This window comes from Protopterus annectens, chromosome 4.part0 (genome assembly GCF_019279795.1).
Source record: "Protopterus annectens isolate FY-2018-M chromosome 4.part0, PAN1.0, whole genome shotgun sequence".
In the NCBI taxonomy this organism is placed as follows: Eukaryota; Metazoa; Chordata; order Ceratodontiformes; family Protopteridae; genus Protopterus; species Protopterus annectens.
In genome coordinates, this window is record NC_056733.1 from 35,489,993 (window position 1) to 35,634,171 (window position 144,179).

Genomic DNA, 144,179 nt, shown 5'->3' on the forward strand with positions numbered 1-144,179 from the left:
AACAATCCACTTATGCTGTACTGATGAGGTCAAAAAAGGATGAAACATGCCTGTCTATAGCTTGTGAGGCTTGGCTTTATTGGCCAGGATGTATCCATAAAGACTTAAAAAGTAAAAAGTCATACGCATTCAAAAGCCATGTAGCTGGAAAACTATGTCCATAAGGGACCATTTGCATATATTTCATGGGCCTTATACTATAAAAGGTCTAAGGTATTATACAATGAAGACTCTAGCTTGGCTTTCTTGAAGTTTTTACTGCAATTCAAACACAGAGAAAGAGAAAAAAAGAAAGTCGATGCAATGCAAACAACCAGCAATACTATGGTGATGTTATTCTTATGCAGGATTTAAATTCCATTTAGAACTTAAGAAAAAAATTAGGGTGATAATAACTCAAATTACAATGTCAATATATAAATAAGAAGAAATGGAGAACTTTTAACATAGGTTCGTAACTGCTGAGCAGAGACTACAGAACTGGTAAATGGGAAATAGACCAAACTGATATAACAGATAAGCCTTTGGGGTACACTGTTGATGTAGGATATGGAACTTGGAAAAAAACATATGAAGTAGCTAAGTCCAACAAGCAGATAGTATACAAGTAGTTACCAGACAGCCGCATACTGAGTAACTACTTGCCAGCACCAGATAATAGACAGGGAGTGACGTTATGTTGAAAGCTACTCTTTGTTGCTGATCAGCCCCCGATTTTAACCCAAGATGCATGATTACATCTCAAGATGCAGGCTCTCAAAGCACTCCTCAGTATGGAAAGCATCGATGTTTGTGCAGTGACTGAAACCTGATTCAAGGCTCCTGAGAGCACCCCAGCCCTACCAGGTTATACCTCGTATCATGGTTTTCGGCCCCAAAACCTGGGCCGAACCACAAAAGGAGGGGGAGTGTCCATATTCATTAAAGACACCCACACCTCCAGGTTAGTGGCAACGCACGAAGCATCGGAGACCATCCATGTGCAACTAACCGTAGGCAAAACTGCTATACAACTTGTAGCATGCTACAGACCACCCTCTCAATCTCAGGAACTCCATTCAGCCTTCCTGAAGACACTGGAGGATATGAATGTCTCACCAAATACCATCATATTGGGAGACTTCAACTACCCAAAAATAGACTGGGTGCATTATTCAAGCCCTAACACCCTAGCCCAAAGGTTCCTGGAATTCATCAACTCAAATGCGATGGAACAACTAGTCACCTCCCCCACAAGGGGAAATAATATACTTGACCTGATCATCACAAACATGGGGACAAAATGCTCAACACCGGAAGTATACCTCTCACTAGTGAGATCAGACCACAAACTAATAACCCTAGATATTCATATCCCACCTCCACCCCAGCACAAAAGACCACAGTGAGAAACTTCTCAAAAGCCGACTTTACACTCCTTAAGGCTGAAATGGTATCCTTCAAGCCCCCTGGGCCAGTGGAAACCACATCCCACACTGCTGAATCCTTCACAAATGCTTTCTACGGACATCTCCAAGAATGCATGGATCATGCAATCCCAAATAAAACCAAGACCCTTTCCACCAAAGGCAGGCATCCTATCTGGTGGACCCCAGCCATAAACAAGCTTTATAACAAGAGAAGGAAGCTACTGCAAGACAGAGCAAAATCCCATAAAGGGAAGGCATCTCTGATCAGCACTAGCAAAAAACTACGTTCGCTCATAAAATCATCAAAGGCCAACTTTGAGAGAAAAATTGCTAAGGACACTAAAGATAACCACAAGGCCTTCTTCAGTTATGTTAGAAACCTGGGTGGAAACCCTCAGATATGCTCAGAGTTAGTTCATAATGGCAAAAAATACACTGAACCCACAGATATTGCCAACATACTGGCAGACAGGTTCAGTGCAAATTTCTCCCCTCCCTCTCCCCCAAAAGATGAAATAATTATCTCAGCTGAATGCAACCTCCCTGACATCTCAGATGTCCAGGTGAGAGCTGCTCTCAGCAAAGCTAAAAATACAGCATCCATGGGACCAGACGGTGTCCCAGGTTGTGTGCTACGTGAACTCCTAGAGGAGCTTAACCCACACATAAGAATGCTGTTTAATCTTAGCCTTGCTACAGGATATGTCCCTAAACACTGGCGTACAGCAACAGTGGTCCCACTCTACAAAGGTGGCACCTCTACGGACCCTGGAAACTACCGCCCCATAAGCTTGACCAGCCTGGTCTGCAAAGCTATGGAAAGGATCATTATGGAACTCATGAACAAAGACATCGGGGACCTACAGACAATTGACCCTACCCAGTTCGGCTTTGTAAAAGGCAGATCCTGCCTTCTAAACCTGGTGAACATTTTTGAAACAGTCACTAGAGCCATCGATGAAGGCAAAGCAGTTCATACAGCTTACCTGGATCTGGCAAAAGCCTTTGACACAATACCCCACACAGCCATCATAGACAAGCTCAATAGCTTAAATGTAAACCCGTTTGTCACAAGATGGGTTGCAAACTGGCTAAAGGACAGAACCCACAAAGTCAGAATAGCTGGAACTATGTCAGACTCTAAGCCAGTCACAAGTGGAGTCCCACAGGGCTCTGTCTTGGGACCCCTCTTGTTCGGCATTTATTTCTCAGATGTGCAGGCAAACATAGGGGGGTTGTGGCTGACAAATTTCGCAGATGACTGCAAACTAGGCGCCATAGTCGATACACCAGCCGACACATGCATCCTTCAGGAGGGCCTCACAGAAACAGACGACTGGTGCCAGAGTCATGGCCTTAAACTAAATGCCAAAAAATGTATAGTCATCCCCTTTGGAAAAACAAAGTACCATAAATTACCACATAGGTGGTAATCCATTAAATCTGGAAAAGTAATCAGAGACCTGGGGACCCAAGTTGACAGTGACCTCTCATTTGACACCCACGTCGCCAAAGTGGTTAGAAAGACCTTCTACCTTGCCCACCTTATCATGAAGGGATTCACATCCAGATCAAAGGATGTCATTGTACCCTTATATTCCTCCCTTATCAGGCCTATGATTGAGTACAATGCCCCATTTGGTATGTACCTCACCCGGCACCTGCAGCAGCTGGAGAGACCCCAAAAGTACCTTACCAAGAGGATCAAGGGTCTCCAACATATGTCATATGCTGCCAGACTAAAAAAGCTCCAGCTCTATTCAGTAGCATACCGCCTGCTCAGAGGTGATCTGTGCCTGACGTACAAGGCCATGTCCAATTCAGAATTAATGGACATGCTCCACCTCAAAAAATCCAAATCCATCAGAGCCACGAGAGCTAAAGATCTAAACCTGAGCACAAATATGAATAGGACATGCTGGAGGGACAGATTCATAACCCATAGGCTTCCCACTCTCTGGAACAGGATCCCAGTCCATGTTAGGCAGAGCCCCTCACTGACTCTCTTCAAGAGAAATCTTGACGAATGGATGGGTGATCATAGGTTTACCCCTGGGGTCATCTCTGTGTCATTACTAGACAGAGGCACAGTAAAATAAATTTAATTTGTACACTTTTGTATCATTATATGGGGTGGCGAAAGCCACATACACTTTGACTAGGCTTATAAATGCCCTAGGGCAGATAGCCTAGTACTATACTATGAAACTATAAAACTATGAAATAAATAAGATTGGCTGAACAAATCTATACATAGAAGAAAATACCTTCCCTGTTTCACACCAATGAGAAGACAGGCCAATTCCTGTGGGAGATTACCATACAGTCCCACATCCCAAAAAGAAGAAAAATAGAAATCTGATATTTGACCAGAGAAGATGGATAGTGGAAGCCAAAGCACTAATTCATTGGCATCATTAGTGTAGAACTCCCCATAACCAGGTTAATACCCAAACCACTGAACTATCCTAATGAAATCAGTGTCTTGGTACTAGGGCAGGACTTCCTCTAAACAGATATATGACTCAACACCATCCATAGCACCCTTGAGATCCTAAGTAGGGCAATGTCCCACCACCAGTGCAAAACTCCCTCTAACCAAGTCATGTCCCACCACCAGTACAACAATCTTTCTAATCAAGTTAGTGTCCCACCACCAGTACTGAATACCCCAAACCAGCCAGGTCAGTGTTCCACATTCAGTGTAGAACTCCTCCTAACTGGGTTAATATCCTCCAGGTCAGAACTCTCCCTAAGACCATAAGCAGGTCAATGATCCTGCAGCAGTGCAAATGTCTCCTAACCAGGTCATCATTCATCCTGAGTGCAGAATTCCCCTAAGAGCCTAAGCAGATCAGTGCCTTACCATCAGTGCAGAACTCCACCAAACCAAGTCAACGTCCAGCCATCAGCGCACAGCTACCCAACCATGTCAGTGGCCCACAACCAGTGCAGAATCCCCTCCAACCAGGTTAGTGTTCTACTACCAGTGCAGAAGTCCAGCTAACTTGGTCAGTAGACCACTACTACTACAGAACATTCCCTCCCCCATTCTGGTCAATGTCTTGCCACATGCAGAACTTGCTGTAACAAGATCAATGTCCTACCAGCAGTCCAGAACTCCTGCTAGCCAAATAAGTGTCCCACCACAGTGCGGACCTAACCAAGTCAGTATCCCACTACCAGTGCAGAAATATTCTAACCAGGCCAGTGTCAAACTACTACAGCAGACCTCCCTATAACTTGGTTAATGTCCCACCACCAGTGCTGAACTCCAACTGAGACCTTTAGCCAATATTCCGCTGTCAGTGCAGAACTCCCCTAACCAGGTCAGTGTCCCACCACCAGACAGAAATCTCCCTAACATCCTAACCAAATCAGTATTCTACCAGTAATGCCAATCCCTCCTAATCAGGTCAATGTCTATCCACCAGTGCAGAACTCCTCCTAACTAAGGCAATGTTCCATCAGTGCAGACCTCCCCCAACCATGTCAGTACCCCACTGCCAGCTTAGAACTCTCCCTAACCATTTCAGTGCCCCCCTCCCACTAGTGCATAACTCTCCCTTACCTGGTCAGTGTCTCACCACTGGTGCAGAACTCCCCCTATCAAGGTCAATGTCCCACCAAAAGTGCAGGACTCCTCTTAACCAAGTCAATTTCACATCACAAATGCAGAGCTTCTAAATCAGGTCAATGTTCTACCCAGCAGTGCACAGCTTCCCTAATCAGGTTGATGTCCCACCACAGTACCAAACTCCCCATAATCAGATCAGTGCCCCACCAGCAGTGCAGAAGTTCCACAAACAAATCTCCCATAACCCATACCCTGTTAATGTCCCACCACCAATGCAGAACTCCCCATAACCAGACCAGTGTCCTACAACCACTGCAGAATTCCTCCTAAGCAGGTCAGTGCCCCATCTCCAATGCAGAATTCCCCCAACAAGGACAGTACTCTATTGCCAGTCCCTCTAAGATTCTAACCAGTTCATTATCTAATCACAATTGCAGAACTCCAACTAAGATCCTTATCAGGTCAGGGTATTTTTCCCACTCTAGAACTCTCTCTCTCACCATGTCAAGGTCCTGCCACTAGCACAGAACTCCCCTTAACTAGGTCAGTGCCCCATTACCATATCAGAGCTCCCTCTGAGCTCCTTGCTAGGTTAGTGAATCATCATCAGTGCATAACTCCCCCTAAGATCCTAACCAGGTCAACATCCCACCACTAATGCAGAACTCTACCTAATCAGGTCAAAGTCCTGTGTCACCAGTGCTGAACTCCCCCTAAGACCGTAACCAGGTCAACATCTCACCACTGGTGAAGAACTCCCCCTAATCAGGTCAAAGTGCTATCACCAATGCAGAACTCTTCCTAAGATCCTAACTAGGTCAACATCCTACCACTGATGCAGAACTCCCCTAATTGGGCCAGTGCTCCACTAGCAGTGTAGAACTCTGCCGAACCAGGTCAGTGTCCCATCTGCAGTGCAGAACTTCCCTTGACAAGATCAATGTCCCACCACCACTGCAGAACTATTTTCTAACAATGTCAGTGTAGCACCACAAGTTCAGATCCACCTAACTAGTTTAGTGTATAGTTCAGAACTCCTGCTAACCAGGTCAGTGTTCCACCACCAGTGCAGAAGTTCCCCCAAAAATCAATGTCTTGCAATCAGTGCAAAACTCCCTGTAGCCCTGTAAATGCCCTGACACCTAGTGCACAACTCTCCTAACTATATCAGTATTCTACTATAAGTGCAGAACCCCCCTAACCAGGTAAGTTTCCCACCACCAGTGCAGAGCTCACACTCACTTCACCAGTACAGAACTCCCACAAGATCCTAACCAGGTTACTGTCCTCACACCTGTGTAGTACTCCTCTAACCAGGTCAATAGTTCTTCACCAGTGCAGAACTCCCCTAACCATGTGAATATCCTATTACTAGTCACTATAACATCTTGGAAAACTGCGGTGGTGGTGCTGCAGTAGCGTTGTCGCCTCATTGCAAGATGTTGTCCCATTCAATTCTCAGCTAGAGCGTCTTCTGTGTGGAGGCATACGTGAATGGGGCGTGCCTTCATTGAAGGTTGTACGTCAGGGCTGGTAACCCGGTATGTAAAAATCCACTACCAATCATTAGCGGATCGGAGTTCCGCTGTGGCGACCCCTAACCGGGAAAAGCCAAAAGACACAAACAGTCTCTATAACATCTTAGCCAGTGCAGTACTCCCTCTAAGATCCTAACCCAGGTCAGAGACTGACCACCAATATAGAAATCCCTTTAACTAGGTTGAAGTCCCATCACTAGTACAAAACTCCTGAAAACATTCACTATCCCACCACCATTGCAGAACTCTCCTAAGCATGCCAGTAACCTATCTTCTTTGCAGAAGTCCCCTAACCAGATCAGTGACCTATCATCAGTGCAGAGCTTCCTCTAAGCTCCTAACCAGGCTAATGTCCCATCATCAATGCAGAACACCCACCAAGCAGGTCAGCATTCCATCCATCCATCTGTTTGTCTATAACCCCTTTTTCCCACTTTCCACATGGGGTTGGGGTGTCACTTCAACAGTGACAATCATCTAGAGCCGATCCTAACAAGGTCAGTGTCCCATCACCGGTGCAGATCTTTCCTTGAAATACTAACCAGGCCAAGGTACCACTGTCAGTAGAACTCTGCCTTAACAGGTCAATATCCCAACTTGAGTGCAGATCTCTCCTTGACAAAGTCAATGTCTTACCTCTAGTGCAGAATTCCCTTCTAACCATGTCAGTGTCCCCCCTAATCAGTTCATAACTCCCCCTGTGATCCTAAGTAGGACAATGACCCATGTCCAGAAATCCCTCTAGTCCAGTCAATGTCCCACCACTAGTGCAGAACTCAACCATCCATGTCAGTGCTCACCGACTGTGCAGAACTTCTCCTAACCAGATCAATGTCCCACCACAACTGCAGAACTTTCCCCGACCCAGTGCAGAACTTCTTCTAACTAGGTCATTGTCCCACCAGCAGTGCAGAACTCCCTCTAAGTTCCTAACAAGGTCAGCATGCCATCACCAATGCAGAACAATAGGTCAATGTCCCATCACCAGTGCAGAACTCCAGCTAACCTGGTCATTGTTCCATGACTCATGCAGAGCTCTTCCTAACATAGTCAGTGCCCACCCACCTGTACATAACTCCACCTAACCTTTCACTGTCACATCTGCAGTGCAGAACTCCCCCAGTCATGTCAGTGTGTTTTATCACCAGTGCGGAACTCCACCTAATCAAGTCACCATCCTATCACTAGTGCAAAACTCCAACCTAGATGTTTACCAGGTCAATGTCTCATCACCAGCAGGACCACAAAGACAGTATCAAGAGTGCCTGGGGATTTTATGACATATTAATGCAACTTGTTATTGGACATTACTACCTTCAGTAAATAAGTACTCCTAAGTAATATAACAATATTATTAAGCAATGTGACACTGTGGGAATCCAAGGGATTACTCATGCTTAAAATATGGCAATATTTGGAATCCAGTGTTGCTCATTCAGAACCAGTAATGCAAACCATCTTCAAGTAGATGTTCTTCATCTCACATTGCTGCAGTCCTTACACTTGGGTAGTCCGCTGTCCTCGGTCGGCCCGAATATCAAAGTATTAGGCTGACGTCGGTCACGGCGCTTAAGACTGACATCAGGACGTCAGGGTACAAATGCGCATGACCGACGTCATATCCTCAGTCTTTTTTGCCACATGGTCCGATGCAGAAGCAGCGTTGCAAGTGCCGTTCGGCGTTCTGAAATTTTTCGAATTCGGAGTTTCAGACCGAGTCAAAGTTGGCTAAGTACCCGTTGGGAATATTTTAGTTTTTTCTTGCCTCAGTGGTTTACCGGATGTCAGAAAAAGTGAATAACTGTATTTCTTGTGGGAAGCAGATACCGCATAGGGATTATCATACTTTGTGTATTCCTTGTTTGGGGCCTGAGCACGACGTTGTTGGGTGTCGCTTTTGTGCTAGGTTCAATAAGCGCACTATTAAGCGAAGGTTAGATTGTGCCAGGTTGGTCTTCGGGAAGCGGTGCAATTATAATATGCCGTCGGATGCTCCGATGCCCGCTTCTTCGAAGAAGCACAAAGACAAAGCAGTTAAACCCAGGCAAGAAGAGTCGTCCGTACCGGACGCCGGTTCTTTAGAGGCGTCAGTGGAACCGGTGGTTCCGCCGGAGGCTTCTCTGGAGTCCCAGGGGGAGAGTTTGATTTTGCAGGATGTGGCCTCTCAGGAGGCAGGTCAGGCTGAAGGGGCTTCTCAGGTTACTGTACTCCCCTCCCTTCCTAGGGTGGTTAGGCCCTCTCCTTCTGTTTCCAAGGCTTCTCCCAGAGGCAGGCCAGGTTTAGCTTCTGTTGGTGTCACTCCTAGTTCAACAGTATCTGTGCCCAAGAAGCACATGCTTAAAATGGCAGAAGATTTAATTACTTTGATTAGAGGTTCTTTGCCCCTCCTGATAAGAGGCCTAGGGTGGAACCAGAGTTGGGGAGTTTTGAGCAGGCTTCGGATGCTTCAGAGTCTTCGGCTGAAGACTTGCAGGAGTACTCTCCTTATTCTGATTCTGATGCAGATGATTCGACTCCTTCTGCTTCTCCTCCAGAGGATTTTTCTTTTTCAGAGACTCTTCATTCCATGAGGGAACATTTTAAGTGGGAAGGTCAGGACTTCTCTGATTCCAGGAAAAGGCTTAGGGAATTTTTGTTTTTACCCCAGCATAGGCCTTTGGCTATACCACCTGTTCTGGATGTTGTGGAAGATGTGTTTGCAGAGGCTTCACTTAATCCTGATTCTTTGCCTCCTGCTCCTGTTAAACCGGATAGGTATTACAGGGTGCCTGAGGCTCATAAATATCTTTATAAGAGTCCTAGGGTGGACCCAGAAACTGTTAGTCAGGGACCTAAGGGTGTCAAGGCCTCTGTTGTAAAAATCCGGTTCCTCCAGATAAAGAGGCCAGAGCTTTGGATAGATGGGGAAAGAAAGTCTATACTTCTTCCACCTTAGCTATGAGGGCTTTGAATTGCCAGTTTCACATGTTGAAATATCAAAACTATCTTCTTTCTCAATTGAAGTCTAAGGTAGATGCTCTGGCGGAAGGCATTGAGTGTAAAGAATTACAAGATTTGGTACATGTCTCTGAACAGGTGGGTAAGCATTCTTTACAATGTGGTTTTGATGCTGTACAGGCCTCATCTAGGGTGGCTGCCACTGGGTCAGTTCTTCGCAGGCACGCCTGGCTGAGGGATCAGAATTTATCTGACCATGTTAAGACAAGGATTTTGGATGCTCCTTTGCAGTCTGATGTGTTGTTTGGTTCACCTGTGGAGTCAGTCTTGAAGAAAATGGAAGACAAGGCTAAGTCTATGCAGGCTGTTAAAGATTTTTTGCAAGTTCAGCCTCCGAAGTTTAGTAGGAATTGGCCTGCTAAGGGGTGGACGTACCCTTCTTATGATTCACAGTCTAGCGGTAGATCTAGACGTGGTAGGGGCAGAGCTCAGAGCTCCTTCAGACCTAGAACAGGGAGTTCACCTGCACAATCTTCGGGTGAGGGCAGGGGCCAGTCCTTTTGTAAACAGGCCCAATGACCTACCTTTTCAGCTGCCAGATCCTTCTTGCCTGGCAGCACCTTTGGGAGGAAGGTTGGCACTCTTCAAGGAAAATTGGAGTTTGATTACCCGAGACAGATGGGTATTGGATATCATGCACTAAGGTTACAAGTTTTATTTCCATACCTTGCCTCCTTTCAAAGGCATGCCGGACGTTCCTCCTCAGCAAAGACTAGAGGCTCACAAACAAATTTCTCTGCTGCTTCAAATAGGGGCCATACAACCGGTCCCTCTGCCAGAAGTGGGCCTAGGATTTTATTCTCGCCTGTTCCTAGTACCAAAGAAGGGGAACACGTGGAGACCAATTTTGGATTTATCTATCCTCAACACTTATCTGGACATTCCCAAGTTCAAAATGTTGACGTTACAACAGCTTTTACCTCTGCTGGGCAAAGATCACTGGATGGTGACTCTGGATCTCAAGGAGGCTTACCTTCATGTCCCTATCAGGCTAAGTTGCAGGAAGTATCTGCGTTTTCGGGCTGGGACTTCTCATTATCAGTTCTCTGCATTGCCCTTTGGCTTATCTACTGCACCCAGAGTGTTCACGAAGGTTCTGGCTCCAGTGATAGCTTTCTTCAGGCTAAGAGGAATACAGATCTATCCTTATTTGGACGATTGCCTGATTCTGGCCCAAGGAAAGGACGAACTTCTTCATCATTTACAATATGTGATAGCAGTGCTAAGATGCCTGGGGTATTCTGTGAACGAAATAAAGTCCAGTCTAGTACCCTCTCAGGACATGTGCTTTCTGGGTGTGAGACTGAATACAGCATCCCAGATGGCCTTTTTGACCTTGGACAAACAAAAGAATCTTTCTCTTTACTTCCATCAATTGTCTCATCAGTCCAGGCTGACTGCAAGGACAGTCCTTCAAGCCTTGGGGTTCATGGCATCTTGTATTCTGGTGCTTCCCAATGCCAAACTGCATATGAGGAAGCTACAATGGTATCTCAAAAATGTATGGACACAGCACTGCCAAGATATGGACACTGTCATTCAGATAATACCTTGCATTCAAAAGGAATTTTTGTGGTGGGCTCAGGAATGTCACCTAAACAAGGGACTCTCTGTGACCTGGCCAGAGGCGAGTCAGATTCTAACGACAGATGCCTCAGACAAAGCTTGGGGAGCTCATCTAAATGGAAAGTGGGTACAAGACACGTGGCCTGCCAGACTTCAACATCTACATATCAACTTGAAGGAGATGTTAGCAGTCCAATTTGCATTAATAGCTTTCAAGGATTTACTTCTTCCAGGGCAGGTGTTGGTTGTAACAGACAACACAACTGTCATGTGGTACATCAACAAGCAAGGGGGAACACATTCTTATCCTCTATGCAGACAAGCAATGATTTTGTGGGAGACTGCTCTCAGTTTACAGCTAAATCTTCAGGCAAGGTTTCTGCCGGGAGCACAGAACTCCTTAGCAGATGTGTTGAGCAGACAAATTATGGATCCCCACGAGTGGAAATTGGATCCTCATGTATTTCAGAAATTGACAGTGTTATGGGGAACTCCAGACATAGATCTGTTCGCTTCTCCACTAAACTACCAGCTGCCAAAGTTTTGCACAAAAAGGTTTCATCCCACAGCTTGGAAAGTGGATGCTCTTTCATTCAGTTGGAGCAATCTTCATGTGTATGCCTTTCCACCTCTGCCTCTCCTCCCAAAGGTACTCCTGAAGGTCAGACAGGACAAGCCAAAGATGATTTTAATAGCTCCAGATTGGCCTCGACAGCACTGGTACCCATTACTGAGAAGTCTGGTACGGAGCCTCCATGGCCTTTGCCTTCGATTCCACACCTGCTGTCTCAGGAGAACAGTCATTTACTCAATGTCAAACTTCACTCTCTTCACCTAACAGCCTGGCATATTCTGTTTTAAACCCTGGAGGGTCTCAGCTTCCACAGCAAGTTTTGAATGTTATTTTGGAGGCCAGAAGGCCTAGTACAAGGAAAGTGTACGCAGATAAATGGAAGAGATTTTTATTTTGGAGTACAGCAAAGGAATTTGATGTTTCTAAGCCTAATTTAAGTGTGGCTCTTCAATATCTTACTGAGTTACTGGACAAAGGTTTGTCCTTCTCTTCTATTAAGGTTCATGCTGCAGCAATTTCTGCTCACTATGACTGTGACCCACCATTGTTTTCTCATCCTTTGTTTAAGCAATTCCTTAGAGGGGCAAAGAATATAAGACCCCCGTAGAGCTCCTACTCCTGCTTGGGATCTCAATTTTGTGTTGGAGAAACTCACTCTACAACCTTTTGAGCCTGCAGCTACTGCCGAGTTGAAATATTTATCATGGAAGACTGCTTTTTTGTTGGCCATTACCTCTGCGAGAAGGGTTTCTGAATTACAGGCCCTTATGGCGGTTGAGCCTTTCTTAATTTTCCATAAGGATAGGGTATCTTTGCGTACTAATCCTTCCTTTATGCCTAAAGTGGTTTCTAGTGTGGCTTTAAACCAAACTATTCATTTGCCTACTTTTTATGCAAACCCCCAAAATAAAGGGGAAAAGATTTTGCACACTTTGGATATACACAGGCAGTTGCGATATTATTTGAGCAGAACTAAAGGGTTCAGGCAGTCTCAGCAGTTATTTGTTTCATTTGCTTTGGGTTCTCAGGGCAAGCCTGTGTCAAAACAAACTATTTCTAAGTGGATTGGGTTTTGTATTGCTTTCTGTTATTCCCATCATGGTAAGGAGATTCCAGCTGGGATTAGGTCTCATTCCACTAGGGCTACTGCCACTTCTACAGCTTTTTTAAGGGGGGTGGCAACTAAAGATATTTTGGAGGCAGCTACTTGGAGTTCAGTGCATACTTTCTCTAAGCATTACCACCTTCCACTTTACTCTAAATCTAGGGCTGGTTTTGCCACTGCAATTTTACAAGGCATTTTGGCAGCTCCTACTGCTTTATAGTTTTGCCATCCTCCCTTACCTCTGCTTTGGGATTCTACCCAAGTGTAAGGACTGCAGCAATGTGAGATGAAGAACATAGTACAGTTTTGTACCTACCATAAATGTAGATGTTCGAAGATCCACATTGCTGCAGTCCAATTTACCCTCCCTCCTTCCCCTCTATAGTTAGTGGCGGTTGTGTGGTTTGGGTTGTGAATATTGTGGATATTGCATATATTGTACATATGATTAGTGCAAGGGTGGTTGGTTGTTTTTTGCTGTCTTTTGGTTTTGACCTTTCTTTTTAGGGTCTTCTGACATCTGGGGCAAGAAAAGACTGAGGATATGACGTCGGTCATGCGCATTTGTACCCTGACGTCCTGATGTCAGTCTTAAGCGCCGTGACCGACGTCAGCCTAATACTTTGATATTCGGGCCGACCGAGGACAGCGGACTACCCAAGTGTAAGGACTGCAGCAATGTGGATCTTCGAACATCTACATTTATGGTAGGTACAAAACTGTACTTTTATGCATGTAAGCAACTAATATGAAACATATACTCTTACTTAATGACCTGCTGCTCAAGTTGTCTTCTTTTTTTCAGGTGTGAGTTTAAAACAACAGGAATGCAGCATTGGACCTAGCAGCACATGTACAGACATCAACAGACATGAACACTGGACATGTTAGTTAAGCAGTAGCTGAAGTAAATGACACACAACATCACAGTTCTGATCTCTAATGCGTTTGCTCCTGCATGTTAGGACACATACACAGCAGCATGACAGTGAGACTAGAGCCTACTTTGTCACTATGGAAATGTACCGAACAGGGAACTCAGTATCCCCCTTGGGCCCCTGGTTACCTATACTTTGGTGCAGCCTGCATTATGTTGGGATAACAAATTATTATGTCTGTTGCTGAACCAATGCTCAAGCTTATGCTTTTTTTAAACAGTTTATACCTTTTTGTATTTTGCCTTACCTAAGCTGTGCTGTTCAACATTATTTTAGTTATTTCAATATTGAGAAAAAAAGTCCCCTAAGTTTGGCTTTTACAGTGTTTTGCAAAAGGACAAAAATCACGTGATTTTCTATTTATTTGCTTGATGCCTGGGTCAGTGGACTGTTCATATTTCCCAGTTTATAGATATGCCCATACCAGTAAGAAGAATGTAACAAAAATGATGAAGGCTATGAAGTGAGCAGTAGACACTTGGTATGCATGCATGCATGCTTAGAAGTTACAGCAGTCACTTATCTACATCCTCAGTAATACATCATATTGAGCACCACTTATACTAACTAGTCTATTCAAGCACAATGCAGTATGACAGAGTATGAGTCACACAGACCCTAAGGAAGCTGAGCTGCAGCTTGGGTACTCTTAGAATGGCGTGATCATTAGTACTGTGGTAGTGTATAGTGGGTTAGAAATAGTCCCGAGACAGACAGAGTCATACATTTGTCTGTTACATTGTAGAGTAGCACTTTCCATACTAAAACTTTCTGCCTGCTGACCTGAGCGCAGTACATGGACTATGGACAGGACAGGACAGGGGAAAGATCTAAATGATTACCAGTGTTGGCTCCACAATCCACTACTAACCAAGCCATAGTTTAGGTATAGGAGCTGCCTAGAACAGCATGTACTAAACCCTTTGCAAAAGTCCCCTTAAACAGCTGGGGGTCTACAGGCAACCAAGGTCCAAACTTTCTAAGGTCTAGGTATTCTCTGGTGCATTCTGTGACTGAAGCAAAATGACTATTCCTTACCATTGGCAAGAAAAGTTACACATATGCTAAACGAAGACATTAAACTGAACATCTGAATCATTTTGATTCTTAGGTGTTCCATTTGATGGAAATTTATGTGACGTATCTTGCTTCTGTACTTGAATTAGAGACAAAGATTAATAAAATAGTGTGCCACTAAATTCAAGCATAGTACTTTGTGTTTTTTCCTAGTCCTAAATAAAAATCAGATACTGCCTACGGTATCTATAGAAATATTAAAAGCTAATTGTGTACAATTTGACAGCTCTAGTCTTCTTGATTTATTTGACATGCATTTAGTGATAAATCCATGCTGCCATGCTTTCAGATATTTTGGAAGGGATTCAGAAATGTTCCCTTATAGTCGATGTTTTACTTTAGACATATAATAAAGATCTGTATGATCACAACTAAGCTTGCATCTGTGTTATGTAAATAACCCGCCCCCAGTACTCGTACTTTTATAACCTCAAACCACTCCCCCTACTGTCCACTAACTTCCTGTACCTCACTACCGCCCTCTAAGATCAAACGGAATATGACACCACCCAGGAAGCTTATCATACTAACTCTTTTTCCCCTCCTACTTGTCCCTTACCTAGCTACCCTATATGAAACCTGGTCTTACATAGGCTTCCACCACCCAGGCTACCAAACCAACCCCTCACCCATAATTAACAACAGAGGCCATGACTCAACTCCCTACTCACCCACCTTGTTAGAACTCGAACGCTATGTAATTATCAAACCTACCAATATTAGGCCAAATGATAAACATTACTACAAACTTCTACTCAAAGCCCTCAAATTCATTACCACTCTGAATCACAGACTAGCCACAGATGGTGATATCCACCCCAACCCTGGCCCTTCCCTCCACTCAATTGTAATTCCACCCTATCCTCCCCCCACTTCTCAATCTAAACTCTAGACCCTTTAACTCTCTTCTGACCTGTCATCTAAACATCAGAAGTGTAAACAATAAGATTCACAACCTACATGCCCTTTTAGCTACTTGTTCCCCAGACCTACTATGTCTCACAGAAACCTGGCTTAAACCAAGTCTGAAAGACACACAGATAATCCCACCAGGGTATGATATACTAAGAGCAGACCGAATAACTCGTAAAGGTGGCGGTGTAGCCATACTCTACAAAAATACATTACAAATCTCCCTTGCCTCTCCACAACCCCTCCTAACAAACAATGCCGAAATTCTACTTGTAAAACTTCAACCAAACAAACATAAAAGCATAAATATAGCATGTATTTACATCCCCCCAGGCAACAATAATAACAAAACCTTAGAGGACTTTCTCCACTGGTTAACTCAAACTCACCCCAGGAATCCATAGTGTTAGGTGACTTCAACATTGATTGGAATTCCTTCTCATCTAGCTCCCCATCTAGCAGCATAAATCTACATGGCTTTTCTCAGCTCATATCCACTCCTACCAGACTAGGTAAACCCCAAAACAAAGACAGCATCCTGGACTGGATCCTTACTAATAAAGATCCTGACCAGTACTCAGCAGGTACTCACCCAGAGGACATGAGTGATCACTTACTCACCTATGTTATCAAATTCAAGAAAATCACCCCCTTCTTACAACCATAAAAAATCAGGAATAATAATAAATTCAACGCCTCCATTTTTCAAACTGAACTTAAAGCCCACAACTGGACAATACTCAAGTCTCTTCCTCTTGAAGAGGCAGTTATCTACTTCAACACCACCTTCCTCAAGATTCTAGATTCCCATGCTCCAATACGGTCCATTAGAACTAAAACCAAAACCGCACCATGGCTCTCTAAGGAAACAAAATCCAAAATCCTATCTAGAAACAAGATGTGGGTCACATGGCGTACCTCTAAAGACCCACACTCCCACCAAACCTTCCGCAACTTAGAAATGAAACTAAAAGAATGATCTTAAATGATAAAAAACTTCTTCCTCCACCTCCAACACAAACACCTTAATAATCCACAAAATTCTGGGCAGGCTTAAACAAGCTCCTGCACCCAGGCCAGGCAACCACCCCACTCCAACAACTTGCAAACAACAGTGCCCTGTAAACATTGCTAACACATTCAATAGTTTCTTCACAGAAACTATACAATCCCTGGCCACACAATTCAAACAAACAACCAGCCCACTCCACTACCCATGCCAGCAGAATACTACAACTACATCAGACCATCTATTTACCTTCGATCCAGTACCCATATCCTTTATAACATCTCTTCTTAAAAAACTAAAACCCACTAAGCTAGCAGCTGACCTTCTCCCAGCTGAGTTTCTGCAAAAAGCAGCTGAGGCTATTTCCTATCCCGTCTCCATAATCATAAACCGTACCTTGTCAGAAGCCTTCATCCCCTCCATATGGAAAATGTCCCACATTATTCCTCTCCATAAAGGTGGTAGCTCACTAGAGCTAACCAACTACAGACCTATAGCTATACTCTCACCCTGGCCAAAATTATGGAAAAGTGTGTCCACAAACAACTGATGGAACACCTCACCAAAAATAAAATTCTAGCTAACTCCCAACATGGCTTCAGGCCAAATCACAGTACCACATCAGCCCTATTATCCTTTTCTAATACCATCAATAACTTCAGAAGCAATAATAAACTATCATCTGCTCTTTTCTTAGACCTCTCCAAGGCCTTTGATATGGTGAACCACATTCAACTCCTCCATACATTAAAACAACTATCACTCAGCAATTCCACGCTGAAATGGTTCCAATCCTACCTGTCCAATAGGCAACAGGCTGTTCTATGGCAGGACAAATTATCTACATGCCTACCTGTTACACTTGGAGTTCCCCAAGGATCTATTCTTGGCCCTCTTCTCTTCACCATCTTTGTTAATGACCTGCCCACAATCACCCCCCATGCCACATGCATTCAATATGCAGATGATTCGACTATCATCAGCACTGCCTCCAACCTGGCTGACCTCACTGCTTCAACCCAAGACACCTTCAACCTAATAGAAAAATGGTTCTCAAGTCGACAACTAGTTCTCAACCCCAACAAAACAAAACTACTTACTTTCTCACCCACCAACAAGACTCTTCCCCCCACCTTCTCTATTACATCCTCCAATGGAATCACTATATCACCAGAAGCTCACACAAAGCTATTAGGTGTTACCATTGATAACTCCCTTAAATTTGACACCCATTTCAATCTTACCATCAAAACCATCAATAAAAAGCTTGGCTCTCTCTATAAAGTAAAACACTTTCTCACTCCTCACGCTAAAATTACAATTGCCAGCACACACCTACTATCAACTCTTTTCTATGCCTCCCCTCTTTACAAACCTAAACAAGACAACCCTTAACAAACTTGCTTCTTGTTACAATCACATAGCTAGATTTGCCACAAATTCCACCTTTAGAACGCACCACTGCACTAACTTGAAGCAACTAGGGTGGTTAGAGTTTTCCAGCCAACTCCATTTCAACCAACTCAAAACCGCTCACCAGATACTGTATCACCCAGAGAAAACACCAGCTCTGAAAAACATCATTCACCCCTATATTAACCTGCAATCTTTACGCTCCTCCAATAAGATCTTGGCTCAAACTACCAAAGCCAATAATTCTGCTGGGGATTCTCTATTCTCAAACTTTGTAGGTAAAATGTGGAACTCCCTACCGACCATGCTCACCTCAGAACCCTCACTCCTACAATTCAAAAAAAAGCTTAAACCCCATCTCAATACCCTCTGGCAATGTCCCTGTTCCAAACCTGATTAACCACTATCATTTACCCTTCTCTTACCTTACTATCCTTAACCGCTTTTTAACAAGGCGCCTCGCATTTGTAACTGACATATGTTTTTTTTTTATATGCTGCTGTTGTTTTTTTTTTTCCCAAGATGTGATGTATCTTTATATTGTATTTAGAACTAAACTATCTTCCTTTTTTTGCATTAACAATGTTCATATGTCTGTTATGTACTTGGAGCTTTTCTCCCCGGGCCTCCGCTGAAAATGGACATGTATCCAGTCGGACTCTCCCGGTTAACAAATGTAAAATAAAAAAAATAAATAAATAAATAAAATGTGCAATGTAAAAAACTTAACTCCAAATACATTGAGGGAGAGTTTTTTTCACATTTTAGCAGAGAATAATAACAAGGAAATTGAAGATGGAGACATTTTAGTTGAATTCCATTTCTGCTGCCTACAAATTCACACAATTGTTTAGCAGTATTGCTAAGAGTAGCTGACATGCTCATTTTTTATGTCTTATGACAGGCTATAACTTGCTGAAGTTTAGAATTACTTTGTGGGTTTAACAAAAACTATAAAAATGCTACAGGAAAACTCAGCACATGTTAGGCCTCCAGATTTTTGAAAGTCACTGTATATCTGTCCTGCGGTATCGGGGTGCCAAGAGATGTTTGCACTGTCTACCTGAGCCGCCTCAGCCTTTACAGTTTTTCTTGAGGGTTTTCATGCAAAATGTTACTCCAGCAGTTTTTTTAAAATAGCAGATCCGATTTGAGCTAAAGCTTAAAGTAATAATTTTGGAGTTACACAGGTAAGAGAAGTACGTAACTAGTCCCATAGCTGCATTATGTATTCCAACAAGTCTAACAGCTTGCACTTCAGCGATAAAAATGCTGTCTTCAGAGTACCAGTGATTGTGAGGGAATAATAACAGCCATCTTTTAAGTGTGTAGGCCCTCCTTCTCAAGGGTGACCCAGGCACAGAATCTGGTTAAGTGACTAGTTCAGTGTCACAGAGTAAGCATAAAAGGCCAAGAAACTAACTCTGTACCACAGGAAATGCAGCTCAGAGCCTTAATCCTCTATATCGACTGCCAGATTGCATGCGCCTTGCGATATTGATACTGTTGTGATTACTTTGTGATTGAGCGATTCTGCATGAAAAATGTGCTCCATTTGGACTTTATACAGTTTTCAATAGACTAGATCTGCAGTGATAAATAAACAGGACAACTTGGCATCCACATGATGTGTAAATTGTTTTTACCACTGGAGCAGTGCTACCAGGTGAGTACCAACAAAGGGCAATACTTTACTGGTAGGGCATATGCCTTGGTGTGTGCCACTCAGTATAGTGATACTTCTAATCAGTGCATAGGTTCCTACTTCCTGATTCTGCCTGAAAAGACCACATGATGACCTGCATAGATGAAGCCCTTGATACCTAAGGCATAAAAAAGGTTTGTGAAGGCTGTGCATAGCCAACTAATCTTATTCCAAAAGTCATGGTGATGCTTATGTTGCCTATAGGATACAGTGACATGTGGCATTTTGAGTCAGACTGAAAAACATCTAGCCTTCTATTGGTGATATGCATTATGACTCAGTGAAGTGATTATGTTCAAGATACCTTTCAGTAAATTTAACAAGTAAAGCACTTAGTCAAAGTTTGGTGCTTCAATTTCAGCATCACGTCAATGATTAGTGGATCATAGTACAGCAAGTGAACGGTTAGGCACTGTTTAGCTTAGGTACCACGTGTGCATTTTTTCAGGATTCACGCACAGTGAGGTAAGGAAATTTGCCTTTTCCCCCACTATAGTGTCACTATCAGAGTTGGTATGTTTAAAGTTGTGGGGGTGTTAGGGTGCAGGCTGTCTTGCCCCCTGCAAAAACTCTTTTATGGGTGGGTTTTGTATGTCTTAAACATGGACTTGATGGGTTCAGTGAAACCCTTTTAGTTCATTATTTTGTGATAGATCTGATTACTTCTAAATGTAAGTGGACATTGATGAACAAATATAGATCCTTGTGACTGAGATGTGGTATTATAAGTATATCCAGAGGCTTCCTGCTTTTTGAGTTATGCTCTACGTAATCATATGACACGCGCTGAGCTGTAGAGAGATTTTTGTCTGTGGTAGCATTTATGTGCGCTGTGATGGTTACTAAAGGAATTGGACATGCCCTTTGATATTAAATGGCAGATACTGCTTTGGGTGCCTTCCCCAGCAAGCATTGTGATTATGATAATGTCTGGGGTAACATTTTGGTTGGCATGTTAAAAAACATGAATTTTGGTCTTATCTGAGCTGAACTTCCATCCCTAGTTGCTGAATTGGCTCATAAGGAACAAAAATGAGTCCCTATCAGTGATGCAACAGATGGAACTGTTACTAGACCATCAACTGAAAGTGTGACATACAGAAATCACACAGGAAGACAGTAAAAAGAAGCAGACCAGGGACTTATGTGTATAGGCCTGCAAAGGGTAGAGGCAGGGACTGAAAAAAAGGCTCTCTGGTGCTGCAGTGAAGAGATTTTCCTTGCATGATGGCGTTTGAATTAAGTTAGGAGTTCAGTGGACAGGTATAAGTGTCCCAGACTACTAAGCAGATGAAAGTGTACGACAGCATCAAAACGTATAGCGAGATCAACAAAATTTATGCCACTAGATGTTTTACATTTTGTTAGTGATACATGTAGTCAGTTTTGAGGTACTGCAGACTAGCCAGAATGCATGTCAGGTCAAAAGTCTGCTGCTCTTGATGTAATCTACGAGTAGATAACAAGCACACACACACACACACACACACACACACACACACACACACACACAGACACACACACACACACGCATGAACACGCATATATATATATATATATATATATATATATATATATATATATATATGAAATGTAAACAGGCAAACTCTTTTTCGTCAAAGTGCATTTTTTCGAAAATGCACTTTCGCGAAAGACAAACCAAAAATAAAAAAAACACACAAAAAACCCACAACACTAACCTCTGCACCCACCACACCCCCGCTACTTTTATATTCTCACTCCGAGATCGCACTACAGTGGGGAAAAGGAAATATTCCCTTATCCCCGCTGTGCTGTGATTTAAGTAACAGCCCCATTGCTGTTCGCTTAGTTGCCTTTTCATGAAAGTGCATTTTCGAAAAAATGCACTTTCGCAAAAAGGAGTTTGTCTGATTATGTAATTTTGATGGGTTGAGGTAGACCCATATATATATATGTGTGTGTGTGTGTGTGTGTGTGTGTGTGTGTATATATATATATATATATATATATATATATATATATATATATATATATATATATATATATATATATATATATATATATATATATATACATAGATGTACTGTGGAAGCTCAGCTTTCAAAACTTTGAACTTCATATGGTTGAGACCATAACATCAAAGTTTGAAAGTTCAAAACTTCAATAAAAAACATAAAAACATTTTTTTTTACATTTATGCAGGGGTGCAAGCTCCCCTGCACCCCCACACCCCCTGCTAATTAAATATACCAACTCCAAGATCACACTACACTGAAGAGAATGGTAAATTTCCTGTTCTGTGCTGTACAGTGATCTCCATTTAAACTGTTTAAAGTTTCAAAACTTCGATCTTATGGTCGCGACCATATGAAGTTCAAAGTTTTGAAACTTCAAGCTTCCAGAGTAGACCCATATATATATATATATATATATATATATATATATATATATATATATATATATATATATATACATATATACGGAGAGAGAGAGAGATAATGAACCTAGTACCCATTCTGCTCATACCCATATCAGATAGACTGCCAGTCTTGTATTCATACACTTGTCATTGGCAGTCTTGCATTGGATCATTAATGTGAGAATACTAGCTTTTGTATTGTAAGATTGAGACTGCATTATGCTAGAAGTTTCTTCCATCCTCAAGACATGATGTCAGAGTTGGTATATATAAGAAGAAGGAGTGTGTGTTGGGGACGGGGTTTGACTGTTGTTAGAGATATTTTTCTTTGCAATGGTGGCTGATTATTAATATATTTTGTGAATTAACTTAAGAATGCTAAACACAAAAGATGGGCACTTCAGTCATGGAGCCCACTAAATTGTTAGATGTTTTACCTAAAAGTATAATTATAGATATATGTCTTCTGCTTCTCATTCATACAAATTTACATCACTTCACTTCTCATGCTTTTATTGTAAATGTCTTATTTACTATTAACACTTTTTAAAAGTCGTTACTAGCAAGGAATACCACATGTCTGTTACAAGTAAGCAATTATACTAATAATATTTCTATCTCTGCTAAGAATTATTACTGTAACAACATATGCAAAGCTTTCTTGGTTTAGGCTGCCTATTAGGACTAAACCTTGGTATATTTTCTATTTGATAATTTATCAAAGCTTCTGAAGCCTCTCATTTAGGTTCCCCTACAATTCCACAATCTCTATCAGTTCTTATCTAACCTTCTATTGCACAGTACTTGCTATTGTAAAGATTTAATATTATGACCTTGTTAATATTAAGCAATTTTGTATGGGGTGCCATTAATTCACTTAATTTGTACACTGACAATAAATATACCGGCAGCCCTGGATGGATGTAATAAAATCCTGTAACTCAGCCTACTGATTTAGGTCCCCTAACTTCAAGTAACTTACATTTGTGTATGACTCAGAGATGGAAAAATGTAACAAGGGCACATGAAGTCCCTCATAATACATTTTACTATATATTAACTATGGCTTGCATATAAGCATCAGTTTGTGCAAGCTAGGGAACAGACTCCATAGGCTGACTTGTCAGAATCAATATTTTTGTTTCACTTTTGTTGTTTAACTCATGTTCATACAGTGCATTGTTAAGAAACAGTAATAAAACTCTTGTATGTCTACATTTGTCTGGTATGACCACCACTTGCAGCTGCTAGTTCTTAGCCCTTACTCAGTATAGTTACTGATGTTCAATTTGAATTGACCATCTCTGTTCCTGCTGAGGCTGAATTTCTGCACATTACCATCTTGTCTTTGTGGTCTTTTATATGCTTTTAAATATTTCTGTATTTTTTTCATTTGACCAGGGTTACAGATAGAAAGGGTATTGTATAAATGATTGTAAGCCCACACAACAATATAGATTCCAACAGATCTATGTAGATTCCAGCAGATTCCAAGCGGTAAAGTGGCAACAGGACTACTCACCTTTTCTACCGATTGCAGTAGATGTGCCTCAAGGATCCATATTAGAGTCATTTCTATTCAATATATTTATCAATGATTTACATACTGACACTAAGCATGCCACATTAATTCAATATGCAGATTATTCAATAATCATCTGTACAGCCCCTGACCTTTGTAAACTATGCTAACTAACCCAAGAGTCCTTTACTTTTATTGAATCATGGTGGCAAAAAACGCTCAGCTGTTACTAAACCCAACAAAAAACCAAGCTTCTATTATTCACCTCAAAAAATCTCTCACATAGTAATAACTACCAAAATCTTCTCTCTAAGCAACACCATAATCAAACAGACCCTACACAGAAAGCTGATAGGTGTTGCATTTGATAATAATTTCAAGTTTGCCATCTACTTCCAAACAGCTATTAAAATGCATCATAACCTTGGCATGCTGCATAGAAATAGACCATTCTTAAACAGTAAAACAAGAGAAGCTATAGCTGAGTCCTACAAACTTCTAACCCTCCTGTGTGCAGCCTTACTATTCACTAACCTACAGGCCAACATTCAAAACAAGAACAATATTATAATAAAATAGCTTGATTTGCAACAGATACACAGTATATAGAACATACCACTCCTGGCCCTAAAAAGAAGCTTAGCCAGGCAGAACTCTCTAACCACATCCATTATAATCAGCTCTTATAGCATATAACAGAAACAAATATCCAGCCCTCAAAGGGATGCTCCAGCAATGCAATCAAGCAAGAATTATTGCTCAAAAGACAAACTACTGCTCTCTATCAGTAAATTTCTCAACATAGCAATAGACTCATTATACTCTTACTGTGTATCCAAACTCTATAATTCCCTGTCATCTACTCTTAAACTCAAGAAAAACAAACTGTCAAAAAACAAACCAAAAGGTTCCGAACCAGCAGGTGTAAAACTCCAAAGGTTTATTAGAAAATGTAAAAGTAAAGCGCTTTTCGTCTCCCTTAGTAGGAAGACTTCTTCAGACAAAGGAAAAAATCATCAAACACAATTTAAAACCCCAAAAAAGGGGTGTGTGTTACAAAATTACAAACAGCTGCCTTAATTGAATCCACTGACATACCTTCACATTTAAAGTTGTATTACATTAAAAGCATAAATAAATGTCCACTTAGTGTAGACAGGGTGTCAAACATAAAAAAGTTTTCAAAAAAGAAACATGAACTTGATAAAAGTAACCAAGAATGTCTTAATGAAGATTCATGAACCTAATCAAGTGTAAATACTGTTTGTTTCCCTTAAAATACATTTTAGCAAACAACTTTTCATAGGGTAAAACAAAACTCATACAGAATCTTGTGATTAAAAAGAAAATAAAATGAAATAATGCTTGCAACCAAATATAATATCCATTCCTTAACAGAAAAGGTAGTAAGGAGTACACATCTCTAATGCATAATGAAGAATCAATAATAAATGAGTAAATAAACAATGAAACTCAACTAGGAGTCTGCAATAAGCTGAATTTCAAAGGCGTTTCTAATAAAAGAAATGTTACTTCTAATATTAAATAACCGAATGTTTATTTCTGTGTTAAAAATCTAACACAGAAATTGCTTATCATTTCAACGCCAACAGAATGCAACAACAGTATATGAGAAAGAAATTTTTTTTTTTTTTTTAAATGTTCCTTGAGCAATGGGTAAAGCACCAAGCTGCGATGAGAACACTTTCTAAGCTTTAGTATGCACAGTTGTAGCAGCCAAAACAAGTCAAAATTCAGCTGTTTCAGAAAAAATATGGCAAGGCATTGCGTGAAAGACACGTCTAAATCAAAACAAACAAACCGCCGAATTCACAAGACGGTACTTCATTCAAGAACCGTGCAGGTACTAAACATACAAAAAAGGCGGATAGCCAAACAAATGAGAAATCAGTTCATAATCGTGCCCATGAATATGGCACATTGTTCTGCAAATGAGTTTGTACTGTGTGTGAAAAAGGTAATAAATAAAGTAGCAGAAGACAAAAAAAAAAAAAAAAGAAACGCAACACCTAAGTAAATCAACAGCTGTTGGTGTTCAATGACATTGACAATAAGTAAACATAGCACTTCAAAATACCGTGGGTCTAAACATTAAGGTCTCATTGTTGCTTATGCAAAAAGGTGTATGTGTCTAGAAAGTAAGCAAAAATCAAGTCAGACCACAATGCAGAACCTGACAAAAATAAAACATACAAATCCTGAACAAAACTATGCAAAATGAAAATAAAAATAAAATAAAATAAGGTATGGGTCAAAGTACAGCGAAGCGCTGCAGAGGTCAGAAAACCAATGTTTCTCAAGTTAAACATTTGTGAATTAAGGTTTAAAACCAGACTTGAGGTTTAAGTAATGATGAAAGAAGTCTTATCTTAGCAGGTTTCTTAACTTTAAAACACAAGTCAAAGAAGTAACTTCGTTCAACCCTGGTGACGTGTAAGAGTTCATTTTAAGTTGCCAAATGAGTTCCTTTTTTTCTAATAACAATTGTTGGGGTCCTCCTCTTTCATCTGTAAGTACCTGGTCTATAACTTTAAAAAGGAAAGCGTGAGAAGAGTTGTTATTACAATGTCTTGCAAGGGCGTTAGTGTTGCTCTTCTTCCTAATGTGGTACGTATGTTCATAAATTCTCTCTTTAAGTTTTCTGTCAGTCTTCCCTATATAAAAGGCAGGGCATGACTGGCACACAGCTAAATACACCACTGATTTTGAGTTACAATTGTAATGACCCTTTGCTTTAAACAAAGGTTGCTTCACTATACATGTGGACCCTGTAGATATAAATTTACAATAGCTGCATGTCTCACATTTGTATGTGCCTTCAGTTCTAGTATGCTTTATTGAAGGTCTTTCCATAATGTTTTTGAGGTTTCTGCCATTTCTAAAAATGATAACAGGTTTGTCCCTATTTTCTCCGTGAGTTCTTTTTCAAAAGATAACAACTGCCAATTCTTTCTAAGTACATTGCTAATGTATTTAGCTTCTCATGAAAAAGAAGTAATGAAACTTTTTTTATTGTACTTCTCTTGGGAAAAATTGGTTTGACCCATGCTAGAAGAGTGAACACCAAGAATCTGTAATGTGACTTCATCTGACTCTGCCAGGTTCACGTTGGTTTGTTTCAAAGTCAGAATGGGATTGAAAGAACCCAAACCCCTTTTCCTACAAACTTCTCCTATTGTGTCATCCACCAGTGATTCAGGGTACCCACGACTCATAAACATGCATTTCAACAAGGTACATTCCTCGTTGAAGGCGGAGTCTTCAGCAGTCATTCTTGCTAGAAGAGTGAACACCAAGAATCTGTAATGTGACTTCATCTGACTCTGCCAGGTTCACGTTGGTTTGTTTCAAAGTCAGAATGGGACTGAAAGAACCCAAACCCCTTTTCCTACAAACTTCTCCTATTGTGTCATCCACCAGTGATTCAGGGTACCCACGACTCATAAACATGCATTTCAACAAGGTACATTCCTCGTTGAAGGCAGAGTCTTCAGTAGTCATTCTTGCCTCTCTAACTAGTTGGCCCTTTAAAACAGATTTTTTGGTGTAGCGGGTGGCAACTAGAAAAATGTAACATAGTGTTAGTGTTTTTTTCTGAAACAGCTGCATTTTGACTTGTTTTGGCTGCTACAACTGTGCATACTAAAGCTTAGAAAGTGTTCTCATCGCAGCTTGGTGCTTTACCCATTGCTCAAGGAACATTTAAAAAAAAAAAAAATTTCTTTCTCATATACTGTTGTTGCATTCTGTTGGCGTTGAAATGACAAGCAATTTCTGTGTTAGATTTTTAACACAGAAATAAACATTCGGTTATTTAATATTAGAAATAACATTTTTTTTATTAGAAACGCCTTTGAAATTCCGCTTATTGCAGACTCCTAGTTGAGTTTCATTGTTTATTTACTCATTTATTATTGATTCTTCATTATGCATTAGAGATGTGTACTCCTTACTACCTTTTCTGTTAAGGAATGGATATTATATTTGGTTGCAAGCATTACTTCATTTTATTTTCTTTTTAATCACAAGATTCTGTATGAGTTTTGTTTTACCCTATGAAAAGTTGTTTGCTAAAATGTATTTTAAGGGAAACAAACAGTATTTACACTTGATTAGGTTCATGAATCTTCACTACGACATTCTTGGTTACTTTTATCAAGTTCATGCTTCTTTTTTGAAAACTTTTTTATGTCTGACACCCTGTCTACACTAAACGGACATTTATTTATGCTTTTAATGTAATACAACTTTAAATGTGAAGGTATGTCAGTGGGTTCAATTAAGGCAGCTGTTTGTAATTTTGTAACACACACCCCTTTTTTTGGGTTTTAAATTGTGTTTGATGATTTTTTCCTTTGTCTGAAGAAGTCTTCCTACTAAGGAGAAAAGCGCTTTACTTTTACATTTTCTAATAAACCTTTGGAGTTTTACACCTGCTGGTTCGGAACCTTTTGGTTTGTTTATCTACTCTACTAGAAGATTGACAAGTCTTCAAATCCCTACTTAGGGAGCACAGCATCACAAACTAGCTATGCAAACCTGCATCACCTGGCAAATACATTATGTAAACAAACTTTAATATGTACTGACATAATTGGATCCATAGCAATAACACTACCAATATGCCTGAAAATGGTTAAAGTCTTTTCACTATTGTATAACTTTATTATAGCATTGTACATAGATATTCAACTCCATATATGTTATTCTGTCTGACTAATATATTTTAATGTAATGCTAGTATTGTATTGTCATCTGGAGCTTCTCTCCCTGGGCCTCTGGTGAAAACAGGCTGTTTCTTTCCCGGTAAACAAATGCAAATAAATAAAAAGAAAATGACCAAGAATATTCATTTAACAACAACAACAACAAAAAAAAAAACAGACACGCAAACAGACAAGTACATATTCTAGGGAATATGGAGAACTGGAATATAAGTTTGAAATTCTGATAATATCTCCTGATTTCAGAATAGAATAGAACAGAAATCTGTAGATTGATGAGGGGTGATCTATGACTCACTTACAAGGCATCCGCAAACCCAACACTTATGAATCTCCTACATATTCGTAAGTCAAAGAGTACCAGAAATACAAGGTCTAAGGACCTAAATTTTGTCTGTGATTTAAACAGAACATGCTGGACAGACAGATATGTGTCTTAGAGACTTCCCCTCTTATGAAACATTCTTCCCATCCATGTGAATCTAAGTTTGTCTATTACCCAGTTTCAGCACAGTTTAGACCAGTGGATAAAGAACAAGAAATTTATACTAGGATTGGCACCCATGTCCCTTATGGACACAGGTAATTCTAAATGCCAGGTCGTCTATTCGGATACAGGACATCATTATTCTTTTGTGAAAACTTTGCTAGGCCCCCACATATTGTTAGTTAAGTAGCAATCTATGAATAGACATTGCATAGATGTGCCTGTGGAAACTAGAACTGGTAAAAGAGAGATTTATAATGTCTTTGAAGGGCTTTGCAAAAAGCAGGAGAGATGCTTATGGAGTGTAAGTTGTAGTAAATCACTGTTTACGCTCTTTACTTCAGACAGTACTGAAGGAGCACTTATTCCCTTTCCTCAAATGGCACGTCGGAAGATGGAAACAGATTGTAGGAAAGCTGGGATTACGCAAAGTTTTGAGGATCTTCCTGAATTTGTTTTTGAGGAGTTGAACAAGTAGGGCTGTGTTAGCCATAAATTCAGGGTCAAGTTTTGACAGTTTCCCTGAAAATCAGAAGTTTAGTGCCTTTTTACTATAGGGAATAGAGAAAGTTGTACTGCACTGTACCTCTCTACCTTTGCTACAAAACTGAGAGTGCTTACATTTGATAATGGGGCAGCCAAAAAGTGCTTATTTCTCTGCATCTTAGGGTGGCATACTGGTGTGACAGGTAGTGCTGTCACCTCAGAGCAAGAGGTTCTCCAGTTCAATTCTCAGCTGGGGCGCCTTCTGTAGGGCGTCTGCATGTCCTCCCTGTGTTCATGTGAGTTTTTTCTAGGTGCTCCAGTTTCATCACACATTACCAAGACATGCAGTAGATGGATTGGACACTTTAAATTACCCATAGGATTGAGTGCACAAACGTGTGAGGTATAGCAGAACTACCACAGCAGGGCTAGCCACCCAATAGTGTGAGCCTTAGCTCTAGATGGATGGTCATTGTTGATGTGACACCCAATGGATGGACATGTAATTTTAGGTTTGATTTACACCTTCACATGATGTACCTACCTTTTGAAGTTCTTTCCTTATTTTAAGCATAACTTACACCTTCACGTGATTATTTGAATCCTACCTCTTCCATAAAACAAAAATGTGAAGCTATTTGTAAGCCAGTAAACCAGACTACCGACCAGCTGACCAGTGTACCAGTGATACCAATGTCTCTCATCTTATAGCTTGTATTTTCAGAAGCAAAAATAAATGGCTTTGTGAAGTAGATTTTTACAACATCATTCATTAAAGTCTGCAGATTTTACACTATTTTATGCTAATTTGGTGCATACATGTTTGACTCAGCCTATGTAGCTATTTTCAATGCCTGCAGGTTGAGAGGTATGCAGACAACTGCAAAATAAATGAAGTTACTAAGTTAAAATCAGTACTTTAGCAGGAAAAAAAAATCTACACAGGAAAGACAAAGTAGACCACCTAATAATGCTTTATTTTTTCTTTTTATCCAGACACTGTGAAGTAATAGCTCTGTAGTTGTATCAGTACTCTAATTAACTAGCAAATATATACCATAGTGATTTGTGCGCCTGCTTCTAACATTATGTTTGTTCTTTTATGCTACCTTCATTTTCTGCAAGGGAAACCCCCTGCACTCCCACTTGACTATTTATATATAGTAGCCAAGAGAATATTCAGAGACACAACAATCACAGACTTCATATATGCTAGTCTCCATTTTTGCACATTCAGTCTCACTATTCTGGGCTTCAGGCTTATGAGTCTTAGAATTTAGAACTGTTATCATGTGTCTCAGTTTATTTATAACTGAATTTTTTCATGAATTCACACACACACGTATATACATATATGCATGTAAGAAAAATGCAGATAATGTAAGATCATATTCAAAGGTGGAAAGCTAAAAAAAACAGAAACACTTGGCAGAAAAACTTTGCTATGAACCCAAGAAGAGATAGTATTTCAGCAGTTAAACTTATAGTGGCTGGATATGCTGGTGCTCAGAACTGAGTGTAACAGTAATATTGTTACACTGAGCTTCATCACTTGAATGGGATCATGGGGATTTGGATTGAGCTATGGGAGTATAGGGAGTTATGGGGTATGGATGGGCATATGCAGTGGGGGGTTGGCTGGGGGTGTGGTAGTATGGGGGTTTGGATGGGTGGTGTGGGGTGTGGAGGGATGGATGGTGGTATGTGGTGTGGCGGGTTGAGTAAGGGGATCCAGTCATGCAAAAGAGGTTCTGAGTCGCCTTTACAGTGCTCACAGATGTACCCTTTAACTGTAGGTGTAATTGTTTAATACTGTCACTGTATGTACCCTTTATAACAGACATCCAAAATAACATGAAGTTTGCAAAATATATAATAGTGACAAACAGAACTCTTGCTGAGAAAGGGAGGGGGATAGATGGCATGAAGACTAGAACACGGACCAGTGGCCATTTCCTTTGTCAGTAAAATTACTGATGACCTTGAGTATTACATTAAAAAGTATTACTCCTTGTGCCAGTCACTGGTCTGACACTGTCCCCAGAAAGAACTGATGTTTAGTCCAGCTGTGATTTAAATAACTGGCTTCCAGAGTCCCCCAGCAACCTTACTTTATGACCAAGATTCTCTGGTAAGAGATCCTTTGGCCCGACACCCTTTTCAGTTTGCTGTCACTGTAGGAATTGTAGTGCCTCTGTAAGTCTTTCTTCCCATGAGAAAGCAATGAATACTCTGAGTGGTATAGAACATGGAAGTAATATAGCCTTTGGCTAGTTATGAACCAGGAGGAAAGAACATGGACGTAAAAGTAATGAGTTATGCACAGATTAAAACATGTGACTTTCATCCACTGACCCATTAATAAGCCTATGTTTTTTTCTAGAAATTATCAGCATGTTTGAGTGTAAAGATATGCATGTGTTTTCCCAGGTACTCTGGTTTTCTACCACATTCCAAAGACATGGGCACTCTAAATTGGCCATAGGTGTGGGTGTGCATGCATGTACTTTGTATGGAAGCACAGCCATGGCAAGACTTCTCACCCAGCAGTGTGAACATCACCTCCAGAAGACTGTCACTACTGAAGTGCCATCCTGACCCCCATATGTACTACAATGGTAAAAAGGGATCGTAAACAGATATATTTTACGTTTTGGTAAGCTTTTTTGACAAAGATTTATTGAATGTTGTCAGTCAACTATTTGAAAAGCATGAACTCTTATTGTCTGAACTCATCCTGACCTGAAAGACATTAATGTGTGTTTGCAAAATGCTAAGCCTGTCTGTGCCATGTCCTCAATTCATGTACCCACAGACTACCATTATAAATACTGTCAGTATCTGATGATTTGCTCACCCATCTTCAATATAGTGAACTACCATGATATGTTGTATTTTCAACTCACTATACATGACAGAAAATGTGACAATTCATTTTATTCTGTACATATTAGTATTTCAAGATGATTAAAGTTAATTTTATTTTATATGGAGGAAGTACAGAAAACAGAGCAATAAATGCTTAGAAGTGCATTCCAACTGACAGAGAAAACAGCTACAAAGATAAGTGACATATATATTTCACACACACACACACACACACACACACACACACACACACACACACACACACACACACACACACACACTGCTGATCTATGGGCTTATCCCGCTCTAGTTACTAACTATACCATTATAATTTTTGATATAATATGTTATATTTTTCCATCATATGTAAGCATTTCAGAAATGTGGTTGAGATAATCCTTAAAAGGGTAGCAGCAAACGAAGAGATTAATACTGAAGGAGACATTATACTAAAGGAGGTTTCCTCTGTAATAGGATACAAATATTAAGTAAATGCTGTACATTTGGTCTTGATTAATATAGTATAATACAGTATGGCATAACATAATGAGCAGAATATTTATAAAAGTGTTGTCTTGCTTAGTAAAGTCACATGAGGATAAACCTCATTCTTGATTTTGAGGTAATTTGTACTGATTGCTTCATAACTCTTCCAAGTATCCTTTGATTATAAAGCTTTACAGACAGTGATGTCGCAATTTCACTTTTAAATGGCTATGAGAATGCCTTGGGAAATTCCGTGAAATCATAAGTTACGCTTCACAGATCTTCCTTTCATGGTCTGCAAACAAAAGGTAATATTTGTCAAATGTGGGTTTATTTAAAATTAGTACATTGTAATCTGATTCGGTTGTCCTATGCAAATGATTAGCTAGTAATTTACAATTTAAACAGCAATATTAAACCGTTTCAGAGCTTTTGAACCACGTGTCAAAAGATTCCACTGAATTAAGCAGAATTTCCTGAACTCCCTGGAATTCCGTAGGAAGCATAGTTTGAAATGTGCATACTGGAGTCATGATGTCTGTTGCTTCTAGCAACTGTTTTCACTATGTCATAGAAAGTCCATAATCCCTCATATCCAATGAATGATGGAAACTGCACTGTTATGCACATGCATGGCAAATGTCCAGGAAATATACAAACAACTAGCTGAAAACAGTAACACAATATGTAACATGGAAGCAATATATAAAGAACACAAATGGTTCTGTGACAGAAGAAAGCAGTAACATATACAAATACTGCATATGACAGAAAGAGGTGAGCAAGGAAATCCAAGTGTTCAGAGGGTATTATGTGATTTATTATAAATTGTGTTCCATTTTATCTAAAGAATATGTTATACTTTAGCAATGCTGTTAATGTTACTACTGCAACAGAATATGTGACAGGAAAACAGGTGGTACAATCACAGCATGGACCAGGGAGACAGCTAAACGATCTCTGTCTATGGCACTACAATCCTTACCTGCATAAATCTATTTGTCCCGTTCCACTTCAGTAAACACACAACACCGAATGACATTTGACGACCTTTATTAGACTTCCAAAACATGACTGTTAACCAGTAGTTATAAATTTCAGTGATAATAACATCCATGAAAGAAGACATAAAATAACCATAAGGGCAGCGTACCGCTCACCCTTGATAAGCAGCATCCCCCACTTGCTCACTTATCTTTGCACTAACAAGGCAGCATTCCTGCTCACCTTCAATTTATTGAATTACACCACCATTCAAATAAGCAGCTCTGCTTGCTTATTAACTTATTCACCAGAGCAACCGCTCACTTTCAACTTATTGAATTGTACATCCATCACCAGAGGGGGAACAGAAGAGGGCAAGCCTGCCCCTCTTCTCCGCCTTCCCCCACATAACATAAAAACAAACCCTGCTAATAAAAAGAGGGAGGGTGGAAGGGTAGCAAGTTCACGCCAAAATGTGACTCCTACCTCAACTACACTTGCCAAAACCCTCTAATCTCCTCCCTGTCCTTACCCCATTTCCTCCTAAAATCCCTCCCTCCCAATTAACCCTATCCTACCCTGATCCTTTTAATTCCTGTAAAAGAAAAGTCTCAAGTATTCCACACACACATAATCCAACGTCTTAATGACCATTAAGCATCACCAGTGGCATATCTCATTCATCATTTGCCTAAATGCAGGCACTTCCATGTGCAGCAACACCCCTGAAAATGAAGATGTCCTAAGAAGATCCCCATAGAATAAACTACCAACTCAGATAGTAATGTTATAACAGTTACCAATATGAAATAAAACATTGCATAACAAGTCTTATACATAAATAAAATTATCACTCTTCTACGACAAAAGCGTTCTCAACAAAATAATTAAACATAGAAAATTAAAGCCATCCCCACGCCTGCTACCACATACTGTCATCTCATGAACCTCCATTACCAAAACCAACCCCTGCATCAAAAAGTTGTCTTCCACACCCCCCCCCAGTCATCCTTCCTGACATCCTACAAGCCATAAACCAACCACTGATTTTGCTTCCTAACCCAACACCTCTTGCCACATTTATAAACAAGAGCTAATCTCCTTGAACAAACCTATCTGAAACCCAGCCCAAAGCACCACAATGATAAACAATGTACCCACTTGTTAACCCTCACCTGAAAAGACCCAAATAACCAATCTCCCACAAGTATGCCCTGGCCCACTCCTCCTGCCACACACTGACATACCTGCAATACCCATAAAGCCCTCCTACCCTGAAAGCCGTACATATAACATACCACCTCCTGTTAGTCCCAGGAAATAAACAATGAACAAACTAACTAAATGCCTTACTTAAACCTTCTAGTTCTGCATAGCCCAACAAAGGACCCAGCTCCTCCAACCCACAATGGTCCATCAACCCCACCTACTTTAAAGTCATACATATGCTCCAACACCTATTGTTAGCAGCCCAAAGGCAAGTCAAATGCTGCACACGATAACCCAGTAAACCAAATGCCATAGATGCTGCATGTAGCACTTGGCTAGCTTGTGCCAGTAGCATAGTAACGTCCTATGGTCCTATGATTGTTGTGATACCAACCCACCTGTGGGAACCCCATACTCCCCTTAAACAATCCCCAACCCTGCTTCTTATAATCCCAACATGCCACCTCACTTTTCCCCACACTACCCCAAGGGACCAACTCTGACATGCCTTAATGATCCCAAATAAAACAGAACTATCTGCAACCACATTGTGCACACTCCCAACACCCAAAACATCCATCCCAACAGAATCCCTTACCTTTCAAAGCAACTTCCTTCAGGCCACTGACTCTTGCTCACTCTGCCCTCTGCCATCTATGGTCTCACTGGGACATTGACTGCAACAGCCTCCATCTACTTTTGCCCACTTGTTTCCTGTCACCGACTGATACCCACTCTGCACTTCCTCACCTTCAATTCCATTTACATCAGGGCACTGACCATTGCTCATTCTATGCCCCCTTTTCTGTGATCTCTGTATGCCACCCGAACAACTGCAATATGCATTGAAACAGTCTCACTCACCTTTCCGACAGGTCACCAACCCATGCCTGCTCCATTTCCATACCTCACAATCTGCAACAGAAAACAAATTAAACAAAATGCCTTTCTAAAAATAAACAAAATGAGCTTTAACCTTATGCCTTGTGTGTATGCATCAGAATTAACACTATGACCCCCCCCCCTTTAATGACAAAAACTGTCACTGCAACCTGCACTCACAAGGACCTGGATTCACCAGATGAGAAACCTCTTGTGGTCTTTCTGGCTGCTGCATGTGCTTAGCAAGATACAGGACAAAGGGGGCATTGTACTCAGTTAGCCTCATAATGTTAGAATACCAGAACATATAAACTTTCAATAATAGTTTAGCTGACATTATATCTACCAATGCATATTCACAAATTCTTACACCTGTCTGTAAATGTTGTAAAACAAACTACAAATACAAGAACTACCCAATAAATAAAAGGTGTTATATCACCCACCACAGTGAATGGACCACTACTTCTAGATGACCTTCTAAAATGTAGAAAGCAAGTAAACCAACCAAGGTACATTCCACTTAACCCTGCATGTGAGGATAAGCGAGGCAGCAACCTACCTGGGTCAGACTTCAGTTCCTGTACCAGCTTGTTTAGCAGTTTACGGCAAGTTTAACTTAATTCTTCAGTCTCTTTTTTTTTCTAAAGGATTTGAAGACTGAAATTTAAATGTATGTCATTAATCCATGACTTCACTCCTCAGCTCATCCCAGCGATTTGCCAAAAAAAAAAAAAAAAAAATCTACCAGCCCTCAAGTAACTACTGCACCATGCATGCGCAGGGAGGCACAGATTAACATCTTGTAGCCAATGAAAACCAGTCACGGCTTGCCCCTTGTGCGGCAAACCTGGACATCATATGTAAATCGGCCAGAACTAAGGCCCAAAACAGGGACCGACCTCAAACATGCCTTGCACCACCCAGAACTCAGCCACTCCCAAACACGAACGCACAAACCCAGAAAACTGCAATTACAACAATACTCCACAAATGAACGCAAAATTCAGGAGGACTAACAGCACAAATTTAGAAACTAACCAATGGCGGCCCCAACAAGTAGCTCTCTGCACATTCTGCAATAGTCCAACACCCCTCACAGCCACCTTCCATGGAAGTCTACACTCTGTTCAGGAACAGTACCCCACATGTGCCACTGCACCAATCGCCCTCCAACCATGACAAAAAGCTGGCACCACCACCAAACATTCCTCTCAACCTCTTACAGCCAGAAATCTGGACAAAGCCATGAATAATGGGGGGGGGGGCAAAGGCCCAACAATAGGAACACTATTTAACTATTGCTCTTATAAACTTAGAAAATTGATAGCAGTACAAGTTTTATTAGCATGATTTTTTTTTTTTTATATGTAGGGTATGAACTCTGAAACTCAACATCCGTTTTCTGACTTCACTCTTCAATAATTTGCCAATGATTTGTCAGAAAACAAAAAGGGGGCACTTCATGCTACTACCCAAAGAAACGATGACAGAAGCACACCAGGAACAAAAAAAAGCACTCCATGCTGTCACCCAAAAGTACTTCTCCCCATTCCCGGTCAAGCCTCTGGCACTTTTCACACTTTTGTTTTATGAGAAAAGGACCCAAATATGAGGCAGAAGTCTAGGCATTCAGCAAAACACTGTACAATTGAGATTATGCCGGGAAATATGACCCCCAACGAGACACCCAAACAAATTGTCCACCTTTTTCTTCCTCTCTTTCTGTTTTTTTTTTGTTTTGTTTTTTTTCCATAGTGTCACTCGACCAGAAAATGGATGCAGAGATGCACCTACATGCCCAGTAGCTCAGCAACACAAGTTCAATGAGGGCAGAACAGTCAGCTGACAAAAAGGCCAAACCTCACACAAGGTACCTGCCCTGAACCAATGCCCAACCACATGAAAAGACATATTCCCCAACATCGCTCCAATCAGCCTAAAAAGGTGTCAGTGAACAGGGTTGGGTTAAAGTACCTTTTTCCCTTCTTAAAAGTTACCATGTCAGCCAGAACACCATGAGAAAATCCAACGTCTTAGAAGGTACCGATGACTCCCAAAAGACTTCTGACCTCTCCCTCACAGCCATTACTGCTTAATGCACATGCGCAGCACCCGATTGTTGCTGGCCTTGTATATCAGCAATCAAAAATGTGCGCTTCTTCTGACTCCACAAACTTAATAAATTCAGCCAGCTGCCAGCTGCCAGCTGCCGTTACAGAAGGACAAGGAGACCAAGTACTTCAGGAGATTAGTGAGCATCTAACTGAAAGGATACCTTGCCTCCCAACTGCATGATTCCCCACTTTTACCGTTTGATAAGTGAATGTTAAATACTGCTCCTATAAACCTTAAAAAGGAGCTGTTGGATGTTTTTTTTTATTTTTATTTTTTTTCATATATAATATATGAGTGTTAACTGTGTCAGCCGTTACTGCTTAATGCGCATGCGATACAAGTGTTAACTGTGGAAAGGCGTAACATTTCCTTAAGTTGTTCCCAAGGCCTTCTGCGACACTCCTGCCATAACTCATGGTGCCTCATGGCATGAAACCACCCCAAACCACACTGAATAACCTATCCCCCCACCACCAACATCACCTAAGTTAACCCTCTACATCCAACAACTGTTCTCCACCCCCCTAAGGAGAAAAGGAACAGAATGAAATGAAAGATTTTATTAATACCAACCTATTTATTCCTGTGGCATGGGTCAAAACATCTCATAATTTAACTACAAGGCAACATAGTAATGTTCCCCTTATGAACAGCCTCCAACTAATCTAGCCTACACTGTTCCTCATGATCCCTAAAAATGTAATTGTAGCAACTTGGAACCCCAGTGTAGTAACAGCCCCATTATGACTATAACAGACTTAAACCTAAGACTAGAAAACAAAATACTGCACCCCCATACTTACCTTAGTCTTCGTAGCAATACTCCCCCAAGGCCTACCTGACCAGCAAGGTTCTTAGAGGTCATCATGGACGTAGACCTGCTCTGTAGCAAGTTCACACCAAAATGTGACTCCTACCTCAACTACACTTGCCAAAACCCTCTAATCTCCTCCCTGCCCTTACCTCATTTCCTCCTAACATCCCTCCCTCCCAATTAACCCTATCCTACCCTTATCCTTTTAATTCCTGCTAACCTATATATCTAGCACCACATTGAAGATGACCCAGGACAAAAGGGTCTGTTCCAAACCTCATTTCCTTCCTTCTGAACTATCAGTGTATGAACATTTTAACAATAAAAATATATCACTGGGTGACTATAACTTTCATAAAAAGTCTTCTTTAATAAATATTCTATACATTTTTCCATTCCACACAAACATTCCATCATGCAGGCCTACATCATGTGCAGTAACTAGCCATGGTACACTGACCAGTAATGGTAACTCTGGTGTCCATTTGTGACTGATGTTCCAGATTGTCATTGTTTGTACACTGCATAGCCCTTTGGCAATAGGCAGCTTTGCCTAAGCAAAACCATGCTGAAAAAAATGTCATGGAAATCTGCGTCCCATGATGCCCTGCATTATGGAATATACACTTCACAATATCATACTTTGCTCAATATTTTACCTTGGTGTTAATTCACTTTAACATATTTTGCCACAGCCTTTATTGATAACAGATACAGTATTGCTCTCTTATTTTCAGAACTCAATAAACACCTTACCAGTCTTTAGGCATCAAGTCTTCCAAAGCATTTGGCCATATAAAGTCTTTGCTTCAGTTGTGCTCTTTTACTGAGCCTGTAGACATTGTTTGCATCCATTGCATTTTGCCTCTATTTTTGCCTGCTTAATAGTTACTTTACTTGACCCTCCCCCACTTAACATTCCGTTATTTTCAATTTATTTCTTCATTCATTCATTCATCCATTCATTCATTCATTCATTCATTCATTCATTCATTCATTCATTCTTTATTTATTTATTAACTGGTCAGGTGACTTGTCCCTTTGGACCTTATTTTTTAGCTTTGCTCCAGGACAAAATGACAACTAATGCTTACGTACATAGCAAGTATTCTACATATTTGCAAAGTAAACAAATATGAAACTTAATAAATGGATTTTTAGTACCTTAAAATATAATTCAGTTTATAAAGCAAAATGTAACACAGGTGAATATAAAACTACAATACTGTCTAATAAGATGAACTTAAAGTAAGATAAAGGAAAATTGTGTGAGATGCTGTGTACTTTTTACTTTTTTGTGTTATTCTTCCCAACTCATATTTTGGTTTACTTTTCCTGTATTTTCTTATGGTTTATGATCATGCAATGTATATATGATCTAATGTTCATAGAGGTTCTAGAAAGATCTATATATCTGTCTCTCTATCTATCTATCTATCTATCTATCTATCTATCTATCTATCTATCTATCTATCTATCTATCCTATGTTTTTGTCATGCCTTCCTAGTACCGCATCTGACATTCACTAAAGTGATTAGTTTTTATAACAAGGTTGTGACTGAAAAAGGGCTCTTGACGTTCATTTCACCAACCTGTAAATAAATTAAAATAAAAATGTAGTCATCTGTCTAACTGTATCTCACATAGTCCGCTGTACTCTTCACTCAGGATAGTTGTTCATTTTATCTCCCCACAGAAATAACTATTAACTTTGGAATATGTAGTAAAGTAAACACATTTTGCAATACAATGGTTTCCCATTTATACCTATAAATAGAACATGTTCTGTCACCGTTCCTGTTTTAGCAGCAGTCGTGCTGACAACCTGCAGTGCTCATTGCTGTGTAAACCAAACAGTACAGAAGAAGAAAATACATTTGTGAACGTAAAATGTTACATTTATGTGGGCCTTATAAAAACTACTGTTTTAATATGTATTTTTCCCTTCATGATACCTTGTACAAGAAAAGAAAATATTTGAGAGTACACAACGAGAAAACTCAGTTTTGCACATAGCATAGCAGTCTACTTTTCTCTCAGAGTAGAAATTATCCATAAACTAAGGCAGTGGAACTGAGGCCGAGCTATGAGTGACTCATGCATTTCTCTTGAGATTTAGAATTTGACCCAAAACTCACACTGAAGGATATTTACTAAATTTAGAAAGGTGATTTAATAGCTGTTCAGTAATTCTCATGGGGAAGCTCTGAGGATCAAAGGAATAATAATATGACATGAATACAGTCATAATGAAACCTAAAAATAAGTGCTGATTAAAAGACAAGAACTATTCAGTGTAAAACATGTATACTTGCTTTACAGTTAAAGGTGGATATTACATAGCCAAGGTTTACCATAAGTCAGAGTAAAATCATTTACATCTGGTGCCATTCTTATGAAGGCCCATAAACTGTTACTGAATCTCCCCAGAAGGCATTTGGCAGACCATGATGTACAAATGAGACAGTGACGATAAATGCCCAGATCCAGGTATACTAAGAAAAAATACATTTAGACTGACTCTATTCAAGGGATGTTAGCAGATAATCTTTGTCAATCCCAGGATATGTTTAAGGAAGAATATAGATGGTTTGTTTTTGTTATACATGATTGACAGCTCAGTACTAGTGTTCCTATAGATTTGAACAGGTAAGAGAGAAAGCGAAAGATCAAAGAGAAAAAGCCCTTTTCTCCAAACCAGTGACTCATGCACATTGATTTTCATGCGTCATCACTGGGTTTCCCACCTAAAATGGAACACATTTTAATGATACTTGAGGAAATCATGTGAGTAAGCCATATGAAGAAATCCAGCATTATAAAAGCAGTATAAGACATTTTATTATTTATTGTAATACAAAGTCCAAAGGCTTCCACTAATGACAAGAAGATAGAGAAATTATGAATGTACACCTCTGTTCTTTAAGCAACCTGAAAGAAGTGTCTAGGTCTCAGTCCACTAATAACATCTCAAACATTTTGCATCTGTCAAAAGCCTGATATCTTCAAGATGCCATTTTGCAGATCACTAGAATATGTCAGGTAATAGCATAAAACTAGGAGAGCCTATTTAATATAGACACCGTGCATCTGTTGTTTAGCACAGGGACACAAATCCTAGACAAGGTAAACAGAGCATCAAACAGAAGTAATTACACATCACCTATATGCGTACACATTCCTAGGGCTCCCAGAGTAATGGCATGCATTCTGTCTGGGTTCATGCTTTGCATTTCTAATACTGAGTAGTCGTAAAGGAAATCACACTACTTAATTCCTTGTTGTTTACCTTGGAGAAGCGTGAGCAACAGCAACAAAAGCACACTGTACTGAAATGCAAAAGTGGATGTGCACTGCAGCTTGCCTCTGACGTGAGTAATACTCTGCATGACAGATGAATCCCTGGGGCATGCCCTGCCAGCAATGGAAACACTGCAGACATTATGCTTTGCTAAAGGAATACGATACAAACAACTATGTTTTACTTAAATGCAGTTAAATGCACAGTGAAACCTACTCTTCAGAAGTACGCTGAAATGAAAACGGTGCCTGAGGCATGAAGACTGAGAAAACTCTAAGCCATACCTTTACTGAATCAAAGAATATCTATACTAAAATAATGAGGAATGTCAGTGCAGTGGTGGTTGGTAAAATGGCATAAACTCATATCAGCAGGAACAAGTGAAAAGTTATTACATCTAGGACAATTCTGAGCAGCAAAGTTCTGGTGAACTGAGACACATTAATACTTACTTTTGAACTCAGTCAACATAATTGGGAATTGATCATTCACAAGGTGAACATAATGAACAAATTCCTGATCTGTGATTGGCAAGTATGAACAGAAGGCAGACCCTAACCAGAATGACCATGATAACATTTCCAGTCTTCATCTGTGATTGGCCAATTATGAGCAGAAGGCAGACCCTAACCAGAATGACCAGGATAACATTTCCAATCTACCTTACTGGACAAAACGAAAAATGTGACTTTAACCCATTTACTCCAATGGAGCTCTGGAAGTTTTCACTGTAACATCCAATGGGCAGAGCCTAAGCTTTTTGATAAAATCAAATTATGTCCTCACATTTCAAACAAATGTTCATACTTACTGGAACCATAGGGATTATTGAAGAAGTATAAATGGCAAACTCTTCTTATAGTGGTCGCATTCTTTAAATTCTAGGTCCTAACCGGATTTTATAAGTCATAGTAAACACAGTAACCTTTCTAATATTTTGTAAAGAGCTTACAATATCTCAGCAACCACCCAGGTTACACGCACAATTTCAGTAACATTTTGTTCACCCAACTGAGAGCTTTCATATGAGGCTGAACAGTTCTTGGCAACTAAGTAGCACAGACAGATATTTAGAAAAACATGACATTTCTAACAGCATAAATAAATATTATATAAACAATTAATTAATTAATTAATTTATTTATCTTTACCTACACTAGACAGAGGTAAAATATCAATACAGTTGTGTTGTCATTCTGTAAGCTTTAAGATTAAATATTTCAATAGTTTGCATGGAGCATGGTTTTGGAATTATTAATGCAAGTATGAACAAGCAATATTTGATGCCTAGAGGATGTAAATGCAGAAACACTTGGAGGCATCATCAGGCTGCGTGAGTGTGTGTGTGTGTGTGTGTGTGTGTGTGTGTGTGTGTGTGTGTGTGTGTGTGTGTGTGTGTGTGTGTGTGCGCGTGTGTGCGTGTGTTGTGTGAATGTGTGTGTTTGTTTGTTTTGGGAAGGATGCCATGATATGATTAAATAACAGTTCCTGCTTGATGAAATCATTTTAAAATGGCTGCTCTTACATTCAGCTATAAGCCATTTGATGTCCTGCCTCCCTCAGATGCAACAGTATATGGTAAGTGATAATGTGATCCCAAGCCAATACTGTTTCACATGAGCTACAGAGAATGGCATCCATACATCTGAACATTGTCAGCTCTTTCCTGAATGTTCTATTAATTTAACTACTGCTTTGGCTTGAAGCCTACATTTTTATAAGATCTGCGGTGGTGGTGCTGTGGTAGCGTTGTCGCCTCACAGTAAGACGCTGACTAGTTCGAGTCTCAGCTAGGGCGTATTCTGCGTGGAGACATGCTTGAATGGGCGTACCTTCGTTGAAGGTTGTGCGTTAGGGCTGGCAACTCAGCACATAAAAATCAACTGCCAATCATTAGCGGACCGGAGTTCCGCTGTGGCGACCCCTAATCAGGAAAAGCCGAAAGACACAACAAGTAATTTTCTCATTTCTAAATGTGTTAATCTGTTGTTTTACATGACCAGAAAATTACACTCTATCCTCACAATGTTTCCTGTATATGATGCCTGGTACAAAACCCTTCTTCTTGTTAATAGATAAATCAATTATAGGTTTATTAAAGCAAGTTAAATATTACCTGCAATTTGATTGTAAAGAGAAAGACTGTATGAGAAATTTACAAAATCATAAATGGATAAACCCTCATACAGGAAGGTGTTAGTTTAATTTCTACATTGCTTGAATATGATGAAAATGCTTACTAGATTTATCTGATATACCTAGATTCAAATCACTCATGTCAAGTCAAAAGAATGCAAGTGCTTGGATAACAACAGAAGACTAAATAATATACCTAAAAGACAAGGAGTAAATAAATAAAAAATAATGTAGTGATGACAATGAAATCTTACATAACAGACTTCAAAGACCTGATAAAGGCACTGATTCTTTATCTTATTTGGATAGACCTTAGCAAGGGGAGGCATCAGGAATGAATTGACAGATGCCTTCTGTAAACTTGCCTGCCTTTATGACCCAGAAGGATAGATCCCTGACTGTGGCCCAAGTGAGTGGGGTTCCGTTAGTGGCCCCTGCACTGGAGGAGCCAGGTTGGGAGGGGAATAAGTGAAGTGGAGTGGCCCCTTGCCTCACCCAGGGGATCCGAGTGGATTGTGTGCACTCAGGGACATATTGGATTGTGCAGTTTCCCAGTGGAGACTGGGAAAATCATCACTCATTCTTCAAGTGAAGGGACAGGGCTACTTGGAGGGAACAACCCTTGTGGAAGTGAGGGAGCATCCTCTGTGGAGAGCTCATCACATATTACACCCTGACATTTTGCAAGGAGTGTGCTGGTAGGTCTAAGGTGAAAACAAGGAAACTGTGATGGTTATCTAAATGATGACTTTTCCTGGATAATCCTCACCTTGGTGACTGGAATGAATGGGTTGATTGACCATGGAGTGGGCTAATGATTGACAAACAGTTGGGCAACTTGACAAGCAAGGCACTGACCAAATTTCCAACTAAACTAAAGTGAGGACGTTATCAGTGCAGAAAAATGCTACATAATTCTTATAGAAAAGTACAGTGTGCCAAGAAAAGAAACATATTTGTATTCAAATATACATTCTGCCAAAAAAAATTGTGGGACATCATTTGATCCCTCTTAGTCAGATATTAGTTTGAGCATTTTTGCAGAAAGATACACGTATACAAGATGATGACACTTAGTAAATATATTGATTTAAGTAAGAAAACAAATACAGTGAGAGGAAACACGGCTCCGTCTCTCATAAGATACAAAATCAGACCATTCGGTAAAAGAATTAAACTCTTTAATTTTGGTTAGCGCTTTCACCACCGTGCAAGTGGCTTCATCAGACCATACAAGTAACAGCAGCAAAAACAAACACTTATGTGCTTACATTTTCATCACATTCCACAAGTGCTTCCAATCAGCATAATTAATCCATCTAATCTGTTGCATTTAACGTATTATGTAGATGTTTAAATACATTTAAATAGCATCCCAAAATTTCCCCGCTAGGGTCCAAGCTAAATTGTGACAAGAGCACCTTTTAAAAGCATATAAACATCCCGAGCTATGAAAGCGTAAAAGCTCCATGATACAATAAGTTAAAGCTTTATTCTAAACTTCATTTAAATGCTTACGTATTTGGAGTGCTAACTCTACAAAACCACAAAGCATCATCATTCGTATCACGCAAAATAGCATGAGAGACTGTGAACCTCTTAAAGGGGAATCAGCCAGTTTATATGTATACATTCAAATATACGATTAAGCACAAAAATTCACCTTTTATCTATATAAATAAATAAGATAAAGTATGATTCAGACTGGAAGCAAAATATACCTTCCTTTACTAACCCTAATATTAATCGAAATATATACCCGCACATCTCAACCTCTGCTATGTGCTGTACTATCATCCTGTGAAACAAAAACGGTATATCATATTATACAATAAAAATACTACTGTGCCTAACAAGAGCAGAATAAATATATATCTGATCAAAATATATGAGTTATGTAAACAATACACTACCATGTCCATATAATACTATCTACTGAAAAGTACACATACCATGTGCAAAAATGTTACTAAAAACATAATCAAGAATATGCTGTCTATATAATAAAACTTGCATATGCATAACACAACTTGTACTGATCTAAATATAGGCAAATGTACCATATGCATGAAATATAAAAACACAATCTAACAGGTCACAATATATATATATATATATATATATATATATATATATATATATATATATATATATATATATATATATATATATATATATATGTGTGTGTGTGTATAATGTGTATACAAATGTCTGTTTAAGAAATATAACATATGTAGCATATCAACCTATACTAGTATGTGTATAAAAGGAAATAATATACACTTGCATATGATGAAAGCTATAATACTAAAAACTTAGTCAGTCTAAATATATATTGTATCATATAAACACTATCCATAGTACATTATAATACATTTACTTATAAAAATACATAAACATATAAAGAAGTCTAAAAATAAACCACAGATTCACAAAATTAATTATGCAGTAATGTATATTCTACATGGGCTAGATATGTTAACAAAAACGCATAAAAAAGTACACAGGCTAAGGTCAACTTATAGTTCGGCATATGCAAAAATACTTACAAGACTATATATTTCTACAAAAATATAGCAATTTTCTAATCAAGATCAGTGACATAAGTAAAGTTTTCATTCATCTAGGTATCCTATTATGGCAAACAATGATAACATCTTTCTACACCCGGATACAGGCAAACAATATAGATTACGAGTGAGGGCTGATTGTAATACTAGAAATGTTATTTATTTAGCTCAGTGTAGTTGCTGTTTACACTTTTATGTAGGGATGGCAACTCGTACCCTCCAGGAGAGAATTAGAGAGCACATGAATAGTATTAGGCTACAAGATAATATGAATGCATTGTCCAGATATATTAATCGGACTAATAATATGCACCACTTCTTGTTTCTTGTTTTAGAACAAGTGGAGACTGGAAATAGAAGGGGTGATTTTAAAAAATAAGACAGAGACAAGTGAACTCAGATGGATACAAAAATGGAGAGCAGATAGAGGTTCTGGTCTAACTGGAAGAGTGTCCATAAAACCGATTTTGGATGAAAGGGGGATACCCAGATGAATGCCATTGATTTTGATTAGCAAATTGATATATTTTTGTAGAAAAATATAGTCTTGTAAGTACTTTTACATATGCTGAACTATAAATTGACCTTAGGCTGTGTACTTTTTTATGAGTTTTTGTTAGCATATTTAGCCCATGTACAATATACATTACTGTATAATTAATTTTGTGAATCTGTGGTTTATTTTTAGACCTCTTTATATTTTCATGTATTTTTATAAGTAAATGTATTATAATATACTATGGATAGTGTTTATATGATACAATACATATTTAGACTGACTAAGTTTTTAGTATTATAGCTTTTATCATATGCATATTATTTCCTTTTATACACATACTAGTATAGGTTGATATATGTATATATATATATATATAAACTCCTCATATACACATAAGTATTACATATGTTATATTTCTTAAATAGACATTTGTATAGACATTATGTATATATATATATATATATATATATATATATATATATATATATATATATATATATATATCTTGTGACCTGCTAGATTGCATTTTTATATTTCATGCATATGGTACATTTGCCTATATTTAGATTAGTGCAGGTCGTGTTATGCATATGCAAGTTTTATTATATAGACAGCATATTTTTGATTATGTTTTTAGTAACATTTTTGTACATGGTATGTGTACTTTTCAGCAGATAGTATTATATGGACATGGTAGTGTATTGTTTGCATAACTCATATATTTTGATCAGACATATATTTATTCTGCTCTTGTTAGGCACAGTAATATTTTTATTGTATAATATACTGTTTTTGCTTTACAGGATGATAGTACAGCACATAGCAGAGGTTGAGATGTGCGGGTATATATTTTGATTAATATTAGGGTTAGTAAAGGAAGGTATATTTTGTTTCCAGTCTGCATCGTACTTTATCTTATTTATTTATATAGATAAAAAGTGAATTTTTGTGCTTAATCGTATATTTGAATGTATACATATAGACTGGCTGATTCCCCTTTAAGAGGTTCACAGTCTCTCACGCTATTTTGCGTGATATGAATGATGACGCTTTGTGGTTTTGTAGAGTTAGCACTCCAAATACGTAAGCATTTAAATGAAGTTTAGAATAAAGCTTTAACTTATTGTATCACGGAGCTTTTACGCTTTCATAGCTCGGGATGTTTATATGCTTTTAAAAGGTGCTCTTGTCACAATTTAGTTTGGACCCTAGCGGGGAAGTTTTGGGATGCTATTTCAATGTATTTAAACATCTACATAATACGTTAAATGCAACAGATTAGATGGATTAATTATGCAGATTGGAAGCACTTGTGGAATGTGATGAAAATGTAAGCACATAAGTGTTTGTTTTTGCTGTTGTTACATGTATGGTCTGATGAAGCCACTTGCATGGTGGTGAAAGCGCTAACCAAAATTAAAGAGTTTAATTCTTTTACCGAATGATCTGATTTTGTATCTTGTGAGAGAGGGAGCCATGTTTCATCTCACTGTATTTGTATTTCTTACTTGGATTACTTCATTTGCTCTATACAGTGATTCCTTGCCTCATTGGGTGTTTTGTTTGTTTTGAATATATTAATTTATTTGTATTTAATAATTTAGGTGCTCTTTACATTGAATAGATTTGAGAATGTTATTGCACAATTTCTGACCCACTTCATTTCTAACTTACAGTTTGTTAATGATACATATGAAACATCTGTCCATCCATATTTAGAACCTGTTTTATACAGTTTAGGGTAATTAAGAATTGTAGCCTATTATTGCAAAGACTAGCTGAAAGACCAGGATAATTCCTGTATGTGAGCAATTTGAACATCTACAATTCACCTATCCATATGTCTTTGAGATGTAGGAGGAAGCCAGGGTCCCAGTGTAAAACCCATTCAGACAAAGGAGAGTGCATACAAATTCTAAAGAGAAGTATCCTCAACCAAGAACTGAACCAGAGATGCAAGCACTCTGAGGTAGCAGTACTAACTACTACTGCTCTCCATTATTTGGATTATCTTTTTTGAGGGGGGCACATAATGTGGAAATGAAGCAAAACATTTAAAATGTCACCAAACCCTCATGAGAGTTGTTTTACTCATAGATGGTTTTAAGCACTACAGCTAAATGATATATATATATATATATATATATATATATATATATATATATATATATATATATATATATATATATATATATATATATATATATATATATATGTATATATATATATATATATATTCACATATATATATCAGTAAGTACTTATACCATAATCAAAATACCTCAGAGGAGTCCGGAACTTTCAATGAGTCTCTAATCTGTCATAACATTCAAGAAGAAAAAGAAATGTACACAGAACTGTAGAAAACATTTATTAAGTTCACTAGGAAAGAAAGGGCAGATGTAAGCTGTCTTCTACAGAAAAAACAGAGGTTCAACAGACACTTTTATTGAGCAACTATTTTCAGATGTATTGAATTAAAACCACTATATTCCTTACCAAAAATGGCTCTTCTCCGTATTCAAAACTGAATATGTAAATACAAATTTATTAGTGTGGAGACAGATCTTCTAATCAATAAACAGATTTATTAGAAATGGTCTCACTTCTAGCATGCAGTGGATAACTTATCTTTGACATTGTTTTTATCCATTACCTTATATTTTACTGTTTTAAAAGAAGCCATCAAACACTATAAAGATACTAGGGTACATTATGGCAATGAGGAATAAGGATGGCTTAAGCCATGTAACAGTTATTTTGCCACACACAAGAACTACAGTCAACTTAGCATTCACAGATCTGAATATCAAGCTGCAATCTACTGATCTTCTAAAAGCCTGACTGACACCAACTCTATATTTGTATTTTTGTGTCAACTGTAGACTCATTTAGTGAACTCTTAAAAGCAGGGGTGTGCTCTATTTTTGCAGGGGCAGTTCCTTTCCTGTAATCTAAGGTGATGTGTCACAGCTGGGTTCATCTTTTCCCCATTGTGCACATGTATTTATTGGTCCCTTCAGATCTTATCTTTACCAGCCCAGCCTCCAGTGACCTACTTCCACACCAGTTATACCAGCTATTTTCTGGCCCTCTGACTAACTCTGGTATTGCTGGGGACAGTTGTGGATCCTAAGGGCATTCTGGTAGCTTGGCTTATGCATGCTTACATCTGTTTTTTTTTTTACACCCTTCCCTCTTCCCTTTCCCTGCCCCCATGCTCTTTTATTGTGAACAAAGGTAAGTCGCCCCCTTTGGACTATCCCTCCCCTTAATGATTGTATCAGTGAGTGCCTTCTCATCCAGGCCGGGCACATCCATTTCTTCCCTGCATTTCCATCATACCCAAACCACTAATCCAACCTGGGTCAGATGGGCCATAGTCAGGGCTTTATCCATTATACCCAAGCCACTAATCCAACCTGGGTCAGTTGGGCCATAGTCAGGTCTTTATCCCTGTATGCCACTATAGCAGTTTGTTTATATTTAATTTCAGTAGTAAGGTGCCTGGTGTGGTGGTATCCCCATCCATAGTGAGCTCCAGACATGCTATTTATAAAAGAAGTGGGCCTAACAGTACTTCACAATAAGCATCGCACCTCAGGAGCCCTTATGACATTGAACATAATGAAAAATCCCTTAAGATATCTCTGTAGCTTATATTTTGTAGCTGTATTAATTTCTTTCTGAGAAACCTTTAAACATTACTGTTGCATACCAAGGCAGAAATATTTTTCTGCATCATACTAATATTCTCTAGAATTAAATGAAATCTCACAAATGCCTTTCTAACCACTGAGAAGATATTTATGTCAAAGTTAAGTCCAAAATGGAGTCTAAGTATGTATAGGTTCCTTAAGACACCAAAGACTCTGTTTTGAATATACAATAATCAGTCATAGTATTAAAGCTACTATTCCTGTTAAAGTTTTACTGTAAAATATGTCATTTCTTTACAATGAGCACAATGCTGTTTCTCAGAGCATCTGTGCTTTAATGGTATCACACATTTAAACTGGAATAAGAGACAGTGACATATATCAGCTAATCTCTGTGTATTTTGAAATATCGCAATTAGACATGGTTATCCATTGTGGGGAGGAGTGTCAGTTGAGGTCTGGCAGTTTTGCACAGTGGATGAATGGTAAAAGCTGCTATCAAAGTTCATATTGTTGTCATAGATTTAACTTCTTCATTTGTATAACTCTCTGAGCAAGTCGATTAACAAGACATTGCTCCCAGGCACCCCTGAAAATGGGTAGCTAGTGGATTTACCTGGTTAACAAATAAAGTCAATAGGTAAATACTTAGGCAGCAGGTGATGTCCTTACATTCACTGCTGCAGTATTCATTACTTATGGGATTCCCTGCCATGAAGCCCATAGTCTGGGCAGTCTACCAAAGTCTGCTGTTGCTTTAAGGTATGCTGAATGTCACCTACACACTCCTCATGTAGCGTAGGGCATAAAGGTGACATTCAGGGATACCATCCTCTGAACTTCTTTGCCGCCAGTCCAAACACTGTTTTTAATCATCAGGTGTACTACCAAGGCTGTTGTGAGATGAATACATCACATTAAAAAACAAATTCTTTAATACGAACAATAAAAAGTAGCATATGACAACAATATGAAGTTCAGAGGTCAATTCCTCGTTGGTCAGGTCTGACCACAAGCTAATCACCCTAGACATCCACATCCCACCCCCACCCCTCATTAGGGAAACCACTGTAAAAAATTTCTCCAAAGCCAACTTCATGCTTCTTAAGACAGAAGTGGCAAACTTCATGACACCCATGCTGACAGACAATAGAGGTACAACTGCTGAATCCTGTACAAATGCACTTTATAAGCACTTACACGAGTGCATGAATCGTGCAATCCCTAACAGAACCAAGATGCTATCCTCCAAAAAAAGGAAGCCAATCTGGTGTTCCCCTGCCATAAACAAACTCTACAAAAGAAGAAAGAAACTGTTGCAAAAAAGAGTAAAATCCCATGATTAGAGGAACTCTGTGGTCAGCCTCAGTAAGACGCTGAGATCCCTCATAAAAATCCTCCAAAGCTAGTTACAAAAACAAAATTTCCACTGATTCTAAAGACAACCACAAAGCAGTCTATAGCTATGTCAAGAATCCCAATGGCAACACTCAGATCTGCTCTGAGTTACAGCACAATGGCGCTAAATATAAAGAACCAACTGATATTGCCAGCATCCTGGCAGATAGGTGCAGTGCCAACTTTACCCCTTTTTCACCCCCCAAAGGGCCCATCTCTATACTAGAAGAATGCAAAATTCCTGTAATCATGGCTGCACAGGTAAAAAACACACTCTCCAAAGCCAAGAGCACAGCATCCACGGGACCTGACAACATCCCAGGCTGCATTCTACATGAACTACAGAATGAACTGGCACCCCACCGAAGTACCATGTTCAGTCATAGCCTCACCTCACACTTCATGCCCACTGAATGGCGCACAGCAACGGTTATCCCACTCCACAAAGGGGGAGCCACCACGGACCCTGGGAACTACTGCCCCATTAGCCTGACAAGCCTGGTCTGCAAGGCTATGCAATGTATCATCATGGAACTTATAAACAATGACATTAGTAATCTCCAAACTCTGGACCCTGCCCAGTTCGGGTTTGTAAAAGGCAGTCCATGTCTTCTAAACCCCATAGACTTATTTGAAGCGGTCACCAAAGCCGTAGATGAGGGTAAGGTGGTTCACATCTAGATCTCGCCAAGGCTTTCAACACCATCCCTCACTATGGAATTATAGATAAACTCATTAAACTGGGTATAAATCCCTATGTCACAAGATGGGTTGCCAACTGGCTCAAAGACAGAACCCGCACTGTGAAAGTAGTAGACTCTAAATCCAACTTCAGACCAGTGACAAGTGGAGTACCACAGGGTTCAAGTCCTAGGTCCTCTCCTGTTTGGTATCTTTTCTGAAGTACAGGCTAACACAGAAGGTCTTTGGCTAACAAAGTTCGCGGATGACTGCAAACTAGGAGCCATAATCAAAACTCCTAACAATGTGGATATCCTACAAAAGGCCCTCACTGAGACAGATGCCTGGTGTCAAAGCCATGGCCTCAAGCTCAATGCCAAAAAGTGCATTGTCATCCCTTTTGGTAAAAACTCTGTACCCATGAACTACCACATAGGCGGTAGTCTACTTAACACCGAAAGTGTGATAAGAGACCTTGGGAAACAGGTGGACAGGAGTCTCTCCTTTGATAATCACATCACCACAGTAGTCAGGAAATCCTTCTACGTGGCACACCTCATCACAAAAGGTTTCTCATCCAGGATGGAATTTCCGGAATTACCTAGACCAGCACAACCACGTAGGATGCAACAGGAGTTTAACAATGGAGGCTTGCAGCACCAGGAACGAACATTTCAACAGGGACAGAAACGCCTGAGAAGTTATGAGCAAGAAGATGTCTCTGTTCAGAAATTCAATCAACCTGACAATTTTCATCAGAATCGGAGGTATGGACAACAATATAACAACAAGAAATTTAAACAGTAATGACTTTAATGATAAAAGTATTGTTCTTAATTTATCCGGTTGTGATTTGTCTGATGAACAGTTTGCTGTGTTATGTTTAGGTTTAAAGTTTATACCTACTGTTTTTCCTAAAGAATATTTGATACAGCAAGATATCTTTAAATTTCTTAGGAAGATACATTTGAAAGTTCACTTTAGCAGGGACCAAGGATGTTCTAATTCTGCACATGGAGGTTTTTCTTCATGTGAATCTGAGGATAGTTTTTATTCATGTGATGAATGTACAAGTAATGATGATGTGCAATTTCCTATTGTTGGCAATGCAATAGATATGTCTTATGTAGCTTCTTCTAACAAATTTATTCTGCCTTTTATTAATTAGAGAGCTATTCATTATGGCTCTATGATTAAATTTGAATGTGAGAATATATGTAGAAATATGAAATTGAATAGATGTAATAGTTTATATAACTTAACTTATAAAGAATGGAGTGCTTTAAAAGAATTATGTGACAGGAAGGATATTATTATCAAACATTCCGATAAGGGAAACAAAATTGTTATAATGAGTGTTGTGCAATATTTTGAGATGTGTATGAATCATTTGCAGGATGAAACAACATATGAAAGAAGCAATATGATTCATTATCAAAAGGCTGTTACAAAATTTAAACACATGTTGGACAGGGGAGTCAGACTGGGGTTTTTTACAGAGAAGGATGTGAGGAATAGGTTAGACAATGATAGAAAGGACCTAGCTGTATTCTTTTGTTTACCAAAAATACATAAGAACTTACATAGCCCCCAAGGTCGACCCATTATTTCAGCCTGCAACTATTTCCTACATAACTGGTTTGATTTTACATAGAATATTTTTACCATATGTAGTTAAATCTCCAGTTTACATCAAAGATAGTATGGAATTTTTAAACAAAATATCCTCTATTTCTTGGAACAGCAAAATGTATTGGTTGGTTATGGATGTTAAAAGTCTATATACCTCTATTAGACATGATGATGGCCTCAATGCAGTGAGATCTTCTTTAAAAGACAACCCTTCTGTTGATTTCATAGTAGATTTGTTGGATTTCTGTTTAAAGAATAATTATTTTATTTTTAATGATGTTTTGTATCGGCAGAAACAAGGTACAGCAATGGGGGCAGCTTTTGCCCCCATATATGCCAATTTGTTTATGAATTTTTTTGAAAGGAAATTTCTATTTGAGTTAAATTTTATGAAATGTAATGTGTTATTTTATTTTCGTTACATAGATGACTTGATTTTTATTTGTGATGGTGGTTTTGATTCAGTTAATGAATTTTTGACAGACTTACATGGTAACCCATTTGGGTTAGAATTTGATGGAATACAGAAGGGAAACAAAGTAATATTCTTGGATCTTGTTTTGGAGGGTACAGAACATGGTAAAATTATATCAAATATACATAGGAAGTTTATAGATGGTAATCAATACCTTCATGCATCTAGTTGCCATCCTGTACATACTTTGGAAGCTCTCCCTTATGGGGAATTGGCAAGGGTATCTAGATTATGTAATACACAAGAGAATCTACAAAGGGAATGGGACATCACATATAATATGTTTTTGAAAAGAGGGTACAGTGTGAATATTTTAGAAAATGCCATTATGAAGGTAAAAAAGGTGAATAATATGGTAAGGAATAAATGTAATAAGGGTGAATATCACCATTATAAGAAATATCATCTGGCAACCAGTGATAAAACTTGTAAGGATATTTATTTTGTCTCTACATATAATGTAAAAAGTGGAGACATAAAGGATGTAGTGGAACATTTTTGGAAATTTTTAGTGAAAGACAAGGTGTTGATGCACATTTTGCCACAAAAACCTTTATTCTCCTATAAAAGGGGAAGAAATTTGAAAGATATGGTGGTACATGGTAAATTTGTAATGCCAAAATTTTGTTTACCAAGACCACTAAGTGAATTTGGTACAAGATGTTGCAGTAGATGCAGTGTTTGTAGGAATATAGTTAGAACATTTAATTATATTAACAACATTAGGTTCACAGTAAGAGATAGTTTTACCTGTAGAAGTTGTGTATGCTTTACACTGTCCCTGTGGATTATATTATATAGGTGAAACTAAAAGAGAGTTTCGTATTAGGTTAGGTGAGCACATTAGAGACATAAGACATAAAAGGGAAAATAAATTTATTGCCACACATTTTAGTGTTTATCATAATAGTGATGCTTCATTTTAACAGGAACAGTTTTAGAAAGTGTGAAATGTCTTTGTAATGATGAAAATGCTTTGAAATATAACTTACAATATAAGGAAAGTATTTTTATTTTGAAATACAATACAATGACACCCTGTGGATTGAATAATGAAATAAACTGGAGGTGTCTGCTTTAAAACTTTTTTGAACATAATTGTTTAATTAATTGCTTAATTAATTGCTATGAGTATATATATATATATATATATATATATCCATTCTTTCAGTGAGAATGTATACTCTTGAAAGGTGGTTACACCAAGGCGCTGGAGAATAAAGAATTTGCTTTTGGATTTGACTTTGGTTCCTGTTTTTCGATTCCTGACTTCTGAAGATTTTGCTGTTGCAGTATTGTTTTGGATCAGAGTTGTTTCTATCTGAAGGTGTGTGGAGTGGAGTTTGTGTAACTACTCAATGCTAGAAGTCTAAATCTCAAAATGCACTCTCTCGAGGCACTCCTTAAAATGGAGAACATCAATATCTGTGCAGTGACTGAGACCTGGTTCAAGGCTCTAGAGAGCACCCCTGCATTACCAAGCTATAACTCATACCACACTTTTCGGCCATCTAACCTAGATCAGAACACCAAAGGTGGAGGTGTGTCCATATTCATTAAGGATATCCGCACCTCCAGGCTAGTTGCGCAGCATAATGCATTCGAGGTTATCCAAGTGCAACTAACTCTGGGCAAAACTGCAATTGAAATTGTAGCTTGCTACAGATCCCCTACCATGCCTCAGGATTCCCACTCCTGTTTTCTTGATATACTGGAAAATATTAGGGTTCAATCAAATACCCCAATAATGGATGATTTCACCTACCTCACGATTAACTGAGAAAACTACTCATGTACCAACTCCTTCGCTCAACGCTTTCTGGAATTCATAAATTCCAATGCCCTGGATCAACTTATCCACACCCCCACCAGGGGCAAAAATATTCTAGACCTAGTCATTACCAACATGAGTGACCGGTATTCCACACCTGAAGTCAATTCCTCGTTGGTCAGATCCGACCATAAGATAATCACCCTAGATATCCGTATCCCTCCCCCACCCACCATTAAGGAAACCATGGTAAAAAATTTCTCCAAAGTCAACTTCATGCTTCTTAAGACAGAAGTGGCAAACTTCATGACACCCATGCAGATGGACAATACAGTTACGACTGCTGAATCCTACACAAATGCACTCTATAAGTACTTACACAAGTGCATGGATCGTGCTATCCCAATCAGAACCAAGACACTATCCTCCAAAAAAAGGAAGCCAATCTGGTGGTCCCCTGCCATAAGCAAACTCTACAACAGAAGGAAGAAACTGTTGCAAAAGAGAGTAAAATCCCATGAGTGGAGGAACTCCCTGGTCAGCCTCAGTAAGAAGCTGAGATCCCTTATAAGATCCTCCAAAGCTAGCTATGAAAACAAAATCACCGCTGATTCTAAGGGCAACCACAAAGCATTCTATAGCTATGTCAAGAATCTCAATGGCAACACCCAGATCTGCTCTGAGTTACAGCACAATGGCATGAAAATTACAGAACCAACTGATATTGCCAACATCCTGGCAGATAGCTTCAGTGCTAACATTATCCCCCTCTCACCCCCTAAGGGGCCCATATCTATACAGGAAGAATGCAGAGTCCCTGTAATCACATCTATGCAGGTAAAAGCTGCACTCTTTAAAACCAAAAACACAGCATCCATGGGACTGGACAACATTTTAGGCTGCATTTTACATGAACTTCAGAATGAGCTAGCTCCCCACCTAAGCACCATGGACAATCATAGTCTCATGTCAGGCTTTGTGCTCACTGAATGGTGCACAGCAACAGTTATCCCACTCCACAAAGGGGGAGCCACCACTGATCTTGGGAACTCTCGCTCTAATAGCTGACGAGCCTGGTCTGCAAGGCCATGGAACGTATCATCATGGAACTCATAAACAAAGACAGTGGTAACGTCCAAACTCTGGACCCCAACCAGTTCGGGTTTGTGAAAGGCAGATCATGCCTTCTGAACCTAATCAACTTCTTTGAGGCAGTCACCAAAGCTGTAGAGGAGGGTAAGGTGGTTCACACAGCCTATCCTGACCTCACCAAGGCTTTCAATACCATCCCCCATTCTGGAATTATAGCTAAACTCACTAAACTAGGTATAAATCAATACATCACAAGATGGGTTGCCAACTGGCTCACTAACAGAACCCACACTGTAAAAGTTGCAGACTCCAAATTTGACTTCAAACCAGTGACGAGTGGAGTACCACAGGGTTCAGTCCTGGGACCTCTCCTGTTTGGTATCTACTTCTCTGAAGTACAGGCTAACACAGAAGGCCTCTGGCTAATGAAGTTCACAGATGACTGCAAACTAGGAGCCATAGTCGATTCCCCAAATATTGTGACATCCTACAGAAGGGCCTCACTGAGACAGATGGCTGGTGTCAGAGGCATGGCCTCAAGCTCAATGCCAAAAAGTGCAGTCATCTCCTTTGGTAAAAACTCTGTACCCATGAACTACCACATAAACAGCAGTCTACTTAATGCCGAATGTGTGATATAAGAGACCTTGGGACCCAGGTGGACAGTAATCTCTCCTTTGATAATCACATCACCACAGTAGTCAGGAAATCCTTCTATGTGGCACACCTCATCACAAAAGGGTTCTCATCCAGGAAAAAAGAGGTCATTGTTCCCCTCTACTCAGCACTCATTAGACCCATTATAGAGTACAACTCCCCTTTTGGACTGTACCTCACAAGACATCTGTAGCAGCTGGAAAGGCTACAGAAGTACGTCACAAAGAGGATTACTGGCCTCAAACAGATGCCCTACACTGACCATCTCAAACAACTCTAGCTTTACTCTGCAGCATATCGCCTACTCCGAGAAGATCTCTGCCTAACATATAAAGCTATGTTAAACCCGAGCTGTTAGACATGCTACACTTAAAGAAATCCCAATCCCTCTGAGCTAGATGCTCTAGGGACCTAAACCTTGTCACCACAATAAACAGGACATACTGGAGGGATAGATTCCTGTCCCAGAGACTTCTTATATTCTGGAACAAGCTACCCATCTATGTCTAGCAAAGTTCCTCATTAGCACTCTTCAAGAAAAATCTTGATGAGTGGATGGGAAATAGGAAATACACCCTGGGTATCACTTCTGTGGCTCTGCTCGACAGGGGCACAGGAAATTAACCTTCTTGGGTGGCATAAGCCAGGGAACCTTGTTGGATAGGCTTACTTAGGCCCTTGGGCCAATAGCCTAGTACCTACCTATGAACCCATGAACCTATGAGAAGTTCATTGATCCAGCTTGTTCTTGATTCTTGATGATTGGCTATTACTCCTTTTATAAGAAAAATTGATGGTTAATGTGTGAGGATCTGAAGAAGGTTTTACCAAAAGTGCTTATCAACCCTAGAACTTTGTTTTATGCTACTTTTTATTGTTTGTATTAAAGAATTTGATTTTTAACGTGATGTGTTCATCTCATGATAGCGTTGGTGGTATGTCTCATCTTTGTTCCTGCATTTTCTTTACTTGTTGAGACTACCTTTGGTAATGTAGTGTTTTTTGTGTTTATGTGTTTATCTGTTTTTAACCATCATTCTTTTTTGCCTCCACCCATTTTTTTTCTGTTTATTAACATTCCTGTGATTTCTCCTGTTTGCCGAATTCCTCACCATTGCAGATAAGTACCCTGTTGGGTTTCTGTTTTTTTCTTCTTGTTTTTGTGCTGTTCGGGGGGGGTAATGTCATCCAGAAAGGGTAAATGCCAGTCTGGGGGACAGATTCCCCATAAAGACTGCCACGATAAGTGCGTTTTTAGCCTAGGAGCTTGCTCTATGTGTTAGACATTTGTCCCAAAAACCCTTCATAGTCGGCTTTCTTCCCTTTCATTGTATCTTGAAAACCAGTGTCTTAAGCTGCTTGCTAAACACACTATAGATGGAACCTCCTGCCCCAAGGGTCAGCCATCAGAAAGAAGAAGGTGAAAAAAGTATACTGGAATATTCTGCTGCCCAGCCTCTGCCAGGGGTTTCTTCTGAGATTATTACAAACCCAGAGACTCGCCTAGTTGTGTTGTTGGATTCCTCTGCCTCATCCGGGTTGCAGGCCAGTGGGGATCTGGTGGGCAACACATATAACAAGGCTTTGCAGGTGTCTGTTTCAGGGAACCGTGGTTGATTGTTTCTGAAGGGTCTAAGGGGGTTCTGCAGTTTTCTCTTAGGGAAGAAGTTCCTACTACGGTTGTGGAATGCCATCCTGAGTCAGGGCCCTCTCAGTTTTCTAAGATGGATGTCCCCTTAAAAAAAAAAACAGAACAATAGATGTTTCTTTTGCTCCTAGGGATCCACAAGTGAGTGACAGGCCTTTACTCAGAGGCTATTTAATGCTTTAGTGTCTTTAATGCCTCCTCAAGGGGTTTCGGTTCCTGCTCCTCCTTGGTCTTCTTCTTCATCTAAAAGGTCCAGGGAATTAAATTATTCTGAGGAAGAGTTGGATTCTGATGAAAAATCCCTTTCTTATTCTACTCAGATTCCTTCTCCTTTAGACTACGGGTCTGAGGAGGAGGACTGGTATAGTCCAGATACCCCTTATGAGGAAATTTCCTTTGGGGACACAATCTCAAGTGGGATTGTGCCCAGGTTTCAGATATCCATAGAAGGTACTATGAGTTACTGCAGATGGAATCTCCTGAACCTCTGGCTATTCCTCCTATCTTGGCTACTTTACTAGATGTTTTTTCTAATGCCTCTAAAGTGCCTGATTCTCTGCCCCTGCTCCCAAGAAGTCTGATAGGTTTTATAGGGTGCCTGAGGATTGCTCTGTATTGTTCAAATGTCCTGCTGCTAACTCCTCTGTATTATCTGTAACCTCTGATAAGCTGTCTCAATTGCTTCCTTCGTCCAGGTTACTGCCTTCTGACAAGAACAGCAGAACCATGGACAGGTTGGGTAAGAAGGTTTATACTTCTGCTAACCTAGCTTGTAGGGCAATTAATTATCAGCCACATATATCTAGGTATGTGTTGGCTCTTCTTTCTCAGGCTTGTCAGCTTTTTTCTGATCTTGCAGGTTCTGTGAGTAAATCTTGTGCTCTTTCCCTGCTAGGGACTTCCTCTCAGGTAGTTCATCATTTATCAGATGTAGTTATGAGGCAGCAGATGCCTGTTGTACGGCTGCTGTTTTTGGTTCAGTACTGAGGAGGTATGTTTGGCTTAGGCTATAAACCTTTACCCAATGATATTAAGGCTAAATTGATGTATGCCCCTTAGGATACTAAACTTTAATTTCGGGAAGCAGCTGCTGGTTTGTTTAAGTCTCTTCAGGACAAGGGGAAGGCCTTGGAGCTTAAACATATCTTTGTTTGTCCTGTGCCTAAATTTCAGAGAAACTACCCTTCTAAGCCAGCCTTTGTTCGTAAGCAATCTTGCCCTCCTGCTAAAGGTAAAAAGAGTGGTAAATGGGCTCCTCCTGCTAAGGCCACTCAGACTGCAGGGATTCTAAAGCCTTCATTTCCTTACAAACCATGTGCTCTCTGACTATCCACCTGTTCCCAGCCACATTCCTTTCTCTCTTCACTTTTCTCTTTCTCTTCCTATTTGGCTTTGAATCACCCAGGATTTTTGAGTTCTGTCAATCATTCATCAGGGATACTTCATGGTGTGGAATTCCAACCCTCTTTTTATGGGCATTCCTCAGCCTCCTTGGGAACAACTTCCTTTTTTTCCCAGAGGTTCTTTGTGATCTCTTCTCTCAGGGTACTATTCAAGAAGTGCCTGTGTCCCAAAGGGGGAAGGGGTTTTATTCAAGAATGTTTCTAGTGCCCAGGAAAGAAGGTACTTGAAGACCAATTCTAGACCTCTCTCATCTAAACACTTTCTGAAGGTACCTTCCTTTCGGATGTTGTCCCTTCAGACCCTTTTTCCTCTCTTGCTACCTCAGACCTTTCTGGTGTCTTTGGATCTCAAGGATACTTATCTTCATATTCTGAGCCATCCTCTTTTCAGGAGGTGTTTGCATTTCTCTGTTGCTTCCTGGCATTTTCAGTTCTGTGCTTTGCCCTTTGGCCTTTCTACTACCCCAAGGGTGTTCACCAAATACCTCGCTCCTGTGACTGCTTTTTTCAGGCTTTAAGGGATCCAAATATTTCCTTACTATGTTGACCTGCTGATTCAGGCATCCTCTCCAGTGGTCCTTTTGCAAATATTCATTTTACTATTTCCATTCTTCAGAGCCTAGGGTTCATGATAAACTTCAAAAAGTCTTCCATGACTCCTTCTCAGGATCATGTCTTTCTGGGTTGTAGGATTCAAACGGTGCCAATGCTGGCATCCCTCCCTCCTCCAAAGGCCTTAACTCTCATTTTTTACCTTTAAACTCTTCTTTCCCTAGCCTCCATTACAGCCAGGGAGTTTCTCAGGGCTATGAAACAGTTAAAAGAGCACTTTGGAAGGAAACACCATGCTGCTGAGTGTAATTCTTTAATTCCACAATAAAATGACTTACAGCCAGACAATAAACCACATGAATGCTCACAACTTTAAAATTGCATTTTCGTCACTATAAGGACTTCTTCAGATGAATGCATACCATTTAATTCTGCCTGAATTTATACTCAATTCAATCACCCATAACCAATCACAAAGCAGACCTCATTCAAAAAATACATACTTAAAACTGTGTTTACTAAAACACACAAATGTAAAATATGAATAAATAAATATTTACTACATTACAAAACCATTTTAAAATAATAAATACTGCTTTTAAAATTGTAATAAAATTCATATTCATATTTATATTGTGCGAATGGTTTGAATAAAAAACCAGAGGGCTCTGGGGTTCATGGCTTCCACCATTCCAATGCTTCCTCTGGCCAGACTTCACATGAGGAAGTTCCAGTGGTTTCTGAAGTCAGTGTGGCTTCAACATGCACATCCTCTGGACTTTACAGTTCCTCTTCTCCCTTGTCTCAAGAAGGAACTTCTGTGGTGGATTCAGCAGTTGTCTCTGAATCCAGGGCTCACTTTTCATCATCCTCGTCCCTCTCAGGATCTGTTCACAGATGCTTCAGATGTGGGATGAAGAGAGACATTTGGCTCCCTGAAGGTTCAGGGAGTCTGGTCACTTCGTCAGCAGACGGAGCACATCAGTGTCAAAGAGATGAGCTTTTATGCTGGCTCTTCAGACCTTTCATCCTCTTTTCTCTCAGGGGTCTCTCAAGGTAGTCACAGACAATACATTAGTTTTGTGGTATATCAACAAACAGGGGGGAACAAGATCTTGCCTTCTTTTCTGGCTGGCACTTTTGGTATGGGATCTGGCTGTCAAGTATCAAGTGACTCTTCAAACAGTTTATATTCCTACAGATCCAGAACATTGTGGCAGATAATCTCAGCAGGTCCTTCACTCAATCCCATGAATGGATGCTTCACAGGGATGTGTTTCTAGACATTGTTCACCAGTGGGGTACACCTCAAGTAGATCGTGCCAGAGTCCCAGGTCCTCTGGTATGGAAGGTGGATGCCCTCTCATTTTCTTGGAAGGGGATGTTTCTTTATGCATTCCCTCCCCTTCCTCTCATTCTGAGAGTCCTGTTCAAAATTCAACAGGATGCTCCCAAAATCTTGTTGGTGACTCCCTTTTGGCCGCGACAGCACTGGTTCCCTCTACTTCTGCATCTAGCCAAGGGCAATCATCAGAAGTTACCTCATAGAGTGGATCTACTCACAAGACAAGGGATCTCTCACCCATTCCCCAACTGTCCATGCTTCAAGTGACACCGTGGGTGATAGGGTTTTGGTCCCTCATAGACATCTTTTTTCAGAGGATGTGCTGCAGGTCCTGCAGGAGGCCAGAAAACCTGCGACTAGGAAATCCTACTTATGTAAATGAAGAGGTTTTCTATTTGGTGTCTTTCTCATGACCTAGACCCACTTTCTGTGGATGTTCCTTTGGTTGTCTCTTATTTCTGTGAGTCGCTCAATGCTGGTTTGGTCTATTCGTCTATTAAGGCCCACTTAACAGTTTTTTTCTGCTTGTCTGCCTTTAACTACCCTGTTAGCTTCTAGATTTGAGGCTAAGCAATTTCTTAAAGGTGTCCTTAATATTAGACCTCCCAGGAAGCCTGTTCCTCCTCCCTGGGATCTTAATTTCATTCTGAAAAAATTGACTCAGTGTCCTTTGAAGCTGCTGTTTCAGCTCCTTGCAATATTGTTCTTGGAAGACAGTTCTTTTGTTAACTCTTACTTCTATCAGATGGGTGTCTGAGTTTAAAGCCCTTATGGCTTGTCCACCTTTTTTGATATTTCATGAGAACAGGGTGTCCTTACATACTAATCCTTCTTTTATGCCCAAGGTGGTTAATGAGTCTATTGATTTGCCTACATTTTCCCCTCTCCTCAATCTGACAGTGAGAGGGTGCTCTATATCTTAGACATGCATAGACAGCTCAGATTTTATTTGGATAAGATTAAAGCTATCAGAAAATATGATCAGTTGTTTGTTTCCTTACATCCTAGGTCTTTAGGATTGGCTGTTTCCAAGCAAACTATTTCTACTTGGATTTCAAAGGCTATTTCTTTCTGTTTCACTTTTCATGGTGAGAGCCTTCCTTTTTTGTAAAGGCTCATTCTACTAGAGCTGTGGCTTCTTCTGGTGCTTTTTTCAAGGGTTCAGACACTAATTTTATTCTTGAAGCAGCTACCTGGACTTCTGTGCATACCTTTTACCAAGCATTACCAGTTGGATGGTATCTCCAAAGCTAGAGCTGGTTTTGCTAATGCCATTCTTCATGGCTTCTTAGAGGGTTGTACTGCTCCTTCCTCCTCCCAAGTTTCTTCTTGAGCTTTGGCACTCTCCCATAAGTAATGAATACTGCAGCAGTGAATGTAAGGACATAGTACAGTTGTGTAAAATCTTACCGGTAGATGTCCTTGCCTTCACTGCTGCAGTATTCACTCCCTCCCTCCATCCCCCCAGTCTTATTTCCTTCCTCGATGTGCAGGTTCTGTTTGGTATTCTTTGGACTGTTGTTCCAACTGGGGCAATACGTTCTGAGGATGGTACACCTGAGCATCACCTTTATGCCCTACGCTACATGAGGAGTGTGTAGGTGACATTCAGCGTACCTTAAAGCAATGGTAGACTTTGGTAAACTAGTCAGATGCCAGTGTTGAAGCAGGTTGGGATGGTTACTACTTAGTACTAGAAGCCATATATTTACAAGTAGTGATAAGAGTTCCTCCATATATATTTTAGTAATGCCTAAAAAAAGGCTGTCAGAGGCACTATATAAGAGGAGGAAGACATCATGATCACTCCCTATCAGAAACATTAGTTTTAATACTACAAGTCTGAAACTTTAAAAAAAATAAATTGTGATTAAAAAATATTCTGCAGCTTACTACCATACAATTTAAGCAGTTTTTGTAGGGTTGTATCCAGGCACTCCCTGGCCACTGCTCTTCACACACAGACACACACACACACACACACACACACACACACACACACACACACACACACACACACACACAACACACACACACACACACACACACACACACACACACACATATATATATATATATATATATATATATATATATATATATATATAAAAAATATGTATTCCAGGATCACTGTACCCATTAATAAAATAAATAATCTGAAATATCAAAACATTAAAATGTATATATATTCCACCTACCTTCACACTTTTAGATGGTTACAATCACCATCCCCAGAATTTCAGAAGGTACCACATCAAAATTTATTTATTTTTTATTTTACATTTGTTGACCGGGCTAGTCTAGCTGGATATATTTCCATTTTCAGTAGAGGCCTGGGGAGAAAAGCTCCACATAAAACATAACAATGAAACAATGAAACATATTGTTAATAAACACATAGAATAAAAATAAGAAAAAAATTAGTAATAAAAAATTGGTAATAATAATAAATTGGTGATAAAATTAACAAAAATTAAGGCACATCATCAATAGAAGTCATGACTAGAGTTAGGTCAGTTTGGAAGCTTCTTACTTAATACAAACAGGCTATGCCATAAGGCTCCTACTATAATAAGAAAAAGTACAAGAGGGTAGAGAAGGAGGAAAAGTGTAGGGTAAAAAGAGAGGGAAGAGACAGTAGTCAAGAAATGAGAGAAGAAACTAAAAAAGACAAACAAGAGGAGATGGGAGAGGTGAGAGAAATAGGTCAGAGCATAGAAGGACTACAAGGGAAAAGAAAAGGTAATTGCTAGTATAAGCACAAAGTAGGGTTAAAGGTCGAGGGGGGGGGAAGTCAGTCAGGTGTTCTACATGAACAAAGCCAGTGATTTTGGAAGTACAGTTTGATTTGTTGTTTGAAGAGAGGTAGGGATGTGATTAGAGTTATATCCCTAGGTAGCAAATTCCATACTCGGCCTACAGTATTAGTGAATAAAGAGTCACCAGCTAAGTTGTGAGCTTTTATGGGTTTGGTCAAGAGTTTACAAGAGGAATGAAGGGAGGTAAGATTGTTACAAGGGAGTAAAAGCTGTGATAGAATAGGGGTGTTATCAGGTTGGTACAGAATTTTGTGGGCAATAGTAAGTTGTGAGATTATAAGATAGTTTTGTAGTTCTAGCCAGCCTAAAAGTTTCAAATTAAGGCAGTGATGGGTTCTGAAAGGGTTACCAGTGGCGAAGCGGGCAATGTTATTGTAGCAAGTTGCTAGTTTGTTTAGGTTAGTTTTCTTGAGGTTAGTGAAGATAGGAGAGGTGTAAAAGAGAGTGAATATGAGATGGGAGTGGGCAATAGTAGCTCTAGCAGATGGGGTGAGAAAAGATTTAATACGGTATAAGGATCCAATCTTTCTGTTTACTGATTTGATGGTGTTGTTGATGTGTTGATCAAAAGAGAGATTGTTATCAATGGTTATTCCTAGCAGTTTAGTTGTAGAGTCTGGACAGATGACAGTGTTGTTGTTTGACAGGATGGTGAAATTTAATGGGAGGTAATGAGTGGTGGGGGTGAAGAGGAGAAGTTTAGTTTTTTTAGCATTAAGGAGGAGGTATCGTCTAGTAAACCATGTTTCTACTGTGTTGAAGATATTTTGGGTTAGTGAGATTAGGTCAGAAGAGGAGGATGCTGAACATATAATAGTGGAGTCGTCAGCGTATTGAATGCAGGTGGCTTGAGGAATTACAGAGTGGAGATCATTGATATAGAGGGAGAAGAGAAGTGGGCCAAGAATAGAGCCCTGAGGGGACTCCAATAGAAATGGGCAGTAAGGAGGAGATGTGGTTGTCCCAAAGAACGGCTTGTTGTCTGTAGCTGAGATATGAACTAAACCATTTTATGGTAAGTTTATCAAATGAGAGGGATTCAAGAATGTTAATTAAAGAAGAGTGATTAACCATGTCAAAAGCTTTTGAGAGGTCAATGAAAAGAGCAGAAGAGAAAAGGTTATTATTGCGATTGCTGTTGATAGTATCAACAAAGGAAAGGAGGGCAGTGGTGGTGCTATGGTGGGGTCTAAAACCATGTTGACAGTTAGCTATAATATTGTTTAGGGAGAGATACTGTACAAGTTGCTGATGAATACATTTCTCCATAATCTTAGCTAAAGGTGAGAGAAGTGCAATTGGTCTAAAGTTAGAGTAGTCAATAGAGTTACCGCCTTTGTGTAGTGGGATAATATGAGAGACTTTCCAGATGTCAGGGATGGTTCCTTCTTGGATAGTCCTATTTATGAGTATAGTTATTGGGTATGCAATTTCTTTGGCTGCCTTTTGCAGAAAAAGGGAAGGGAGCTTGTCAGCAGAGGGGGTACAGGGTTTCAGTTTGAAGATAAGTCTATAGATGAAGGAGGTAGAGATAGGTTGTAGAGAGAAGTTGTAAGAAGAGTCTACTAGATTGTTTGGAGGGTAGAAGCTATTAGTGTTCAGTTGACTAGCAAGAGATTGAATGGTTTCAGTAAAGAAAGAGTTAAAAGCATTTGCAGTTTGGTGAGGGGTGTCTGGGTCAGCATTTAGTGGGGAGGGAGTTTTGGCTGTTCCTGGTGACAGGAGTCTATTGATTGAGGACCAAAATTGTTTTGGTTTATTAAAATGGGTTTCTTGTAGTTCACAGTAGAACTTTCTTTTGTCAGTGATTATAGCTTTTTTGGTAAAGTTTCTAAGTTGGCGAAAATGAAGAAAATCAGAGCTGATTCTATGGCATCTCCATTTGGCCCAAACCTTGTTTTTAGAGAGGATTAGTTTCTTAGTTTTACTTGAGAGCCATGGGGCTGTATTCGACTTCATTCTAATGGTACGCTCAGGAGCATGTTTATTCAAAATGGAAAGAAAAGTAGAATTAAAGAATAATACTGCTTCATTAAGTGGAAGTATTTTTAAGGGGTTCCAGTTACAAGCTCTGAGTTCATTTTGAAATAGGTCAGTTTTAAAGTGTTTGGTAGAACGTATTTTTCTTATATTAGGGAGGTGTAGATAGTCAGTCTTCTCTCTTGTAATATAGGTTAAGCAATGATCACTGAGGTCATTAGGCATAGTTCCTACTTTATATGTGATGTTAACTTTGTTTATGAGTATCCAGTCTTAAATAGTCTGTTTTTTACTTAGTTCATTAAGCCTTGTAGTAGAGGTAATGGTTTGTGTGAAACCATTTAGGTTAATGTGAGAGGTGGGATTGTCAGCGTTAATAGTATTCCAGTCTATATTAAAGTCACCAAGAATTGTAGTTTCTTGGGGGTAGTTGATGGAAACCCAACTAAGAAAGTCTTCTATGATAGGTATATTGTTACCAGGTGGTATGTAGATGCAGATGATGTAAAGGGCTTTCTTTGCATTTAGTTGGAGTTTAGTGATGATGGCTTCCACTTTACTGTCCTGGGTTGGACAGGCTGAAAGAGTAGAGATGTTGAGATGATTCTTAAACAGAATCGCTACTCCACCACCCTTTCGTTTAGTACGGTCAAGCCTTAGTATATTATAGCCTTGGGGTATAATTTCAGTGTCTTTGGTGGCTGACTTAAGCCAGGTTTCAGAGAGACAGAGAATGTCAAAACAGTGAGTGTCTAGGAGGGCATGTAGGTAGGGTACTTTGTTGTTTACACTACGTATGTTAAGATGCCCTAAGAGAAGGGTATTATTGGAGATTGGTCTGGATGTTTGAAGAGAAAGGTTCATGGGGCCAGGGTTGGGGTGAACATCACCGTCTTGTAAAGTAGGATCATCAGGTGTGGGTGTAAGGTTGCTCTTTAGAAGGGTTAGAGGTTTCACTTTTTTATCTGAGGGTAGGGTGTAGGTGAGGTGAGAATGTCTATGGAATTTAGGTAGGTTGTAGCTAGAGGTGGAATTGACATTTAGGAATGAAGTGAGAGGAGTGTGGAAGGTAGAAGTATGTTTCTGTATGTGGATTGGCTGAATATTGATTGACATCAATGGTAATGGAATAAGCTTAATGCCTCATGCATCTGCCTGAATATGTGATCAGTTACTCAGAGATTATCCTTTTACAGAAGGCCTCTCCTACTACAATTTAGTAATGTCCTGCCCTTATCTTATCTCACTATTATTGAAAATATATGAAAATATATATATGAAAATGATGATACTGTTGGACTGAATCACTTTCTTTGGGACCCTGCCTGAGCTACTTACATCTCTGGGTCATGTTGCATATCTGACAAATAATCACAGTCAGTGCCCATGAGTTTGTACCAGAAATCAGCTAAAATAAAAACAAAAGCATAAATAAAAATAAAAAAGAAGAAGGTATGGCAATCTGACCCTATACCTGTACCATGCAGATATGTTATGAGGTCACATTGACCTATGTTGCCTTGGAGTTTGTATATCTCAGTTTGAAGCAGTCTTTGCTCATTCAGGTTTAGTTTCAGAACCTTGACAATTCTAGACTTTTAAACTGATTATTCTCCAGTCTATCTCTTGTATTTTCCACTTGGGGTGTTATCATCTCCAAAAGTGGAAACATTATCTTATAGCTTCATGTGACACCATGTTTATAGGCAAAACAACTTTCATCCCAAAATAAGACTTTTTTGTTATACATATAAGAATTTTGCATGCCTCAGCACCAATTGTCTCAATAATGATCCAGCAATATTTTTCTTTCCTTCAATATTATCTGATAGGGCTGGTGGAAAATCTTCAAGAGAAGCTGGAGTTATTGGAACCCAAATGTGGCTGCCTTACATCTGCCTGTGTTCAGAGCCATTTTCCATTGATAAACCCCAATCTCTAACTGTGAGAGGATCATAATAAGGGAAAGCTGCCATTTGCAATATGAGGCATAGTGCTATCTCCTAAAAGACCTGTTTTGTGGGCAATGCTCATTGTTATTTTTCTTTTGTCATCATTATCCAGTTTCTTGCTTTTAATATATGCAGCATGCGATATGTATCAATTTCTGTTTATTTGTACAGTTCCATTATGGAAAATAAGGTTAAAAGCATTAAGGCCAATTATACAATGACACCCCCCCCATTAATATTCCAAAATGTGCATGCTGATTGGCCAGCGTGCCCATTATTCATCTCACAATATATCAATGGAAAACGGTCCGGTTGCCCGGACTTTCTTCCATTGGTATAAAGTGCTAAACATTTTTTTTAACAAAGAAAAAAGAAAAAAAGAAAAAAATGGACCAATGGAGACTTTCTTTTCTCCATTGATTCCGTTTCAAAGCATTGATGTACTGGGTATGCATGGGATGCAAGTCCCATACGCATGCTCAGTACATCAAAACAAGAAAACAGTGTACCACAACCAGCAGAAGAACAGTAATGCACCATTATACAAAGACATTATTTAAGAAAAGGAAGTATTTTTTTCTTAAATAATGTCATTGTATAATAGCAATAACTGACTCTGTGGTTGTGGTATACTGAAATTTACCCATGCTTGGCTTTATTTACTCACTCAGGCTTCACCCTCATGATTAAACCACACCACCCATGGGTAAATCTTCAATATATCACACCACGTCATTGGTTATTGCTTAAATAACTAAGCACTTGCAAACTCTTCTCCAGATAAAAACAAAGCTTCAAAGAACACAAATCCAAGGATAAGTCCAACCAGGGAATACATTTATTAGATTAAGTGCTTTCACCCATAATCATAAAATACTTCATGAGAATCTGAATTATGAAGCAAACTCTTTTATTTAAAAGCTAAACACACATCAGCTGATCATAATTTTCAGTGCAATTTAAAAAGACATCTCTAAAAATTTAAATAATGTTACACTAGTATTAGCCTTAAAGATAAATTCCAGTAAATGTGTTTATGCATTGTACAAATAGAAATTTGTTGCATAAAAATAAAGAGTAAAGATAATAATCATATCTTGGAAACTCTTAATTTTAAGTTGCTTATCATACAAATGCTGTCATGTAATCATGGTTCAGCTGTAGTGTTCAGTCTTAATTGTCAAACAACCCCCCCCCCCCACATTCCAGTTTGGCCTCTCATGCCTCTTCTCTGTGGCAAGGGCATCTTTTCTACTACAGTCATATGTTTGTTCATATATCCTGTCCCTCAACCTCTTTTCCATTTTACCTACATAACAAGCTTCACATAATAGGCAGTTTGCTAAGTAAATCATCCCCTGGCTTTACAAAACATACCTGTGCTGGCTAAAACTTTGGAGTAACCACTCACCAAAATGCTAGGGACATAAGCAATAGATTTATAGTATATGCAAGATCCACATGTTTTCATGCACTGGTTGTTGGACAGATTCTTGTTCACAACAGTGTGATGTTCAGTTTCAAGAATGTGTTTAATATTCAAATTTACACTGGAAACAAATGTTGGTTCTAATCCCAGTTTCTGTTTCATTACTCAGTCAAAGGACATTTTTTGTGACCACCACCCAAATGTTGTTAGTCAATGGAAAAAGGATAACCATGGCCTTAGATTAAATACAAATATTTACATATACACAGATATTTTAAGCATGGGGCTTTAATGTCCTTCTAGCCTGACAATATACCAAAACACTTGCTCGCATAATGTGTCCAGCCTATTTTTAAAAATATCTAAACTAGTACTTTAATGTCATTTGGTAGTCTGATCCATGCATCAGCTCCTCTCTCAGAGAACCAATTAGCACACTCCTCATTCCTATCGAATCATCTACACACGTTGTCTGATGATTCTCTAGTACTTTTGGTAATCCCAAACATTCCTAGAGATAGTCATCTCTAAATGACCTCTATACCTGAATAAGATATCCTCTTAGATATCTATAAGTTATACTATACAAGTTCAGATATTTTAGTCTTTCATAATAACTTAAATTTTCACATCCATGGATGCCTTTGATATATTTCCTCTGTACTCTTTCCAGTTTACTCATGCTTGTTTTCCTATAGGGTTTCCATATTGTTATTCCATACTCAACTTTGGGTCTAATGAAACTAACAATGACTTCATCATTTCTTATTTCTAGACTTTATAAAGCTTTTTATGCAGCCTGTAGTTCTATAACTACCATTAAACAATTGGTTTATATGATTAAAAACTCAAAGCTGGATCTACCCATATACACAGGTCCTTAAATTAATCTACAGTTTCGATCACTGTGTACTGTATTAAATATTTACTTTTCAATTTATGTCTCCTAAATCCCAGATGCTTAGTTTTTGATGTATATATCAGTATATTATTCTCCTATGACCTAATGATCAATTTAAGCAAATTATTTTGCAGACATGCCTTATCTGTAACATGTAATCAGCTTACTCAATTTTAGGTTATTTGCATATAGATTGTAGAACACCTTAAATGAAAAAGTTAGATCTGAAAGATGCAATCTAAAGAAGTAAGGGCCTAGGACAGAGCTCTGTGGGGCACCCTGACTGTAACCAAGAATTTCACTTGTGCTATTGCTCTATGATACTTTCCATGTCCTATTTGTACCATGCAGCTATCCATATTATCAAGAGTACATCGATACCTAGTTGTTCTAATTTATTGATCAGTGTTTTGTGTATGATCCTGTCAAATGCTGAAGTTAAATTTATATAACTTGCATCACAGCACAATTTTTCATTCATAGCTTTTGTTATATTGTTATAGAACACCATGTCACAGATGGTAATAGATCTGTTTTCAAGATATGCATGCTGATACATGGTGTCATGTCCCAACCTATCCAATTCTAACAAGAACTTATCCAATATTACCTTCTCTATTATTTTTCCACAAAATGAAAGTAGACTTAAGGGTTGTATGACTTTGGATTTATCCTATTCCCTTTCCCATAAAGACTTGCTTAATAAGTGCATGTCTCCAATCTTGAGGAATCTCCCCATATTTATTTGATCTATTAAATAATAAATATAATGGTACTGTAAGTTCTTGCTGAAGTATTCTCATGTTATTATTACTAATTCTGTCTCCTCCCTTTGCTTTGTTTGGATCCAGTTTGCACAGTTATTTTTCAGTATAATCTAATTTGATTCCAGTACTTGAGGTTACTTGGATGTCATTAGGACGACATATTAACCCCTTTGTGGAGGCAAAATGTTTTGCATAAGATTTTGTAAATATATCTATAATATGTTGAGTCTGAGAATGCATTTTAGAATCTACACACAGTTTACCAATTTATATGTCTTTACTCCTTCCACTTCTTATTTATCTATAAAAATGTTTCCTATTATGCTCAATATCTTTATATACATTTTCTTCAATTTTTTCCTGATCTTGTCTTACACCACGATTTATTTGTTTGTCCATCTTGTTTATTTCGGTTTTCAAAGTTGTAGTTTGACCTCTCTTCCATTTCTTATATTTTTTTGTCTCTTACCTTAATCAGGTATCTTGTTCTTATGGAAATATATCTCCCTAATGTTGTATGCCTAGATCCTGATAATAAACTTATTATTATTTTTTTTTGCACTCAAATCATTGCTCTTTCAAATCTTTTCACATTCTATCTGCAGTTTTTCCACTGAACACATTACTCCAGTTAGTTTTATATAGAGAGTGTTTTGCTTCCATATAATCTGTAATTAATCTTCTGTGGACTGGTTTAGATTTCAGTTTGACAGAATTATCTAGCAAAAATTTGCCTTTATAACCCCATGATCACTGCACATCAATGGTGGTAAAACTTGACTTGAAGTAACAGTAATGTATTTGGGAACACAAGCAATGTCTAGTATGTTCCATTCCCTGGTAGATTTTTTTTTTTTTTACAATCTGAACCAGTTGTTCCTGAACATACAATGTGAATAATTTCCTTACTAATGTTGAATCAATATTATTCCAATCTGTTTCTGGTAAATTTAAGTCCCCAGCTAATATTATTCTTCCCTCCTGTGTTTCATGCAAGAAATGTATGAATTCTCTAGGTCATCAGCACTTGACTTTGGTGGTCTATACACTCCAACAATGGTTATATGTTCTAGGGTTGTCTTTATTGTCACAGTTACACTGTCTATAGTATTGGTGTTATCATTGAACATGTAATAATCACAGGTCTCATAACTATTTTTAATCCTGTCATAACACTTCCACCTAATTTTTTGTCAGAATGTCTGTTACAGTAAAAACATTTATACCCTGACAGAACTGGTTTCCAGTCATTGTTCTTTAACCATGTTTCATAAAAAATAACAACATCAATCTTGTGGAAACTTAGCACATTTTCCATTACAAAAAAAAGCTTTATTATTAATGTTGCTAGCATTAACAGCCATCAGAGATGAATCAAATGTTGCCATATGTGAACTGTTAAATTTTCGACCTGGCAAAAATCCTGCCTAGTGTTTGTCAAATATTGCAAAATATATGTTGCAAAAAATCCTGATCTTGACAAATACATGTCATCCCATCTCAACACATGTGTGCCCAAAACTAGGCTTGGATGCTCTAAATATTTCCATTTTTTAAATGGGATATTTTTCCATATAGGTATTTACCCAAAAAAATATTTTCACTCACAGTGATCTGACTATCCTTTCTATATGTGATTTGTGAAAAATATGTTCTAACACCGGCACAAGCTATACTATCTAAGAGGGCTTTAAGTTCCCCACTAACAGACAGACAGTCCTTGTGGATGAGATCATTCGTACCAACATGAATAAAAACAAATCCGTACTTCCTGACGTTAAGGTGTTCCATGGCTTGTCTCATATCTTCTATTTTTTCTCCTGGCAAGCATAACACTAGTCAGTGTTCATTATCTTGTCTGCAAATGTAAATATTAGTTCCTCTAATAATTGAATCTCCAATTACAGGAATATTTTTTCTCACCAGATCTGTAGAATGTTTAGCTTCTAATACAATAATATCTGCTCTATCAATTGTTACAAAAGGAATGATCTTCATCACCATTAGTCAAGTTAATCCCACTGATTTCATTGCATATTAATTTTGCAAGCATACAATTCTCATCCAGCTGGCTTTGTACATTCATAGCTTGAACCATGTAGTCAACATGCGTCTTTCTTTTCTTTTTTCTGACAGTAATACTTTTCAATCCTTCCACATTCAATTTTGATTTTTACTTTTCACCTGCCCCTTGCCTATTTTTTTCTACCTTCTAGTTTGGAAAAATATGCCTTTTTCTGTGGACTGAATGTTTTCTCATAGAAAAATGTTATCATTCCCTGCAATCTGTGTGTTACATAAAGCAGTGTCATTTTTAGTAAGTATTCTCTTTACAGACATTTATCAGTTTCTTTTTCTTCCTTGTTATTTGCTGTGAACTTCTTCCTTCCTTTCTTTCTTTTTTTTGTTTTCTTCTCAACACTCTGAATCCTCAGATTGCTGAATACTTGCATCCAGAATTCGAAAGTTGTCAGGGGCATCATCTTGTTTCATAGGGGATGAATGATACAGACAACAAACACATCATTTCCTAAATGTGTTCTATTTGCTATTTGCCTGATATTATTTATCTCACCAGTCCAGTCATTAAAATATGTCATTGGTTTTCTGTTTGCATTAAAATATGTAGCAACAGTTCTCTTACACAAGTGCAGTTATCATCAAGTCTAGATTTACTTCTAACAATGGTAAGCAAATCATCCGACTTTTGACACAAGGAACACAGATCACCAGTGTTATCAGGTGTTACCTTTAAATATGCATAGCATTTACTACACTGTACAAGATATTTGTGCTTTAGCAAAACATTAATGGCATACTCATTTAAGGAATCTATATTTAGTTTCAAACGAATAAAAAATTATAAAAGAAAAGAATAATCAAAATCATTAACCACAGAATTCAAAGAGAACTTAAATCAAATTCTATAAGAAAAATCACACAAGCAATATACAACTAAATACTAAAGTAAGTACAGTAAAGTGTTGTTCTGACCGTACAAGTTCTGAAAGTCACAAAAAATACCTTTACATTGCGCACAGTAGCTTCTGCTCACTATCGTTTGCAGTCGTACTTCTTTTTAACAGTAAAGATCAATAAATCACAGACCAAGATAGGATTATTTAGATAAACTCTGGATTATCCTTTCTGCAGTCTGTGTGAATTTTTAGCTGACTAGGCATCTTGGGACAGCTAGAGCTTGCCTGTCTAAAGCCTATCTCTTTCTAACAACCAACAGTGAAAATTAAAGGTAAAACAATAAAATATAAATCAAAGTAAGTCTTCTTGTCTATAAGCTATCCCTTCCTTCCTGCAAACAGTAAAAAAACAGTGGTAAAAATAAAATATAAATTCAAATAAAACATCTCTTATCAGTCAGCTCCACAATAAATCACAAACCAAGATAGGATTATTTAGATAAACTCTGGATTATCCTTTCTGCAGTCTGTGTGAATTTTTAGCTGACTAGGCCTCTTGGGATGGCTAGAGCTTGCCTGTCTAAAGCCTATCTCTTTCTAACAACCAATGCTGAAAATTAAAGATAAAATAACAAAATATAAATCAAAGTAAATCTTCTTGTCTACAAGCTATCCCTTCCTTCCTGTAAACAGTGAAAAACAGTGGTAAAAATAAAATATAAATTCAAATAAAACTTCTCTTACCAGTCAACTCCACAGTAAATCACAAACCAAGAGAGGATTGTTTAGATAAGCCCTGGATTGTCCTCTCAGAAGTCTGAGTGAATTTATAGATGACTAGGCTCTTTGGGATGATTAGAGCTTGCCTGTCTAAAACTTATCCCTAACAACCAACAATGAAAATTAAAGGTAAAACAACAAAATATAACTCAAAGTAAATCTTCTTGTCTACAAGCTATCCCTTCCTTCCTACAAACAGTGAAAAACAGTGGCAAAAATAAAATATAAATTCAAATAAAACTTCTCTTACTAGTCAACTCTACAGTAAATTACAAACCAAGATATAATTGTTTAGGACCCATTGAGTTGTTACTATTAAAGTTTTTGTTGCCCAAAATATGTTGAAACATCGCTTTTCTCCTTAAGTGGACCTCATTATGCACTTCAACACTAACTTTTTCCTGGGTAGTCTCTGTCATTTAACATATCTACAGGTTTATCTATTTCCAGTCTAAACAGCCAATCATCAGACATTAATCTTCAAAGGGTTACTATCTAGCCATTGATAAGGACTTTTTTTGACTGAAAGGATGGTGGCAACAAAAATTACGAGAGGCATTGAAAAACGTGGGTTTCCAAAAAATGATGGAACCAAAACAGAGATTTTCTTCAAACCACCAAAAGCACCAAGAATAGTAGAAAACGATGATTACTTTTCTCTTTGAAAACTGTCACAATCAAAAAGATTAATTGTTTTGTAGTCAATGTTATGTGTAAATTGTAAAAAAGATGTGATTTTATTAATGCAGTTAATAACAGACTTCAGAGAAGTAGTATCTATTCTCCAAAAAAAAATCATGTAAAATAGGAGGTGCTGGCGGGATAGATTCCTGTCAGAGACTTCCCATGCTTTGCAACAAGATTCCAATCTACATTAGGCAGAGCTCCTCGCTAACACTCTTCAAGAGAAACCTTGACGAGTGGATGGGAAAACAGAAAGTTTACCCCGGGGATCACTTCAGTGGCTCTGCTGGACAAAGGTGCAGGGAACTAATCTAAGGGGGGGGGGGCAACGCATTCTGGCTAGGCTTATAAATGCCTTCGGGCAGATAGCCTAGTCCCTACCTATGAACCTATGAACCTATGTCTTTTAAAAACCAGGCATAGAAATGTATATACTTTGTTAATGTTGATTTTAAAATGAAAATGTTCTTCTTGTGCCATAAAATGAAATTAGCAGAAAATGGGACTGCTGCAGTCCTAATGTTGATACCAGAGAGCTGATGAAAGTGTTCACCTTAAAAAATAAAAATAATTACTCCTTAAAATTACCTTCACAAATTCAAGTAATAATTTGATGTCCTGATATGTTAAATCATTGAGACCTAGCAGCATGTCATTAAACCATTGCAATCCAGTAATATGAGGTATTACAGTAAAAAGATTCATGACATCAGTAGCAACAAAAATAATGTCATCATGACAGGCGCACCCATTAATCTACATAAAAGGTGCCAAGGACTTGTCTAGATATGCTCACATACTACAACAGTATTTTTCAGTTTTTTGTCAATGAAAAAATTGTAAGTGGTTCCAGAATGGACCTACCAGCTGCCATTATAGGCCTTTATGATGAATCAGAGATATCTTTATATATATCTTCAGGATATGAATATTTGAATGTTGAGGGCCACTATATTTTCTGTGATGTTTCTGTCCAAGGTATCTGTGAAGGCACTGTAGGAATACTACGATCTAGCAGACAGCATCTTCTAAAAACAAAAATATACATTTGAGATTTCATTTTGCCAGAAGGAGAATGATTTTTTTTGTATTTTTACCTAGTTTTGATGGCTAATTTAAGCAGTTTCAGCATAAATGATGTGAAAGCAATTGAATGGGAGGACATAGACTGGCCATTCTCCAGTTACATGGCTGAGGGCAAAATGGTTCACACTGCCTACCTTGACCTGGCCAAGGTATTTGACACAATACCCCCCCTCAGTTACTGTTGACAAACTCAGAAGGTTAAATACAAACCTATATGTCACCCAGTGGATAGCCAACTAGCTCACAGACAGAACACAAGAAATTAGAATTGGGGAGTCCACCTCTACAAAAAGGCCAGTCACAAGTGGTGTCCCCCAGGGATTGGTCCTTGCACCCCTCCTTTTTATCTACTTCTTTGAAGTCAAGGCCAATGTCAATGGTCTCTGGATGACTGAATTTGCAGATGATTGCAAATTAGAAGCTGTCATTGAATCTCACACTGACACAAATGTTCTCCATGTAGGGCTGACACAGGCAAACAACTGGTGTCATGGCCATGGACTAAAACTAAATGCCAAAAAATGATAACAATATCCTTCGGGAAGTAATCCACCCCGGTAACTATCATATTGACAACACACCCCTAAAAGCTGACCCAGTAGTCAGGGACTTAGGGACACACATAGGCAGTAATTTATCATTTGACCATCATGTGTCTACAGTAGTGAGGAAATCATTCTATGTTGTGCAACTTATAAACAAAGGTGTGGCATCTAGGTCCAAGGAAGTCATTGTTTAGCAGTATTCAGCATTCATTAACTTAGTAAACACCTATGAATCTATGAACCATGAAGGGGGCACTCAAGCACAAAAACTTAGGGACTCATTCTTTTTGGGAAGATTAGTACATCACTTCTCCCAGGGATAAGGCCCTTGTTATACATATGTACAGAAGCAGCTGTTTTGGAATGGTTCCAACACCTTTGTTTCTCAAACTACGAACTATTTTGAGATATGAGTTCTGTACTATTACTCCTTTAATTTCTTAACTTAATGCATTGGCATGTATTTTCAGCTTCCTACTGAAATGTTGGCACTCGAAATGCTGAGTGCTGACAAGCTAAAAAAAAGACAGAAAATCCATGAAAAGAGACAATTTTGAAGATCACTGTTCTTTGTTGAGGAAGTGAAGCTCCCATACCTCCAAACTTATATATACAAATTCCGAGATCCTCATACCACAGAGAAAAGACAATATTAAGAGAAATGGCCATCTCGGACTTAATATATGTAAGTTCATTTTTTGGCTATTCAGTCTCCATGTTTCAAGGCTCACTTTAATGGGTCCCAACATTTCAAATGAATACCAGTATTTTCTGTTTGTGTATGTCACAGCAGTCCCAAGTAGTAGTTCTTTATAGTCCTTAGCAAGTTTGTCTAGTTTGGTAACCATCCTGGCCTTGCTTCTGAACTTCATCTGTGCTTTCTGAGTGCTTGTACCCCTATTGCCCAAAATAAGAATATTCAAAGGGGTGCTCTCAAAACTGGCAACAAAGACACGAAAGTCTGGTCATTGACACCCGGTATCGTTTAAATTTCAAGCCCAGCCAATGACATTTTCACTTACAACTGCAGTCCTTTCTTTACTGACACAGTAATTACTTGTTAACCACCCTTCATTAGTAGGCCTCCCAGACCTTGCTGCATCTTTGGTCTAGAAATCTCCATGCTGAAAGTTTGTACATCACTTCTTCACAGATGAAGGGCACTTGTCACTCAATGTGTGCATCATACATTCATGGATTTCCTTTGAAGTTTTCTTCTGCAAGAATAGGAACTTCATGATGGCACGGAGTTCCACACTTGAAAATTCCACACTTTTCATTGACATGGTTCAATTAATGATCTGAAGCAATGTCAAACCATAGCATTATGATTCTGCAAACAGTCCCTTTACAAGACGAAATAACCCTCTTTTCAGCTACAGAGGAAAAATAATGCTCAGAATTTAGAAAGCTGGTTGGGCTTATAACTTTCCAGAACCCCTTGTACTTCTCTCATACTAGCTCAGCACAATCTAATTATCTGCAACCTTTAGCTATACATTAACACAGTGTAATATTATTCAATACTGTCATAGTATTAACAGCTAATTAGATTTATTTGATTCTTGGACATGTAGTGTAATCAATATACCGTCTCAGTCACCGATTCATCTAAAGGATTTTATCTTCTTTCAGCATGTGGCTCTGAGGGATTGGGATTACTTTAAGTGTAGCATGTCCAACAGCTCTGGGTTTGACATGGTCCTGTATGTTAAGCAGAGATCACCTCGGAGTAGACGATATGGGACAGAGTATAGCAGGAGTTTTTTAAGATGGTCAGCATAGGGCATCTGCTTTAGGCCTGTGATTCTTTTAGTGAGGTATTTCTGTGGCCTTTCCAGTTGTTGCAGATGTCTTGAGAGGTACATACCAAATGGGGCACTGTATTCTATAATGGGTCTAATGAGGGATGAATACAGTGGGACAATGATCTCCTTTTTTTCTGGATGAAAAGTCTTTAGTGATGAGGGGTGCCACATAGAAGGATTTCCTGACTGTTGTGGCGATGTGGTTATTGAAGGTGAGACCACTGTCCACCTGTGTCCCTAAGTCTCCTATCACACTTTTGGTGTTTAGTGTACTGCCACCTACGTGGTAATTCATGGGTACATGTTTTTTCCCAAAGGGGATAACTATACATTTCTTGGCATTGAGCTTAAGCCCATGGCTCTGGCACCAAGCATCTGTTTCTGTAAGGCCCTTTTGTAGAGTATCCACATCATTTGGGGATTCAATAATGGCTCCCAGTTTGCAGTCATCTGCGAACTTTGTTAGCCAGAGTCCCTTAGTGTTGGCCTGTACTTCAGAGAAGTATATGCCAAACAAGAGAGGTCCCACGACTGAACCCTGAGGTACTCCACGTGTCACTTGTCTGGAGCTGGATTTGGCGTCAGCTACTTTTACAGTGTGGGTTCTGTCAGTAAGCCAGTTGGCAACCCATCGAGTGACATAGGGATTAATGCCCAGCTTAGTAAGTTTATCTATGATTCCAGAGTGGGGGATGGTGTCAAAGGCTTTGGCGAGGTCCAGCTAGGCTGTGTAGACTGCCTTAACCTTGTCCACAGCTCTGGAGACTGATTCAAAGAAGTCAATCAGGTTCAGGAGACAAGATCGGCTCTTCATGAACCCAAACTGGGTGGGGTCCAGTGTTTTAAGGTTGCCACTGTCTTTGTTTATAAGTTCCATGATAATACGTTCCATGGCCTTGCAGATCAGGCTTGTCAGACTGATGGGGTGGTAGTTCCCAGGATCCAAGGTGGATCCTCCTTTGTGGAGTGTGATAACTGTAGCTGTGTGCCACTGAGTGGGCACGAAGCCTGATGTGAGAGTATGATTAAACATGACACTTAGATGAGGTGCTACTTCATTTTGTAGTTCATGTAGTACACAGCCAGGGATGTCATCTGGTCCCATGGATGCTGTATTCTTAGCTTTGGAGAGTGCGTTTTTTACCTGTGTGGCCATTATTACCAGAATTTGGCAATCTTCCGGTATTGAGATGGGCCATTTAGGAGGTGAGAGGGGGGTGAAGTTGGCACTGAATCGATCTGCCAGGATACTGGCAATATCCTTGGGATCAGTATATTTAATGCCATTCTGTTGTAGCTCAGAGCAGATCTGAGCATTGCCATTTAGATTCTTGACATAGTTATAGAATGCCTTGTGGTTGTCTTTGGAATCTTTGGCAATTTTATTTTCGTAACTAGCTTTGGAGGATTTTATGAGGGATCTCAGCTTCTTACTGTCACCTTCAAGGCTTTCTTGTGAAATCCACTTTACTCTGGACTTCTAAGAAAATGTAATCTTCTAAGTGATTTAATATTAACTGCCTACAGCCTTGAACTGAACAAAGCAGCTATTGGTGAATGAGTGAGTAAAATAGATATATTTGCAGAGAATGTTGTCCTTGGCCCTGTGGAAATCTACAAAACTGTGAAATCATTATACCATCTTCAGTCTTAGGCATGAGGAAAATCCAAGGCAAGCAAGGTAAAATAGCCTTTTACAAAAATAATAAAACCCCCTTATCATACTAAAATCCAAAGTATATTGAGATGATATCAAAACATTACTGGGCCACTTCCTCAAAAAATGTGCTGATGCAGTTCTCATTGACAAGAACCAGAAATCTAGTCTAATGAAGCCAGTGCTAACCTTCTAAAAGACTATCTTACAAATCTAGTACTCCCCCTGTCTACCAGTTGAAACTTCACTGACTCTTCCCTGCCTGACTTGTGTACTGCTTTGTCAAAGTTAAAATACAGAATTCAGACCAACACACTGACACTATTCAGCACACAAATGTATTAATAAAGAGCTCTGCTTATACTGCTAAGCCAGTCATGTACATTTTAACTTATTCATCTGCTCTGACATAAATACACAATGATTATACCTTTCCCAGAAGTTGAAAATCCATAAACTAGTGAACACTTCAGATCCATAGATAACCTTGACCCATTAGCTAAAATATTAGAAAATCTAGTATTCCAGATAATACTTCTATCAAAGACTATCACCTTCTGATTCAGTTAAACCATGGACTTAGACGTGGATGTGATAGAACCAGTCTGCAGTGAACAACTGATCTCATCTACCAAAACTTGGATAAGGACCTCGCTACAGGTGCATTCTCTGTCAACATAAAGAAACATTCTGCCCGGGAAGACTTATTCATGTTAAATCTTTCTATACATGGTTTCTCTGATGGAGCTGTACAATGGTTTTGTACTATTTAAATCAACATCCTTACAGGTCTGTTACAGAAATGCATCTCCAAAACTGTATTCCTTTAAGATTCTTTCATTGGTGAAATCCTTTTTTTGCTATTTGAATATTCTCTGTCATGACTGACACATCTTTAACTCATACTGTATGCAGATGATTTACTTTTCTTAAAAAGTGTGACAAATGTAATTCCTATACAATAGTCTCTGCCATCTTATTTTATTACACTCTGTCAGTGATTTATAAATAACTAATTACTGGTCAATACCTCTAAAAAGTAGCTAACCCAGTTATATGGCACAGCTGAAATACTGTCTGCAAATACCAAATGGAAAGCAAGATTCCTGGAATAAATCTATTACATTTCCCTCTGCTTAAAGTACATAATAATGCATCCTGATCATTCAGTCATTTCCAATGCCATGTGCATTATTTACTTACCTGTTTGTTTATTTGTTTGTTAGCTGGGGATGTCCGGCATGAAGGTTCCATTTTTCAGTGGGGTCTCAAGCAGAAATGCACCAGACAATGATAATTTCATATAGGCTGCAAAATAAATGAATGAGAAGTCATACAAACAGGATGAAAGCAAAATTAACTACTCATATTAAATACCACATTTGAAAAGAGTAACAAGATGAAGACACAATACACAACTTGCACTCTTCAACCCTACAGTATTTCCAACTTTTACAATGAGCATAAGATGGCAACCATGTAAGGAGAGCTCTCAGTCGTCTCTAAATGCATACACATCACACAGAAGTCTACTGGAGGCTGATGAAAAAGAAAGTAACCATATAAGAATGAGAATAAAGAACAGAAATACAGAGCATAAAAAATGAAAATGTTTGGAAAAGTTACCAATGCAAAAACTACAGGATCAATTGTATTCCAGCTAGTGTTTAGACAAGATTTGAATATGTGCTTTTTAGAGATGTACCCAAGATTGTGTTGGACTTCACTAATAGTGATATGGATTACTGAAGCACTGAATATATGATTGTCCTTAGAATGTCCAGTAATTTGTCTAGAGACATCTAATGTTAACAATGGTATTGCCTCCACTTCATAGTACAGGAGAAGTTATGACCCTAAGATGATAATAGTTTGTGGGTAGAACATAAATGAATCACATATGTTCTTCAGTGACACATATTATATATCTTACCCTGAAGATTAACAGCACATGTACATTTTCCATTATATGCTTCTTCCATGACTTTCATTAATAAACAGTAATACATTAAAATGTTTATATGATTCACCAGATCACTGCAAGAAGATACAAATACTGGAAACTGCATGACTTATTGCAATACAATTTCATCAGGGTGCAACTTATCACACTGACAAACTTTTCATGGTTTGTTTTTTCCCTTTACCAAACCCCCCCTCCAAAGAAAAAAATGTCAACGCCCTGTGTGGCAGTAGCTGCTTTGGATCGCTACAGAAAAGTGCATCATTTGTCTTGTTTTTCATCAGAAGCAACAGAAAAAAACAGATTCAAGGGCAAGAAATTAAGTTATGATTAACTACAATGCTGACAATCTTCTGGAAATCCGATCTCATCTTGCTGTGCTGCATATTTGATGAAATGCTAACAGAGAGGCCTATAAACTCAAACACATTCCAGTAACTCCTGCAGCTTGGAATCTTATTGGAACAATGTAAAAACTGCAGAAACCTGTCAAACCTATCTAACCAGTTAACAATTGGACATGTTGTTGTTGTTGTGTCTTTCGGCTTTTCACGGTTAGGGGTCGCCACAGCGAAAACTCCGGTCCGCTAATGATTTCAATCAAGCTGACTTGAAATCCATACTACCCTATTATCATCATGTGAACTTTGCAAAAAGAGGCGTGAACACTCTGGATAAGGTGCACACAAACGTAAACTAGCCTACAAAGCAGTACCTTATCAACATCTGGACAAATCAGACCATCTGGCCATCATGCTGTGTCCTGCATACCCACTGCTGAAAAGAGGCAAACCTACAACCAAACAAGTAAGGATATGGCCTGAGAGATCAGTCTTGGCACTACAGGACTGCTTCAAATGTACAAACTGGTTGGTGCTTAAAGATGCAGCTGTAAAGAGCCACCATATTGACCTGGAGGAATCCGTGGAATCCGTAATGGCCTATATTTCAAAATGTGTTGATGATGTAACAGTCATTAAATGTATTACCATGCATGCTAATCAGAAACCCTGGCTATCTGGTGAAGTATATGAGCTCCTAAAGGCACAAAATGCTGCATTTAAATCAAAAGACAAGGATGCCCTAAGAGAGGCCAGAGCAAATCTAAGTAGAGGTATAAAGGAGGCTATGAGGACCTACGGACATAAAATTCAGGGACACTTCTCTGACCAAAGGGACTCCAGATGTCTCTAGAAGGCATACAAGCCATAACTGACAATAGGCCTGCATGTTCCCCATGTGATGATAACACAGAATTTCTGAACAAACTAAACACCTGCTTCAGCAGATTTCATATGGGCAACAACACTGGGCCAAATAAGCTCCTTGTCAAACAGGGTGAGGAGGTGCTATGTCTAAGAATATCTGAGGTTCTGAAGATCTTGAGGCGAGTAAACCCAAGAAAAGCAGCTGGTCCTGATAATATTATGGGAAGGGTTCTAACAGACTGTGCTACCCAACTGTCCACTGTACTAACAGATATATTCAACACATCCCTGCAACTAGCCATTGTACCCAGTTGCTTCAAAAAAGCGACAATCATTCCTTTACCCAAGAAATCCCAGCTAAAAAGCCTAAATGATTACTGACCAATTGCTCTTACATCAACAGTAATAAAGTGCTTTGAGCAGTTTATCAAGAACCACATCTCTTCAAGCCTACCTGCAACACAACATTACAGTTTGCTTATAGATCTAACCGCTACACGGCTGATGCAATAGCCATAGCAATTCATGAATCCTTGGCACATCTACAGAACAGGAATTGCTATGTCAGAATGCAGTTCATCAACTTTAGTTCCACCTTTAGTATTGTCATCACCCAGAATCTGATATTGAAGCTGATCCAGCTGGGCATCAACACCCCACTAAGTAACTGGATACTGGACTTTCTCATCAACAGACCGCAAAAAGTATGTGTGGGAAATAACAGTTCAATCAGTATTACATTGAGCACATGTGTCTCTCAGGGCTGTGTCCTGAGTCCTCTGCTGTTCACCTTTTTGACATATGACTGCATGGCCAAGCATGAATCCAACAAAATCATCAGGTTCGCAGATGATACCATTGTCGTAGGTCTTGTCAGACATGGTGAGGAAACAGCCTACAGCAATGAAGTGGAGCATCTGATAGGCTGGTGTGACAGCAACAATCTGGCCTTAAATGTAAATAAAACCAAAGAATTAATAGTGGACTTCAGGAGGACTCAGGAGATACATCAACCTCTAGAAAGAGACAAAAACACTAAGTTCCTGGGGGTGCACATCTCAGATGACCTATCCTGGTTGACTCATATTAGCCACACAGTGAAGAGGGCACAACAACGTCTGCACTTCCTTCGGAAACTGAGGAAGGCAAACCTTTCTCAGTCCATCCTCAAAGCCTTCAATGGGGGTACCATCGAGAGCATCATAGTTTGGTATGGTAAATGTAAAGCATCTGACTGCAAGGCTCTCCTGGGGGTACTGAGGACAGCAGAAAAAGTCATTCGTTTCTCATGCCCAACCATGGATGATCTGCACGAGACTTGGTGTGTGGGAAGGGCTAGGAAGATAATCAACTATCCTACTCACCCTGCCATGGTATGTACTTCTGCTTTCCTCAGGCAAGCAGTATCGTAGCTTACACTGCAAAACACCTAGACTGAACAGGAGCCTCGTCCCTCTATACATAAGGCTGCTGAACTTGAATGCCAGGCATGACAGCGAATAATTAGATCAATATGCCACTTGCTGTGAAGTATCATCTATAGAAATCACTCTGGCAAATTGCTTCAATAACTGGTACAGTTAGCCTGATTTCTTATGCTATTATGAGCAATATGAACATCATTTTAATTATTACTGTATGTGCATTAGTCTTACGGTCATTTGAACTATGTGTCCATTGTTATGTCTTGCATGAGCAATATGAACATCAGAATATATCATACTACAGCTGATGAAGTGCAGTATTCTAAGCAATCCTAATGTGAAGTCATAGTCTTGCAATACCTACTAGTATAATAATGTCTAATGTCTTCCTGTCCAATTGTGGTAATTTATTGTGTTGTTAATATTTTAATTATTACTGTATGTGCATTAGTCTTACGGTCATTTGAACTATGTGTCCATTGTTATGTCTTGCACAGGGATCAAAGCAAAGTAATTTCACTCAGCTTGCACTGCTGTGTATATCTGATCAACAATAAAGTTTACTTTGACTTTGAATTGTGTGACCTGAAGTTAGCTTTTATAAGTTAGAAGGGGTGTAATAGCACAGACTCCTACAATCTTCCTAACAGAATTTTTTTTGTTTGTTCTAGAAATTGAACCATTTAGGACTCCTTAGTGCAATAACTAGCAGTATTGATGAGCTGTGACTCAATGAGTCAAAGTGAAGCCTATGTCATCAAAACTGGACTATATGCTTCATATTAAAGCATTATATAGCTCTGGAAATATGGACTCTGGGCAGGGTACCATTAAATAGTCTGTAAGTATATCAGTTTAGCTGACTCTCAGTTTTGTATCTCTTTATTATTATTCAATTTTTTTAGTTCTCTTTACCCCCATTTCTTGTTGGCCATCAGTCCACTTCCAGCCAATCAGCCCATTCATCCCCCACTGAAAGGGTGAGAGTCAACCAGGAATGGCCATCATTTAGACAGCCATTAGCGGTGGTCTGAGGCTTTTTTTTCTTTTTTCCCCTACCATACCTGTGAAGACCCAACTTGAGAAGGTGAAGGGTGGGCATGCAATGGACAATCTGCACCAATCATCCCTCACTTATGCAAGGGATGTTGCCATCAAGTAGTCCTTCAACCTTCCATCAAGCCCAAGAAGCAATTTCCGTGTTCTCCATTGGATGAATAGCACTTCTGTATATGTTTACCGATTGACTGCTACCCTATTCATTCTCCATTACCCCCCAGAGAGGTGAGTGGGCCACACCTGTTCACTCCTGTCGCTCCCTGCATGGCCCTCCAGTGACAGGGGAGGGGATACTAGCTGAACCCTGTTCACATGGGGGACACTAGCTGAACCCTGATCACATGTGTCATAGTAAAGGCTCTATACCTCTGCACCAAGGAGCAAGTCCTTATTATTCAGTTCTACTAAAAGCATTCTGTTTAATTAAAGGACAACTTATTTGTTATGCTTTAATAGTTTACAACAGGATATATCTAGGCATTTGTCCATTTCTCAGAAACAAACTATGCACATATCCACCTAGAGATAAATAAATGGGCTCTCACATTTTTATTAGATCTCATCTATCTTTGCACAGTTACAATACAAAGAGCATTGTCTAAATTTGCTCAGCTGTTTGGATTTAATTTCTAGTCACATTAGAAATCTTCCCACTCTGGTATTATTCTAGTCAATGTTATTTATTCATATAATCTTATCTGTTCATTTAAATTCAGTAGAGAAATTTCTAGTCTACCCTGTGCTTTTGCACCCCATTTTAGAATTCCAACAACAATGAAGATTTCTTCTAGTAGAAAAACTTATTTCTCCCTAAATATTTTAACATTCAAGCCATATATTTTGAAATCCATTTGTTAATATTTTTTATTTCATAATTAAATAAGCAACTCACTCAATGTCCATTATGTCCATATATTACTAATAAACTGTAACTCATGACAACTGAATACTTACAAGTAATTGCAAATATGCTGCCTATAGAACATATTGTTTCTTCACTTTTTCTTTAGTAATACTGCTACTGTAGCATTGCACATTTATTCATATATATATATATATATATATATATATATATATATATATATATATATTTATATGGGTCTAGTTCATATGACTGACAGTTCATATGACTGACACTCATTTGGTCGACACTTCATTTGGCTGACAAAAAGTGTAGGTGGGGGGCTTCACCCCCCCCAACTATATATAACAACTCCACGGTCGCACAACAGTGGGGAGGGGGGCAAATCCCAGGTTTTTGACTTGAATACTTTTTGTCAGCCAAATGAACTGTCGACCAAATGAGTGGCAATCATATGAACTGTCAGTCATATGAACTAGACCCATATATATATATATATATATATATATATATATATATATGTCAGATGATCAATTTTTCAGATACTCAAAATTCATATGGACAAGACCATATGATCGAGTTTCCAAAAACTTGAACATCAAAAAAATAAAATCTACCTTTTTACATTTTTACAGGAGAGCAAGCCTACCTGCACCTCCCACACCCCTGAAAATTATATATACCAACTCTCAGATCGCAGTACAGTGAAGAAAAGGGTATATTTCTTGATCCTCGCTGTATTGCGATCTCCATTCAAAAGCTTTGAGTTTTCAAAAACTCAATCATAGGGTATCGAACATATGAATTTCGAGTTTCTGAAAACTTGATCAGATGAGAAGGATCCATATAAATATATATATTGCTCTTCCTGTCTATGCTGTAAATAGATAGATAGATAGATAGATAGATAGATAGATAGATAGATAGATTGATAGATTCCTGTTCCTGCCTATGCTATGATTCCCTATTATGTTTTTGTCTGTTACATATATGTATTATTGCCTTTGTCTCTGGCTCTGTGAATGGCTAAAAAGGGGCCTTTGCACTGGTCCATTTACCAGGTTAGTAAATAAATAAATAATGCCATGGATCATCACTGATAACATAAACATGGTATAGGCAGCCTGTGCAAAGTGAGTGCGGGGTCCATAGCAGAATTCAGTCAAGATGCCAAAGTTACGTGATGAACTCAGGTTATCTGGATTGCAATCATGGCTTTATCCTTCTGCACCATGAAGCTGGGGGCACAGCAGAGTTCCAGAAAAAAAGCATTGCATGTAGTTATTCCTGCAGTGGAATGGGCCGTGGGCATGTAATGAAGCACATATCCAAACTTATTTATAAGAATAATAACAATGCAGTCTGAGAGGGAGGCAGCTGTGGCTACCCTCTTGGGTGACACCATGATCTTGGTGTTGCACCTGCAGATTATGGGCCTACAGAATAGACACCACCAAGGGTGCTCTGTACATAGCAATCCCAGGAAGTAGCATATGTGTGAAGGCATCCATACTTTCCCAAGGTAGGCAGCAATCATGGTGCATGATAGAACAGCTGAAGGGGTTATGAGCTCTGAGGAGATCCGCTAACCTACTGACTGGTTCACTCCCTACCACCTAGCCTCACTCATGCCCTTACATTTGCTGCTGCAGTATTCATAACCTTTGGGATTCTCTGCCATGGAAGCTCGTCATCTTGCCAGCATACCAAAGACTTCCTATTAGATTTAAAGTTACGCCTGAATGTCACTCAAATGCTCCTTGTGTACCATGGGGCATAATGGTAATGTTCAGACTTACCATAAAAAGAACTGATTGCCCCAGTAGGAACAGTAGTCCAAGGAACCCATGAGGTAACTTGTACATCCAGGAAGGAAAGGACTAGGGGGGAAGGAGGGAGGGAGTGAATACTGCAGCAGTGAAAGCAAGGGCATCTATGATGAAATGAAAACAGTAAAGGTATACATTGGTTTAAGTATGAAGCTGTGGTGACCTAAGATATCATAATAGGATTAGAGTGGATAGTAATACAGCTCTTATAGGGAAAAAATGAGTATAGCTGACTCTGATGTTCACAAACTCTCCTAACAGGCAGAGGAAATGGGCAACAAGAAAAAAGTTTTCAAAGTTAAAAATTGTAGGCCTGTATTATGAGCTGCTAAATGTAGGGGGGTAGATTGTTTTTCTTATATGAAATTGTGTTCAAATGTGTGTGTATGGGGGGGTTAAATCTTAAATGGGACACTTTTGGATAGCAAAGACTTGTCTTCTACACTCTAATAAAAATTAGTAACAGCAGAATGATGAACCTCAACCACTGAATAACCGAATCCTTAACTGAACTGATATTATAGCTGCATTAGAAGCAATGCAGGTTCATCTGCATGAGGAAGAATATTATGATCCATCATGCAGACACAAGACTTCTTCCTCTTAATAACATAAATCTTTGGTGAAAATGGTTTATGAACATCTTTCAGAATGTAGAAATCTTCAACTTCTGCACAATATATATATATATATATATATATATATATATATATATATATATCACAGTAGAACCCAGAACAATGGGGAATACAACACACACACACACACACACACACACACACACACACACACACACACACACACACACACACGCACACACACAAGGTGCATTATTTTAGATAATAGGGATAGAAGGAAACAGGACAGTTACCAACATCAGTACTTGCTACTGATTCAAGCAAGGTAGGGTGTGCTGAATCCTAGCACAAGAGAGTGGTGACTTCCACAAATACAACAGTTTTAAAGCAGACTACAGAGCATACAGACCAATGAAAAAATTAGCACTGCTATGTAAAAGCTGCTAGTATAAACCAAAAACAACACCAGCAGTAACCTATACTGTCACCATGGGAGGAACCAGGAAAGCCAGTTATACATAAAATATTACCATAGCACAAAATAGAGCCTTTAAGCAGCACCAGCACAATCTAATGTGTAAAATGAATGCATAAACCTTTACTTCCCAGATGTTATGACTGCTTTTCCAGTAAGAGACTTCAAGGCACGTTGGTTGTATCAAAGCCCAGCATAGCAAAGCAGTAGTATTCTCATAAAATGATATGTGTACAGAAGACCACAGGGAACACAGTCAATGAAAAGGTAGCACCTCTAATAATCACTAGTAACACAAACCTGAAATAACAGCAGAAACTGTTACTTTCACCAAGAGGAATGAGCAAGACCAGTTTCAGATGGAAAAGCATCACAGTACAAAATGAAGCCTGTAAATCAGGACTAGCACACTCTAGTATAAAGTAAACACAGAAGACTTTACTTCACAGATGTGGTACTGTTTTTCTCATTGAAATCCTGTATCAGAGTTCATAACAGGTTGGCCATGAGGAAACTCCAAACAATAGATCTCAATACTTTCTAGCATAGCACACTACTTCTCTGACTGCCGTTGTTACATGGGGTGAGCTGCATTTAAGCTGTGACACGTTAATTGCACTTCACAGCAATGTAGGGGGGGACATACTATTTAAATAAATAAAATGCTTGTACTATGCTTTTCTAACCTGAGCTATGATGTGAAAGGAGATACTGACTGGACCTGTGATAACATAAAGTGTTATATTTTATAGCAATGAAATATTAGCATATAGTGTTAAAACGCACACACACACTCACTCTGCAATTAAAAGTGCATTCACCGACTTTAAATCCATTCTGTAACAGCTTACTGGCACTAGTGCATTGCACTGCATTCACCTAGCTCTGCAATTAAATCTGTTCAGTAACAGCTTAATTAGGTACCTGCCATTTGTTAACAGTATGACTTTAATCCTCCATTCTGTTACTGTAACAGCACAGCTTAGAGATCCACCAGCTCTGCAGTTAATTCATTAACCAGTCCAAGGCTTAAAAAGTACAGAAATCCTCCTGTGTTCACGTGCGGCTTAGAAATCCTGTGTTCTGTTATTCAAACAGATGCGAGGCTTAATTCCAACGGGCTGACGGAGCTGACGTCATCGCACATGTGATGACGTCACCTTCGAAAGCACGAAAATCTAAAAAAGTAGATTAAAAAATCGGAAATAATGGGGTGCCACTCAGGAATCATGGCACCCCATTATTGGGACCCCAAAACTCGGTAAAAAACGAGTAATTCGGGACGGTTGAGAGGTCTGCTTCTGCATATCCTTCTCTCTCTCTCTCTATATATATATATATATATATATATATATATATGTATGTAGAAAGAGAGAGAGCGAGTGAACGATAGCTATATAGACATACTGTATACAAGTGTTATGTGAGGTATCGTTGCACACATTTCATTGGTGGTATAGTTTGACAAATTATGTAGCAATTGAAGTTCATTAGACCAACTGTTATGTAATTTCAGGGTCTTTCTTCAAGTTTGTGCAACCTTGGAGTTAGTATATTTAATTTCTGGGGATGTGGAGATGAGCCCTCATGTCGGGGTTGTGGGTCCCCCAATGTAAAAGTTGTTTTTTTTTTTTTTTTGGGGTAATCAAAAATATAACCTATAATTGATCATTTCTGTGGCACTGCTTGACAGGGGCACAGGAAAATAATTTTCTTGGGTTGCAAAAGCCAGGGAACCTTTTTGGCTGGGCTTATATAGGCCCCAGGGCCAATAGCCTAGTACCTACCTATGAACATATGAACCTATTGGTTAGTATTTGTGCTTGCTTTTTTTTGATGATTTTAGTGGTTATTATATTTTGATTCATTATAAACTCATATGCACATGTGCACACACACGCACACAGACACACACACACACACATATATATATATATATATATATATATATATATATATATATATAGTCATTAACTTATTTATATTTTATATCCTTATTGGCATACTCTGGTTTGCCAACACCCTAGATCATAGGTCATTGCTGTACTTAGTTTCTAGCCATGATTGGTCATCTGGTCACTTTCACTCATCGGCTTCAGTAGTTTACAAGTATGTTAATACTGCTGGACTGTTTGCCTTTATCTTAGTGGACTCTTTTTTCGCAGTTATTGTCACACCAGCACTGTTTATTATTCTATAACCTACTATTGCTTAACTGTTGTTCATGCTAACAATATTTCAATCTATTTGCCCTATCCTGTAGGTGTTTTGGAATATTATTTAATGCCATTTGATCACTGATTTTATCATAAATGATGGGATTTTTTCATCTATTATTACTTGCTTTTGATCATTTGTTATGTTGCCACTTTTAAGAATGTTTTGAGCTGGGACACAAGATGTGAATTGCTTACAAATAGTAAGGCCTTATTAAGTTTAATGCTATTGACTGCCAGAAAAGCAATTACTAGAAAATGGAAATCAAAATCTAAATCAACTGTATTTGAAATAGTGAATATTCTAAATGTGATTAAAAAAAACTGCAAGAGGGCTCTTTAGAAAAGGGAAGGAGCAAACTACATATAAATAAATTGATTTGTACGAAGAATACATGCGGAATAATGTTCAGGAGGAGGATTGATTTTTAAGGGAAGACAGGAAGTGATCAATTTTTGTAATGTTGGACTATAATAAAGTTTCTGTAAAGAAAGAAAACATAATGTATAATGTGTGAAAATGGAACAAAAATGTATATATTTTTTTATTAATGTATGCCTGCCTATGTCTTAAGTGATAATTTAATAAAGATGTTTAAAAAACACTGTATGTTTTCTTTCTGCAATTCCATTAAATGCTTTGGATCTAGGTTTTACATTTTATTTGATTAAATATTTAATCCAAATAGATTTTACATTCTGATTAGTTCATCTAACTAGTACAGGTTCACTGGTTTAGTCAGGTGGTTATTGTATAATTTTGATTTATGTCTTGTATTAGTTCTAGTTCAATCTATGCTGCACACAACAATGAGCTTTAACTGTTTAATCTATGACAGGGGCTAGTTGTTGGCATTCCATCCCTTTTTTCCCTTAGTTATCTCAGCACCCCTTTAGGGACTTCAGGTTAGGTATTCTAAAATAAACATAAGCATAGTTGCCACTTGTTCTAACCCGCGGTGGTGGTGCTGCGGTAGTATTGTCACCTCACAGTAAGACGCTGTCCAGTTCGATTCCCAGCTAGAGCGTCTTCTGCGTAGAAACATGCATGAATGGGCATACCTTCGATGAAGGTTGTGCATCAGGCCTGGCAAGCTGGTACGTAAAAATCAACTGCCAATCATTAACGGACCGGAGTTCCACTGTGGTGACCCCTAACTGGGAAAAGCCAAAAGACACAAACATAGTTGTTCTCCAGTTCGATTCTTGGCTGGGGTGCCTTCTGTGCTGAGTCTGCATGTCCTCCCTGCAGTCACGTGGATTTCTTCCGGGTGCTCCAGTTTCCTCCCACATTCCAAAGACATGCAGTAGGTGGATTGGACACTCTAAATTGCCCGTAAGTGAGAGTGTGTGTATGAGTGAGTGGTATGAATGAAATACCGAGGCAGGGCTAGCCACCCAGCAGTGTAAACCTTGACTCAAGATGATTGTCACTGCTGAAGTGACACCCTGACCCCATGTGCAAAATGGGAAAAGGGGTTGAGGATGGATGGATGGATGGTTGCAACTTCTTCAAACATCATTATTACCTGAGGTCAGGGTTTCACCAATAATTGTGCTTTGTAGCTACCATCAAATACTACACTGACAGACTAAGCTTTGTTTTGCAGTCTATACCTATGGGTCCCTCTTGTCATCTTGAACAGATAGATGAGAAATGTTTTTCTAAAGATTCTTTGATGGTGCTGTAATTTAATGCGAGGTCTGCCTAGATCAAGCATGGGATTATATCTGATTAGCTCTGATCCTGAGATCTGCTATTTATTTCAGAGACCTAGTTGGATGACCAGTGTAGTACCAGACTGGTGACTTATGCCCTTTTGGTCTCTGTTATACAGTGTCCTTCACTAGATTGTGCCAGAGAGACGATCACTATTCTGAATCTTTGATCCATTGAATAAAAAAAGGCTCCTGCTAAGGCAGTCAAGTAATTTGTGTTTGCCATGGCTACAAGAGCAATCTATTCATCTTCTCCATTGGGCATTGTGAGAATGTTCCTTCAAGAGTTTAAAGGCTTTTTTGTCTCCTGTGGGTTGACATCACCAAACTGGTTATCTTGGATAACATCATGATAGAAAAGTCTGTGGCTGTAGTTAAGAAATCCCTTTCTATTATAAAGGGCTTTGGTGTTGTTCATGGCATTATCTTTGTTACCTATCAGCATAGGTGCATCTAGACTTGGTTTTCCAGCTTGACATTTTGACCAGTGATTTGGATATGGAACCAACCACTCAGATAAAGCACTGCCTGGTGTGATGTATCATCAGACAGCCCCAGGTGAAACCCCCTGATCTGGTTCTGGTGCATAGCAGGAGCCCCACTGTGATTACACCAAAACAGTTGGTTACTGTTCTGTACCAACAGTTTCAGATAATGGATGTTTATGATTTAGATGGACAAGCAAAGGCTTACAAAGATGTCCTGACACCTCACTGGCTGCTTTAGCCCCTAGCTAAATGCACCTGATCTACTCCATAGGATGAGAACAATGATTTGACTTTGAGCTCTATGGACTTAAGATTGCTGCATGAAGGGTAAAGCTTTGTTGGCATTGCATGAGTTTGTTTCATATTTTTTTCATGTGGAGCTCTTGTGTTTGTCCTGGAAGATTTATATTGTGTAAAACTGACCAGACATTGTTTCCTGGGCAGTGGAAAAGCTGTATAGTCTGGGCAACCTTGCCACCCAGAACGTTTTATGAAATGAATTTTCTGAATTGGCCACTTAGTTTTTTTTTTTTACTGCAAAGTCTCTTACAATCAGATAATGTTTCAGACTGTGTGTTCACAGAGATGATGAGTAGTCCTAAGGAGGAGACGCATGCCATCCTTGAGCTTGTGAGACTTTATTATTCCTGAATATGAGGATTTGTGTTTCCTTTGTTTACAGCATGCACCAAACTACCTGCATTCTTTATCAGATCACCTCATCATTTCCTAGGCATGGAGTGTTTCCATTTATTTAAAAAGGAGGCACTAACTGATTTATCAGATCAGCTCATCATTTCCTAGGCATGGAGTGTTTCCATTTATTTAAAATGGAGGCACTAACTGATTTATCAGATCACCTCATCATTTCCTAGACATGGAGTGTTTCCATTTATTTAAAAAGGAGGCACTAACTGATTTATCAGATCAGCTCATCATTTCCTAGGCATGGAGTGTTTCCATTTATTTAAAAGGAGGCACTAACTGATTTATCAGATAACCTCATCATTTCCTAGGCATGGAGTGTTTCCATTTATTTAAAAAGGAGGCACTAACTGATTTATCAGATCACCTCATCATTTCCTAGGCATGGAGTGTTTCCATTTATTTAAAAAGGAGGCACTAACTGATTTATCAGATCACCTCATCATTTCCTAGGCATGGAGTGTTTCCATTTATTTAAAAAGGAGGCACTAACTGATTTATCAGATCAGCTCATCATTTCCTAGACATGGAGTGTTTCCATTTATTTAAAAAGGAGGCACTAACTGATTTATCAGATCACCTCATCATTTCCTAGGCATGGAGTGTTTCCATTTATTTAAAAAGGAGGCACTAACTGATTTATCAGATCAGCTCATCATTTCCTAGGCATGGAGTGTTTCCATTTATTTAAAAAGGAGGCACTAACTGATTTATCAGATCAGCTCATCATTTCCTAGGCATGGAGTGTTTCCATTTATTTAAAAAGGAGGCACTAACTGATTTATCAGATCACCTCATCATTTCCTAGGCATGGAGTGTTTCCATTTATTTAAAAAGGAGGCACTAACTGATTTATCAGATCACCTCATCATTTCCTAGGCATGGAGTGTTTCCATTTATTTAAAAAGGAGGCACTAACTGATTTATCAGATCACCTCATCATTTCCTAGGCATGGAGTGTTTCCATTTATTTAAAAAGGAGGCACTAACTGATTTATCAGATCACCTCATCATTTCCTAGACATGGAGTGTTTCCATTTATTTAAAAAGGAGGCACTAACTGATTTATCAGATCACCTCATCATTTCCTAGACATGGAGTGTTTCCATTTATTTAAAAAGGAGGCACTAACTGATTTATCAGATCACCTCATCATTTCCTAGGCATGGAGTGTTTCCATTTATTTAAAACGGAGGCACTAACTGATTTATCAGATCACCTCATCATTTCCTAGGCATGGAGTGTTTCCATTTATTAAAAAGGAGGCACTAACTGATTTATCAGATCAGCTCATCATTTCCTAGGCATGGAGTGTTTCCATTTATTTAAAAAGGAGGCACTAACTGATTTATCAGATCAGCTCATCATTTCCTAGGCATGGAGTGTTTCCATTTATTTAAAAAGGAGGCACTAACTGATTTATCAGATCACCTCATCATTTCCTAGGCATGGAGTGTTTCCATTTATTTAAAAAGGAGGCACTAACTGATTTATCAGATCACCTCATCATTTCCTAGGCATGGAGTGTTTCCATTTATTTAAAAAGGAGGCACTAACTGATTTATCAGATCAGCTCATCATTTCCTAGGCATGGAGTGTTTCCATTTATTTAAAAAGGAGGCACTAACTGATTTATCAGATCAGCTCATCATTTCCTAGGCATGGAGTGTTTCCATTTATTTAAAAGGAGGCACTAACTGATTTATCAGATCAGCTCATCATTTCCTAGGCATGGAGTGTTTCCATTTATTTAAAAAGGAGGCACTAACTGATTTATCAGATCACCTCATCATTTCCTAGGCATGGAGTGTTTCCATTTATTTAAAAAGGAGGCACTAACTGATTTATCAGATCAGCTCATCATTTCCTAGGCATGGAGTGTTTCCATTTATTTAAAAGGAGGCACTAACTGATTTATCAGATCAGCTCATCATTTCCTAGGCATGGAGTGTTTCCATTTATTTAAAAAGGAGGCACTAACTGATTTATCAGATCAGCTCATCATTTCCTAGGCATGGAGTGTTTCCATTTATTTAAAAAGGAGGCACTAACTGATTTATCAGATCAGCTCATCATTTCCTAGGCATGGAGTGTTTCCATTTATTTAAAAAGGAGGCACTAACTGATTTATCAGATCAGCTCATCATTTCCTAGGCATGGAGTGTTTCCATTTATTTAAAAGGAGGCACTAACTGATTTATCAGATCACCTCATCATTTCCTAGGCATGGAGTGTTTCCATTTATTAAAAAGGAGGCACTAACTGATTTATCAGATCAGCTCATCATTTCCTAGGCATGGAGTGTTTCCATTTATTTAAAAAGGAGGCACTAACTGATTTATCAGATCAGCTCATCATTTCCTAGGCATGGAGTGTTTCCATTTATTTAAAAAGGAGGCACTAACTGATTTATCAGATCAGCTCATCATTTCCTAGGCATGGAGTGTTTCCATTTATTTAAAAAGGAGGCACTAACTGATTTATCAGATCAGCTCATCATTTCCTAGGCATGGAGTGTTTCCATTTATTTAAAAGGAGGCACTAACTGATTTATCAGATCAGCTCATCATTTCCTAGGCATGGAGTGTTTCCATTTATTTAAAAAGGAGGCACTAACTGATTTATCAGATCACCTCATCATTTCCTAGGCATGGAGTGTTTCCATTTATTTAAAAAGGAGGCACTAACTGATTTATCAGATCACCTCATCATTTCCTAGGCATGGAGTGTTTCCATTTATTAAAAAGGAGGCACTAACTGATTTATCAGATCAGCTCATCATTTCCTAGGCATGGAGTGTTTCCATTTATTTAAAAAGGAGGCACTAACTGATTTATCAGATCAGCTCATCATTTCCTAGGCATGGAGTGTTTCCATTTATTTAAAAAGGAGGCACTAACTGATTTATCAGATCAGCTCATCATTTCCTAGGCATGGAGTGTTTCCATTTATTAAAAAGGAGGCACTAACTGATTTATCAGATCAGCTCATCATTTCCTAGGCATGGAGTGTTTCCATTTATTAAAAAGGAGGCACTAACTGATTTATCAGATCAGCTCATCATTTCCTAGGCATGGAGTGTTTCCATTTATTTAAAAAGGAGGCACTAACTGATTTATCAGATCACCTCATCATTTCCTAGGCATGGAGTGTTTCCATTTATTTAAAAAGGAGGCACTAACTGATTTATCAGATCACCTCATCATTTCCTAGGCATGGAGTGTTTCCATTTATTTAAAAAGGAGGCACTAACTGATTTATCAGATCACCTCATCATTTCCTAGGCATGGAGTGTTTCCATTTATTTAAAAAGGAGGCACTAACTGATTTATCAGATCAGCTCATCATTTCCTAGGCATGGAGTGTTTCCATTTATTTAAAAAGGAGGCACTAACTGATTTATCAGATCACCTCATCATTTCCTAGGCATGGAGTGTTTCCATTTATTTAAAAAGGAGGCACTAACTGATTTATCAGATCACCTCATCATTTCCTAGGCATGGAGTGTTTCCATTTATTTAAAAAGGAGGCACTAACTGATTTATCAGATCACCTCATCATTTCCTAGGCATGGAGTGTTTCCATTTATTTAAAAAGGAGGCACTAACTGATTTATCAGATCACCTCATCATTTCCTAGGCATGGAGTGTTTCCATTTATTAAAAAGGAGGCACTAACTGATTTATCAGATCAGCTCATCATTTCCTAGGCATGGAGTGTTTCCATTTATTTAAAAAGGAGGCACTAACTGATTTATCAGATCACCTCATCATTTCCTAGGCATGGAGTGTTTCCATTTATTTAAAAAGGAGGCACTAACTGATTTATCAGATCAGCTCATCATTTCCTAGGCATGGAGTGTTTCCATTTATTTAAAAGGAGGCACTAACTGATTTATCAGATCAGCTCATCATTTCCTAGGCATGGAGTGTTTCCATTTATTTAAAAAAGGAGGCACTAACTGATTTATCAGATCAGCTCATCATTTCCTAGGCATGGAGTGTTTCCATTTATTTAAAAAGGAGGCACTAACTGATTTATCAGATCACCTCATCATCATTTCCTAGGCATGGAGTGTTTCCATTTATTTAAAAAGGAGGCACTAACTGATTTATCAGATCACCTCATCATTTCCTAGGCATGGAGTGTTTCCATTTATTTTAAAAAGGAGGCACTAACTGATTTATCAGATCAGCTCATCATTTCCTAGGCATGGAGTGTTTCTATTTATTAAAAAGGAGGCACTAACTGATTTATCAGATCAGCTCATCATTTCCTAGGCATGGAGTGTTTCCATTTATTTAAAAAGGAGGCACTAACTGATTTATCAGATCAGCTCATCATTTCCTAGGCATGGAGTGTTTCCATTTATTTAAAATGGAGGCACTAACTGATTTATCAGATCACCTCATCATTTCCTAGGCATGGAGTGTTTCCATTTATTTAAAAAGGAGGCACTAACTGATTTATCAGATCAGCTCATCATTTCCTAGGCATGGAGTGTTTCCATTTATTTAAAAAGGAGGCACTAACTGATTTATCAGATCACCTCATCATTTCCTAGACATGTAGTGTTTCCATTTATCTAAAAGGAGGCACTAACTGATTTATCAGATCAGCTCATCATTTCCTAGGCATGGAGTGTTTCCATTTATTTAAAAAGGAGGCACTAACTGATTTATCAGATCAGCTCATCATTTCCTAGGCATGGAGTGTTTCCATTTATTTAAAAAGGAGGCACTAACTGATTTATCAGATCACCTCATCATTTCCTAGGCATGGAGTGTTTCCATTTATTAAAAAGGAGGCACTAACTGATTTATCAGATCAGCTCATCATTTCCTAGGCATGGAGTGTTTCCATTTATTTAAAAAGGAGGCACTAACTGATTTATCAGATCAGCTCATCATTTCCTAGGCATGGAGTGTTTCCATTTATTTAAAAAGGAGGCACTAACTGATTTATCAGATCAGCTCATCATTTCCTAGGCATGGAGTGTTTCCATTTATTTAAAAAGGAGGCACTAACTGATTTATCAGATCAGCTCATCATTTCCTAGGCATGGAGTGTTTCCATTTATTTAAAATGGAGGCACTAACTGATTTATCAGATCAGCTCATCATTTCCTAGACATGGAGTGTTTCCGTTTATTTAAAATGGAGGCACTAACTGATTTATCAGATCAGCGCCTCATTTCCTAGGCATGGAGTGTTTCCATTTATTTAAAAAGGAGGCACTAACTGATTTATCAGATAACCTCATCATTTCCTAGGCATGGAGTGTTTCCATTTATTTAAAAAGGAGGCACTAACTGATTTATCAGATCAGCTCATCATTTCCTAGGCATGGAGTGTTTCCATTTATTTAAAAAGGAGGCACTAACTGATTTATCAGATCAGCTCATCATTTCCTAGGCATGGAGTGTTTCCATTCATTTAAAAAGGAGGCACTAACTGATTTATCAGATCAGCTCATCATTTCCTAGGCATGGAGTGTTTCCATTTATTTAAAAAGGAGGCACTAACTGATTTATCAGATCAGTTCATCATTTCCTAGGCATGGAGTGTTTCCATTTATTTAAAAAGATGGCACTAACTGATTTATCTGATCAGCTCATCTTTTCCTAGGCATGGAGTGTTTCCGTTTATTTAAAAAAGGAGGCACTAACTGATTTATCAGATCAGCTCATCATTTCCTAGGCATGGAGTGTTTCCATTTATTTAAAAAGGAGGCACTAACTGATTTATCAGATCACCTCATCATTTCCTAGGCATGGAGTGTTTCCATTTATTTAAAAAGGAGGCACTAACTGATTTATCAGATCACCTCATCATTTCCTAGGCATGGAGTGTTTCCATTTATTAAAAAGGAGGCACTAACTGATTTATCAGATCAGCTCATCATTTCCTAGGCATGGAGTGTTTCCATTTATTTAAAAAGGAGGCACTAACTGATTTATCAGATCACCTCATCATTTCCTAGGCATGGAGTGTTTCCATTTATTTAAAAAGGAGGCACTAACTGATTTATCAGATCACCTCATCATTTCCTAGGCATGGAGTGTTTCCATTTATTTAAAAAGGAGGCACTAACTGATTTATCAGATCAGCTCATCATTTCCTAGGCATGGAGTGTTTCCATTTATTTAAAAAGGAGGCACTAACTGATTTATCAGATCACCTCATCATTTCCTAGGCATGGAGTGTTTCCATTTATTTAAAAAGGAGGCACTAACTGATTTATCAGATCAGCTCATCATTTCCTAGGCATGGAGTGTTTCCATTTATTTAAAAAGGAGGCACTAACTGATTTATCAGATCACCTCATCATTTCCTAGGCATGGAGTGTTTCCATTTATTTAAAAAGGAGGCACTAACTGATTTATCAGATCACCTCATCATTTCCTAGGCATGGAGTGTTTCCATTTATTTAAAAAGGAGGCACTAACTGATTTATCAGATCACCTCATCATTTCCTAGGCATGGAGTGTTTCCATTTATTTAAAAAGGAGGCACTAACTGATTTATCAGATCAGCTCATCATTTCCTAGGCATGGAGTGTTTCCATTTATTTAAAAAGGAGGCACTAAGTGATTTATCAGATCACCACATCATTTCCTAGGCATGGAGTGTTTCCTTTTATTTAAAAAGGAGGCACTAACTGATTTATCAGATCACCTCACAATTCCTAGGCATGGAGTGTTTCCATTTATTAAAAAGGAGGCACTAACTGATTTATCAGCTCAGCTCATCATTTCCTAGGCATGGAGTGTTTCCATTTATTTAAAAAGGAGGCACTAACTGATTTATCAGATCACCTAACCGTTTCTTAGGCATGGAGTGTTTCCATTTATTTAAAAAGGAGGCACTAACTGATTTATCAGATCACCTCATCATTTCCTAGGCATGGAGTGTTTCCATTTATTTAAAAAGGAGGCACTAACTGATTTATCAGATCAGCTCATCATTTCCTAGGCATGGAGTGTTTCCATTTATTAAAAAGGAGGCACTAACTGATTTATCAGCTCAGCTCATCATTTCCTAGGCATGGAGTGTTTCCATTTATTTAAAAAGGAGGCACTAACTGATTTATCAGATCACCTCATCATTTCCTAGGCATGGAGTGTTTCCATTTATTTAAAAAGGAGGCACTAACTGATTTATCAGATCACCTCATCATTTCCTAGGCATGGAGTGTTTCCATTTATTTAAAAAGGAGGCACTAACTGATTTATCAGATCACCTCATCATTTCCTAGGCATGGAGTGTTTCCATTTATTTAAAAAGGAGGCACTAACTGATTTATCAGATCAGCTCATCATTTCCTAGGCATGGAGTGTTTCCATTTATTTAAAAAGGAGGCACTAACTGATTTATCAGATCAGCTCATCATTTCCTAGGCATGGAGTGTTTCCATTTATTTAAAAGGAGGCACTAACTGATTTATCAGATCAGCTCATCATTTCCTAGGCATGGAGTGTTTCCATTTATTTAAAAAGGAGGCACTAACTGATTTATCAGATCAGCTCATCATTTCCTAGGCATGGAGTGTTTCCATTTATTTAAAAGGAGGCACTAACTGATTTATCAGATCAGCTCATCATTTCCTAGGCATGGAGTGTTTCCATTTATTTAAAAAGGAGGCACTAACTGATTTATCAGATCACCTCATCATTTCCTAGGCATGGAGTGTTTCCATTTATTTAAAAAGGAGGCACTAACTGATTTATCAGATCACCTCATCATTTCCTAGGCATGGAGTGTTTCCATTTATTAAAAAGGAGGCACTAACTGATTTATCAGATCAGCTCATCATTTCCTAGGCATGGAGTGTTTCCATTTATTTAAAAAGGAGGCACTAACTGATTTATCAGATCACCTCATCATTTCCTAGGCATGGAGTGTTTCCATTTATTTAAAAAGGAGGCACTAACTGATTTATCAGATCAGATCATCATTTCCTAGGCGTGGAGTGTTTCCATTTATTTAAAAATAAGGCACTAACTGATTTATCAGATCAGCTCATCATTTCCTAGACATGGAGTGTTTCCATTTATTTAAAAAGGAGGCACTAACTGATTTATCAGATCAGCTCATCATTTCCTAGACATGGAGTGTTTCCATTTATTTAAAAAGGAGGCACTAACTGATTATCCTCATTTGTAAAAAAAAAAAAAGACCTAACAACTAAAGACCTATCTTAAATCTTCTTTTATTCAATAATGTTCATGAGAAAGTCATACTTGTGTAACTGCCTGCCTACCTTAAATGTAATACTATCTGTGATCCATACCCATTTGCCTTTTGTTCCAGACACAATACTGAAATGGGGCTGATGAGAGCCTTTAATGATCTACTAATAGACAGTGAATGATTTCTTTTCTCAGTTTTATTCCTGTCATATCTCTCATTGGAATGGATGACTACAAGATCCTTTTGGACCAACTCTGGCATCACTGCAGCATTGCAGTGTAGGTTCGGACTGGTCTGCTTGCTACATGTTTTGACAAATTCATAGATTCTTCTTCTTAATTTCAAATCAACAGTGTTCCAGAAGCTTAATTTATGGATGCTTTGTTGTTAACAGAGTATATGCTTCTTCTAGAAGATATTTGACCACAAAATTGCCCTCCATCACCAAATACAAATAATCATAATTCCCAAATGCATGCCTTGGCTTCAAAACTTCCTCACCAATCACCACTTCTCTGCCAAAGTTCATATCTCAATTTCCCATTTGGTCAGCCTTCAAAAGCAGTTGCACAAGGTTCCCTACTTTCTCCTTCGCTTTTCTCTATAAACAAACTTTCCCTTGTTCTACTTCATCTCCCCTGCCTTCTTTATACAGATGACATGGTACTATTTCACACAAACTATGCAGTACCCAACCTCCAGACAGACCCACTAGCAGATTTCCTAGTCTTGATCCACTGGATCTCCAACAAAAGCCACCTTCTCATCTCCACCGAAACCAAAACTATAATTTTTGTAGCCAAACAGAAACATAAAACACACAATTATTTGCATACTTATGATCAAAACAACACCCCCCCATAGAAAACACTATCTCTTACAGCCTCAGAACCTGTGACCATTTTGTCCCTACCCTTCTATCCCCCACCAAAAATAACTAAACTTCATTGTACGGATCACTGCTTCTCTGTAATAGGTCCAAAATTCTGATAAAGCATTATTCACAAATAAAAGACACCTCATGTGCCAAATGTTATTGTCTCTCATCCAGTGATACCACTTGACCTGAGATACATCATTGTCTGTCGTAATATTAACACTCACTGTCCCTCATATGACAGGTTTTGTGCATCAGTCCTCACTTTTCACTCACATTATCTTAATGCAATTTTTCCTTTCAAATAACACCATTTACTTCACTGTGCTGTCTTATAATTCCCACTTAGAAAACACATAGCTGTAATTATCACACAGAAACCTCACTTTTCTCATGAGATTTGTCTTGATTTTTTATAAATAATGTATATTACAATTGTTGATGCTCTTTACATTTTTGTTAACCGATAATGGTATTTTACAGATGTGTATTTTCATTATATTCCTGCTGTCTCTCACTAAAACTAATTTTGATTTTCTTTGTATTCATGGGCTGATACTTGAATGGGTCACTTGTAATCAGTGATCTATTCCAGTAAACAAATGTAAATAAATAACCATTACTCAGGAGAGAAGTTTACAATAGCATTGTAACACTGATGACATGGAGCTGTACCTTTTCTTCTAACAGGAGTCTATATTTGTTATAAACATGCTAGCAGGACATTTATTATGCACTGGGGACAGAATGATCTTGCTAGATTCCCAGTTATCTCACAGATAGGACCCAGGAAGTCAGGATTGGTGAGACCACCTCCACCAAGATGCAGGTCACTAGTGGTGTACTGCAAGGCTCTGTGTTGGGCCCACTCCTGTTTGGCATCTACTTCTCAGAGGTCAAAGTTAATGTCAACTGCCTGTAGCTCACCAAGTTCATAGATTACTTCAAATTGGAAGTTATCAAAAACTCCCCCATGACTCTGACATCCTGCAAGAGTTTCTAACACCGACAACTGTCTGGGGCCAAAGCTGTGAATTAAAACTCAATGCAAAGAAGTGCATTATAGTGCCTTTTGGAAAAACATCTACTCTGGTAAGTTACTCTGTTGATAAGACACCCCTAAGAGTTGATCCAGTAGTTAGAGACCTGGGAATATATGTAGAAAGTAACTGGCCTTTGACCAACACGTAGCCAAGGTAGTAAGAAACTCTTATAAGTAAGAGCATGGCATCCATGTCCAAGGAAGTTACAGTATAGTATTACTCTTCTTCTTCTTCTTTCGGCTTTTTTCCCGGTTAGGGGTCACCACAGCAGATCACCTGTCCACTCATGATTGGCAGTGGAGTTTAATGGAGCTCTACTCACCCCTAATCAGATCCATCACTTAGTACAATGACATCTTTGGCATGTACCTCATTAGGCATATGCAACAGTTAGAATGGCCACAGAGGTTCCTTATCAAGGGAATCCAGATTATTAACACACTGTCCTATACAGGTCACCTTAAAGCCCTGTCTGCATAGTCCGTCTCCTAAAAGCTGTTGAGAGGCAATCTGTGCTTGGCATACAAAACATCCTTAGAGCCAGCCCTGATGGAGCTTTTGCACACCATCAAAATGGGCAGCACTAGAAACACTAGATCTACAAACATAAATAGAATATTCCGGTGAGATTGATATGTGACCCAAAGGATCTCCATGCTCTGCAATAGGCTTCCCATCCATGTGAAGCAGAGTCTATACATAACCCAATTCAAATTTAACCTTGACCATTGGATAGGAAATCACAAATTCTTCCCTGTGTTGGCTCCCATGTCTCTTATAGACAGAGGCTGGCAGTAAGCATTCCCAAACTAACATTGGATGGGTAATTATAAATTCATCCCTAAACTGGCCCCCATGTCTCTTATAGACAGAGACCGACTATAAACATCCCCTAACTAACATACCCCCCACATAAATTTTTACTAACTTCCTAACGTGCCTACTAACATACCCCTCCTAACAAATATACCTCCTCAGTTAAGATGTATGTTACCAGGGGATGCTTAGGACTGTGTGGCTAAGTGTATAAAGACCCTGGTGGTCATTAGCCTATTATATACCTATGAACCTATTAGGAATTGGCTGAATGTCACACCTCCAAGACAGTTACCATAGCTATTAATGACACACTTCTTATGCTCTATGTTTGTCTCTTAATATGATATATATGGTCACAAAATGAAATTCGAGTCAAAGGTGAGGAATATACGGGTCCTCATTAATGATAGACTGGTATACAAAGACCAGGTTTCAGTTGTTATCTAATCTTTCTGTCTCCATCTTAGAAATACTGTGTTTATTAAGCACTTTTTATCATCTGAAGATGTCTCTGTGGTATCGTATGTCATGGTTTTCTCCTGTTTGGTCTACTTTAACTCCATGTACCTGGGGCTACCAGCATCAGAACAGATCATTTGCAGCCTGGAAGCTTGTGGGCTTTTCCCATTAGCACCATATTATGCAGACTTATGTAGCCTCTACTGGATGCCAGTCAGGTCATGAGTCATCAACAAAGTTCTGTAACTTCATGTAGGCCTTGGACAGTAATGTTATTTGGTCATAAATAACCTGCCACCCCACTTTCAGGAGCACTTGGCATGGCATCTGCTGTCCTGGGCCCTAAGCTCAGCTTCCATATTGCTGCTTGTGCTACTAAAGGTGCAATTGAATTCCTGTGGGATGTGTTCTTTTTCTCATCATAGTGTCAGGGTAGCTAAGATCATCCCTGATGTTAAATAGTTTTAAGAGGTCTCTAAAAACATATCTGCTTGAGCTAGTTTATGACATCAGATTTCTGATTAACAAGCCTTATAAGAGTAATTTAGTTGCAATGTTTACTTATTGTCTTTAATCCATATTATTATATTTGTCAGGTATTAATTTACGGGGTATGTTATTTAGCTATAGGTACTTTAATACACTTGAAACTAAGCTCTCGACAACTTTCTGCTAGGATGGTCTGTAAATTTACTTAACAATCAAGGGTACTGGGTAGAGTGTAAAAAGAAGAGCCTGGGACCAGGAAGCTATCAAAGTATTCTGGAAAGAGCTGTCCTTGTAAAGAAGAAGTTATGTTTGTTAGGAGATTTAATCAGATCACATACTAGATGGCCTGTTTTTTGAACAAAGGTTTGCAACTGCGGTGGGGTAGATACCACTCATATGCTTTCAAGACGTTCTGAGCAAGTCCATCTACTAGGTAGTTAAACTGTCTAGGAACAGGATTTGCACCCAGAAAGAGAGAGTGGTGAATAATGCAGTCACAGTCCTCATTCCTAGCCTGCACAGTTGGTTTGGAGCTCATTCCTTTTGTTTGTTTATGCACCACATCATGGTTAGGTGGTCTTTGAATAGCAACACTAGCTACTGGGGTGAGAAAGTGACAAATGTTATAAGGTCAACAGAACTGCTCTTATCTTCAAATTATTATATGGTATATGTTTTTGCTCTGTGACTACAAACCCTTTACAAAGTATCTGCTGAAGAGGACCCCTCCCCATTCCTGCAGAAAGGTATTGCACAAGAAGCGTGCTCATGTTTTTCCTTTTTTTTCCTGCAGAATAGATTGACCAGCTAACAGACAAAAAGGATTTTGCCAACAAGTCAAAGCTTTGCGTAGCCCTTCAACAGTCATACACCTACAGAACTGCAGAATCATTTCACATGTCACTATTTATGCTACAGTGATTGACTGAATAGTATGTTGAATATCCTTGAATCTAGCCAGGGGAAGGAATGCTGTCATGGCTGGGTTTTCTAAATTTCACATCAGAAAATAGAACTAGCTGGAAAGATGTAGGTTGTGACTTCATATGATTCACTAAAATGCATTGTTTCTGAAATAGAAAATTTCATCCCTGTCTTTGAGTGTACCAGGGGAATTGCAGGCAGAAGTAGTCAATGATCCATCTAGTAAAAAAAAATTCGGAAGGATAATGCATGGAGGTATGGAGTTACCATTGTTTTGCATTTGGTATTGCCCACTGAGGCTGATAAGTGGTTGAAGGGCTAAGTCTGGACTTGGTGAAGAATAGCTCCTGCTCAAAAGTGCAACAACTTCTGCTCCATCCTACTTATTCTGATGTGGAGTTTGGCATCTTTGACCAAGAAGCATATCTAGCCTCCTTTAGTGAGAAACAATACTGATAGAAGAGTGGCAATGTGAAATTTCTGTTCAGGGAGGAAACGTTTGAGACAAATAAGATGAGAATTTCTTTTTAACCCCAAAAATCCCAAGATAATGAATGGATCTTCTTGCATCATCTGGATTAGTTAGATTTTATAAGCGTTTTTTTTTCACATCCCAGTAAGTGGCCACCTCTTATAAGGAAATGTGGTCATGAATAATGGAGGGGATTGTTTTTGGTGTGTGTGTGTGTGTGTGTGGGGGGGGGGTCTATGCATACACTTTGGTTGCAATCTATCTTATACACTCATTGTTGGTGATGTCCAAAAGATAAATTATTTAGCCAGTTCAAAGTCTATTGATTGGGTGTGTCTTGTTCAGGTCTTTACATGCTTTCTGCATTTCAGTGGCAAGGAAAAAACTGAAAATACAGCCATTACTTGTATTTTGATGAATAAGTAATCAGTAATATAACATCATGTTAATGGAGTTGCTTAAAGGCTGACATCTAAGCACTGGCTGTTGGGTGGCTGATCTGTTTGTTAAAGAAGGCAAATGAGGTTATCTTGAAGATGTCATAAAGTAGAATCCTTTGTGATGCTTCAAGAACAATGGAAAATACCTGCAGACTTCACCAGATAAACCAGACCAGGAGTGTGACCTGGACCGGGTTCAGGTACAAGTCTTCGGTGTGTGATGATTTAAAGCATGCTTGTAGTGAAAATCATTCCCAAACCTATTTAGGTTAAAGTCCAGTGATCACATGTGATGGACTAGTAATTGTATGGCACTGTCTTACATGCAAATATTCTTCCTTGAAGCAGAATGAACGCAAATAACCACTATCTACAGAGGTTACACATAAATCACAACTGATGCTATGACAACCGTAATGAGTGAGAACCTGAGACGAGGACTCACCCACTGGATGAGGAAACCAAACAATGCCATAGCTGCTAGTGACACTGATACAAACACACCCTAACTGAGACATACTTTCATAAAGAAGTGCATCTTAAATTATGCTATTTAAAATTAAATAATTTTCTTCAAGTGAGTATCAGTATGAGGACAATGTGGCTGTAAAGTTAGTAAATATATACAAAAAAATCAGAAATTCATAAATTTTTAAATAAAACAAGACACTGAGTCATAGCTGAGCAAATGGATATAACAGTAACTGTAGATTTCCCTTGAGGTGTGTATGTCTCATAACCTGAGGTCTGAGACTAGAAATATTTTATAATACACATATGTTGAAAGTCATTATTATTATTGTTATTATTATTATCATTATAGCAATTAAAATTACATCCTTTATAAAACATGCACCATGCTGGCATGAAGTTGCTTTAGAAATGTGCTTTCATTTTTTAAGCAATCACAGCAGTAGCAGCAACACATCCACTGGCTTTAACATCTCTTGGACGTAGATGCAATAAATAGGTAAATGGAATGGAATAGCTAATTATTTCATGACACCATGACTTGTGAGTTAGGATACACAGGAGGTCTTGGGACCATGCCCCAAATGAGAGCTAATATTATCCTTTCACTTCTGTGATTTGAATGATAACTCTGAGTGCAACTTTGACTTGCCCACTCAAGTATAATGCAGGTGAGTGACTCAGATTTCAGAGTAGTAAGAAAGAGACTAAAAGTATCGATAGCTCATAACGTCAAAAATACTACAGCATTTGCCTCACACACAGCCATCTGAAACTCATTTACCACAGTACCTCCAGTTTCTTCATTAGAGCTTAAAGAAATGAAAAAAACAAATGCATAGGTTTAATAATTTTCTTTAAACAAGTAATTCATTAGAAAATGTTTACCTGAAAGATGCTGCGATGCAAGATAGAAGGATGTTGGGTTACCCTAAGGGGTTTGTCATGTATATCTACAAGGTAAAGATTTCCTTCACATTCTCTGAATATTCTTCAGGCTAGTCTAACTTCTGCAGACAAAAATAAGTAAGAAGGAAGAGAGTGGACAACAGCTGTTCCCAAGGACATGACAGAAACCATGGGAACAGCTAGTAGCTGCATGAGTAACAAGCAGTATCTGTATGAGTAACAGGCAGTATCTGTATGAGTAACAAGCAGTATCTCTCAGCACTGTGTTGAGAATGTTCACTCAGTTTCCTTGATTCATTCAACACAGTAACTAAACTTGAATCATATTTGTGTATTAATTTTACGTACTGTAATGGTTCTACAAACTTTTATTCCTGGAATGCATTAAAATGGACTTGAGCATGACAGAATGAAAGACTGAAAGACAGGGAGGAAGCTAGTAAGAATGGAATTAAGATACAACATAAGTAGGTAGGTAGGTAGGTAGGTAGGTAGGTAGGTTTTAGTTTTCATAACATCTGGAGAATGGCAGTTCATGTTACTGTGAAATTACAGAAACACCATGACAAGAGTGTAGGAGCAGAACTTATAGTCAAATGAAAACTGCACAATACGGATAAACTCCACAGGGCCCAACAGAGTAGTCACCAGTTATAGAACATAATATTTTTAATAAGGTGAAGAACCAGTAATATAACTAAATTTAGCGCTTATGTCCAAACATCAAACGGACTTCTTCAGAACTGATTTAAACAAAAATGGTACCACTACTGCCAGAAGAAAGCAGAAGTCTGTGTTGTAAAGTTTGCAAAGGGATTCTGAGGAATGTTTATATTCACACAAAGGATTCTCAGAATCCCTTTGCAAAGTTTACAACGCATAGACTTCTGCTTTCTTCTGGCGGTAGTGGTTCCATTTTTTTTAATCCGTTCTGAACAAGTCGGTTTGATGTTTGGGCAAAAACACTAAACTGTAATTATTTTATGTTGCTGGTGTTTCACCTTATTAAACACATTACATTATGTAATTGGTGACTGCTTTGTTGGACCCTGAGGAGTTTATCTGTATTGTGTCATTTTTGTTTCATTACTGTGAGAATAATAGACACTGAATAAAGCAAGAAAATGAGTTGACTAATTTATGTACACGCCAGAAACTTCTTAAAAAATCCTGTCCCTAGCTAGACTTAATTGTTACTTAGAAGAGAGTTCGATTCACCAAAATTAATGGTTCAGAAGGTGACTGTCCAGATATTCAAATTCCAAAATAAGAACGGATCTTTATGCATAATAAGAGAAAATCAAACTCTTGGTAATGTGGCTTTCCTTATGGAAAGACTAGAAACCTTAGAGTAGGTTGCCAAGTATGTTGAAGTCACAGAATATTACTGGTTTATATTAGGAACGGACATATATTTTCTAAAGTAGGGAAAACTGAAAACGTTTCTTTTGTTGAAAGAAGGACATTTGGTAAGTAGCTATGACAAAGAAAATGTTATATTTTTGGGGAAATGGGGCATTATGCAAAAATGTGAATTAAAATATTATAAATATAATAAAATTGATCATTTATGGATGGATTGCAAAAATGAAAATACTAAGGAAAAAAGAAAAAAGCAAGGGAAGAAAATGAGCAAAGAAGAAATGTTAGCAGTCATAGAACTAGAAGAAAAATTAGTCGAGAAAAAAATAATAAAGAGGATATAGAAGAAGGTTCTGAAATAACTGATGAAGAAGACATGGGTGGAAATTCAGTAAAGCTTACACAACATTTTTTTGGGTGTATGCATCTCACAGGGATGCATACACAAGAGTGGACAATTTTAGCTTCATTAATGGTCGCTTAGTGGCAGACAAGCACGTGCAAACAGGGAAAGTTCTGTGGAATGCAAATTACCTCATAAGCAGTTGAATCTTATGCAAATGACCCAGGTGGATTGATCCAACAAGCAGAAAGGCATCCGTGTAGACTCTGTGTCAGTGTCCATAGTGTACATGGAGTTTGCCCACATACAGGAGTCTACACAGACAGAAGGGGTTGTAAAAGTCCACAAATATGGACATACCTCCCCAGAAAATGTTAGATCACATACATATATGTGCAAAAGGTACATTGTTGATGTCTGAAAAAGCAAGAGAATATGTAAAATAAATAATATTTTTTTTAATAATTTTGGCATGTTTGCGCTATGCACCACAATGAGCAAGCATGCTTGACAAGAAAAAAAAAATAACATTTCGAATATGGTTTTCACAAATATACTGTAGGACCTTGGGTCGGGTCTATACAATGTTGCATATGTGTTGTCACCATGAACTGTGTAGTATCTAGGCTGTCAGCAACATCCCACCCCCACCCCCCATTAGGGAAACCACCATAAAAAATTTCTCCAAAGCCAACTTCACGCTTCTTAAGACAAAAGTGGCAAACGTCACGACACCCATGCTGACGGACAATAGAGGTACAACTGCTGAATCCTATACAATTGCACTTTATAAGCACTTACACAAGTGCATGGATCGTGCAATCCCTAACAGAACCAAGATGCTATCCTCCAAAAAAATGAAGCCAGTCTGGTGGTCCCCTGCTATAAACAAACTCTACAACAGAAGAAAGAAACTGTTGCAAAAAAGAGTAAAATCCCATGATTGGAGGAACTCCGTGGTCAGCCTCAGTAAGAAGATGAGATCCCTCATAAAATCTTCCAAAGCTAGTTACGAAAACAAAATCGCCACTGATTCTAAAGACAACCACAAAGCATTCTATAGCTATGTCAAGAATCTCAATGGCAACACTCAGATCTGCTCTGAGTTACAGCACAATGGCACTAAATATACAGAACCAACTGATACTGCCAACATCCTGGAAGATAGGTTCAGTGCTAACTTTACCCCTCTCTCATCCTCTAAAGGGCCCATCTTTATACCAGAAGAATGCAAAGTACTTGCAATCATGGCTGCACAGGTAAAAAACACACTGTCCAAAGCCAAGAACACAGCATCTATGGGACCTGACAACATCCCAGGCTGCGTTCTACATGAACTACAGAACAAACTGGCACCCCACCTAAGTACCATGTTCAATCATAGCCTCACCTCAGGCTTTGTGCCCAATGAATGGCACACAGCAACGGTTATCCCACTCCACAAAGGGGAAGCCACCACAGACCCTGGGAACTACTGCCCCATTAGCCTGATGAGCCTGGTCTGCAAGGCTATGGAATGGATCATCACGGAACTTATAAACAATGACATTGGTAATCTCCAAACTCTGGACCCTACCCAGTTCAGGTTTGTAAAAGGCAGATCATGTCTCCTAAACCTGATAGACTTCTTTGAAGTGGTCACCAAAGCCGTAAATGAGGGTAGGATGGTTCACACAGCCTATCTAGATCTCACCGAGGCTTTCGACACCATCCCCCACTCTGGAATTATAGATAAACTCACTAAACTAGGTATAAATCCCTATGTCACAAGATGGGTTGCCAACTGGCTCACTTATAGAACCCACACTGTAAAGGTAGCAGACTCTAAATCCAACTTCAGACCAGTGACAAGTGGAGTAACACAGGGTTCAGTCCTAGGTACTCTCCTGTTTGGTATCTACTTCTCTGAAGAACAGGCTAACACAGAAGGTCTTTGGCTAACAAAGTTCGCAAATGACTGCAAACTAGGAGCCATAATCAAAACTCCTAATGATGTGGACATCCTTCAAAAGGGCCTTACTGAGATAAATGCCTGGTGTCAAAGCCATGGCCTCAAGCTCAATGCCAAAAAGTGCATTGTCATCCCTTTTGGTAAAAACTCTGTATCTATGAACTACCACATAGGCAGTAGTCTACTTAACACCAAAAGTGTGATGAGACCTTGGGACACAGGTGGACAGTAGTCTCTCCTTTGATAATCACATCACCACAATAGTCAGGAATTCCTTCTACATGGCACACCTCATCACAAAAGGTTTCTCATCCAGGAAAAAAGAGGTCATGGTTCCCCTCTACTCATCACTCATTAGACCCATTATAGAGTACAATGCCCCTTTTGTTATGTACCTCACAAGACATCTACAACAACTGGAAAGGCCACAGAAATACCTCACAAAGAGGATTACTGGCCTCAAACAGATGCCCTACGCAGACCGTCTCAAACAACCCCAGCTTTACTCTGTCGCATATCGCCTACTCAGAGGAGATCTCTGCCTAACATGCAAAGCTATGTCAAACCCGAGATGTTGGACATGCTCCACATAAAGAAATCCCAATCCCTCCGAGTTACACACTCTAGAGACCTAAACCTTGTCACCACAATAAACAGAACATGCTGGAGGGATAGATTCCTGTCCCAGAGACTTCCCATACTCTGGAACAAACTACCTATTTATATCAAACAAAGCTCCTCATTAGCACTCTTCAAGAAAAATCTTGATGATTGGATAGGAGATAGGAAATTCACCCCGGGGATCACTTCTGTAGCTCTGCTTGACAGGGGCACAGGAAAATAATTTTCTTGGGTGGCAAAAGCCAGGGTACCGCTTGGCTATGCTTATATAGGCCCTAGGGCCAATAGCCTAGTACCTACCTATGAACCTATATTTATGCAAATGAGGTGGATTTCCTGAATTGCTAAACGGAGCAACCATGTCCACATATCTCTTTTGTGTAGACTCCTACACAATGTTGATATTGCCAGAAGATGTGGATGACATCAGGGGTGTGTGTTATTATTTTTAGAATTTTTTATTGCCAGAAGATGTGGATAACATCAGGGGTGTGTGTTATTATTTTTAGAATTTTTTGTTTCCAGATTTCATGTGTGTGCAGCGCATAGCTGAGCATATTTGCAAGGACAGACTACCCATGTGACAGTGATGATGTAGGCAGCAATCAATTAAAACTGGATATCTTCCAAACCTTAGAGGACCCAGGACTGAACCCTGTGGAACACCAATGATTATAGCTCAGCTACTGGAGGTGGATACCCCTATTCCAACAATATGAGCGCTATCAGTGAGCCAGTTAGTGACCCCTCTAATGATATTACTGTTGATGGTTAGCTGGGTGGTTTTGTCAATGATGCCTGAGTGGGGATAGTGTCAAATGACTTGGCTAAGTCCAGGTGGTTGCATGCACAGATGTCCCCTCATCCAGGTGATTGGTGACTCCTCATAGATGTCCACCAGGTTTAACAGGCATGATCTCCCTATCAGAGATCCAAACAGTGTAGGGTCAAGTTTTTTTAGATTGTTTCTATCTTTCTTGATACAGTCCATGATAAGTTGCCCCATGGCCTTACAGATATGGCTAGTCAGGCTGATAGGTCTATAGTTCCTGTGATCAGTGGATGCACCACCTCTGTGCAAGGGGATAACAGTGGGTGATTTCCAGTAAGCTGTGATGCAGATGGTGGTTACACTATGATTGCAAAGAGTTTCCAATGGTGTTGGGAATCCATGTTGGATCAAATAAGGCAAAAAACAGTAAAGCAGCACTCTAGTTATTCAACAAACACAGAATAAAGCTTTCAGGTAACACCCTTCATCAGTATTTTAATACCATCTTGCTCACAGTATAAATAAGCATTTTACTAAGAACACATGACACAACCAACCAATAAAAAGTTAATTTGAATTAATTAACTAAACATTAATAAAACTTTAAAGACATATCATTATATAAAACATTTTCATTAACATTTTGTTACTCTGACATTTCATCAAGTCTATGTAAGACATTCATTTATATTCCTTTTGTTTAGCTACTAATATGGGTTTTAAACTAACCATATTATTCAAACCCGGATATTTATCTGCTTCTAGCATAGTTATCCATCTATATTCAGCTATATCCATGTTATTAACAATGTCCCCACCTCTCATATTTACACATAATACCTGTAGCACTTTAAACTTAAATTTATGTGTTGGTCCTTTTTCCTTAAAGTGCTTGGCTAGTGCATTGGTCATCACCATTCTTCTAACTTCTGATTTGTGTTCAATTATACGGTCTTTTAAACGCCTAGAGCATTTACCTACATAAAATCCTGCACATACCGTGCAGGTAGCCAAATACACTATTAATTCAGTGTTACAGGTTGCACGACAATCTATCTTATAGACTTCCTTACGTATAGGATGTTTATATTCTAGTTCACTACATATATCTTTACAGCAACTACAATTATAGCATGGTGTAGTGTCATTCTTATTTCTAATTGCCACTTCCTTATTATTCAAACTAAAATCTTTGTAACATAAATCTCTCTTTAAATTTAAACAATTCTTGTGTGCAAATTTTGGCTTCTCACCTACAATAGATCTCAATTCTGGCACAGATAACAGTATACGCCAGATTTTATGTATAACATTTTCTATTTCCTTGCTTAAATTGTTTTGAGATGTAATAAATCTCAATCCATGTTGGATACCATGTAGGACGCAGCCTGTGATGCTAGCAGGTGCAATAGATGCTGTGTTTGTCTCCTTAGAGAGGTCATTTAGTACCTGGTGTTTAGAGATACAATGTATGGGACAGGTTTCAGGTATGTCATGATGTATGTGTGGTAGGGACAGCAGAGTGCAGTTGTCACAGAACCTGTTGGGCAACAGGTTAGCTATCTCTACAGGCTCATAATATGTGTTATCATTATGTATGTGTTTGGCAACAATGTTGGCCTTTCTTTTACATTACACATGTAACTCCACAATGCCTTGTGGTTGTCATTTGTGGAGGGGGCTCATTTTGCCCCATACTTTGTTTTGCAGGACTTCACAACAACACATTTGCTTGTTTAAGCTGAGGAGGGAATGCCACCATTTTAGGGGGGGGGGCTCCCTCTCTCCCTTCTAATGTGAGACATCAATGTCTACCTCTTATTGTAAAGCCTGTTAATGGCAGTTGTCCACCAGGCAGGTTTGCTGTGCCATGAGTTTTGCTGCTGTCAGGTACAGGCGAGTCAATGCAGTTGTACAGGTGCTTGTATAAAGCATTAGTGTAGTGCTCAGCATAGTTTCCTGTTCCATCTGGGATACAATGTATGGGACAGGTTTCAGGGATGTCATGATGTATGTGTGGTAGGGACAGCAGAGTGCAGTTGTCACAGAACCTGTTGGGCAACAGGTTAGCTATCTCTACAGGCTCATAATATGTGTTATCATTATGTATGTGTTTGGCAACAATGTTGGCCTTTCTTTTACATTACACATGTAGCGTGCAGTCAAGCTATTTATACCATCCCATAGTAGGTTATAATCTGCTTTGTTGAACTTTATTTGCTGCAGGGGGGGTCAGGTGTGGTAGTTACTTTGAATAAGACCAACATGTGGTCAGATCTCACGAGAGAAGACCTCACAGTGGAAGATCTACAGTGGTCAGCCATATGGGTAAACACCCAATCCAGTATGTTGTCTCCCCTTGTGTGGATGTCAACACACTGGTCCAAGGCATTGTGGTTAAGGAAGTCGACTAACCTCTGGGCAAGTGAGTTTGAGCATGAGTTATCTACCCAACTGGTAGGTAGTTAAAGTCAACCAAAACCATCTTGTTTTTATGTATCTTGATAGACTCAAGTAGATCCTTATAAGCACAGTGAGTATCCTGATTCATGAAGTTGCTCCTGTAGCTGGCAATGGCTTGATTAGGTGCCCTACAAGCAGTCAATAGCACCTGCAGTTTCTCCAGGGAATCATGCTGTTTAACCAAGTTGGATGTGTATCTCTCTTTAATGAATATGGATACACCACCTCCATTACTTTGCACGCTTTAAGTTTGAGGTCTGAACATGTGGAAGGAGGTGTAGCCTGGTATAGCTGTGGTGGTTTCCACACCCTTGACCCAGGTGTCTGTGACTGAACAAATGTCTGCATCTTCCAAGGTGGGGTAAACTTCCATTGAGTGGAGTTTAGTGATGACATTCCTAGTGTTTCGCAGCATAACCATGATGCTGTTTGTCGATGGGATTTTCTCATTCAAAAATTTTTCCTTGTGACACCACCTAAAAGGTGCTCTATGGGGGTGGAACAGCCTTGGCCATTTGCCACAATCCCAGGAGTGACAGATGAAGACCATCTCTGGCAAAGCTTTGAGGTCTGTTGAGCAGGTAATCCCAGGCTTACAGACAGTAGATCCCCTTACATTGACACCACACACTACGTAATTATTGACGTCAATCATTTTCTGTTTGTATGGAGCCATCATCATACGTGACACTAAAATGCAGCTCAAGGGCATACCTGCCTGAGACACATAATCTGTCAACCCAGTCATGTCTCTGCATACAGTCCAGAGAGGTATGTCTCATAGGTTCATAGGTTCATAGGTTCATACTAGGCTATCTGCCCTAGGGCATTTATAAGCCTAGCCAGAGTATGTTTGGCTTTCTCCACCCATTTTAAATTAATTTTGCTATGCCCTTTTTCGAGGTTAGTATACTGTGCCTCTGTCTAACAGTGACACAGAAGTGATACCCGGGGTAAACCTACGATCTCCCATCCACTCATCAAGATTCCTCTTGAAAAGAGTCAATGAGGGACTCTGCCTAACCTGGACTGGGATTTTATTCCAGAGTGAAGGGAGCCTCTGGGTTATGAATCTGTCCCTCCAGCATGTCCTATTTATTTCAGTGCTGAGGTTCAAGTCTCTCGAGCGTGTAGCTCGAAGGGATTTGGATTTTTGAGGTGCAGCATGTCCCTTAATTCGGGTTGGACATGGCCTTATACGTCAGGCACAGGTCACCTCTGAGCAGGCGGTATGCCACTGAGTAGAGCTGGAGTTTCTTTAACCGGGCAGCATATGGCATCTGTTTGAGCCCTTTGATCCTCTTGGTGAGGTACTTTTGGGGTCTTTCCAGTTGCTGCAGGTGTTTGGTAAGGTACATCCCAAAAGGGGCATTGTACTCAATTATGGGCCTGATGAGGGATGAGTAAAGAGGCACGATGACCTCCCCTAATCTAGATGTGAATCCCTTCATGATTAGGTGGGCTATATAAAATGTTTTTCTAACCACTTTGGCCACTTGGTTGTCAAATGAGAGATTGCTATCAACTTGGGTCCCCAGGTTACTCTAATAGTTTCTTGCATTTCCAGAGTTACCATCCTCACTATATCAAGAAGAACTTGGTCAAAGGCCAAATGGTTAGATTATCCAGGTTGATTAGTGAGGATGAACGGCTAAACATTCAGTTGACCAGCTTGACTGCTATGTTTACAGAAAGGGGTTATCCACAAGAAATTTTGTCCAGAGTTAGAAAAGAAATAGAAACTAAGAGAATTACATCTTTTAAAGCTATTTTGCATGGGGGTTTAATGAAGGAATTCCAGGAGGGAAATGAGTTGGCTTCAGAGTCCCATGTACATCACAAAAAATGGGCTATGATTTTGCCATATAATGGGTAGGCAGGACAAATTATCACAATTATTAAGAACACTTGGCAAAGTTCTTTTGACAGTGATACTATTAGTATTATAGGTAACACCCCAACTTTTACATATAGTAGGGGTAGGAACCTCAAAGAATTGATGGAAGCTGAATCTAATATTGAGACATATAAGAGCTCCAAAATGAGTAAATGCGGAGTTTGTAGTATATGTAAGTTTATTAATAACGGCCCTTATATGGCGGTTCAAGGCTTCTATAAAACTATTAGGTGTCCTGGATTCTGTAATTCTAATACTAAGATGGTAGTGTATATTGCTACATGTTTGAGCTGTTCTACTTTCTATGTTGGGAAAACAACAAGAAAGTTAAGGCTCAGAATCCTGGAACACCTAAGAGACATCAGGAACAAAAGAACTAACAATGCCTTGTACATGCAAAGTCTGAGTTGCCCTAATTTTAAGAAATTTCTGTTTTCTGTAATAGACAGAATTCCATTTAATGACAAAGGAGGTGATTTAAAAGTTTTACTTGAGATGAGGGAGTGCATCTGGCAGTTGAGGCAGGATGCATCTAGACCTCCAGGCATTAATGATCACATCTCAGTCTCTAGCATTTTAAAGTACAAATCTACATTTGTTTGAAGAATGTTATGCATTATATTATTATATTATTATTTTTTTATTATTTTTTACTTCTTTTATAAAAACATGTTTACATATAGATTTTTTAAAATGTTTATGTTTTAAGTTGAATACCATTTTTTCTAGTTATGAGTAACTGTGCTTTCTAACAATCATAGGAGTGATGTTTTACTGTGACTTTAATTTATAAATTGCTTTTTGGTTGGGGTTGGTTGCCTAGAGGGGTGTGTCTGTAATTAATAGCCTTAAATGCAACAAAAATGAAAGGCTCTTTTACTCTGATGATGCCTAACTATGTATGTGGGTGAAAGCGCTAAGTTATCTGTTCATATGTATAGAATTATTACGTGTTTTTTCGCTCTTTTGGTCTATTAAAGTTTGCAGTGTCTAGGGAGCTGAGCCGGTTTATTATGTAGGTCACAATCTCTGCATGAGTTTAAAACTGAAGGTAACCTAGTTCCCACCCCTCCATAAAACACCTAACAGCCACATAAACCTATGTACACCCTGACATGTTAAATACTACAGTATTCCAGTGCTGATTCAACTAAACATACCTGGATTCTCCTCATGGCTGGAAATTGTGGCACCAATATCTACAACATATGGTGTGATGGAAGCCTGAGAGCTGTCTTGTGTTGCAAAGTTTGCCAGGAATTCCTCAGTGGCTGACAAAGATTGTAACACTGTAGGCCCACCACAGTGACCTGATGATCCCTGGCCACGTCCGCTACCTGCCGTGTGGATCATGTCTGTAGCACGGTGTCGCACCTGCTCATATGTGTGATTCTGATGGCGCACAGCATTTATGTTATGGACCAGTTCATCCCACTAGGCTTGTTGCTCTTTCCTATTTGCCGTCCCTCTGGACAGCAGGACTTGGTAGTGTAGTCGTAATGCTTCAATTATTAAGTTGTTTTCCACCTCAGTGAAAGGTGGGCGACATCTGGCATGCATGTTATCACATGAAAAACAAAATAATGAGAACATGTCAGGATCACGTACATGGGTGTACAGTACGTACATATACAGCAATTAAGGAAGGCTGTCAGTATTTCCCACTTGAGTGCACATCTCATATGCAACATTGTGACAATCATACAAAGGGTGTGGAAGCAACTAGGATAGTGGCAATAGTGGCCTACACCTGCTTCTGCAATGACAGATGCTCACATATGATCAGACACCCAACTTAGGAGTACACATAGTGTGGCCCATATCAGGAAAGTCCCCATGACATATGTATATAGTACAATCTCAAAAAGTAGTTTTGTAGCATTTCAACTGCCAATAAAAGCAGTATCCAGGAGACCTGTGTCCCTAGTTAACAGACAGCATTAAACCCTTGCTGTAGTCTACATCCTCTGTAGGTGATACACAGCTGCAGATCAATGGCATGTCATCAGTACAGTATCAAGAAATGCTTACTGATGTAATCCCATTCCCCCTAATTATATTAAAACATATGCATCATGTTGAAAACAAAATGGTTACATACTTGATGGAGTGTAATACTCATCTTTTGAAAGATACAGATATAGACGTGTTGTGACAACGAGGTCACCATAGAAAGTAACTCTCATACACAATGGTTTCCCTAGCTAAGAGTTTGCCTTTTTAAGATGGTTGTCATTAACAGGTGATTTCCTCTGAACCAATCTGTGGTTCAGGAATTGTAACTGAAGAATTCACAGCTGATTTGCAGTGTAATCAGGCAATTTCATGCAACTACTGAAGAAGATATAAGGCCTCAATGTGGAATCCATCTCCTTTCTCATATGATGGGGTGGAAATGCTAGGTAGAAATACTACGTCAGCACAGAAAGGATGTTTGTAGTAGATACTTATTACATACACGTGTGTGTGTTACAGGCTGCAACTGCTGCTGCTACAGGCAATAAGCATAGTGAGAGATGCTGCAGAATGTGGAGAACAACAACACTTATGAGTAAGTGTTTGACCAGTGGCAGCCCTAGTGTACAGCACGATTGAGGGAACCCATCCAACAGGATACTGAGGTACTGTATGTGTTTAATGTAAGTATGTTAGCCAAAGGTATCATTAACAGAGTAAAAGACAAAGTGTTTGTTGTGTCCTTGAACAAGGCAGGGGGTAAATTTGCCATTATGTCAATCATTTGGACAACTGCCAAGCCATGTGTTATATTATGGTAATCTTCTGGGGAGTATGTGTGCTGGCAACCCTTGTTGCTAGCAAGACATCCATATATGTATGTTAGTTGTGCAGCTGTGCTTATCTGTAATATCAGTAGCAAATGATTGTGTGCTGCAGTCTAATATTACTGAGCCTTCTTTGAATTACATAACAAATCCTTTGTGAATGGATGGCAATGCATGACCTGACACTCTATGCACTTTCTAGTGTTGTAATATGAATTTGTTAACTGTGTTCCTATCTGCAGGCCTTTGACTTCCAGCATTGAAAAGCAGACAGTCCATCTGAAATGCTTTGGGTGGATAAACAGATGATGAGACAGTCATTCATATCAGAATTCACAATGGTGAATTACACATACATGTATTTGAAATGGTAGACACCACTAGATTTAAACCCAGGACCATGTGTACCAAAAAGTAATGTTTTGAAAGCATTTAACAGACTGAGCTACCGAGTCACTGTTTCAGCAAGTGTATTTTTCCATATATAATTGCACACTTACATGCTGTTACAGGTCACCTTCGAATGGTCGACATTTCACAATGTCGACATTCATATGGCTGAGACCATATGATCAACATTTGAAATGTCGACCATGGGGAACCGGCATCTTCCTACAGTGCGGAATGGAAAAATGTCCACTTCTGCACTGTAGTTGGTATATTTAAGTTACGGGGGTGTGGGGGGATGCAGGGTGGCTGCTAGCAGCGGTAAGGTAAGTTTTTTTTTTTTTTTATGTACTATTTGTATGGTCGGCATTTCAAATGTCGGTCATATGGTCTCAGAGATATGAATTTCGACATTGTGAAATGTCGTCCATATCAAGTATACCCACTGTTACATACCTCATTTACATCCATTATTCTGTGTATGGCTTTATAAGGTTTATAGGTTCATAGGTTGGTACTAGGCTATTGACCCAAGGGCCTATGCAAGCCTAGCCATAACAATTCCCTGGATATTTCTTCCCACAATATTTACTTTTCTGGACCCCTGTCTAGCACGGCGACTGACATGATCTCTGGGGTGAATTTCCTATCTCCCATCCAATCATCAAGGTTCCTTTTGAAGAGGGCCAATGAGGCGCTCTGCTTGACATGTATGGGCAGTCTATTAGAGAGTATGGGGAGTCTCTGGGTCAGGAACCTATCCCTCCAGCATGTTTTGTTCATTGTGATGACAAGGTTTAGATCCCTGGAGTGTGTGGCTCTGAGGGATTGGGATTTCTTTAAGTGGAGCATGTCCAACAGCTTAGGGTTTGACATGGCCTTGTATGTTAAGCAGAGATTGCCTCTGAGTAGACGATATGCCACAGAGTGTGGCTGGAGTTTTTTTAGATGGTCAGCATATGGCATCTGCTTTAGGCCTGTGATTCTTTTAGTGAGGTATTTCTGTGGCCTTTCCAGCTGTTGCAGATGTCTTGTGAGGTACATACCAAATGGGGCATTATACTCTATAATGGTTCTAATGAGGGATGAGTACAGTGGGACAATGACCTCCTTTTTTCTGGATGAAAAGCCCTTAGCGATGAGGTGTGCCACATAGAAGGATTTCCTGACTGCTGTGGCGATGTGGTTATCAAAAGTGAGACCACTGTCCACCTGTGTCCCTAAGTCTGTCATCACACTTTCGATGTTTAGTGTCCTGCCACCATGGGTACATGTTTTTTTCCAAAGGGGATAACTATACATTTCTTGGCATTAAGCTTGAGACCATGGCTCTGGCACCAGGCAACTGTTTCTGTAATGCCCTTTTGTAGAATATCTACATCATTTGGGGATTCAATAATGGCTCCCAGTTTGCAGTCATCTGCAAACTTTGTTAGCCAGAGTCCCTTAGTGTTGGCCTGTACTTCAGAGAAGTAGATGCCAAACAAGAATGGTCCCAGGACTGAACCCTGAGGTACTCCCCTTGTCACTTGTCTGGAGCTGAATTTGGAGTCAGCTACTTTTACAGTCTGGGTTCTGTCAGTAAGCCAGTTGGCAACCCATCGAGTGACGTAGAATTCATGCTCAGTTTAGTAAGTTTATCTTTGATTCCAGAGTGGGGGATGGTGTTGAAGGCCTTGGCGAGGTCCAGATAGGCTGTGTGGACCACTGTACCCTCGTACACAGCTCTGGAGACTGATTCGAAGAAGTCAATCAGACTCAGGAGACAAGATCGGCCCTTCACAAACCCAAACTGGGTGGGGTTCAGTGTTTGAAGGTTGCCAATGTCTTTGTTTATAAGTTCCATGATAATGCGTTCCATGCCCTTGCAGATCAGGCTTGTCAGACTGATGGGACGGTAGTTCCCGGGATCCAAGGCGGATCCTCCCTTGTGGAGCGGGATAACTGTAGCTGTGCACCACTCAGTGGGCACGAAGCCTGAGGTGAGGCTATGATTAAACATGACACTTAGTTGAGGTGCCAGTTCATTTTGTAGTTCATGTATTACACAGCCTGGGATGTCATCTGGTCCCATGGATGCTGTATTCTTAGCTTTGAAGAGTGCGGTTTCTACCTGTGTGGCCCTGATTATCGGAATTTGGCAATCTTTTGGTATTGAGATGGGCCCTTTAGGGGTTGAGAGGGGGGAGAAGTTGGCACTAAATCGATCTGCCAGGATATTGGCAATATCCTTGGGATCAGTATATTTAATGCCATTCTGTTGTAGCTCAGAGCAGATCTGAGCATTTCCATTTAGATTATTGACATAACTATAGAATGCCTTGTGGTTGTCTTTGGGATCTTTGGCAATTTTATTTTCATAACTAGCTTTTGAGGATTTTATGAGGGATCTCAGCTTCTTACTGAGGCCGGTGAGGGAGTTTTTTGCATCCTGGGATTTTCCTCTTTTCTGTAACAGTTTATTCCTTCTGTTGTATAGTTTGTTTATAGCAGGGGACCACCAGATTGGCTTCCTTTTTTGGAGAAGAGCATCTTGGTTCTATTTGGGATGGCACAATTCATGCACGAGTGGATGTGCTCGTACAGTGCCTTAGTGTAGTATTCTGCAGTCGAACTTCCAGATCCCGTCTGCTTGGGTGTTGTGAAGTTTGTCACTTCTGACTTCAGTAGCATGTAGTTGGCTTTGGAGAAGCTTTTTAAGGAGGTTTCCTTACTGGGGGGTGGGATGTGGATGTCAAAGGTGATTTGTTTATGGTCAGACCTGACCAATGAGGGGGTGACCACTGGTGTGGAGCATCTATCTCCCATGTTGGTAATGAACAGGTCTAGGATATTGGAGCTCTGGTGGGACAATGGATTAGTTGATCCAGGGCATTGGAATTTATGAATTCCAAGAACCGTTGGGAAAAGGAGTTGGTACCTGAGTAGTTTCCCAAATAATGGCAGGGTAGTTGAAATCACCCAGTACTAGGGTGTTTGGTTGTATCTTAATATTTTCCAGTATGTTTAGAAAGGTGTAGTGAGAATCTTGGGGCATGGTGGGGGATCTGTAGCAAGCTACAATTTGTATTGCAGTCTTACCTAGTGTTAATTGCACCTGGAGAATTTCAGATGCATTGTGTTGGGCAACTAGCCTGGAGGTGTGAATATCCTTGGTTAATATGGACACTCCTCCACCTTTAGTGTTTCGGTCTTGGTTTTGTGGCCGAAAAGTGTGGTAAGAATTGTAGCCTGGTATTGCAGGGGTGCTCTCTGGAGCCTTGAACCAGGTCTCAGTTACTGCACAGATATCGATGTTCTCCATTTTTAGGAGTGCCTTGAAAGAGTGCATTTTGAGGTTTAGACTTCTAGCATTGAGTAACATTACCTTCAGATTTTGTATGCATGTATCTGCTACGGAGGTGGTTTTATCCTTTGATCCTTGCCTAAAAAAGGCACTATAGGGGTGGCAAGAGCTTTAGCCAGTAACCTGAATCCCAGGGGTGACAGGTGCAGACCATCTCTGGCAAAGCATCGTGGTTTGTCGATTATGTTTTCCCAGGCAGACAAATATTGGATCCCCTTTGAATGACACCAGACGCTTAGCCAATTGTTGAAGTCAATCATTTTGTCCTTATACTGTGGTATCATTATGGGTGAAGGCAGGATGCTACTCAGGGCTAGGGTCATACCTGCCTCGGTCACATGATCCAAGAGCTCTTCCATGTCTCTTTTCATGTAGTCCAGGGAGGTACGTCTCAAGTCATTCACTCCAGCATGAACAATGACAGAGTCATATTTGTACTTGTTGTGAAGTGACTTGAGTGCATTCATGATGTGGCGGATCCTGGCACCCGAAAGGCAGCTGACTGTAATTTTCTCCTTGTTCAGCCTGGTGAGTGGGACATCAGTGTGCCTGACTATAGAGTCAACTATGACTAAAGTGTTAGGTACATTGTCTTGCCTTAGGGGCTGTTGTTGGGAGGCACACTGGTGTTGTGAGCTATGTGTCACTTTGGTTGTGACTGGTGTTTGTTTGTGTTTTGGCTTCAGAGGTCCTTGTTGCTTGGGCAGGTTAATGTTAAGGACCTCTGCATATGTGGGTTTAGTGTTGCTATGTGTGGGTGTTGATGGTGTGGGTTTTGAAGGGCTATGAGTTGCTTGAGGTGTAATGCAGGTGTTAACCTTCTCCTCTTGACTGTCTAGCACAATCTTGGCCGGAGAGAGCTTTGCTTCCAGTTTGGCTATGTAAGTGCATCTCTCGCAGGTTGTAGTGTTGGGTGGTAGGAGGAGAGGATTGTCTGTGTACATGAGGCAGTTGCCACACTGCCCCAGTATGCCCAGATTCACCAGGTGGACAGGAGATATCACTGGAAGCTGACCCTTGGACATGCCTGTTTAGGTGCTTTTTTGTAAAGTTTAAGAGCTGTTTTCTCTTACCTTTGCAAGGTACTTTGCAATTATAGGCTGTTTAGTGCCTATGATTAATTTCTCCTTATTGACAAGGAGAGCTGAGTGCTTGAATCAGTTTCAGGCTTCCTAGTGCTTTCTTGCAAGATACTTTGCAATTATAGGCTGTTTAGTGCCTATGATTAATTTCTCCTTATTGACAAGAAGCGCTGAGTGCTTGAATTAGTTTCAGGCTTCCTAGTGCTTTCCAGCAAGTCCTAGAACAAGTGCTAGTCACAGGGGTTCAGATTTTAGTGCTACTACTGAGAAACCAGCTAGTTCTAAGGGAAAATTTGAAGAGCAAACTTTCTGGCACCTGGAATAGTTTAACTGTAGCCTCGCAGTGCTGCACAATGTGAAAACTGTGCAAACACGTGCATTTTTAAGCCAGAAAGTTGAAAGGGATAGAAATCAGCCCAAAAAGGCTAATAAAATTACAATTTCAGAGCTGGAAACCACTCCTCTAGCATTAGATAGGCAGTACAATGCTCACCAGTCCCATTGGTAGGCAATAGGACTTCCCTCTACCACAGCAAGGTCTGGATAGCTCTGAACACAGAAAATAAAGTCCTGAGACAAGCAAAGTCTGGGATATGGACTGGCTAGAAAAGGTGGGAAACGAGCAAACAAGGATGTATTCTCCACTAGAGTCCCAGTTAAACACATATTTTTCCACTAATGTTTTAACAGATGTCGTTTTAAATGTTGCAGATATAATTGCAGAGTTACCTGTTAGAGAACTCACTTACATCCATTATTATGTGTCTGGATTTGTAGTGCTATATTTCTATATCAGAGTTCAAGTTACATTCCCATTTTCCTATCACTCTCTTATCAAATTTGCACAATGCAGTGGGGTGCGCAGCATTGCTTAAACGTGCTTAATGATGGGAAGAAGGCAGTTATTATGTTTTTCTTAAAACACCTGTGTTGATTAACAGCTGTGTGGCTTGACGGGTTGATGCACTGATCTACAGGTGCAATGGTTCTAGGTCTGAAATAGGGTGCAGGTGTACTTTTTGAAAGTGATTAATATTTTTTTCACAAACATATATCAATATAGTGCCATTTAGCAAAAAATCTTTAAAGAAATTAAAAATGGTAAGATAGGACAGTGATGAAATGGGGTACAAGCAGGGGGGAAAGCATAGTGAAAGACAGGCAGCTATGTGCAGGAAGGGTGTAGGAAAGAACCATAGCTATCCATCTCTTGTACAGCAACAACTGCACACTTTAACAGATTTTTATGCTGAATTTGGACTGCCACCCCCAGAGAGAGGGGTGAGGACAACATAAGTGCATTGTCAAGCCAACTGGACCAAATTAAAAGTATCCAGTGGACATGTGTGCAAAATGGAGAGTTATGTATGGGACAATTTTTTGGGGGGCGCAAGTGCTCATTTTTTTTAAGGTGAGGGTGGAATGTTGGGGAAGGGACATAGGTACATGTGGGGGAGGTAAGTTTGGAAGGTGAGAAAACTTTTGCAGACAGGCAAGACAGACAAGACAGCAGACAGGGTTGATGTGTGAAACAAGACGGGGGTGAACACCTTAGCTGGGGAGGGTGTTGTGGAATCCCAGTCCCATGGAAGTTAGACATGGTACCAGTGTGACTCAATTCCTCACCCATGGGTCTGTCAGCACTGTACCTTCATGGCTCCTGTGGAGGCAGTGGTTGACGCCAATGCGGAGGGCAAGGCTGACTCATCAGGATAGATAGCATGCTCTTCATCTGGTGTAGGTGTGCACTAGGAGTTTGGCACAGCAGCCCATGGACCATGCCTGGCAGTTCCTAACAGGTGACATAAGTGGACCAACCCCAGCCTATGGGGCAGAACTTGCTTGACGACCCGGATACTGCAGGGACAACAGAGGGGCACCACCAGACTGCGGCCCAGATGTGCTGGGCTTTGGTGCCACGGCTGGGGAGCCAAGGTAGGTGGATCACCTGGAACCTGCCTACCTTGTTGCACTATAGTAAATTAAATATAAACATAAGATAAAAATAAACATAACCAAACAAATGTTAGTATTAACATAATAGAAAATAATGATCAATTGAAAGAAATAGAAAGGAATATAATGAGAAACAATAAATAACTTAAATGAAAGTATATTAACAGCAAAGCAATATGAAATTATACATAAGACCAACATAAGAGGTAGTTGCAAATAATATATTAATATCAAATCATCATAATAAATATAATTAATAAATTAAAGAAGAGAAGGGGTGGGGTGAGAGAGAAAAAAACATTAGTAACTTTGCAGGTAATATTGCTACACAAACTACTACTACATACTTCAACATATGTAAGATTTCAGTTGTGAGTACAGTGACTGCAAATATTGTATAGATGATGTTGCATGTACATAGCTCTCAACCTGTTAGTGTGGGACATTATGGGCCAAGCCCTACCAAATGGTGATACAAAGGCACAATTACAAGGAGCATTGTTACATAGTGTGCTTATACATTAGTAGCAAGGTGTTCTGATAATGGATTTGCCAATAAATTGCATTCCAAGTAATATCATGTATCTGCTAATCAAGGACCAGACATATGGGGCAGTAGTGATTACATTCTGCAAAAACTGTGGCAGCTGAGAGGTATATGTCTACACTAATTACACTAGACAGCTGGTCATTTCTCAGTTAGCTGCCATGGGATTAGAACCCACAAGCAGTGACTACAGGAAGAATGTGCACTTTATTTGAATATAATGAATTCTCAACACACCATCTCCTTTAAGACTTTTATTGCAACATTTTGTGTGAAATCGTACATTTACACACATGCATAGTTGTGTGGTATCAGATTGGAAACCAAATGCAGTGACCACATGAATAATGAGCACTTTATTTGAAAACATTAATTATCAAAGCACCATCTCCTTTTACACTGTAATGCTTAATGTCACATGAAATCTGGTAGTTACAAATATGTATGGCTGTGTAGGACGTCTGTTAAACTAACTGTATACCCAATTCATTTACTGAGTGCTATCTATAGCATATTTCGGGGAAAAGTATCAGAATTGCAGCTTAACACTTAATCTGGGTATTGCACTACATTTATATCTGAAATTTGTTGGGAGGCCGTGATGGTGCAGTGGTTAGCATTGTCACCTCACAGCAAGTACCAGCAAGTGTAATTTCAGAATTTGGTACTGTACCTTGTGGCAGATGTACTATATGTCCATATATTATCAGGACATTTGATAAAAATAAATGACAAAATATTTCAAACTAAAGGGAATTACACTTGTAGAAGTGGTGAGGTAATGTATGCTATTAAGTGTCCATGCAATAGTTTCTACGTTGGGGAAACTAAGAGAACTTTGGGTGAAAGAATAAAAGAACGTATAAGAGATGTAAGAAACAATAAGACAACAAGTCCTGTAGCAGAGCATTTTAATAAGATACATGGTGGAGACATTAGTAATTTACAAGTTTCTGTTTTACAACAAATTAATTGTAGTTTTCAGAATGAAGAAAGAATCAAATATTTTACTCCGGAAAAAAGAATACATTTTTATACTAAAATACAATACACTACAACCAGAAGGGTTGAATAAAAAGTGTCACTGGAGAAGTTTTATTTAAATTGTCACTTTAATAGTGCATAAGTTAATATAATTAATTGTGTCTTTTAAATATGGATGTCATTAATTAATTGATTGATGCTTGTATTTTATATAAAAGGAAGTGTTTTTTAAGCATTAATTACTCTGTAAAGGCATTCGAAGCCGAGGAGCTAAGAGGATTTTTACATTTGTTGTAGTTTCTTGAAATTAGAAGTGTTTGCTGCTACTTTTTTGTCATTCTTCAATTTTTATGAGACTGTTTGCTGCTATCCAGTTCTATACTAGTGATTCGTTTACTGTTATTTGTACATGGAAGTTACTGCTGTTGAATAAACGGACTTTCAGTCTAAGGAGGTAATAGTTCTGGTCTTTTGTGGTTCGTCTGTATACCCAATTCATTTACTGAGTGTTATCTATAGCAGATTTCAGGGAAAATGATCAGAACTGCAGCTTAACACTTAATCTGGGTATTGCACTACATTTATATCTGAAATTTGTTGGGAGGCCGCAATGGTGCAGCGGTTAGCGTTGTCGCCTCAAAGCAAGAGGTTCTCCCGTTTGATTCTCAGCTGGAGTGCCTTCTGTGGGGAGTCTGCATGTCCTTCCCACTGTTGAGTGATGTCTAAAGACATGCAGGCAGATGCGTACGTAAATGGGTGTGTCTTCTTTGAAGGTTGAGCATTGAGCTGGCAACTCGGCACTGTAAAAATCCACTGCCAATCATCAGCAGACCAGAATTCCGCAGTGGCGACCCCTAACCGGGAAAAGCTGAAAAAGACACATATTTCTGAAATTTGTTGCTGCATTATTTATTAGTTAATATGTAGCAGTTGACTGGTGTCAGATTAGAACACACATGCAGTGAATTCAGGAATAATGAACACTTAATTGAAAAGATTACTTAAAAAAGCACAATCTTGTTTTAAACTTTATTGATAATGTTTCTTAAAATCTGGCATTTAGACAGATGGATAGCTGTCTAGGACTTCATTTAACTTACCCATGTACCATTTTACTTACCCATGTACTATTTAACTTACCCATGTACCATTTTACTTACCCATGTACCATTTTACTTACCCATATACCATATAACTTACCCATGTACCATTTAACTTACCCATGTACCATTTTACTTACCCATATACCATATAACTGTACCATATAACTTACCCATGTACCATTTAACTTACCCATGTACCATTTTCATTTACTGAGTGGAATATACAGCATTATTTCAGACAAAATGAGCTGAACACAGGCTTCAACTTTACTCTGGGTATTGCACTACATTCATTTCAGACATTTGTTGCTGCATTCTTTATTCATTTATATTTAACAGTTTGATTGGTGTCAGATTAGACTACACATGCCATGAGTACAAGAAAGTGAACACATTTTTTATAAGATTAGTTATCAAAGCATCATCTCCTTTTAAACTTTATTGATAATGCTGCTTAAACTCTGGCATTTAGACACACACACAGATAGCTGTCCAGGATTTCAGTTAACGTAACCATATAGCATGTTCACTGACTGAGTGGAATATACAGCATTATTTCAGACAAAATGAAAAGAGCACAGGCTTGAACCTTATTCTTGGTGTTGCACTACATTTATTTCTGAAATTTTTGCTGCATTCAGTTACATGTAACACTTGACTGGTATCAGATTAGAACACACATGCAGTGATTACATGAATAGTGAACATTTTATTTGAAAAGATTACTTATCAAAGCACCATCACCCTTTAAAATGTATTGATTAATGTTCCTTCAACTCTGGCATGTAGACCATGGGAAGCTGTGCAGGACTTCTGTTAATAACCCATATACCCTGTCTATTTGCTTTAACTTGCTTTACCATTTCATGTCGGCAGTGACAAATTAATAAAGATGTAAGATGTCCCAGGTATGTCATACCTGACTGTTAAGACTCCAAACTCTGTAATTAATTTATTGTATAATTACATTATGCATTAAGTTATTACTTTGATGTTTTCCTACTTACCACACAATTGTTTCATCCTGCCCAGGCACCCTGCATGGGACTGGACATTGGGAGCCCTCTCTTCTGCAGCTGTTAGAAGAGAAGCAAACCATTATGCATACTAGTTTTGCACAAATTCAACTTGTATATTTCTAAATTACTGGCAATCATATTTACATATCTGTGAGATTCGCCCAGCCCTAGCTTCTTGGACCCAGGTAATGAGGTTCCCCTCCTCCTATGCCTCAGGTTGTTGCGGTGATGACACTGGTCATAGTGGTGATGACACCGGTCATCAGTATGGGGGATACCAGTAGCACTGGTAAGTTCCCTGGCCAAATTATTCCAGGCCTCAGACTTATACTCCGAGTCCTGGTAGTCACCCTGCAGCAGCCAGGGTTCATAATTCTTAACCGGGAGTCCAACAAAAACTCTGGTCTCCTGCACTACACATTTCTGTGCATAAAAGCGCACTCCTTCAACAACAGCACCAGGCATATCCATAACCAAGTTAAGACTCCAATGAATGATGTGAAATTCCAGCCTACTGGCCTTTAAATAGGCTGCATTCTCACCCTTAAATGTCATGCTGTAACTTTCAAAAAAGCACCGTGCCACTTAGCATCATGCAAACTTGCACAAACCATATGTAAGTGAAGTTTAGCAACACACAAATAAGAATAGACCATTGACCACGTATAACTGCTGCTTAGCATTGCACAGCTTTTCCAAATGTAAAACTTTTTTAATTTTAAATTAAACAGATGTTTCAGACACCCAACACATTTTTCACAGCAATAAATGTAAAAAGTATAAATGCTCAGGACTTGAACCCGGCACCTACTACACTAGAGATCATAACTCAACCTATCTAGGCACTGTGTGATAGTGAAGGGAACTTATATATTTATTTATTTATTTTATTTCATTTTATTTTATCTTCACATATACTACAAAGGTGCCAGTAAATGTAGCGCAGCTTCGCTGCATGTGTTTGTAGATTGTTAAGCACTGCAGGACTGCAACAATTGAATACATCCGGTTTCTATTTTTAGATGTCTGGTGGGTGCCTGCTGTGTGTGTGTGTGTATATATATATATATATATATATATATATATATATATATATATATATATATATATATATATATATATATACTCAGCATCACTAAGGAATGTGCTGCACTGAGCAAACAAGCACATAAAAAACATTAATTAAAATTGATTACATCCGGTTTCAATTCTATTTTTAGATGTCCAGCAGATGTTTACTGTATATGTGAGCAATGCTAAGCAAAGCTGCGCAGGGCACCACACCATACAAACAAGCACATAAACCATTAAAAATATTAAAATTGCAGTTTCATGAAGTAGTATCTGTTGTTCGGTCAATGGGCTGAAAAGGTATTGTGCTGTGCTTGCCAACTGCCCAGAAGTTTTCTGGATAGTCCACAACTACAGCACAGCCTCTACAAAGTTGCGTACATGGCTGTTACTGTGCTGCCTCCCTTGGTAGCATGCCATAATTATTATATATGGTACATTGCCAAGGAGGAAACATAGCCGTGTACATGGGTACATTCAGCATGGGCTCTTTACAGAGCCTACACAGATTTTATTGACTCCTGGGGATAAACTGGGAAGTAATGAACTGGAAAAGAATTATATTGGTAAAAGGGTAAAAGACAGAAAAAGAACATTTAAAGGGGTAAGTACAAAAGAAAAACATAAAGGAAATGGATGCAAATAATATGTAAAGCTAAAGACTGGGACTTGGTATAATGGTTAAGGTGCTTTACTCAAAGACACAATACACAGTGTTTGATTCTCACCTTTGGAAATGAAATTGGTTAGGCTTGGAATGGCCCATTAAGAAATCTAAGGAAAAGAGGAAAATACAATTTTAGAGTGCTTTCTGTAAATGTGAATAGCATTAAGAATATAGTAAGAAGAATAGGAATTTTTGAGGGGTGTAATACATGTGATGTAGATGCAATTATGTTGGATACATGTGATGTAGATGCAATTATGTTGGATACATGTGATGTAGATGCAATTATGTTGGATACATGTCATGTAGATGCAATTATGTTGGATTAGAGTGCTTTCTGGTTGAGTGAATTTTAAAGACATGCAGGTAGGTATGTGAGTATGTGTGTGCCTTTTGTGAAGGTTGGGCACCAGCCTGGCAACTCGACACTGTAAAAATCCACTGCCAATCAATAGTGGACCAGTGATCCACTGTAGATACCCCTAACTGGGAAAGGCAAAAGTCTTTTTAGAGTGCTTTCTGTAAATGTGAATAGCATTAAGAATATAGTAAGAAGAATAGAAATTTTGAGTGGTGTAATACATGTGATGTAGGTGCAATTATATTAGAAGACACAACATTTTTAACAAATGAAGAAAGATTGCAAACAGTGAATCTACTGGGAGGAAAGATAATCTGAAATTTGGGAAATAAGAGATGTTCCGGAATAGCTGTATTCTGTAGAAATACAGTAAAGATATTAGATGAAACTTTAGCAAAAATGGGAAGATTAACCATTGTAGGTTTAAAATGAAAGAACAAGTATATAGAATTATAACATTGTATGCTTAGACTAACTGTAAAGAAAGGGAAGCTTATTTCATAAGATTTTATGCTAAGTAGTGATACATATAAATATTATAATAACAAGAGACTTTAATTGTGATTTAAGAGGCAAGCATAAAAATAAAGGAAATTATATAAGAAAAATATTAGAAGTTATAAGATGTGGTAAGTTAAAACTTTGGGACAAAAATTCATGGACTTACAAAAAGGGTATGTATAGAAATGAAGTAGATTATGCTATAGTATCGGAGGATTTAATTACAGGAGAAGGGGAAGAAGTTAAAACAGGATTTTCTTGCAATATGCCTAGAGATAAAAGAAAGCAAGGAATATATAAAAATAGACAAATAAATTAAAGGGATAAATGAGAAGGAATAAAACTGAGAAGGAAATAGATTAGTAATGCAGTTATGGAAAGATCATATTATTATGAGAACATTTTATAAAAACTGGTCTAGATGAAGGATAATATTTAAGGAAAAATATAAAAACATGTTTTTTACAGTGGCAATATGATGTGAGAAAAGTAGAGAAAGAAAAATATAAAAGGATACATGATGCATTGCAAGATTTAGAACATAATGATAGAAAGTACTTTGACAAAGAAAAATAATCATATTAAAGAAATCAAGAAAAAATACAATTGTTATATAAGCAAATATATTTTTACAAGGAAAAAGAGAAAAAAAGTATCAAGTTACTTACAGATTAGTAAAGGAAGATGGTAGTGTAATAAGAGTAATAAAAAATGTAAAAGGAGGAATAGAAGGAACTCAGGAAAATATTATGAATAGTGTAGTACAATATGTACAAAAATAGTTTAAAGAAGAAAAGAAGGTAGTGAAAAAATATGGAAAATAAAAATAGCTAATAAAAAAGAGAATAAAGAGTTGGAAAAGGAGATTTCTTTAAATGAGCTAGATAAAGTATTAGGACAAGTAAATGTAGTTCTGGATGCAGGCCCAAATGGAAGGGTATGAAATGTAGGAAACTTTAAGGGATTGGCAAAAAAATTAAAGATTTGGAACGAATGCTTAAATGAAGATTTTTATATATAAAGAATTATGTAGTGTAATACTTAAATTCATATGAAAGAAGGAAGAATGAAGAAATAAAAATAAAACTGGAGACCAGTAGTATTGCATAATAGTGATTATAAGATCTTTATGAAAATAATACAAAAGAGATTTCAAACTAAAATGGAACATATTATAGAAGATAGCATATACAGTATAAAGGGGAAGAGAAATTGTGGATGATGTTACAAAACAGAAAAGAAGAAATGAAAATATTGATAGGAGACCTTAATAAGGTGTTTGACACAACTGGACATGAAATCGTATAAGTAATAATGAAAGGATATAAGTGAGAAAGTTAGGAAATTGTATGTGTCAGCTTAGAATAATAATAAAGTAAAAAAAATGGTAAATGGCTGGTTAAGTCAAGAGGTACATATGAAGAATGGTGTAAGACAGGGCTATCCAATTATTTGTATACTCTTTGCATTACTTATGAATATGATAGTATGTGAAATAAATTAAGGAGGTGGGTATATAACACCTGAAGGGTTAAGAATTCCAGTTCTGTTAACATATGCAGATGACATAATAATTGCAAAAATAAAATTTGGAAAGAAGAAGTAATAATTTGAAGAAACTGGTGTCTAGAGATGATAGGGATGCTTTTAAATAAAGACAAAAGTAAATGTTTAGGTGATGTAGTAAAGATTGGGGGTATATATTTCACAATAATGAAATTTCTGTCAGGTATCAAAATTGAGAATATAGATGTAAGTAGAATTCAACAGGAAAAAAAACAATAGAAGAAATAAAGCAAACATATTTTCTGGAGAACTTATAAATTATCATTCAGAAAAAAAGGCTTATTTGATAAATTCAGTACTGATGGGAAAAATAGCATACTTAGCAAGTGTATTTATGTTGCCAACAGTATTTGAAAAGGAATTATTGCTGCTAGTTTGTTTTTTTTTTCATTTATATGGGGTTCAAGATTAAACCCAGTAAAAAGATAAGTTTTGTATGTAAATAATGAAGAAGGAGGTTTGAGTTAACTAACCCAGTGGTATACACTTAAATTAAATTTGTACAAAGTGTTAAAGTGGATAAAGGAAAAGATAAGAGGTTAGTAGTAAAAATGTATAAATATAAGTATGATAAATTTTGGGGTATGGTATAAAAATAGTCTATAAATGAAGAAATATGTTACCAAGAAAAAAATATTTGTGTGGAAAATAAAAATTGATTATATAGAAAAAGTTAGAAAAGTATGGTATAAGAATGTATTGATAAAACATTATTATGTAAAACAATGGGAAAATCTAACAAATAAAAAAATTAAAGCTATAAAAATAAGAAGCAAATGGTGCAATCAGAAAATAGAATGTCAAGATTTTTTGTGAAGACTGGTAATAGACAAATTGCTAGTAAAAGAAAATATACCATATAAAAACAAAAGTGACAGAATATGTTTACAAGCAGAAATGACAGAACATATGATTTTGAAATGTAAAAGTGTAAAAAAAAAGTTATGGGAAAACTATGCAAAGAAGATTTTTTGAAGATACAAAATAAGTGGATAAAATCCAGATGGGTATGATTAAATATGGATATTATAAGAATAGAAGTAAAGAATATGTTAAAAGAATAGATAAAAAAGTTATTTTATGTTATATGGGTTGTATACAATGAAATAATAAATTAAATTATGTTTAGTGGTAAATGGATTTTAGCAACAATATTAAGTAAAATCAGATAGTGGTTATGGAAAAAGGAGTATGGTTCTAATAAGGATGAAAATTTAGCTTGATTGTAAATGAAATTATGATTATGTGCAAACATATTTGTGTATTTATATATTTGTACACATGTAAATATTTGTAAATATGTAAATATTTTGTAAATAAGAGTTATTTTTGTATATAAATAAAAGACCCCTACTCTTTTTCATAGGTGCCAAGGGATGTTTTACAACCACCTGAGCTACCACCAACTAAAGCCTCAGTTTAACATCTCATCCAAAAGCATGCTCAGGAGTGTAGCACCCCCTTTATGCTGCACCACAGTGCCAACAGTTGATCTACTTGGTGTGGAAATAGAATCCACAACCTTCTGCACCAAAGGCGAGGGTGCTACTTGTTGCACTACTGACACGTGCTGTAATAAAAATCTGATGCCTTGAAAGAGAGGTACAAAGGCTGATGTCTGGCTTGTTCTGTTTGAAAAAAAGGACATGCTGTTGGCGATTCAGCATATATGCATACTACCAGTCCTGTCGTAAACTTACATAACTACTTCAAAGCCTATACTCTGCAGATACATGAAATGCTGAAAGGATAGCACAGATCTGCAGTTGTCATTCTTGAACCCAAGCTATCTGATGGACAGGTTCAAGTATCTTGTACTTCCTTGTTTATTAATGTAAAATGAATATACCTGTACTATTATCCTAACCTGAAATGTTAGCATGAAACTTCTGAGGGCTAGAAACGCAACCTTGTGCTCTAGCTGCTTTATTTGCCAGGACATTTTATGACTGATAAATTCACCCATTATACCATTTCCATTTATGTGACACATCTCACTGACAAACTGGTGTAAAGGTGAGCAACCTGTGACATCACAGAGACTTCAAGGTTGTGAGAAGGCTGGAAAGACTGCCCCATGCACCAGAGATAGTATTTCTACCTCTTCTTTTACCATTTCAGAAATAAAAGAACAGGGGTTGCAGCTAAGACTGTGTGTGTGTGTGTGTGTGTGTGTGTGTGTGTGTGTGTGTGTGTGTGTGTGTGTGTGTGTGTGTGTGTGTGTGTGTGTGTGTGTGTGTGTGTGTGTGTGTGTATGTGTGTATGCGTGTGTACATGCGTGTGCATGCAAACAGGAAAATAATTGAACATGACAATCCTTCCATTAAAGATTGGAGATACCTTTAAAATTACCTTCATTTCAATAATCCCTAGTGATGCTTCCAGGTGTTTCTATAGAATCACTGGAGTGATGCCTGTAGGTATCTACTTTTGCCAATTCATGTTTATATTAATAAATGCAAAACCATGTTACATGCATGCCAGTGAAAAATATCAGCTTAAACCTTACAAGATAGATAATAAAGCTTCAGATGTCACTTAACTCTGTTTTGATAATATGGAGAGAAAATAAGTAATATTCATAAACATATGTAAGCAAATGGTCATACTTTTCATATTTCTGTAAATACCTCAAAAGTCAAGCATTGTGGACAGGATTACCTATCCTCAAATAAAAGCTTACAACTACATAAAACAGTGGTTCTGACAGTATATGTATAGCCTGAATGTTTACTAATATTAGTTGTTTAGAAAACATTACACATGTTAACACTAATATTTTTGTTGTGACTTATAAAAAATTGTTTTAAGATTATATAACGAATGATATAATTGTGAAGTTTAGATGCTGCTGAATAATTCTATATTAACAAGTATGGTTAGAGACACAGATCCTTCATTTGCATTGCGAGTTGACAACTTGATTTTGTCAAAAGGCTCAGGGTACAATAACTGTGATAAAGAAAGCGGACGTCAGAGCTATTGACGAGGCAGAGTTAAAACTAAATATTTCCCATGTATGATTCTTTCTTCTCACCAAATAAGGGTGAGGTTTCATATAACGAATTCAGTGACCTAGCCCAAGCATTAAAACTATTTATGTTGCCCTGACTCACCTAGACTTGTGCAAAAAAAAAAAACATGTGCTGCAACTACATGAACTGGCATAATGAACATTTCTTGTCTCTGCACTATCATTAATATTTTCTAGAAATTAATCTTGCATATCCTCAGTTATTTCTTTGAGTAGTGCTGAAAAATAATGAACTATTTTTTTTTTCTATTCTTTGTTTTATTTATTTATTTATTTAATGAGCAGTTTAAGCCTGTAAAGTCATTATCTTAAAGGACTGAAGGTATCGTTACTCAACATTTGTTGTTTTAACATTCTTGTTGAGCAGGAAGACAGGTGGAATATTACCAGAGAAGTGTGTTCTCTTATAAAAAATATTTCCCATGCATTGAATGTACAGTGTTGTTTTATCCGCACATTTACTCACAACTGTGTAAGAAATAGGATTGGACATGCAGTGATGTTCAAACTGTCTACAAGTATTAAGTTGTGCTCATTCTTGTAAAAAAATGGACATTCATCTAACTACCCCTATACAAAGTTATCGGTCACTTATGTCTGTACTATGTATGTATGTATGTATATGCATGTGTGTATCTGAGTGTATGCCATTTCATCTAAAACTCAACTTACCTAAGTACAACTTATCAAACAGAATTTATTGAAACTCATTTAATCTAAAACAGCAAACTCAAATAAAAAAAACAGAACAAATGTTTTTTGCAGGAGATGTCTGCCCCCCACTTACATATAACAACTCCATGTTTACACCAAAGTGGAAGAAAGAGAAGAAACACTGGACGAGCACCACTTGCTTGTACAATCCAGCGCCCTGTATTAGAGCAAAATGCAATATTACTTCGATATCTTTAAGAATTTTACAGCATACAAAGACATTTGTTCTGTTTTTGTTTTTTTTTTTTTTTTGTTAATTTTTAGTTTTGGTGGTTTAGATGAAATGAGTTTAGATAAGCTATGTTTTGATAAGATGAGTTTTAGATGAAATGACGCACCCCCTATATATATATATATATATATATATATATATATATATATATATATATATATATGTGTGTGTGTGTGTGTGTGTGTGTGTGTGCATAGCCAGCCTTAGGCATAGTCCAACTAAGTGGCCGCCTAGGGTGCCGCTGTAGCAGGGGCGCTTTTCTAGTATTTATCTGGTGTATGTAATCCAGGATGGGGGTACCAGATGCTGTGGTAGGGGGCGCTGTGGAGCCCTTTTGCCTAGAGCACCAGTTGACCTAAGGCTGCTCCTGTGTGTGTGTGTGTGTGTGTGTGTGTGTGTGTGTGTGTGTGTGTGTGTGTGTGTGTGTGTGTGTGTGTGTTACCTCTCAACCTCTTAGAGCAAGAAATCTGGACAAAGGCATCAATAATGGAGGGGCAAAAATAGGGAAACATTTTAAATATTTTTCTTACAAACTTAGAAAATTGATAGAATAACAGGGTTTGCATTAGCATGAATTTTCTGAAAGGTATGGAGTCTAAAACTCAAATGCCTGTCATTATTTTCTGACTTTAAAACTCAATGCTTTGCCAGAAAAAACACAGTTTTATGAGAAACAGACCAAAAATATGAGGCAAAAATCTGGACATTCTGCAAAAATCTGTACAGTTGAGAGGTGTGTGTGTGTGTGTGTGTGTGTGTGTGTGTGTGTGTGTGTGTGTGTGTGTGTCTATATATGAGGGAGGGATTTCCCTTTACCTTTCTTTTCTT